At 52.1% G+C, this 141627-nt stretch overlaps 4 protein-coding genes across 8 annotated transcripts in view; 2 read left to right on the plus strand and 2 right to left on the minus strand.

Moving 5' to 3' along the window:
* Window positions 1–7822, minus strand: part of Dbh (dopamine beta-hydroxylase) — an 18608-nt gene extending 10786 nt beyond the window's left edge. The window contains exons 1-5 of the mRNA XM_052724992.1: window positions 7308–7822; window positions 4845–4991; window positions 2636–2899; window positions 1694–1870; window positions 497–599 (exon numbers count right to left, since the gene is read on the minus strand). Coding sequence (XP_052580952.1) covers window positions 497–599; window positions 1694–1870; window positions 2636–2899; window positions 4845–4991; window positions 7308–7658 — 1042 coding nt within the window. The 5' untranslated portion in view covers window positions 7659–7822. The remainder of the gene's footprint in view (window positions 1–496; window positions 600–1693; window positions 1871–2635; window positions 2900–4844; window positions 4992–7307) is intronic.
* Window positions 7823–31609: 23787 nt separating this feature from the next.
* Fam163b (family with sequence similarity 163 member B) lies at window positions 31610–65280 on the plus strand. The gene is made up of 3 exons (XM_052722919.1): window positions 31610–31896; window positions 62336–62451; window positions 63072–65280. The coding sequence occupies exons 2-3, from the start codon at window positions 62359–62361 to the stop codon at window positions 63480–63482; spliced, it is 504 nt and encodes a 167-aa protein (XP_052578879.1). The 5' UTR covers window positions 31610–31896; window positions 62336–62358; the 3' UTR covers window positions 63483–65280.
* A 1456-nt stretch (window positions 65281–66736) lies between these two features.
* Window positions 66737–99609, minus strand: Adamtsl2 (ADAMTS like 2). Of its 5 annotated transcripts, XM_052722916.1 has the most exons (19): window positions 99381–99608; window positions 97406–97496; window positions 96638–96780; window positions 95888–95963; window positions 94638–94740; window positions 93809–93954; window positions 93562–93685; window positions 90797–90877; window positions 88294–88469; window positions 83977–84334; window positions 82017–82389; window positions 77491–77588; window positions 74165–74291; window positions 72954–73167; window positions 72715–72870; window positions 71983–72153; window positions 71115–71291; window positions 68231–68375; window positions 66737–67445 (listed from the first exon to the last, which is right to left on the minus strand). In XM_052722916.1, exons 2-19 carry the CDS (start codon window positions 97493–97495, stop codon window positions 67327–67329), a joined length of 2877 nt encoding a protein of 958 aa, XP_052578876.1. In that variant the 5' UTR covers window position 97496; window positions 99381–99608; the 3' UTR covers window positions 66737–67326. The 5 variants fall into 5 exon arrangements, with proteins under 5 accessions (XP_052578876.1, XP_052578878.1, XP_052578874.1 ...); XM_052722918.1 differs by lacking the exon at window positions 68231–68375; XM_052722914.1 differs by lacking the exon at window positions 66737–67445 and having other exon boundaries at window positions 67454–68375; window positions 99381–99609.
* Window positions 99610–107210: 7601 nt separating this feature from the next.
* Mymk (myomaker, myoblast fusion factor) lies at window positions 107211–117052 on the plus strand. Its single transcript, XM_052722837.1, is given in 6 exon segments — window positions 107211–107345; window positions 111797–111911; window positions 113534–113682; window positions 116383–116499; window positions 116902–116916; window positions 116918–117052. Coding segments are annotated over 6 exon segments (666 nt in total).
* The last annotated feature ends 24575 nt before the right edge of the window (window positions 117053–141627 follow it).

Genomic DNA, 141627 nt, shown 5'->3' on the forward strand with positions numbered 1-141627 from the left:
GAAACAGGTGGGCAGGTGTGGTCCTGCCCTGGGCATTTCTAAGCTAACTGGACACCTTGGGCTGTCTAAACATACGACACGAACTGGGGAAAGAACCTGGTCCAGAGCAGTCAGCACCTGGCTGGATTGGCCACAGGTAGGGCCCTGGCCTTTAGGATCTCATGCCTGCTGTGGCACCCTGGGAGGAGGTGGACTTGACATCCTGCCCACCCCGTGGGATTTGTGAAGGTCTGTCTCCACTGAGTGCTCAGGTGCTCAACAGCACAGCACCAAGCCCTGCTCCTAGGGTCTATGGCAGACATCACTAATCAATTGGAGCACTGGCTTGAGGGGTCCACCCAGATCCCAGAACTGAGGATTCCTTAGGCTGCTGACTACAGTAAGGCAGACCAGAGCAAAGCTCTGGCGCACATACGCCCTGTTTACTTCCTGCCTGGACAAGCTGCACCCAAGCGTCTCTGAGAAAATGGAGCAGAATCAGAAGATGCATACCTACCTTGTATGTTCCATGGATTGTGGTAGTGAATTTCCAGTCGGAGATACCGGGAAGACCCCAGGCCCCCAACGGCGACACCAGCTTCCTCTGGGTAGTAAAATGCCTGTGTGGGACGGAAGTACCAGACAGAGGTCTTTTGGGGAGCCCGGGACAAACAAGCCCAGCTTCTGGAGCCTGAGCAGAAATTAGTAATATCAGCAAGTGGCTGGGTTAGAAGGATGCTCTCCTTTGCTGTCACACACAGACGGTCCTATCAGGAGGGCACTGAGCTTGGGCTGAGCTCCCTCCCAGACCCTCCAGTCCTGCCCTCACCATCCTCTGGCCTGGGGCAGGGAAGGGGTTTGATGAGACTCTTGGGCATAGTCTGTCGACAACTTGCCCCGCCTCAGGCAGCCACAGGATCATGCTGTGCACAGAACCCAGACCTCTGCGTGATGGCAGTACCTGTGAGAGGTATACATTCATGCTCATGTGCATTTTCACAGAAGGCTGGGAGGAGCCTTTGTGGCCCCAAAGAACAGTGAAGCTTAAGCATTGTGGAGGCGACTGGGGCTCTCTGGAGCCCGCACTCTGCGGATGACCTGGTGCACCCCCTTTCCGTCTCTCTCTCTCGGGTCCTTTTAAGATGTGGTTTTGCAGAGATGGGTGCAGGCAGTTAGAATCCTGAGGATGCCAAAGGAGGCCTGGGGATGGTGCAGTAGTGTCCTAAGTAACTTTAAACTGTCAAATTGACAAGGCCTAGAATCATCCTGAGAGAATATCAGCTGTGGGATTACCTGCATCAGATGAGCCTGTGGGCGTATATATGAAGTTTGTCTTGATTCTTACTTGCTATATAGGAGGCCCAGCCTGTGAACTCATCTATGAGGTTTGTTTTTATTCTTAACTGATACAGAAGGCCAAGCCCACTGTGGGCAGCACCATCCCCTGAACTGTGTAAGAAAGCTATCTGAGTATAAATTGGCCTGCAAACCAACTACTAAACAGCATCCTCCAGGGTTCCTACTGTACTTCCTTGGCTATGAGTTCCTTGGTCGGAGGGGATGTACAGAATATCGGTCAGTCCTGCCTGGAGTTCCTGCCTTGACTTCCGTCAGTGATGGACTGTGACCTGGAAATGTAAGCCAAGTAAATCCTTTCCTCCCCTTATCCCAAAAGGAAGCAAAGCAGAACAAGCATAGAGCAATATGCACATACCTCGGCACCCAGGGCCCATGCGGCCAGCACGTGGCGACAGTAGTTGAGCCGTTCAGGCTTCATTTTAGAGTAACAGGATCCGTCGTACTGGGGCATGCTCTCAAACTCATCTGCACATTGGAAGACCTCCATGTGGTGCACCAGGGCCTCATTGCCCTCAGTGACAATGGCCTCATACTGCAGAGGAACAGACACCCTGAGCTGGGAGCCCAGGACCTGCCTAACCCTCCCACCCTGCTGGACTGGCTGGTCCTCATCTGCTCAGCTATAAATATAAATGAGAAGGGTAAGTAAGGCAGCTTTAGGTATTGAGGATTGCCAATCCAGAGCCAGGAGGTACTGGAACCCGTGAAGAGCTCTGGGGAAGAAAGTAGGAACCCACATAGACTATATCCTGATAAGATGGAACTAGGAAGGCAGCTGTCCTTGTGTGCCTGGGGTGACTCTGGGCCCCTGGGAAGCAAGCTCCATTGGGAAGCAAGATGGCCTCCAAGTTAGAGCCTGGGGCCTTAAGCACAGCCACACAACCAGGCTACTCTTTGTTGTGTGACCCTGGGTACTCACATGACCTTTCTGGGTTATTCTTCCTCTTCTAGAATAGGGACAGTATCTGGTTCTGGGTACCACTGTGATGAAGTCCCTAGTTGCAACTTTGGAGCAATTGAGTTGAGCTACTTTTACGTGAGGAGAGGTTGCCTGAAAAATTGAGAGTAGTTCTGGCCTCAAGGGCAATTGCAGAAGTAAAAAAATTATTGCTTTGGTCCAGGCAGGTAAGACAGGAATACAGGGGCCCTGAGGCAGACAGTGACAGGGTCACAGAGGACCGGTATGTACGTGCTGCTTCTAAGGAAGTCAGGCCAGTACATCAGATTCAAGCACTAAGAGGACTATGGTAGCTCTTGGGCCCCTGGTGGAAAGCAGAGCAGCTGGACCCTTGTGTACCTTGATGATGTGGTGGCGGCGTTCAGAGAAGTCTGGGGGCAGCACAAAGACATGGCACCAGTATGTGGTCTCATTGTCGGGGATAAGGATGTCAGGGGCTCGGATCTCTATGGTTTGTACATCCGCAGGCATGGCTGGAGTGGGAAACTCAGACTTCAGAAGCTGCACGCGATGCAGACCCGTATTCAGGCTTGAGGTGTTGATGGCCTCTAGCGACTGGAATGGCTCCTCCAGGATCCCATACACTAGGTGGACAGTGTCATCCTGTAGCCCAGACAGAACCAGTCTATTGCACACTCAGAGCCAGCATAGATAGATTCAGTGGTGAGTGAAGGGAACCATGCCCCTGCCCATCCAATCCTACCAGGTAAAGCTCCTCACTGTCTGTCACCTTGGCAAGGGAGAAGACTTTGAAGCTCTGCCTGGCCCCAGGTTGCTTCTGGAATCCTGTCTCCACCCAGTCAAACACCTTTTTGTCTTTCTCACACACACTTTGCATTTGCTTAGCATCCATTTATGCATCCAACCACTGGGCCCTGCTGTGAGGCAGGATGGGACACTTGCTTTCTCTATGAATGAACCCCAGGGTCACTGGGGGCAGGGAAGAGGTATTTCTTCTGGTTGGTTCACACCAGAGGAGTAGTGACCACTTAGGGAGTGAAGAAACCCGTCTGGGGAGCCCTGAGTTTGGTAGTGAACTGTGTGACACAGTTTCCCTCAACCTCCAGGAGCTGGACATGTAAAGGTCTGTAGGACATTGCCATGCTGGAGGGCCGAGCCAGACCACAGAGATGGAGCTGGCTTGGTTGCTATGGATGGAGACTGGTGGCTTTGAGTGGATACGTTGCTGGAAATTCCCACAGCCTCTTTCTGGATACTGATGGATGCACACTCATGGTGGGCAGCCGGTGTGCTCTGGTTGGTAGGAGCTCCATGAACTGATCTTGAGGAGGACACCTTGCAAGTGCTATGCAGAAGTCTCTGATCCCAAAACATGCAAACAGCCTGCCCTATGGCATATTCTCGAAGGTCCTATGACTGCTCTTGCCTTGCCTACAGGTGGGTGGGGACTCAGATGACCCATTTCCAATTTCTCTGTGCCAAGAGCTCCTGGGTTAGTCTATCTCTTCCCTGGCCTCAATTCCTCATCTGTTTTCTTGGATTCTGGATTTGTCTGTTTGATGTCCGTTAATCAATCACAGGTCTAAGCAAATGGCCAAAGTTACTTACCTCATCCCTGAGATCCAGTCTTAGAATGGGTGTAAACTGCCTTCCAAATCCTGTAGCCCAGGTGAGCCCAAAACACCAGGCTTTGCTCAACCCTCTACTCCAAGATAGCATCTCTCCTGCCCTAAATTGCCTCAAGGCCAGGACTGGCAAGCAGAGATCACCCTGCAGCTCAGAAGAGTCAGAATTATCCAGACTGGTGCTTCCTAGGCCCCTCCTAGCCTTTGCCCAGTCAAGCACATTGTCAGGGTTCTGCCCTTGCTTCTACCTAGTGACTGACCCTGGTACTTCCCACATGCTGTGGTGGTCCCTACCTGGGACTGTGAGTAGTAAGTCTCTTACTACATGGCACCAGCATCTCCGCTCTGTCTCTCAGCCACAACCACAAATTACAGTGGAGATAAGAACTACTGACCCCTGCCAGTACGGACAGGAAAGATTAACTAAGATAACAAGAATGCCAGGGTCAAGATGGACTGGCTTTTCCTAACTGCGGAGCAGCTAAGGAACGCAGGTGTTTTGGAGCTTCGTTGCAGCCATGAAGTACACAATCAGGCCTTCCATGTTGGGAATCCAGTAGCTCCCAGCCTTATTTTATAGACAGCAGGCTGGGGTTTAAGGGGGAAAGGGACCGGCCTTGTACTTGGGGTAGAAAGTCAGGAGTGCTGGGCTCTGTACAGAGTTCTACCTGACAGTGACAGGAGCAAGATAGAAATACACCCCAGAGCAAGAGGGTTCCGAACAGCACTCACAAAACCGGAAAGAACACTGACTGCATGTCCACAGGGAGCTGCTTCTTTGGAGACTTCATGCGGCTGGCAGAGCCACTGCCTCTCAAGACAGCTTCCACATGCTGAGTGGACTTCCTCTCCCTGTGTGTGGGCCCCACCTCAGGCTTCGCAGGGAGGGAGGGCCCTTGGCCTGACACCGTAAGATGTAGGGACAGTTCAGGCAAACTGTGCTCCTGGACCGGACAGCCTACCTCAATGAGGTAATCCTTGGGGTCACAGGTGACAAAGGGCCTCTTGAAGAGCAGGGATAGGCCGTCTGAAGTCCTCTGCGCCTGGAGCAGCTGGTAGTCCTGCTGGGCATCCAGATGGATCTGCCCCTTCTGGTCACTCCAGGCATCCTGCAGAGACAGGCTCAGGGTCCGAGCAGGAAGGAGCACATGCATGGCAGAGCAGAGTTGCTCTTCTTCAGCAGAGATCACATCCATACCCCTAGTGAGTCACCAGCTCCACGGGAACACCCAGTGGGTGAACCTCACTCCTGTTGGATCTTACCTGTCCCATTCTTTTTCAGTGTTGGTGTATGTATGCAAGCTGATCAGTCCACCCTTGACCCAAGTTTCCCAGCACCCATATCACATTCTGTCGCCCATCCTGCCTGAAGTTGCAGCCCAATCCAGCATCCTTCCAACCTGTCACACATGAGCCAGGTGCCTGGGAGTCCCAGGGACAGGCAGACATACTGATTCTCGTCAGACGTGAAGAACTGTACACACTGTTAAGGTGTGACAGGAGTGCACACCAGGGTTAGAAACTTGAGACTAGAGCCTTGGACCCAGGCTGATGACGATGAAGCCAGAGTGGAAAGAGGCAGGCCAGCATTTAAGGTGGCACTCACTCCCAGGTGCCAACCCCACACTAGCATGACACTAAGAGCAAAAGCTGCCTTCAATGCTGTACCCTAGGAGTACAGTAAGAGTACTTAACTTTAACACCAGCCTTGCCTGGAGAGGGTAAACTGAGGCCTGGGTTGGGGAGGCTGCCATAGCCACACTGGAAGCTGGAGTAAGTATTTCCCCAGGGTATTTCCTAGTGCCGTGATCACTGGTCCAGTTTCTTTGCCTTCCTCTGCAGGGCTCCAGGCCAGTGCAAGGGAGGCAGGCTATAGGATGATACCCAGTGTGTGTGTGGGGGCCTCCTTCTGTGTTCACGAACACCATGTGCCTCTACTGTAAGGACTGTCTGGGCTGTTTCTATTTAGTCCTACCTCCAGGGCTATCATCACATCTTAAGGAAAGCAAAGGCAAGGAGTTTGCAAAAATCTCCCGGAGGACAGCAGCAGTGTGGTGAAGCTCCTGCTAAGGACCCTGCTGACTTGCAGCAGGACCAAACAGGCAGCCGGCGTTGCCGCTGGGAATCCAGAGTGTGCTCCTGAGCATACTGCTGCCCAAGAAGCCCCACTTCTGACACTTGTGTTCACAGGAATTGGTTGTGCAAATGAACCTGGCAGGGTAGAGAAGTGAAACACCAGACTCCCATGGCTGTGGGAGCTGCAGCGTGGAGAAGCTGCCTGGCATAGGGAAAGGAGGGTCCCTCTGGGACCCAGCAAGGCTCTTCTGTCCTCCACACGTCTCAGACAGGGTTGTGACTCCAGAGACACTGTACAGCCAAGCCTGCTCGGTCACCCTGCCTGACAATTCTGAGCAAATGACTAGCCTCACTATGAAGCAGGTAGCGTGGCTGCCCTGCTCAGGTCAAGAAGGCAACTCCTAGTCAGGTGTAGTGGTTCACACCTGTAATCCCAACACTGAGGAAGCTGAGGCAGCAGGATTAACACAAAGTTGAGGTCAGCCTGGTACGAAGAAGTTATGTCCTGCATTGATAAGGAAAATCTATAACGATCCTTTCCCTGTGGGTGTAGAGAGTTAGATTCCAACCCCCCCCCCCACACACACACCAAGAGGCCTTGATGGTCAGTCCCCTCTGCAGAGGAAGGGACAGCAGGGCCCCAGAAGATGTCTGTAGGGGCTCTCCCCACTCTGCTGACTCCTGTAGCTTCTTGGGGTCCATGAAAGCTGCCCCGGTATATAGGAGACCTCCTTAGCCACCCTTGCAGGCAGGCATTCAGGTAGATTTTGAATAGAAGGAATCAGTTGCATCCTCTTGGCCTAGGTTCAGCTTGTGTGGTGAGGGTGGAGTTGTCCTACACCTGAGTTGTGGTGTATCTGCGTCTACTTCTGCCACTGTCGAGTGTAGCACAGAAGGCCTGTGTGTGTTGTGTCCCAGGCGGGTGTGCATTCTGCCTGCTCTAAGCCACATACCACCACCTGGCCCACAACAGGTGTGCCTGTACTGGCAATGTGGCATGGAATTGTTATTTGTAAAACTGGTGGATATTGGAGGGTCTGTACTCACGTGGCAGGGGGTGCCGCCTGGCATGTGGGTCCTCCATCTGTGCTTACCCTTCTTGGGATTGCTGCATCCGTTATTTGGAGGTGCAGTCAAGGACTGCAGGAAGAATCTGCTTACCATTTCATCGTCTAATGAGTGTGCCTATGATGCTGACAGGGGTGCACAGGCTTAATTCAGACCATTGACCTCAAACACAGAAGCAGTAGGCAAGCTTCCTTTGTTGATTGTGGAGCACGGCTGTATGAATGCTGTCAGCTAGCGGGTATGGGCTTGCAGGCAGGCTAGCAAGGTGGGAGAGGACTCACCGCAAAGTAGGAGCTGTTCCCATCAGTCCAGAGCATGATCAAATCAGCGTTCTCCATCTCACCTCGATCTGACATTCCAAACAGAACCCCAGGCCTCAGCCCTTGCACCTGGAGCTGGAAGTGGATGATCTTCTGGACATAGCTTATGTTCCATGAGAGCTCCAGGATGCCCTCGGGGTCCAGGTGGGTGTGGTAGGGAAAGGAGCTCTCTGGAGGCTCTGAGCTCTGCAGTGCAGCCACCAGGATGACCAGGAAGATGGCCACAGCAGTACTGTACATGGAAGCTGCTTCGCGAACACTGGGGCTGGGGAGGCTGCTCCAGCAGTGCGGGTGGGTGAGGTGAGCCTGCATGGCTGGGATGAACACACCGGCCCCACCGGGGCATTTATGCCTGTCCAGTGGGGTTGGGCCAGGCTTCTCCTAATTACATTTGTCTGGTGGGGAATTCAATTGTCCTGGTGGCCCTCCCACCAGCCAGTGCCCTGGGGCAAACACTTTGCTCCCATCCTCTCCTAATTGGCCCTAATGACACAGGACATCATCAGGAGAATCAAAGCAGAATGGCTGATGTCCTCCAACAACTCGCTGACGCCTGTTGGAAGCAGCTCCTCTGCAGCCAGAGGTCCTAAGGACGCCTCCAGCCAGGCCCCAATGACCGCCTCACAGGCAGCCAGGTACCATGCCCTCTACACGTGATCCAACTGAGGTCTGGGGGTGACAGTGAGTGGTGGGCTCCCGGCTCCTGTTTTTACAATACTGGAGGGTGGACAAATTTCAAACTAAAAATAAAAGACAGTCCCCAAATAGTCCATGTTTAGACACTCTCTCCAAGGCCTGCTGTTCCCACTTTTTCTCCTGTTTCCCCACGGGCTCCAGCTGGCACCACGGCTGCTACAGAAGGAGTGGGTGTGGAGATGGGGTACAGATTGGTGTGGGGTGTCACTGGGGAAGACAGTAGAGGGCAGGCAGAAAGGGAGGTGAATGGACAGGCGGTCACTCAGTGAGGGGCGTGGCTGTGGGGATAGTCCTTAGGGAAAAGGAGGTGGGGGACACTCCTGTTCCTCTCTCTCCAAAGCTCTCAAAGCCAAGACTTCCTCTTGCCTTTCAGGCCATGTGGCCCAAGCCTTATTTCTCCCATACTTTCCACAGGGCCTCTGCACCGTTTGACCACCAGTCTGAAGTGTCCACCTTCCCATTGCTCAGTCCTGTCCCTTTCATGATGAGAAGCAGTTGGACGGACATGCACGGCTGCCTCCCCCTCCCACCCCCGGAAATCCTACTTTGCCTCCTGCTTGCTTCCGAAGCCACCCGCCTCTGCATCTGACTGCGATTGCAGGTCCCTCCAAATGAGTTGTGAGTCCTTCCCTCCTTCCTTCTCTCCCTCTTTTTCCTCCTGCTTTTTCAGAAAACACAGTAGCTCAGCCTGAGCCTCTGGCAGCAAGGCCTATCCTGCGCTGAGCTCTGTCCCACAGAGGAAAGGGGACCTCAGTCCTGCACACAGGTGAGATTTCCAGACAGGCCCAGCCTTGCCCTGGGAAGCTGATAGGCAGAAGGTCCAGGACTAGTAGGCACACTGTTCTGCACAAGCCAGGACAAGAGTCACAGGCTCTGAGGTGGGGGTGTGCTTAGCTCAGCCACAGCCTGGGGTCACCTGGGGCAGTGAGGCTCCAGGCCCTCCCAGTGCTCACAAGAAAGGCAGGAGCCTGACTGCAGCAAGTTGAGTCCCTCTCCTGGATCCGGGGTGAGAGCAACAGTTGCGCTCGCTTCTCCGAGGAGGAGAGGCACGGTTCTTAGTAAACAGCAGAGTGCCGCACACACATTTATTTTTAACAGATTCAGAAAGCGCTCCCGTTCTGCAGCCTGGAACAAGGCTGGAACGCTGGCAGAAGTGATTCAGCCAACTTCAGAAGCAACAATTACCCAGTCCTGGTCGTTAGCAGGAGAGGGAAGCGGGCCTGCCCGCTTTGCTGCCTTTGAGAAACCAGCCTGCAGTTGTCCCTGTCTGACACACAAGGGGGGAAAGCCACAGAGAGGGTTAGATGGGGACCCAGGGTCACACAGCCATCATGGGCAGGACAGAGCAGGGCAGAGCAGGATAGCACAGCATTAAGGGATCCCAAAATGGGTTCTCTTAGCAGAATAAGGGGTAGGGGTGCACCCTGACAGTCAAGGAGTCATGAGGATGTGCTGACCAGAACTACAACCTGGGAGAAAAACTAGAGGCTGAGGCAGAGCCAGCAGGGTCCACAGGTATCTATAGCCAGCCCTCCTCCTCATCTACCTATCTCTCTATCTCTCTCATCTATCTATCTTATCTATCTCTCTATCTCTCTCTATCTATCTTATCTATCTCTCTATCTCTCTATCTATCTCTCTATCTATCTTATCTATCTCTCTATCTCTCTCTATCTTATCTATCTCTCTATCTCTATCTATCTATCTATCTATCTATCTATCTATCTATCTATCTATCTATCTATCTTTGAGACAGGTGCTCACTATGTAGACCAGGCTGGCCTTGAACTCACAGAGATCTGTCTGCTTTGCCTCTGCCTCCTGTGTGCTGAAATTAAAAGCATATGCCGCCGGGCGGTGGTGGCGCACGCCTTTAATCCCAGCACTCGGGAGGCAGAGCCAGGCGGATCTCTGTGAGTTCAAGGCCAGCCTGGGCTACCAAGTGAGTTCCAGGAAAGGCGCAAAGCCACAGAGAAACCCTGTCTCGAAAAACCAAAAAAAAAAAAAAAAAAAAAGCATATGCCACCCACACCCAGGCCTGGCTTTTTCAGATAGGTGCTGGGGATTCGAACTCAGGTCCTCATGCCTGTGACACAATCATTTTACTGACTGGGTCATCTCCCCAGCCCTTTAATTTCAATGTTGGTTGTTTTTCATTTTATTTATTATCTTTATCATTATTTGTCCTTCTCTTATTAATCTTGAGAAGGAGTGATCGGACACTGGAGGGGGAACAGTGTTCAGCCATCCTGCCTGTATCCCAGGTGCTCTGAGCACCTATAGCCACTGAGCTGGCTGGACATACTTCCTCACGGTGTTTGGGAGGTCCAGTGCTGGGGGGGGGGTGCCCTTCTCTCCTGTTCTTGCCTGCACCCCCACCCTGCTGACTCTGCTAGGGTTTGACTGTGTCAGCTGCCCTCCCAGGGTGGGGGTGGGCTGGGGGTGGCACCCAGGATGTCACTGTCATCGTGTCAGGAAATAGGCTCCGTGTTCTGCTCAGTGCCTGGCTTCGTGCCAAGGCTCATCGACGATGGCTGACCTCATTTAGAACCAATTTCAGCGTTTTAATAAGCCCCTTTCCTTCCCGAATTTCTCTGATGCTGGAGGCCTTCAGGAGCTGTAATCCCCCATTGGCTCTGCCACGTGAGGCCAGCTGCGGCTACGTCCTGACGTGGGCGGTGATAACCAGCAGTGCAGCTACTGGAGTTGGGACATGGAAGCTGGCCTGGAGAATGATCCAGACTAGTCAGGGCAGGCAGCTCCACAGCAGCAACGGGGGCCATAGGACCGCACCCCGCCAGCCTGAAGCTGAGTCCCTAGGGACTTCTTGTGGCAGATCAACACTCAAGGTTGTGACAGACAGCACGTCTCCCTTAGGGAGCTGCCTGCTGCCTCCTCAACCAAACACAGCGGCTGTGATTGAAGGTTGAAGGGGCAGTTGTCCCAGGATGAGCCCACGGGACATCTGCCTTGAGATGTCCGGCAACCAGAATAGTGGCCACAAAAGGATCAGCAGGATGGCTACTACAGGGCTCCATTCCAGCAGTGTGGAACCTGTGGCAGGATCCAGGGGCACCCAGCTCCCTGCAGGGCCAGAAGTAGATATCTGTGAGCAAGGCCCTGTGGGTGGTACCCAGAAATCCCATGAACCTGAGCAGCCACACAAACAAGCCTTCAGGAGTGAGTGACCTGGACCCTTGATGTCCCCCCTCACACTCCATCTCTTCTGAGTGTACTGGGTAAAGAGAGGGTGAAGGGGGAGGCAGTCCTCCAGACACACACACACACACACACACACACACACACACACACACACACACTCACTCACATTCACACAAGCACCTCTAACAACCTGCTCTGCCTCTTTGTGAGACCACATAGCACATGGAGATCCACAGCTTAGTTGTCTCAGAGATCACTACCTCTCCAGGAATCGTTCACCCACTGCTGACCCAAATCTGCCAATCTAAAGAGGTGAAGCCTGTCCACCATGGATTTCCCTGTTACAGCTATCCTGCCTCACACCACAGGAGCTGGATGGCTAGGTTCCCAGCCCAGGAGAATTCCAGAGAGACATATGATTGGCACTCCTACCCGCAGGGTGCTCCCTGGTTCCCAGGGTGTGATGGGATTGACACAATCATGCCCCAATGTCTGTGTCCAATCTTGGGGATAGGTGAGGTCATAGGGTAGAGAGATCCTGTAAGTGTTATTTAATACAGGATCTTTGTGCATACGTGGATATGTATGTTTGTGTGTGCATGAGTTGGGGTGCATATGCATGGATACGAGAAAGTCAGAAACAACCTCAGAGACCTTCTTCAGGTGCCAGCCACCATTTGTGTGTGTGTGTGTGTGTGTGTGTGTGTGTGTGTGTGTGTGTGTGTGTGTGTGTGTTTTTAAGACAGGGTCTCTCACTGGGTTGGAGTCACCAAGTAGGCTAGGCTGTCTGGCCACTGAGCCCTAGGGATCCCACCTACTTCTGCTTGAACCCCAGCACTAGGGGTACAAGTCACCATGCCATATGACAGTGGGTCCTGGGGAATGAACCCATGTCCTTGAGCATATGCAGAAAAGACTTTACCAACCATGCCATCCCCCAGACTCATTGAGGATCTTGAAGTGAGAGATGGTCCTAGGTTCTCCCAGGGAACCCAGAAGAGCCAGGGTGGCCTTAGAATAAGATGACAGGAGTCTCAGAATCAGAGTGGGTATAACGATAGAAGTGGGGTCCAAGGAGAGATGTCGCAGGCTTGATGCTGAAAGAATACCCAAACCAGGGAATATGGCAGCATCCGGATGAGGAAGAGGCAAGAATGGACTCTCTTCAGGCCCAGGAGGAGCCTGCCTTGCTGACCTCAGAACTGCGTGTTTGACATCTCACTGCAGCGGCCAGAGGGTCCATGTGTACTGCAGTCTGGCCTCACTTTCCCAGCCTTTGTTCCTCTTCCGACTCATGCGGCTGCTTCAGCACTGAGCACCTTCAGGTCAGGCTAGACACGGACACTAAGGTAAGGACTGATACATAAGATGGTTATATGAAAGACAACCCCAGGGTGTGCAAAGAGAAGAAGCAGATGAGTAAGCAGTATGTTGGCGAGCAGTTTCCCAAGGGCAACTTGACGAGACTGGAGTGCACCCCAAACTTTCGACAAAGAGCCAGTCTTTATTCCCCGCCTGTCACCGGTGAAAGAAGCTACCAGGCGTTGGTGCTCAGAGGTGAGCCAAGCCAGTCCACAAGCTAGTTTGGGGAGTGGGGTTGGGCAGAGATCACAGGGAACTGTGGGTACCAGGGATGACCCTGGAGCAGATCCATGGGAGAGGAATGAGTGAGGATGCCCTGGGCACTTGCGTGGCACACAGAAGGAGTCTATACAGGAATGCTGTCACAGCAATCACTCCAAGTCCCCCATGCTCTCTGTTCAGGTCCATCTGCAGCACTCTGTCTTCCACAGATGACAAAGTGTGTGCTGGATGTCCTTGTGTGGTGACCCTTGCTCTCGTTCTGGTCAAGGCCACATGAAGGTAGTGAAGTACTGTCCACGACAGTGTGAGCTGTCTACTGGGCATGGTGGGTGTCTGCATTCACGGGAGGACGAGGAGGGAAAAGAGGAGGAGGAAGGAGAAAAGAGGACCTTGTTGGTCTCAGCTGCACTTCGAAGGTGACTTCACTAGGGCTCCAGAGAAGTAAACGGTTGCTAAGCCTGAGCTGCAGGCCTGTAATTGTTCCTTAGACCCCAGCCTAGATCTCTGCAACCATATCACCTCTGCTGCAAGTATTGGGGCTGCCACATCCCATATGACACCAATGATAGCTGCTGCCTTGCACCGTTGACACAACCTGGTGCCACCCAACCCCAGGACTCCCAACTCACCCAACAGCTTAAGCTGAAGCAAGCAGATTCAGGTCCCAAGGTCACCAACCCTAACCTCCACCCCCACTAGCTCTAGGGCATATCCGGCTAAGAAAACTGATCTCCTCAAACCAGAAGGGGAAAGATCTCAGTCCCAGGAGATCCCAGCCTCTAAGCCCAGGGACAGCGGGCAGCTGAGGTCTGCTGCAGGACACAGCCTCCAGCTCCACACTCAGCACTTGGCCACCTAAAAGCAAAGATGACCCCTGATGCTTGACAATGAAATAAGTGTTGCTGTGACAGGCAAAAGGAGGCAGGGCCTCATGCTGTGGCCTCCCTGTTAAGGTCTCCTTCTCTTTCAGGGCACAATGGAGCTGATGTGGCAGGTGCATGGAGTGTGTGTGTGTGTGTGTGTGTGTGTGTGTGTGTGTGTGTGTTGCACTGGGGGATGGTGGCTCTCTGAGTTGTCTTAGGCAGAGGCTGGATGTGCCTGTGCTAAAGACCCCACCAAGTTAACAATCTCTGCTGTTACAAAGCTACAAACACTCTTGAAATCACAAAACAAAGCTCTAGACTATCATTAAGTGCACACTTCAGGACACATTCATCTTACAGGACGGCCTTTGTCATCTTTGTCCAGAGATCTTTCCTCGCCACACTGACACTCTTCCTTAAACAGCACCTGTTGGTCCTCCCCCGGGCCTGGTACCCACTAGTCTACTATCTGTCCGTGTGACTCTGCACTGTAGGGACTTCACACAAGTGGACTAACACAGCATGTGTATGTTCTGTGTTGAGCTATCTCACACAGCACAGTGTTCTCAGGATTTGTCTACATTGCAACAGGTGTCAGAAGGCCCTCCCTGCTTAAGATTAAATAATATTCTACTGTGTGGGTGGACAGCTACTTATCCATCATCTGTGGATGGACACTTGTGTGCGTGAGTATGTGTGTGCACAGGCACTTGTCAATGTGGATGCCAGAAATTGATGTCCAGTGTCTTCACTCAATCATTTCTCCACCTCATTGTTTGAGACAAGTTTTATCACTAAACCTAGAACTCAAAAGGAGGCTAGACTTTCTGGCCAATGAGCCCTGGGGATCCTCCTGTCTCCACCTCCTCAGTGCTGAGATTACTGGTGTGCCAACACACCTGGCTTTTATGTGGGTGCTGGGGATTGAACTCACATCCTCCTGCTTGCACGGTGTCCCAGTTTCATTTCTGTGGCTGTGATAAAATTTCCTGACATGAAGAAACTTAGGGGAGGAAGTGTTTATTTTAGCTCTCAATTCCAGGCCCATCACTGTGGGGTTACTCAAGGCAGCAGGAGCTTACGGCAGCTGGTCATACCTCACCACACTCAAGAGCAGAGACAGAAAGAATGTGAGCATGCCTATGCTCAGCTTGATTCTTCCACTCTTATATAATGCAGGACCCAAACTCAGGGAAGGGTGTTGCCCGCTTTCAGGGTTGGTCTTTGTAGTGGTTTAAATGAAAATGGTCCCCATAGGCTCATATATTTGAGTAATTGGTGGAACTGTTTGGGAAGGATTAGTAGGTGAGGCCTCATTGGAGGAGATATTTCACCAGGGGCCAGCATCCTATGCCATTCCCAATTAGCCATTCTCCCCTTCCTCCCCCTGCCTCTCTCTACCTCACGGTTGTGTCTCAAGGTGTGAGCTCTCAGCTCCTGCTCTAATGCCATGCCTGCCTGCTGCTGTGCTTCTCACCATCATGGTCATGGACTCACCCTCTGGACCCGAGAGCCCCAAGTGAACTTTCTTATGTAAGCTGCCTTTGTCATGGCGTCTTCCCATCGACAGAAAGTAACTATGACAGTTTCCCCAAGTCAATTAAGGAAATCAGGACAACCCCCCCAACAAGCATGCCACTGGCCAACCTGATCTAGACAGTCTCTCATCTGGACTCTCTTCCCAGATGACTCCAGGTTGGATCAAGTTGACAAAACTAATCATTACAAGTGACAAGCCTTTACCAATGAACCATCCCCTGCCTGTTGCCACTTTTTGACTCTTGGGTTCATAGTGAGAAGTGATATTGCTGGATCATGTGTGTGATCTTTTTTTTTTAATTGGGGAAGTATATTAGTTACTCTTCTGTTACTGTGATAAAACACCATGAGCAACTTATAAAAGGAAGAGTTTATTTTGACTTACAGTTTTAGAGGGATGAGAGTCCATCATGATGGGAGGCATGGCAGAAAGCAGCAGATGTGGTGACTTGAATGAGAATGGCCCCTATGGACTCATATGTTTGTGTGCTTGGCCCCAATTAGTGGAACTGTTTAGGAAGGATTAAGAGGTGTGGCCTTGCTGGAGGAAGTGTGCCACTGAGGGTGGGATTTGAGGTTTCAAAATCCCATGCCAGGCCCAGTCTCTCTCTCCTCTCTCTTTCTCTCTCTTTCTCTCTCTGTAACTTTCAGGTCAGATGTGAGCTCTCAGTCACTTCTCCAGCACCACGCCTACCTACCTGTCACTATACCCCTTGCCATGATGATAATGAACTCACCATCTGAAACTGTAAGCCAGTCCCCAATTAAATGCTTTCTCTTATAAGTTGTCTTGGTCATGGCAATTGAATAGTAGCTAAGACAGCAGAAGAGCAGGAAGCTGAGAGCTCACATCTTGAACCACAAGCCAGAAGTAGAGAGAGCCAGGTAAAACTAGTGTGAGGATTTAAACTCTCAAGTTCACCCCCAGTGATATACCTCCTCCAGCAAGTCCACACCTCCTAGGCCTCCCCAAACAGTACCACCAACTGGGGACCAATTGTTAAAATACTGTGTTGCTCATTCAAATCACAAGACAGACTCCCAGGACCATCACTACTCCTTACTGTCTTGTTGCTGACTTTTCTATGTCCACTTTGGATACGGATAGAGCATCAGCACATGAAAGCTGTGTCTCAGTTCCCAACCAAAGACAACCCCCAGGGTCACAAGGCAAGGAGAACATTTAGTCTCTGACTCTTCTGGCACCAGCCAGAAGACCCAGCTGTCCCCATGGAGCACGTGGCCTTCCTGAAGATAAGTAGATTTAAGTCTCATAGATAGGCCACATTTGCTTCTGGCTTAGGCTGCTTCCCTCCGGCGATAATCGGACGCATCATTTCCATAAAGACAAATTCAATAAGGCCCTCCGAGTTTCGCCATCTGCCTGTCAGAGATGGAGCTCTAGAAAAGAACAGGTCTCTGAGCCCAGGGGCCTCTGACATTCATACAGCAGGAGTGGCCTTGATCTGCACGCCCTGATCCAATTTCCCTGCTGCTGATCGAGTTAGGAAAGACTCAGCCTAAGGCAGCAGGGAAAGGGCAGATTAAAATGACCAGGGTGGAGGAGCAGCTGCACCAGGTGGAGAGGAGGCGTGTCAGCCTGGGTGCTGATGAGGACACGTTTCTGGGTAATGACTTGTCGATGTCTGGAGGGATGGGATATTTTAGAAAGGCAGGCCCTGTTGGATGTCAATGCCAAAGGCCCACTTATTGAAACAGGGATCTTTGAATCACAGCTTTCAGCACTGGGGATGGCTGAGGCCACCATATGCTCACTGCTAAGGATTTCCTAGTCTGTTGCAGGGCTTGAGGAGGGTGCACCTCACAGAATTCCCAGCATCCATATCTTAATCTGTGCAGTTGTCCCCCTGACTGGGAACATCTTTTGTTCTCCAGAACTCCTTGGAATGGAAGGGTGTACCAGCTCTTCTCCCCCAAACTGGACAGAGGCATGTATTTATGGGCAATGGGAAAACAGAATGTGGTAGTTTGAATGAAAATGACCCCCATAGGCTCACAGGGAGTGGCACTATTAGGAGGTGTGACCCCGTTGGAGGAAGTGTGCCACCAGCATGTGCTTTGAGGTTTCAGATGTTCAAGCCAGGCTCAGTGTCTCTCGGTGTCTGCTGCCTGTGGATCCAGATGAAGAACTCTCAGCTTCTCCAGCATCATATCTGCCTGCGTGCTGCCATACTTCCCACCATGATGGCAATGAACTAAACCTCTGTTTGGTAAGCAAGCCCCAATTCAATGCTTTCTTTTATAAGAGTTGCCATGGTCATGTTGTCTCTTTGCAGCAATAGAAACCCTAATTAAGACACAGGGCAAGACAGACCTCAGTTGATGAGCAGGTGGCTGTACACTTGGCTGATCATGGACCTTGCTTAGGGTGTGAGCCTTGTGTCTTATTTCTGGTGGTCTTGGGTGGTCTCTGATGGTTGAAGAGATTCAATTTTTTTTGTCAATGCCCAGGTGTCACCCAAACAACAGATGCAGGATCCAGAGAACCCACCGGTGCTGTGCCACTCTGGAGAGGGGCTACTTTTGAGTGTCCCCTTTGTGGGGAGCACTTGACTGTGGGAGGTGCTGGGCTTAGCAGCCAGGAGCACACAAAAAAGACTTCAGCAGATCAGACTGTCAGCAGAACAGATTCATACAGTAAGAGGGAGGCAGATGCCAGAGGAGAGAGTATCCTAGAAGATATGGAAATTGATGCAGAGGAGAGAGTATCCTGGAAGATAGGGGAATTGATGCAGAGGAGAGAGTATCCTGGAAGATAGGGGAATTGATGCAGAGGAGAGAGTATCCTGGAAGATAGGGGAATTGATGCAGAGGAGAGAGTATACTGGAAGATATGGTAATTGATGCAGTGTCATGGCAACCATGGAGTAAACAGTAGCCAGGGGGTGGGGAAGAGAGTGGCCATGGAGAGTAGTGGATAGTGCCCATTAGGTGAGGTGAACAGTAACAATGGAGTGGAGTAGACAGTGGTCATGGGGTAGAGTGGACAGTGGCCATGGACAGTGGACGGAGTGTTCACTGGGTGGAGTGGATAGTGGCCATCAGGTGTAGTAGACTGCAGTTATTGGGTGGGGTAGATAGTGGGGGTGGAGTGAACTGTGGGGGTGGAATGGACAGTGGTCATGGTACAGAGTGGACAGTAGTCATGGGGTAGAGTGGAAAGTGGCCATGAGATACGGTAGAGTGGACATTGGCCATAGTATGGAGTGGTCACTGGTCGTGGGGGGGAGTGGACAGTGGTCATGGTGTGAGATGGCAGTGGTCATGGTGTGAGTAGAAAGCAGCTATGGGGGTACTGTGGAAAGATAACAACTTCAGTGGAAGGAGAGCAGCTCTTCACCATCCCACCTGGGCACATGCACAGCAGCCCCTGTGCACATGCTGGGGGAGCCCTGTGTGGCTACATACGCCTAGGATCAAATTTAATTTATAAGCCAAATGCAGGAAGAGACTGATTGCAACTCGGAGCGACTCAAACCATATTCTTAATTAAAGGCATTGCAGCTTATGTATGTTTATTTCTGGAATCTTCCATTGAATATTTCTTTTGACCAGGTTGACCTCTGGGTAGCTTAAAAAAAAAAAAAAATACAATGAAACCTCAGGTAAAGGACTATACTTCTCTGACTTGCATTAGAAGCGCAGAAACAGATACCCCAGTGGCAGACAGATAAATGGTGAATCTCAACCGCAGAGCTGGGCGCACTGCCTGCCCGCCCAAACGTGTGAGCTGAAACCACAAGGAAAGAGGCAGAAATGCCGATGCCTGAGGAAGCAGCGTTGATCAAATCAACAGAAGGAGACTCTAAAATAAGTATAATTACTATCCTTAAAGAGATATGCGGTTATTGTATTCATGAAGCAAGAATGGGCTTTTATATAAAAGAACTAATTAGAGATCATGGAGATTTAAAATAGACGGTCTGAAAAGCAGAGAGAGACATCTGAGGAGCAAATTAGTGAGCTGGAGGATCAGGCAGGTGCCGCCCGAGGAATTCAGTGCAAAGGGCAGAAGGGGAAAGGTGGGGGGCTTGGACCAGCTCCAGAGGACCCCCATGTGGGTGGCAGACATTCCCAAAGGCAGGGTGGCGAGGAAAGGGTGGAGAAAATGGCCAGCTGTTCTCCAACCACAGGACAACACTGTCTTCAAAACCGATGAACATAGAAAACAGGCCTGAAACAGGCCGGTAACAGGAAAAGGAGTCTGATACTCAGAGACAGAAAGCTCAAGAGAGACCAAACGGGAGTACCAGTCAGGAGGAGTGGGCTGGGGGGATGGCACAGTTGGCAAAGTGCTTGCCAAGAAAGCATGAGGACCTGAGTCCGCTCCCCAGCACCCACATAAAAACCAGCAGAGCACTATGGTGACTGCAGTCTTAGCTCCAGGAGGCATAGACGGGAGGACCCCTGGGTCTCCATGCCCAGCCAGCCTCATCAAATTGGTGGACTCCAGGCTCAGTGACAGGCCCTGTCTCAATGAACAAGGTGAAGTTTGGAGCTGGAGAGGTGGCTCAACAGTTAAGAACACTTGCTGCTCTTCCCAGGGACCCAAATTGGGTTCACAGCGTCCATGTCAGTTGGCTCAGAGCCAGCTGTAATTCCAGCTCCAGAGGGTTAGACACCTCTGGCCTCCACAGGGCCACAGGCCCCTGCACTCACGTGCACATACCTACATGCTGACACATACACCTACACATAACTAAAAGTAATGAAAAAATAAACCTTTAAGGAAAGCCGAGGTGGAGAGTGAGTGAAGAAGACCTCTAACTCTGGCCTCTGACTTTTGCACCCTCTCCTCCTCCTCACTCCTCCAGGTGTGTACATACACACACAATAAATAAATAACTGGAGTTTGGACACAGAGGAGATATCCCTGTAAGGGAGAGACCAACACCAGCTTCTTCCTGGCAACTCCTAAACCCAGCTTTTAGTTTGGGAATGAAACAGAAACCAGACTCAGTTAATTCATAATACCCTCCTTTCCAAAAGAGTTACTCTGCAGGGTGTGTTCCTATGAGACGAAAACTCTAACACAAGAAAGATGAAGCTAAGGACAGAGAGAATGAGGGGATAGTTAAAAACCCAGGAGCTATAGTGCCATGCCTAAGGACTCTTGCAACTGCTGGAGATGGAATCTTGTTGCTTTCTTTGTTTTATCAAAGTCTTTAAATGTAAGAAAAATACAAAGAACCATGTCACAAATGTTCTTTTGTTCACCACCATCCAGATGGTGCGCATGTCCACTGTGATGTATCTGCATCACAGAGTCCAGCAAGCCTCATTTAGACTTCTATATGCAATCATTGTCAAAGTTCCATATTACTGGGCTATGGAAATTGGAAATAAAACACAAATTACGTTTGAAATTTTCTGTATATATTTGTTTTTGTATTGTTTATTTGAGGGTGGTGATTGTCATGGCTTATGTGTAGAGGTAGGAGGGCAATTTGTAAGACTTAATTTCATCCTTCCAGCATGTGGGTCCTGGGTATCAAACTCAGGACATCAGGCCTGGTGGCAAGTGCCTTTAACTGCTGAACCGTCTCAACGACCCAAAAGGTTAATCTTTAAAAAGTGTTTATCTTGTATCTTGTCAGCTTGCTAAACTTATAATTTATTCCAATAAATCTTCAGTACATTCATTCGAATTTATCCAGTGGAATTTTCCGCATGTCAGGAGTGGTCAGAGCTAGGCTCCTTCTGGGTCGATATTTGTGTCTTTTCATTTCTGCCTCTGTCTTTTCAGGTTCCTTGCCCTCCTCTGTCACGGGGAGGCTGTGGGGTGAGGACGAACAGCTCAGCTTGTTTCCATGTTTACTTCCGGCTGGGTATCCTTTCACAGCTGGACGGTTTGCATCATCAGAAAGTGTCAACCTTGACTAACTGCTTCCTCAGCATCCTTGAAGACTGGATGAAGGACTCCGGTTCCTGGCTCGGTTCTCAAGCAGCTTGAGTTCAAGACCCCTTCGCCTTCCTAAGAAGTCACCAAAGACCCTCAGAATAAGTGCAAAGACTACTGTAAAGTCTAACTCACAGATGAAGAAAGGCACATAAATAAAAATCATGGCTGCTCTCTGTGAAGGGCTGGCATTAACATGCTGTAAAGTTAACAGCCACTGGAGTCACCCCAAGAAAAGTCTTGAGCACATGAACATCCTTGAAATGGATGCACTTTGCAACCAAGTGTGCATCAGAGCTCTCCTAACTCCATTTTCTTCCTTTTCTAGTAGTAAATACAGTAATGACTTATCTTAAAAGAGACATTGATTCAATATTTACCAATATAGCATTAGTCTGTTGGCTTTTCTGTGCCAGGCCTACAAGAAGGCTCTGTATACTTTTAGCCCATTTTATAGATGAAGGAGCTGTGGTATAGACAAGTCAACTAACTTGTACTGGATCACACAGTGTGGGAGGGACAAAGAACCCAGGCTAGCTCCTTTCAGCCTTTGCCACTTGGGTTCCCTCTTGCCAATTTCTTCCACCTAATCTAGAATTGAACCCCATCTTAATTAACTCTGCAAAGGCCCAAAGCTCACAGGCTGGTTTATAAGAAGTCATTCAGCTGATAACTAAGGGGAAATGACAGAAAAATAAAAGGTCTTTGGTGTGGGAACCTCAGCCTTCTAAGTGACACCACCCTGTAGGGCTGAGATAACAGCATCTATCATACATCCATGAAGTAGACGACATAGGGTCCAAGAACAGACACTTGCTTCTATAGTAAAGAATGCAGCCAGTTCCTATGCATGCAAGGCGAAGGAGAAAGGTTATATTGCTACTTTGATTTGGCTCTCAAGATCTCGGATGAGTTGAAAACTATCAGGCCAGCAAGACGACTCAGCAGTGAAGGGCTGATGACCTGAGTTCCATCCTGGAACTCACACGATGGAAGGAAAGAACCAACTTCTATGAGTTGTCCCCTGACCTCCATACATGAGCCTTATACATACACAAGATAAATAAATAAATGGGATTTATTTAAAATTTTTTATTTTATTTTATTTAAAATTTTATTTATTTATTTTATTTATTTTTTTATTTATTTAAAAATTTTATTTTGCCGGGTGGTGGTGGCGCACGCCTTTAATCCCAGCACTCGGGAGGCAGAGCCAGGCGGATCTCTGTGAGTTCGAGGCCAGCCTGGTCTACAGCGCGAGATCCAGGAAAAGCGCAAAGCTACACAGAGAAACCCTGTCTCGAAAAACAAAACAAAACAAAACAAAAAAAAATTTATTTTATTTATTTAAAAAATTTTTAAAAGAAAGATAAATATAAACATTCTACAAAGGCTGTGAGACATGCAGCCATAGCTGTCCTGGGCTGATGAGGAGGAAGAGGCTGTGAAGAACCATTCTATTCCTGACAGGAAGGCTTCAAGTTCAGAATTATGAACAGCATCTGGGATCAGCATGGAGCTAAGACACAGAGTGGGAACCCTGGCCAGCAAAGGTGTGATGATGAAGATCCCCAGCTTCATAGCTGCCAGGTGATGGAGCTTAGGAGCTGTGCAACAGGTAGGGCCCAAACAAGGTGCAGAGGGATGGTCCCACCTGAGGCTAGGAGAGGATACATCTCTGTGGAGGGGAAGGCCAGTTGCTCAGTCTAGGGGTGTCAGGAGACCTTAATGAAAGAGGCTGTGAGTGAGAGGGGGGCCGGGCAACGAGTGGCACAGGTGAGCCACAGTGTCATCTGCCCCTTCTGGGGGCAGGAAGAGAGTGGGGCCTCACCAGAGGCACCTGTAATGGAGGTGATGGCAAGGCTTTAGGGGACTGCTGATCTTTCCCCGGCACAAACGAACCATCGAACAGATACCAGGGAAGACAGACAGCCAAGCAGCAGCGAAAAGAAAACTAACAACTTATTCATTCAGGGTGTGAAAGACCTAGGGCTGGGCACTGGCTTGGGTGTTTTGTAAGGCCCCTGGGTCCTACCTTTCCCCTCTGGGTCCTGTCTAGTTACTCACCCCTGGGCCTTCCTGCTATTTCTTCTCACAGAGTCTTCTTGGGGGTGGGGAGGGTCACCACAGGACACCTGCCTGACTTGGCTTTCTCTGCTTACCTATGCTCCTCTAACCGTGCTTCACACTGGAAGAGAGATGGACCCACCAGGTAGGGTCCCACTAGGAGGTTGTAAGAACTGCCTGTCCCTCTTTTCTTCCCTCATATGTCATACCTACAGGGAGTTTGGAAGTCACAGCAGCCTCAATGAAGCCCATAGTGCACCTGGGCAAAGGTGACCATTTTCACTTTATTATCTGGGTGATCCACAGACACTTTTCCAGGAGATCCACTCTGAAGGATCCACAAGCCAAGTCCTGTAAGGAAGCTGAGTGGAATCCTCAGTGAACGGTTTTGAGGGGAAATGGAAACTCAGCCCAAGTAAGTCATCTTGTCCCAAGCTCCCAAGTGTAGTGGGTAGCTGTTCCAGCTTTGACTTGAAAGTACTACCCCCATTGAGACTTCTGGTAACTGTCACGCATATGAGGCGGGGCCGAGACAGGAGCCCTTTAAGACCTGAGATTCGGATGTGCCGGCTCTCTTGGTTGCTGGATTCTGGACGCTGGATGTAGACCAAGCAGAGTTCTCCAGAGAACACTACTGGACTGCACTTCTCTCCCAGACCCTGTAACCTATCCCTTTACTTGTAAGTTACCCCCCAAAATAACCCTCCCTTTTAACTACATGGAGTTGCCTTAATATTTCCACCAATACTCAAGACCATTCCCAGATGGGTCTTAGCTACAAATAAAGACCTGAGACCAGCAGACAGTCTGCTCAGTAGCAGTGTGACATGCAAGCCACTGTGCAGTTGATTTCAGTGTCACATCTACCCCAACCCTCTCACCACAACAAGACAAAAGCAAATGCCAGAGAGACTGGGTAGGTGTGAGGAAAGACACTGTCCTGGGTGGGAGGGCATGGCCAGAGCTCCTTCCCTGGCCTGGAGAATTAGGGCATGAAGTACTGACAGAATTTCACTTATGGACCAGACCCACCCCTCTGGAAGGTGCTGACACTTTGTCAGGGTGGAGGAAGGGCCAGGGTAGGACTGGGCATTTCTTACGGATTTTCCTGGGGTGGGAAAGAGAAAGCAACAAAACCTCATCTAGGCCAGTGTTCTGTACGCTGGTGTTCCTAAGATCTGCATGCTGGTGCTCCAGGGCTCTGCATGCTGGTGCTCCAGGGCTCTGTATGCAGGTGCTCCAGGGCTCTGCATGCTGGTGCTCCAGGACTCTGCATGCAGGTGTTCCAAGGCTTTGCTGTTTGCAGCTCCCCACCCCCAGCCTCCCAGGAACCAGAGCGTTGCCAAGGGAAAGAATGCAAAGCCTTCTTCAGCCCTGCGGAGGAGGGACAGCCCCTAGGGGTTTGGAGCGCACAAGATGGCAGTGATGAAGCCGGGGCAGAGAAGGCCAGCCTGAGCAGTTTTGAGTCTTCCACTCTCCCACTTCTATGAGAGCCACCAGGCCTGTCTGCCTGGGGTCCTCTCTTGCTCCACCCCCACCACACCACAGAACTCTTCAGCGTGAGACCACAGGATTGAGGCTCCAAGGCATCACTGGTAACAGGAAGCAGATCTAAGAAAGGAAAGCAGGGATGCCCGTGGACCCTTACTATGGTTTTTTTTTCCCTTAGCTTAGTCAGCGGAGCACCTGGGCTGGTCATGCCCAGTCAAGCCGGCAAGCCCGAGGGTCACCCCACCCCCAACCCAGAAAAAAAAAAAGATGTTTGTAGTTCCTTGCTGCTTGTGAGGAAATTGAGGTCTAAAATAGGTCCAGTTGAAGAGGCCCTAGTGAGAAAGAGGTGGGCTGGAGTCCCATTTTTTCCCTCTGCAAGTGTGAGTCACCCAATACCTGGCTCAGGGCAGGAGGGGCTTTGTCCTGCAGCTCCTTGCAGACTCCCGCCGTGACTGCGGGCTTAGAAGGCAAGGGATCCTGAGAGAGCAAGCAGAGCATCCTGCTTAGTCTGCTTCCCAGCACCCAACAGTGTACACACAAAGTAGGTATGCAACGAACGGGTGAGCCAGTCTGAACTGGCCCCTTGGCTTCAGACATCCAGCTCAAGTAGCGTTAAGCCAACAATTGCAGAAAAAGACAACTTTAGAAAGTGCAGCGTGGGGGCTGGGGAGATGCCTCGGTGGGTAAAGTGACTGATGAACAAACCCGAGGACCTGAGTTTGAACTCCAGCCACCACACAAGAGCCAGGTATGACGGTGCACATTTGTAATCCCAGTCCAGAACAAGTGGAGCCAGGTACATCTGTCAGCTGGCACTGCCAGGCTGCCAGCTACCTCTCTGCCCAGCCAGTCACCTGTCCCTTGCCAATCCCACATGAAGCATCTCCATGGCTGGTGGCCTCTCAGTGGCTGGGGGAGATCTACTGCTCACCACTGCTTGCTTGTCTGGGTGTCTAAAATCTAGAACCAACAGTGCTTGTTGGAGACAGTGTTTGTGACGCCAGGGAGCCTCAGGCCAATGCTTTCTCCTGGGAATGTTTATCATTCGTTCAGCCAATGGCCACAGAGGTGGTGCAGCTAGCGGAAGGCAAGAGGCAGAGTTCTGTCCTCACTGCTCGGGTCGTCCGGGGCAGAGACTGAGAAAGACATCCAGGAAGCACTGGGGTGTGATAAGACTCACAGACACTGAGGCAGAGAGATGCAGGAAGGATGCCGGCACATCATCTGCCCTCAGGCTTTATGGTGGGTCACAAGGGGTCATGTCTGTGCCTCTGCTTTGGGCATAGAGATTTCCTTCCTGCTGTCCCAAGCCACCTGGATGGGGGACTAGGACAGCTCCTAAAGCCAGGACTTAGCAACTCACCTGTGCCCTTTCATGCCATCAGCCCAGACAGTTGTGGGGTTCAGGATTCCCTCTTGCCTCCATCTCTCATGCTTCATCTGCCATGCTTCTTTTTGCTCCCCAGCTCCATCCCCCTATTCCCCTCCTCACCTCCTCCTCCTCCCCCACACGCTGCCTCCTGTCACCCCAATCCAGACTGTCAGCAGGTGTCAGGCTGGTAGTAGTGATCAATTCTGGCAGGAGAAAGAGGGATAAGTCCAAGTTTTCGTTCTCTGTGCTCAAGAGGTGTCCTAGGTCTGGGCGGGGTGAGAGGCAGGTCCAAGATGGGCAGAGCTGCCTGTGGGTGTTCTCCCTGGAGATGCCACCCCAAGAGAAAGACCCCGTCTTTCCCTGGAGAAAAAGGGCTTCAGTCTGTCTTGACATTCTATTGTCACTGTATTTGCATGTGTCAATCACAGAAGAGATTCTGTGTCACGCTTTCATTAAACCCAGTGTGCACCTCCTCACAAAGCAGTGCTAGCAGAACCAGGAAAGTACAGAGGGGCCACTTTAACTTGGGGCTCACATAATTCAAAGAGTCAGTCTCTGAATTATTTCCTTGGCTTTTTTTTTTTATCATAATAGACTGAGGGTACCACTCTGGGCTCAAGATATCGCCAGCAAGGACTTCAGAGACCCGTGGACCTGGCTATTGTCGCAGGTTCCTTGCTGTGAGGTTGTCAAAGGAAAAACTAGTTCTCTGCTCACCACTGTCGATATGTTTTAGAGATATAACAGCACAGGAGAGATGCCCAGCTGAATACTTCTCTACTTAAAGGACCTCACTTTGAGGCTTCACTCAGCTCTGAGCTTCCAGAATACACAGGTTCTTACTTTGGTCTCCCCACATACAGAGTGTGTGGTGAATAAATGAATGAAGTCTGAATGCTCCATCTGGGTTGCTGGAGCCACTTGCCTGGCTGTGGCCTGATTAGGACCCTTCTGGTTAAGGCTTCTCTGGAGTGAAACATCCTGAGAACCAATGAAGGTCCCAGAACAATAAACCTCCTGACTCTGGCTTCCCCTGCCATCAAGATTTTCCAGCCTGTGACTCACACATGGAACCCCAAGAGACCCAGGACTGATCCCTGTGCGCTACCTCCTCATCCATCATCCTCCATGAGCTCTCAAGAATGAGAACATCGAGCTCACTGTCACAATGTTTTAGGATGTGACAGTAATTAAAAGCCACCACAAGTGCTTTCCAAAAAGACGAGGTTTCTGTTGGGAACTACAGCAGGAGACACATGCCCATCCCTGTGGGCTTCACACCTCTTGGTGCACCCCTACCCACTCACAGTCTCCATTCTCTTGCACACTTGTCTAACCCTCTTGCTCTCTCGAACACTTTAATTTTCCTAGCCATGCCTCAAAGCTGCCCATTTTAACAGGCCTTGATCTGAGGTGTGAGGGTAACTCTGCCTCACAACACAAAATAATCACAGTTGCCCGATAGTGTCTGAGCCTCTGATTACTTTTTTTTTTTTTTTTTTTTTTTTTTTTTTTTTTTTTTTTTGGTTTTTCGAGACAGGGTTTCTCTGTGCAGCTTTGCGCCTTTCCTGGGACTCACTTGGTAGCCCAGGCTGGCCTCGAACTCACAGAGATCCGCCTGGCTCTGCCTCCCGAGTGCTGGGATTAAAGGCGTGCGCCACCACCGCCCGGCCTCTGATTACTTTTAATTCATTCATTGTCTGGATGGACTTGACCTGAGCAGATCACTTGGAGTTGGGTAGACACATGGTTCTGCCACCTGACATGTTCAATCAACTTCTGAGCCCCTCGTGACCGAAGCCTGAGAGAGCAAGGCAATGTTCAACAATAGAAACATTTAATCCTTGCCAACCAGCCAGCACCACTCTTCCCCAAATCTCTCAGGTGTCCAGGACAGAAAGGGTCCCCACCAGCCTTTACTATGCTATTTCTGGAGTCTCAAGCTCCCTCCTTCCAAGGGTTCCCCGAAAGAGATTTGGAAATTGTTTCTGGCCCTGACTCTGCAGGTCCTGGCAGAAGCCTCCTTCCTCCAGGATTACTTCTGTGCCTTCCACTTTGCAGACGGACACTCCCCATCATGAGCAGAAGCCGGTGTACACCTTTCCAGCCAGAGGACCCAGAGCCGGTGCACAGCATGCAGGTGACTGTTAGTTACTTTCTTTCACGAGACACCCGACAAAAGCCACATACAGATGGAAGTGCTTGTGTGGGTTCACGGTTTGACGGTACATCCCATCACGGGGAAGGCATGAACCACAAGCCGGCTGGTCACATTGTATCTATGTCCAGGAAGTAGAGAAGGATAAATGCTAGTACCCAGCTCATTTCTCCCTTTTATTCAACCGGGGATCCCAAACCACAGGATGGTGTTCTCACACCCAGATTGTGTTTTCTAATCACAGTTAAACCAATCTATAAACTCTTTCACAGACACACATGGAAGTTTGGCTCTTTGGTGACTCTAGACCCTGTCATATTGAAGATGTTAACCCACAGTGATTGGAGGTATTTAGGTATGGCCAAGTGCTCATAGCCTCTCATAGTCACTAGTAATTTTTCTCCCACACCCCACCAGAGAGTGTACCCTGAGTGTGGATATTTGCAGAGCATTGGAGAGAAATGTTTGGTATCCCTGCCTCTGATGAAGAGGTTATCAGCCCTCAGCCCTGAAGTTGCTCATCTATCAACACACTCAAAGGCCCCATTTCCATAGCAAAAGAGACTGCTCTTACTAAAGCCACATTCACCCAGACTGGAAAGCAAGCCTTGCAAACTGCCCCCCATGTTGCTGTGTGTTGGACAGTTTTCAACACCTCCACCATCTGTTGGGTTTGGGTTCCATCCACTAAACTGTATGTTGTGGAAAGATGCCTGGGATAGGACAGAAGTTGCCACGCAACTGGAAAGCCTGTCACAGTGGAGTGACTCGCATCCTCCCATGCCACAGCTTGCTGCTGCCCAGTCTGAAGAACTGAGTGGGGCTGGACTTCTTTCTTTGTACCAAAACTTGCTGTTTTAGGAAACTCGATGGTATGTTGCTTCTATGAAGTCAGCTCAGAGGCCCCTCCAGACTCCTCCCTTTTCTAATTTTAGAAATGAGTTTAAAAAATAAAATCAAGCATGCTTTCATACACACACACACACACACACACACACACAAACCAAGTTGAGTGGTGACTGTTATGCCATAATCTGAATGAAATCTTCTCTGTGCATGTTGGCTGTGTGACTTTGGGAAAGTCACTTCACCCCTCTGTTAATGTTTTAAAGGTAATGAAGGCTGCGGGGATTGGCTCTGCAGATAATGGCACTGTGCAAGCTTGAGGACCTAAGTGTTGCTTCCCAGCACCCACTGAAAGCTGGGTGTGGCAGCATGTGTCTGTAACCCCAGCTTTGGGGGGAAGCAGAGATGGGAGGATCCTGCACACTCTCTGACCGGCCAGTCTAGATGAAATGGTAAACTCCAGGTTCAATGAGTGTCTCAAGAAATAAGGAGAGCGATAGAGGAAGACAGCCATTGCTGACCTCTGACCTCTACGTGCAAGGTCACACTAGTACACATGTCTGCTGTACATGCTGTGAGTCATGAAGCCAAGTTTAAATAAGATGGATCACCTAAATAAAGTCGCACTATCACAAGTACTGAAAATGCACCTCTTTGCTCCACATAGGAAGGACCAGTAACTTGGAGGCCAGAGTCAAAGGTCAAGCCACTTCCTGGGTACTTGGCTACTCAGATCATGGCTACCACACTCACTGTCTGGGGTGGACATGTGAAGAAGTGGAAGTGTGGGTGTACTGGTGGGCAAAGGCAGGATTGATGGTGACGCTCATTTTGAAATTCTTGGCACACATTTGACGGCATCTAAGGATCTGAGACAATCACGAAAAGCCAAGAGTCCTGATTGAGACAGTGAAAAAACGGTTGCAGGAGTTGATTGGCTGGCTGGTCTGTGCTTTCGCCTTGGCACTCTCCAGGGCTCTCTGCCCTCCCCTTATACAGAATCATCTCTATGGAGTCCATTGTCCTGTCTCTGAGTGGGAATGTTGTCAAGTGTGGGAGATCCACAAACAGGCTGAGGAGCCCCAGCTCTGGTCTGCTGCCAAGGACCCTGTCATTCCTTCTCACCTGCAAAACGGGTTCCGGCTGGATCTCCCTGGCCGTCGCTGAGCCGGCTAAATGAGACAATGTGTGCAAGTGTTCAGCATTGCATCTGGAATGCATTGAGCACATAACGAGTGATGTTTACTGTGAGATAAGTGCCTGCTCTGAGTACAGTTAATTAATGAATCAAACACAGCCACCAGTCCCTGGAGAAATGAGGCAGGTGACAATTAATTACCCATTTTGCAAGGGGCAGAGATACTTAAAGGCAGGGACCAGCTCTTCCTGGTAAGTGGGATGAAGGATGTTCCCAGTTCGTTACAAGGAATCTCTCAAACACCAAGGATCGGAGTATCACTAGGGAGCTCAGTGAGGATCCTTAGGAAGGACCCAGCAGGGAAGTTGGCAGGGAGGGGGGTATTGTGCAGGTGTCTGGCTGAAGCACCTGCTTCCCTGGCCCTGTGGCATGTCTTGGAATGAGTTACTGGTCCTTCTATGTCCAACTAGTGGGCAAAGGTGAAGGAGACTACACCAGCTCCCCGGCCCCTCAAAATGGGCTGACATATGCCCTTCCCATCGGAACAGGTCAATCCTAGCACAGTCAAGCATCCATGGAGCACTCCTAGTGATCCAGGAAGGTTTCTCAGAGTGTTGTGCATTCTAACTCAAAGCCTCATTCAATATATAATCTCCTGAGGTTGGGTCTGCAGCCACAGTCCACTCCTGAACGTCTTCAGGGATGGGGTTTGTCTTGGGACCATGTTTCTCAAGAGGAAAGGTCAGAAAACTCTTCATGTCCAGCTCAAATCTGCCTTGCTTTATCTTCCAACCGTTGGCCGAATGCTGCAGTTGGGGATAAAGTACAGATTTGCTTCCTTCCCAACGGCTAGAAACCTGAGTCAGTCACAAGCCTCGGTCACCAACCAGTCCGGTACAGAGAATATGCACTGCCCTCCAGTGATACACGAGACTAACCCAGAGAATGGGAACAAATGAGAGCATTTATCAAGCATTTGGGGTGTGCTATGTCTATGGACATCTTTGCATTTCATTTTCAGATCAGCTTTAAAGGCCCTGCTGTCAGTCACCCCAGAAACAAGAAGGACCAGGGACCTGCCCCAAGGTTGCACTGTCCACAGCCAAGCAACCACAGCACCACTGAGACCAAACATCAGGGAAACAAAAACAGACTGGTGGAGATGGGGGAGAACCCCGCAGGGCGCACACGGAGGTATGGGTTCCCAGACCTTGCATATGGGTGCAGCCGCGGGGGGGGGGGGGGGGGGGGGGGGGGGGGGGGGGGGGGGGGGGGGACGACCGCGGATGAGCGTCAGCACCAGGGACAGCTCCTCGGCTGCTCCCCCGCAGCCGCCGCCGACGGCGCGCGCAGGGCCCGCAGCGCGCACTCCCCAGCAGGCTAGCGCGCGCACCCTCCCCTCCAGAGCGCGCCCCGCGCCCGGGACTGGGCTGGAGTCGCGCGTGCAGCTCTCGGGGAGGTAGCTTGGCGTCCAGAGCCGTGGCCGCAGCGCGTAGCTGGCAGGGGCTCTCGCCTGGCCACGCACTTGCCTCCTCTGAGGCCTCCAGGAGCCTCTCCGCTCTTTTCTTGCCAGTCTGGCCCCAGCAGGCACCACCGGCCGTGGCCTGGGCTGCATTTGCCGCTACTCGCTGTGTCCGGGACAGAGGGACGCCTGCCCTGTCACGTGCGTCCAAGTCCTCCGCCTGCCGGGGCAACGTGGTTCCCATGGTTCAAGGTAAGGGCCGAGAGGGTGCGCAGGTCATGGTGTGAGAGCGGGCGATGCAGTCTGGGAAGCTCTGGCTCGGCACCCACTTCATCTGGAGTCCCCACTGCAGCCTGCCCTGGCCACCTTGCATCAGGTGCCCTGACCTACACAGGTACCTGTACAGCATGACCCATCCCACTGCGGCCCACCTTCCAAGTGCCCCAGATGTGCAGTGGGGTCCTGGCCAAGAGACAGAGGAACCCTCTGACAGAAGAGGGACTCTGTTTCCCTCCAAGGGTGGCCTGCCTGGGGGAAGGGGCATGGGGAGAGAAAGTTTGTCCGAAGAGATGGAATACCTGACTCCATTCATCCTTTCCTGCCTGGAACTGAGATGCCTGGTTTCCTGTGGTGAGACTTGCTTCCCACCAGGTTGGTGTTGCATACTTGACTTGGGCTACTGCTGGCATCCATTCTGTCCAGCCCCTGTATGAAAGGGTTGGGGGCCCCATTTGACAGACGAGGAAACTGAGGCTTAGAGAAGTTTGGCTTCTTGTCCAAGGTCAGAGTTAACAGGTGGTGGAGCCCCTGTCACCTCTTTCCCACATTAAATAGTGAGGACAGGAGGGGGACAGCAGGTTGGCAGGTGTGTTTTTCAAGCAGGAAATGACACGCCCCAAACACCAAAACCCCCAAAGCAGGTTCACATCCATCCTTCTGGCTCCACTCTCTCACCCTGCTCAATGTCCTGTCCTCCCCAGGCCGGGGTCACATGGCTTTGCTTTTGCTGATGGGACTCGGGGGCAAGACACCCGGGTGACAAGTCCCCAGACCTTTCTACAGGTTCCAGCATGTTCCTTGGCCCTTCTGGGGGAAGCTAGAGTTCAGGGGTCTGCAGGAGAGCACCAGGTTGCTCCCCTGTGATCCTTCCTTCCTATGCTGGTCGACAAAGTCTTGGCAGGCTTCCAGGGGCAGCTTCTACCTCCTAGAAGTTTATGGCTGCAGAAAAGCACGTCGGCCCATCTTCCCCTTCTTGAGATAGAATTGGGAGTAAAGTCTTCATGCCAAGACTCTCCAAACTTGGCACCTCTGGCCAGGAGGATATGGTTGAAACCCTCCCTGGACACATGGGCTACAGGCTCGCTGAATACGTGCAACTTTGTGTGTCTTTGAGTTCTCTCCGTTCCTGAGGCCAGGGGCTCACTTCCCCCTTTCCTTCTACCTTTCTTTGGTAGTCATTTGTGGTACATTTGCCTCATGCCATAGAAGAGACAGAGTGGTCTTGTGCTTTGGTCTCGGTACCCATCACCTGAGCTCCTGTAGGGCTGGTTGGTGTTGACTCACTTGTAAAGCCGGGAGGATGTAAGGTCTGGGAGGAGGTACAGCTCCCAAACTGAGTGCCTGGAATAGCGGTTGGGGGTGGGGAGCTGGAGAACATTGCTGGCTCTCTGGGACAAGGCAATGCCATGAGAGTGGGAGCCAGGATGTGCTGTGACCTCTCCACCCTCACCTCTCCTGCAAGTGAGAGAGGTTCCCCGGAGCACAGACAGCTAGCATGAACAAAGAGCTTACAGAGAACATGGGCACACATAGAGGGGTCAAGACTTTGGCCAGTTCTGCCCATCTTCCTGGGTGACCTTGGGCCAGTCCCTGTCCCTTTATAGACCTCAGATGGATTGGATGGCCCCTGGGGTTCTTCTCAGTCCTCCCCATTCCTGCCCATCCCATCCTCTACCTAAGTTGTCACCCAGGTTTTGCACTTTGGGGCTGGGTCTAAGTGCCTAAGCCTGGTGCCGGTTCCGAGCGAGGCTTCACTGCCTGGAGACCTATTCCTGCAGACCTAGCAATCCAAGGAGTAATGATGATAGTGCTCAAAGCAGAAATTTGTCACCTCACAGTCAATTATATTGGACTCTAAATTCTCAGGGGTTTGGGGGGAGAGGCAGAGTGGCACACTGCCCAGACTGTCCACTCTGCTCCCACACTGCCACCACTGCCCTGATCCCCTTCAAACCCTGAACTAGGTGGCAGGAAAGTGGTTATTTGTATGGTGGGAATGTGGATTCAAGGCCCAGGTCTTGAGTAAATCATGCAGCATTCTCATCTTCAAAACTAAGGGTGCTTCCGCCTTCCTGTGGGTATTTGGTGGCACCTGGCTTCGGGCATGACCAGAAGCGTGGTGAGGATGTGGTGGAACAGGAAGGGGCTTCCTGCCTACCTCATTGCTGCCCTTGCTGAGACTTCCTTGCAGTCTCAGGCCCTCTGGATCCACTACAGAGGGGATTCATCCAGGCTGGAGCCATAGTGCCGGCCAGCTCCTCTCCTTCTCTCCTCCCAAAGCTTTCCATTCCATCAGGAATCAGGTTCATGGAAGAGGCTAAAGTTGTTGAAGCCACTCCTGCCCAAGTCCTCTGCCTTGACTTCCTTGCTTGGAACTGCCGTGAAAGGCCTGAGAAGGGATTGTTCCTGCTATCCCAAGGCACAGGGAGTCTGTGGCCAGAACCCTTAATCCGTGGGAAGCTGGAGTGCAGAGCCTGGCATGTGGGTTCCTGATTTACACTCCTAAGAAATGACACAGGGACTCTGTCCCTAATTTTCAGGGATCTTGTGAGGGGGGAGACTGGAGATGTGTTGGGAGTCAGATCCAGGCTGTAAGCTGTGCTCTGTAAGCTATATGTCAGCTATAAGGGGGCCTTATGCAAAAGTCTAAACCTTGGTGGACAACGGTCAGGCCTGGCCTTAACACTGTGGCCTGTAATATAGAGCCTGACTGGAGAGGGAAGGCAAGAGGACTCAGAAGAGGTCACCATGTCCATCTGGACCAGGACGGTGGTCATTGAGCAGATGCCAGCCGTGTGGGGTGCTGGGGTGGTTTGGAGTAGTGGGGAATATTGCCCAGGACTGAACAAACATCACCCAGACTGGCCTACACTAGAGTCTGGGGTGACCTGTGAGAGTGATGTGGAGGCAGTCCTTGTGGGCCTAGAGTAGCGCTTTTTCTTCAGCACCAAGGTAGCACCTGATGGTACATCCCACCCCAGTGGGATGCTGCTACCTGTCTTCAGGGTCCTCCCAGCCCATCCAGAGGGGCATCTGTGGGAAAGGCTCTAGCCAGACTGAGCCAGTGCCCTGTGCTTTTGTCTACCTCTCCAGTAGCAGGGCTGAGGCAAAGGCTCAGTTGGTAAAGTGCTTGCCTTGTAAGCAGGAGGACCCGAGTTTGATCTCTAGGACCCATGAGAGGGAGCCGGGAAAGCCAGGCATGGGGGTACATGCTTGTAATCCCGGAACGGGGGAGGTAGAGACAGGCAGATCCCAGGGGTTTGCTGGCCAGGCACCCTAGCCTATTTGGAAAAGTTCCTTGCCAGCAAAAGACCCTGTCTCAAAAACATGTTGTCCTCTGGCATACATGTGCACACACACACACACACACACACGCACACGCACACGCACGCACGCACGCACACGCACACGCACACGCACATGCATATGCGTGCTCGTGATTCTAAAACCATTTCTCCCGTAGTGAGGTGGTTGGGAGGAGGGCTGTACAGCTATCTGGGAATCAGGAGAGGATTAGCTAGCGACCTGAGCAGTGCTTCCAGAACAAGCCGTGCTCCTAGGGTTACAGCCACATTCACCACCTCGCATGCCTGGTGTGGGTGGCGGGGTGGCACAGCTTAGGAACTGACCGGGACAGTGTTTATGTCTAAAGTATGTGTCCCTAGTGAGGTTACTGAACCCCTTGTTCCCCGGGTTCTTCATTCACCTTGTACGAGGGTCCAGTTTCATAGAAGCGTCTGCACACTGCTGGGAAACTCCCATGGTACTCTGTTCCCGGCCAAACCAGAAGATGGCCTCAGAACAGACAAGGAATGCCCTTGTCAAACAGACAAAGCCGGCAATGGGCAAAGCTGTCACCACCTGTGGCTCAGCTCTTACAACCAGCTCCAGGCTTCCTGCAGGCTACTCAGTGGCAAAGTTGATCCTTGGGTATTCCCAGGTTGCGCTGCCCAATGGCTGGGCTTGTGCCCAGGCTGTTAATAGCCTCTGTCTTTTGCTGTTACTTGCTTATGGCATTTGGTTTGTGGCCTCGGGACCAGCAGCCAACCTCTCTGGAAGTGGGTGCCCTGGCTCCCTAACCGTGGATTAGCAAACACCCATACCAGCCATTATGACAGGAGCAGTCTCTGCTTGCATAAAGCAGTGATGTGTGGTTTTGTCTCTTTTATGTTCTGCCTTGTGTGTGCTTACCTAATATATATTCATTTTTATAATATATTCAAATATTTGTATTAAAAGAAATGTGTGTGTGCTGCCAAAGGAAAATCAATCCAGCTTTTCTTGGCTTACTGTGTGCAAACTAAAAGCCCTTGACTCCTTGGCTGTGGTCTACATGCTCCTCTGCCGCCACACTGGACCTCAGTGTCCCTGTTCATGAATGGTCCTCTTTTGTCCTTTGGCCTAACTCCCGCTCCCATGTTGGGGATGGGCTTCAGGGCTTCATCCTCTATCACAAAGCCCTAGCCCCAAACTGGCTTTCTGGTCCAGATGTTTGCAGGGCATGGCTGTTGACTCACAGATCTACCTATTGGTTTGGCAACAGGCCTGTATGCCATTCACTGGTTCACTCTGTTTTAGAGTTGACTGGGCTGTACGCATTGAGTAGAAGGCTCTAGTGACTGGCCTAGGAGGAGGGGGAGTGGGAGCAGGCATGTGAACAGGATTAAACTGCAGTGTGGGAAGGTTCTGTGTGGATGGCAGCATGGAGGCAGGTACTCCAGATTCTATGGAAATCACCTCAGGCTGGAACAGTCAGGGAAGGCATCCTGGATGCAGTCAGAGCTGAGCCCCCACTGGGTAGGTATATAGTCAAGGAAGCAGGTATTGCACAGAGGGCCAGACACTGCTGCCGTTGCTGAGGCAAGGGAGGCCATTTGGAGATGCTACCTGACCATCAATGGGCTCCAGAAATGCCCCTGATTTTTCTTTGAGGAGAAGAAAGCACCAGACGGGGCTAATCCCAGGTGCCTCATTGGCTTCTGACTGTGTCTATATGAGTGTATTTGAGATCTCCACTCCTATGCTTTGGTTCCTAAGGCAGGTTTAGCCAACCTCCTGTTCCTGGCCCTGGCAAAGGACCCTCTATTGCAGGCTCCTCCATATCCGTGCCCAGTCAGTTCACTTGCTGCAGGACCACCCACCATGCCTGGAAGCACACCCCTTAGTGCTTGTTTGCTGTCAGTGTGCCAGGAGCATCAGGAGGCTAGGAGAGCAAGGCTGCAGAGCTCTGGGAGGCAATGAGGAGGATGCTGGGAGTACCATTAGCATGTGTCTGGGGTTCACCTTACAATGTTTGAAATGTAATATTTATATTGTGTTTTCCAAATCCCTCCACTCAGGGTTGGCATACACAGTCTCACTGGGAACATTCAGGAACTTCCCTAAGGCAAAATAAAGATGTTCATTTTTCCAGTTTACAGGCAGACACCCACTTGGGGTTCTTTTTTCTGAGCCCATTCCAGAGCCCCACAGTCCAGGCTGCTTACCCCAGGACTGGCACCATGCCCTCTATGTGTGAGAGGCCTTGATTACATCTCCTTTGAAAGGAGACAGGCTGGAGTTGTGTGGGGCAGTCTGTGTCGCTTTCTCTAGAATTCGCTAGTCTTTGCCCACGTGGTTGACATAAGGACTGTGGGGTGTTTACCTGTGTCTGGCGTTTGTTTGGTTAAAACACTCATTACGTGGGAAGCTCCTTATAAACCAACTCGCAGAATTAAAGAGTACAGCCGTCTGTGATTTTTTACCTTCCTGAGGCTTCCCACATGAGATGCCCTCTAATTACAAAACAAAACTCCATTGCAGAAGGCTGTTTCACGGCACAGTGTCTTGGGAAATCACTCTTGTAGTTGTTCATATTCCCACCAGTCTGTGTCTCCTTTCTCCTGGGGAGCCACACTTCACTGATGAGGAGATCGGATGGGGAGAGAATAAGAAAGAGGAGAGTGGGGAAGCCTGGGAAGAGGTAGGGTCTGCCATCAACCAGACTCTTAGCAGTTACCTCGGACCTGCTGGTGAAAGCAGCCTGGTCACTACCCCTCTTTTTGCTCCAGTTTCCTGGCATATAAAGACAGGAGTGGTTTCCCTTCTGATATCAGGGATGATTCCAGGCCCCTGCAGGAGCATGGTGGAACATGGCAGTAGATTCTGGAGTCTCTGGACTTGGATCAGGGAGAGAGGCTGCTGACCAGCTCCCGTGCCATGTGGGCTGAGAAACTCAGACACCCTGCCGCAGCCCATGGAGCCCTTCATGGAATGGATCCACCCTCTCAACCTCTGCTGTGCCCTGCTGTGCCCTGCTATGCCCCGCATGCTTGCTTCTGTGCATTTCTGGAACTCTCTGAGAGCTTTCCCCCGAAGGTCTTCCCCCTGCTCCCCTCTGCCTGTCACTGTCAGGTCCATTCCCCTCTGGTCTGGTCTGCATCGAGGCTGGGAGGTCTTGAGGCCAGGTGCCGCTCATTATACCCCACCCCCACCCCAGCAGCTGGTAGAGCACCTGGGACACAGTGGGCCCTGTTATGGGTAGTTCCATGTGGAATGAGGGAGGGTCAGTCCCATCTTCCAAAAGGTGCAGTGGCTAGTGTGTGACCCTGAATGGCCTCCAGGTCAGGACAACCATTGTTAGAGCCAGAAGTGGCATCTGCCTTGGGAAAACTTGCCTCCCGCAACCCTGTCCAGTGTCCTCAGGACAGAGGACCATCACAGGACGCAACAGCCTGCCTATAGCCCCCAGGGCCTATCGCCTCATTTCAGCTCTCCTGACACAGAGCTACCAGTGACAGAGGATGACTCAAGGTGGGGGAGCCTCACCCCATCAGACCCTGGGGTCAACACTGCCACTTCAGGACCATGGAGAGTTATAAAGATTATTTAAGCCGAAAGATGGGCCTATTCGGCATGTTTCCGCTCACTTGAAAATCCCCAAAGCCTGGTTTGTCTGTTGGTTTGTTTGCCATGTTTTTTTTTTTGTTGTTGTTGTTGTTTTGTTTTGTTTTTTGTTTTTTTTTGTTGTTGTTTATTTTGTTTTGTTTTGAGACAAGATCTCACTAGGTAGCCCAGGCTATCCTCAAACTCAACACAGTCCTCTAACTTCTGGCTCCTGAGTAGTGATATTATAGATGTGTGTCACCACAGCCGGCTGAGCCCCATTCCATAAAATGAAAATGCTCCAGGCAGGTCTGTGCTGAGCCTTGCTGTTCAGGGCTGCTCTGGGTGGACGAGCCATGCCAGTCAGCTAAGTGAGGAGATGAAGGGGACAGTGGGGCCGAGGATGCGTGGTGGGCAGACAGCACAGGAATCTGGTGCTTGGCCCTCCAGGGGTGTATGCAGGCGAGGACCTCGTACGTCCTCTTCTAAGAGCACTTGGAGTGCTGCCGGGGAGGAGAAAGAGGCAGGGCCTCAGCTTGGTGTTAGAGGTCTTGCAGCCCTTCCCTCACTGCTGAGCAGGCTGGCTGACATCTGCGGGATGGCTGGGACCCCGGACCCCACTCTGTTCCTGTCTTCCTCCTGTGTGTCAGAATACAGCACAGACAGACATGCAGACACACACAGGGACAGATGCAGATGCTCATGCATACAGCAGGCACATGCAGAGACATGCACATGGGGACACGTGCAGAGGCAATCATGCACACACAGACATGAATAACAGGGGCAAATGCAGATACGCACACAAACACACAGGTATACACAGACATGCATATGGGGACGCATGCACATACATGACATGCACACAGCAGACACACAAAGAAACAACGAAAAACACAGCTGACACAGAGAGAGACCTACACTTGGGACACAAGCAGAAACACACATGCACACGCAGACACAGAGCCATTCATAAGGGGACACTCTGAAACACAGACATGCATATACATGACTGACATGCACATAGCTGATATAAAGAGACACACGTGTACATGTAGACACACACATGGACATATACATGAACACACACAGAGATATGCACAAATATACCTATGCACACACATGGCATGCACCTAGCAGATACACAGATATGCACATGAGGACCAACACAGACACACATACAAAAACACACATGCCCACACTGAGAAGACACCCACATCGAGACATGCACATGGAGACACACATGGGGAAACACAAAATACACATAAACACACACAACAAGCACATGCATGTAATAGACACACAGAGGCATACACATACATACAACACATATGCACAGAGCGAATGTAGCTCAGTAGTCGCGAACTTGTTTAACATGCAAGAGGCCCTGAATTCTATCTCCAGAACTACACACACACACACACACACACACACACACACACACACACAAGATATACATGTGTGGACAAACACACACCTAGAGACACACGCAGCTCACCCTGTGCCCTCTGCAGCCTTGGGACAGGAAGAAACACTGTGCTTTGGAGACACTGTCTCACTCCCATTCTGCAGGCACATGACCCAGGCTTCTGGAAGATTCTATGCCTCCTGGAGGACTGCTTTCACTTGGCTACTTCAGCAACATGGCGCCCTCATGTTCTCTGACTGCCGGCTCCTAGGGAAGCTTCATCAGGCTCTGCCTTTTGGGTAGCAAATGGCCCCTGGGCATTCTCTCAGTCACTCTTGCTTTATTGTACTTAGCACTTGTTATGTCTCAGCCTGAGTAGCAAGGCTGATAGCTCACGTGTGTATTAGTCAGTTATTGGCATAGTGACTGTGTAACATGCTGTCCTGACATTTGCCAAGAGAACAGCAAGCAAAGCTCTTCTTGCTTACAGGCGTATAGGTAGCTGGGGCTGTTCCACTCACTGTGGGTGTCCAGTCTACACCCTCAGGGCTCTTCCACAGCTCCAGACTCTGAGTATGTGCTTTCTGGATACACTATCTGGATCCCAGGAATGCATACTTCTTCAAGACTTTGCCTAGAACTGGGATGTGGTCCCTTTTGTCCCTGCTTCATTGGCTAAGTCATATGACCAAGCCAAGGTCACCAAGGAAAGACTCTGCCACTCACATGGTAGTACAAGGTCCATTGTAGGGGAGGGAGGAAGCTTACTGGGTCTGTGTTTTTACAGAGTGCCCAGGAGTGGCTAGGCTCAAACCCTCCTGATGTGATATCATAAGCAGGTCTCACAGAGATGAAAGCTCAGAGCTGGCACCTGCTGTCTGGTCTGCCCCAGTTCCGCCAATCTGGAGAAGTGATGGGCGAGGAACAGGGACGAGACCCCTTTCCCTTACCTTCCCTCCAGTCGGAGCAGAGAGAGTGAGTGGGGTGGCCCGAGCTGGTAAAACTGATGGCTGGGGGAAAGAAATCGGCTGGGATGAAGTGGCCACTCGATAAATGCTCATGTAGGTAATGCTAGCATCGTTTTCCCAGGCTTGGCAGATACTTGGCCCTGAACAGATACTGGGGAGAGAGAGAGACTAGGCGGAGGAGTGAGGCGCCCCCTCACCCTGCTGGCTCAAGGCAACTCGAGTCCTGCTGGTGTGTCCACATGAGGACAGAGAGGAAGTCTGGGGTCACAGGGAGGAAGGAAGTAGGAGGGAGGTGGGATGGAGGAGGAGGGAAGGGGAGTCATGTCCCTCTCAGCAGAGCCTAAGTGTGTAAGAAGCAAGGGGAAGGAGAAGACACTTCCTGTCCCATGGCTGCAGAGGACACAGAGTAGGGAGATAACGGCATCTCAGGCCACTACACATGGTGCATAGGCCCTGCACTGGGAAGGTGCCCGGGGGATGGATCAACATTGGTCAAGAGAGCTCCCCAAAGGCCAGACTGAGCTGAGACCGGAGGAAGGAGCTGACGTAGTGGTGAGGCCTGAGGTGGTTCTGGGGAGATGGGTCGCAGGTGGAAGCAAGGAGACAGTGAGGACTCGGTGCAGGCGAGGCCCTGAGGGACCAGAATGGAGGAGAGTATGAGTCCAGCCAGGGAGATATGACCTGGGCAGACAAGGGGAGTACAAGTGTAAGTGAGGGAAGGGCCTGTCACAGGGGACACCAGCCCTGCCGTTCACCAGACGAGGGTTCTGCTGTCAGGGCACCTCTGTCTGAGCTGACCAACCTGAGGTGTGGTCCTGAAAGGACCTGAGGTTCATGTCATCCCTCCGTTGTTTGAAGTGACGTGGGTACCTCTTCCCAGTTTCCCACCTGTGAAATAAGCCAAACTGGGACTCTCTGATCCGAGAACCCAGTCTAAACCTTCGGAGCATCAAAAACAACAGACTTTACTCCAGCATAGAAGTGACAGGGCCAAGTGGAGGACTGAGGAGAGCCCCACCTTCCTGTCTCAATACCTGGGGCACCTCTGTAGCCATGGAAACTACAAGTGACTTTAGGAACAACTAAAATGTATTTTTCCTGGTTTACTTTTTAAAAATATTGACAGATTTTCTTCTGCATGCTTATGCCTTAGTGACAGGTGAGGTTTAAGAACAAAGGCATGTGTATTCAGATCACTGTGCCCAGCACACCTCACTCCCCACCCCTATTCTTTGGTGAAGGTATTCAGAGATACTGCTCTCAGCCTGGGCCTCTTCCAAAATACACAGATACCACAAGCTCCCATGTGAGCAGAGTATATATACCCCTCAGACCCTGGGAGGCTGGGTTTTGTGAGGGTTAAAGTCCTCACAGGAAACCCTCGACTAGTCTGCCTGGATATTGCCCCTTGCCCAGGTTGGGCCACTAGAGTGAAAGTAAAAATCTGCCTGTGTCAGCTCCAAACCGGTGCATCCTGCAAGAGGCTGGCTTCACTGTGGCCCTGTACTCCGGGACCTTGTCTTTCGGGTGTCCGCAGGGGCGGTCAGTTCTGAAGTCATCGCAGACTTACCATTCATTTTGGAAAGAATTTTGGTTTTTTTCCTGTATAGAAAGCTCCAGGTTGTTGGATTGTTTTTGTGTTTAACTGATTGGCACCCCATTCCACTGTCTCCGACCTGCCGCTGTCTCCAGCCCAAAGTCTGCTGTCATTCCTGCCTCCATTCCTGAGTGCCTTGAGTCTTTGTGCTGTGTTTTTTAGGCTCTCTCTGGATATTGCAGGCATGTTCCTGGCTGTTGTTTCCTTTAAGACCCTCCTGTTTGCAGTTTGTTGAGCTTTGGGGAATCTAAAGGCTTATTATTGTTATCCTGATTGAAAACTTCCTTTTTAAAAATTTCTAGTGGTGTGTGTGTGTGTGTCTGCGTGGGGGTGTGAGCATGTGTGCATGCGCCTGTGCACACGTGCAGGCCAGAGAACAACTTTGTGGGATTACTCTTCTTCCACCTTTGCATGGGTTCTGGACATTGATCTCAAGCCACCAGGCTCTTGCAGCGTCTTTACTCCCTGAGCCCTGCCGCTGGCCCCCAGTTTGGAAAATACCCAGTCTATCTTCTGATCATCTTCCTGGGGATTCATCACCCAGACAGTGGGCCACCTACAGTTTCCACATCTTAGGAGGCTCTGTTTGTTCTTTATTTACTTGTGTTCTATCTCCATGTTTCATTTTGCATCATTTCCATTGCCATCAGTGAGTTCCCCGGCCTTTCCTTCTGTGTCTAATCTGACGTTAATTGGAGTGCTTGTTTATTTGTCTTTTTTGACATTGTTACTTCTTTATCTGCAGGACTTTGTTCTGTTTCTTTTAACTCTGATTGTCCCTGGGTTTTCCCGAGTGTTTTGAACTATAGGACACAGTAACTATTTAGCACTCACATCTCCCTAGTCTGTCACCTGACCTGCCTCTGGTTAGTGTCCCTGACTGGATTTTCTCTTCACTGTGGGTTGTTTGCTTTTCTGACACTAGGTAATTGTTTCCTGGGTGGCACGTGTTGTGGATTTTTACCTTGCCGGGAGCTTAGGTATTTGTGTATTTCAATATGTTCTTGTGCCAGCAGAATGGCTCAGTGGGTAAATGTGCTTGCTGGCAAGCCTGATGGCCTGAGTTCAATCCCCGGGACCCACATGACAGAAGCAGAGAACTGACTCTGTAAGTTGTCCTTGGACTCTCCTATGCTCACATGTGTCACATGCATGAATGCGAGTTCTCGAGTGTGTGTGCGCGCACACACACTCACACACAATTCACTCTAGTAGGGCTCTTGGGTGTAGCCAAACAATTGACCCTTCAAAGTCTTGCTTATAAGTTCTGTGAGGCAAGACCAGAGCAACTTTTAGCCCAAACCCTCCAGAACTTTCCAGTATTTGAGGAATTATGATGCCTTCCTAGGTAATGGGGATTTTTTTTCTTTTTCTTTTCTTTTTTTTTTCTTGACACAGAGTCTCTCACTGAACCTGGAACTCACTACTGAGTTCTCCCACTGAACCTGGAACTCACTACTGAGTTCTCCCACTGAACCTGGAACTCACTCACTACTGAGTTCTCCCACTGAACCTGGAACTCACTACTGAGTTCTCTCCTTGAACCTGGAACTCACTACTGAGTTCTCCCACTGAACCTGGAACTCACTACTGAGTTCTCTCCTTGAACCTGGAACTCACTACTGAGTTCTCCCACTGAACCTGGAACTCACTACTGAGTTCTCCCACTGAACCTGGAACTCACTACTGAGTTCTCTCACTGAACCTGGAACTCACTACTGAGTTCTCCCACTGAACCTGGAACTCACTACTGAGTTCTCCCACTAAACCTGGAACTCACTGACTGATCTAGAAGCCCCAGGGATCCTTCTGTCTCCACTTCTCCAGCACTGGAATTAAAGGCAGACACCACCATGAGCAGATTTTACCCATGTGCTAGGGATTAAATTCAGTTCTCGTGCTTACACAGCAAGCTCTTTACCCAGCTGAGTTCCATCTCCCAGTCCCAGACTGAGCTTTTCTGATGATCGGATCCATTGAGCTCTGCCTGCCTCTGGGCCTTTGTGCCTAACATGCTCTTTATGGGGTGCTCTCTCCCTCATCACCCCCTCCCCAGTCACGTTCAGGGCTTGGCATCCTGCTTGCCCCTTCCTTACTCCCTTCTCCCTGTTAGCACCTTCCACTCTCCCTCATTTGAATTCCCTAGTATTAATTTATGTTCACATTGCCCACGAGACTAAACCAGCAAAAGGGGGGTGTCTTAGTCAGGATTACTATTGCTGCGATGAAATGCTGTGACCAAAAAGCAAGTTGGGGAGGAAAGGGTTTGTTTGGCTTCCATTTCCATATGGTAGTCCATCAAGCCAGGACAGGAACTCAAACAGGGCAAGAGCTGATGCAGAGGCCATGGAGGGGTGCTGCTTACCGGCCTACTCACCTGACTTGCTCAACCTTCTTTCTTATAGAACCCAGGACCACCAGCCCAGGGATAACACCACCCACAATTGACTGGGCCCTCCCCTCATCAATCACTAATCAAGAAAATGCCCTATAGCTGGATCTTATGGAGGCATTTTCTCAGTTGAGGTTCCCTCCTTTCAGATAACTCTAGCTTGTATCAAGTTGACATAAAACTATCCAGCACAGGGTAGGGACATGGATCCAGGCTCAGGATGTGCTCGAACTGAGTGAGTAGGTTCTACTGTCAAATTGTAGGTAGATGTCTATGGCCTTAACACCCTGGAAGTGCCTGATCTCATCTGAATTGTGGGTAGATTTTAAGTGCCAAGTGTATGATGTGGACAGTGAGGGCTGCTGGGTTCTGGAGGAGGGAGCAAGGGTGGGATTCGGGAAGGCATGCTCAAGGAACTGGCTGAATGATGGCTTTGGACGAGAAGCTGAGCTGGAGGGAATTCAGGGATGACCAGCAAAGTCCCCAAGACAAGAAAAACAAATTACTAGAGTTGTGGTTGGCAGGCTGGGGAATAAGCGCCTACCTAGAAGAATGCAAGGAATCCTGGAGGATACTGAGGCTCCAAGCAGAACAGGGTGGGCATGGGAAGGGAGGGCAACCATAGAGAGCCTAGGAACGCAGGTATCTGGGCCTAGAACCTGCAGTTCTGTGCTCAGAGACCGGTGGGGACACAATAGGAGAAGGCAGGCTGCAGAGAAAACCAAGGGAGCTGTTCTGGAAACTAAGCTGCAGCCTGTCGAGGCTGTTCTTATGCACAGAGAACAGAACATCCCCACCCACCACCCTGCAGACCCCCGGGGGCTGAACACCCCTCCCACAGCAGCTCCTGTCCTCTCCACTTAACTCCTGTGCTAGGTCAGGGGAAGTGACTGTGACCAAGACAGGCCTGCCCAGAACTCAGACTTTGCAAAGGAAATAGAGAGGGGAAGTCAGTGGGTACCACCAAGGCCACAGCACTGCCAGACCATGGCTGCACATGAGGCCTGAGCTAGGGATGTGTCCAGTCTGCCCAATAGCCCTGCTCCCTGGGGCTCCACAGGCAGGAGAACTGTGTCCCCTCATCACCAGACACCCAACACAGCCCAGTCAGTGCTCATCACACAGTCAGCATGAGATATGGAGTGGGGCTATCTAAAGAGCAGCATAATCATTCTGTCCTAAAATGAGGGACAGAGCCAGGGGTGGTGGCATATCCCTGTCATCCCAGCACTCAGGAGGATGAAACAAGAGGATCCTGAATTTGAGGCCAACTTGGGCTACACAGAAAGTTCCAGGCCAGCCTGGGCTGCATAGTTAGATCCTGCCACAGTAGATAAAATAAGATGAGGTACCAGGACACACGAATACTATGACAGGAGGAATGTCCAAATTTCTGTTTGGGTCTTTCTGATACCCAGGCAGACATGATGTCAAGCTGTCCAGAGCTGTGCGGGGCAAGATGGCATTTACAGGCTTGAGCATGGGCTGCCTGGAGCACAAGACCCCTTGAGGTGGTAGGCATAGCCAATGCCCAGCCCTGGTGCACACCACATAGGTGTGGTTTTGTGCACGGTTGAAGAGACAGGGCTGTTTCCCAGGTGGGCTGCCTGCTGTGACAATATTCACTCCTACAGGTGAGCTCTAATGCCTATCCATGCCCTGGCCTGGCTGGAGCAGCTCCTTTCCCAAAGCCCTCTTCGCCTACTGACTGACTCCTGAGTTACTTGAATGGACTCGGCTCTCATTCCATTTACGTCTGCTCCCACCCAGCCTTTCCACTGCCCCCTACCCACAGCCAGGGTTGGACCCAGTATCCAACCAGAGACCTATGCTTACACTCAATGATTGATTGGCCCCTTGTCTGGAGAAACGAGAAGCCCTGGGGGAAGCCAGAGGCCGAGGCACAGTCCTGCTCCAGCCTCAGCCCCAAGTAAAAATTTGGACAGTTGTAGTCACAGCCACAGCCCAGATCCAGCACCACTCCCAGCTCTAATCTCAGACCCAGCCTCACTCTAGCCCCAATCCCAGCTGTCACCCAACACCCAGACCCAGCTCAGCCATACTGCTTTTTCCTGGCTATGCACCCTTGGCAAGTGACGTTGCTTCAGGAACTGGTCCCTTGTCCTGTAAGATGAGGTCACTGACTCTAGTGCCGGGGACGGTGGTGAGGCACTCTCCTTTCACTGTGAAGCCTTAAATAGTTACCACACCAGTGTTAAAGGCAAAGAAACTGAGATGTCTTGGGCAGACACCACACACAGGCATTTATAAAGTACCTGCTGTCTGCCGGGGCCTGTGTCTCAGGGTGAGGCCATGATGCAGGGTTTCCCAACGGCACACAGCTGGCAAGGACCAGAAGCAGCTCTGCTCAGACCTCCTTCTTCCCTCCTCTTCTGGTACTCGGCCCTCTCCAGAGCCATAAATTCATCCACTGGGTACCCCATAGTGAGGCCTCTCCTCAGGCAACCCAGGGGAGGGCTCCACCCTGAGGCTCCCACATTCAGAGCTGTCCCTGTTTCCTTATGCAAGAGGAAGTCTGAGAGACAGGAGCTTGCTAGAACACTTTCCCTGCATGCAGGAAGCCCTGGGTTCAGTCATCAGCGATGCATAAACCGGGTATGTTAGTTTATGTTTGTAATCCCAGTGCTCAAGAGGTGAAGGCAAGAGGAGCGGAAGTTCAAGGTCATCTCTGGCCAGCCTGGGAAACAAATAAACAAACACACACACACACACACACACACACACACACACACACACACACACACACACACCAGCAGGAGATGCTGGCACACTGCCACCCCAACCACATACTCGGCTTCTGGTGGCTCTGCGTCACCACACACAGGCGCTTATAAAGTACCTGCTGTCTGCCAGGGCCTGTGTCTCAGGGTGAGGCCATGATGCAGCCCTTGTAGAGCCTGTGGCATTAGGGAATGGAGCCTGGAAAAGCTGGAGGCCAGACATACAGCAGAACTACGAGGAGACGTGGGAGGGCCTTCCGGACCAGAGGGAGCTAGCCACCTGCATGTCCAGCGCCAACCTGAAGCAGAGGCAGCCGGCCAGGCCTGGGAGGGGCAGAGCCCGGACCCAAGGAGTAAGGCCTGTATTTTGGGGGCATTGTCGGCCTGGACCTGCCTTGGGTCTCTTTGTTTTAGCACACGGTTCTTAGAGTGTGGCCTCTGAACTGGTTGCGTCAGCATCCTCAGAGCTGGCGAAGTGTGCCTGGTCCCCACTCAGAAGCCCCGAAGATAGAGCCAACCACCCTGATACAGAACCCTAGGGGAAGGTAGATAGACCGTGGCTGGGAACTGACTGACTGTGTCCTCAGCAAGTAACAAGCTAGGGAAGGGACAGGATAAAGAGAGCACTGGATGTGTCTTGTTCAGTTCCTGTCCTCCGGTTCCCCAGGACCTGAGCCTCCCTGAGCTTAAGTGGGATGTGTTCCCCGACCAAAACTGCCTGGCGTGCAGTGAGCCTCAGTTCTAAGTGACTGTGAAGCCTGCCATGTGATGGATTGAAGGCAGCAGGGCAGGGGGCCAAAGCCAAGGTGTGGTTAAACCTCGTCTTAGAAGACTGATGGCCTACAGTGCCACCCCTTGGCAGGTATGGCAGCAGCTAATGCAGTGCCTCAGGATAGCCTGAAGACACGGGGAAGCAAAGAGGGGGCGCTAGGCCTTCGTTAACAGCCCAGAATGCCTCAGGCTTGGCCTAACACTCTTTTCAGGGCTTTGCACGGATGCTAGGGGAGCCTACATGCTGAAGCAGAGTGATGAGTCCCGGAGCCAGCCCCCTCTCAGGGTCCCGGTACATTCATTTTCCAAAAGGCCGGGGGTGGGGTGGGGGTGGGGAGCAGTGTCCAGTGACTCTCTCATCCCTGCTCCACACATGCTCTGCAGCCACTCTGCACTCGGGGCCCCTCACAGAGGGGTCCCCAGCACAGCCCAGAATTCCTGGCTGGAGTCAGAGTTCTGAACCACGCTGCCAGCTGGAGTTTGGAGGTTTTCCTGCATCCCCAGGACTGTCAGGCAGAGGTAGCAGGTCAGGCAGAGGTCCAGTAAATGTAGTGTGAATGGGTGTGTCTGGTCCAAATGCCCAACTGGGTCTGAACCAGAGGTCAAGCAAGCTGAGAGGGGACTCTGGACCTGTTCCATCACTCACCTATTCATCTCAGGCTAGGACAGGGGGGAGACTAACAGGATGGCACTCACTCAGCTCCAACTTCCCCTTACCACTGAGCTGATACCCTCCCTTTCCACAGCCATCATGTTACAGGGGCCAGGAGCCAGGCCTTTCCCCAGCCCTGCAGGCCTCACATCATTGAGCCCTTGGGGTCCATCCATGGGGGTCTCAGGGCCTCTCTTCAGGCCAGTGAGGGCTTTGCTGAAATAGGACTTGAACTTGAGACACCTGGACATGGGCCCTGGCCATGCTTGCGCCCACCTTTGCTTTTCCCTTTGTGAAGATGTTCCAGCCGTACATAACACGCTGGGGAGGGTAAGAAGAGGGTGCTAATGGTTCCAGACATTCGGGCCTGGCGCCCTCCAGCCCTCTGTCCCGGCTCTGAACCAAGAGTTTCACTGAGCTCTTGGGAGAGGAAGTTGCAATTAAAAAATAAAAACAAACAAACAAGAAACAACACCAGAAAACCAACAGCAGCAGCATAAAGGGTTTGAAACAAGACCTCTGGACCTTGTTATTTTGAAGGGAGAGAAACCGCATCCCCGGAAAGGCCCTGAATGGACGCCAGCTCTTTTGATTTGTGCCCTCAGGAGACACTGGGAACAGGCAGGTGAGGGCAGGGGCCATAGAAGTTAGACCCACACACACCACACACACACACACACACACACACACTAGATGCCACTGCCACACTCAGAACCCTGTGGTGTTTTCCCCGACTAACCCAGTCCAAACAAATGCATACTGATGCAGCCCCCACTATATGCTACAGTACTGCCCCCTTGTGGCCGGAGGACTGCCAACAGGTGAGAAGCCAGTTTTGTTTGCCTTTCCTGAAGTGGGGTTCCGGAGATGAAGGGACAGTAAACCCATGTCCTCACACTTGCAGGCAGCTGGACCTGGGGACCAGTGAAGACATCGGCTCTGAGTAGCATGCTTCCCCTCTATCACCTATATCTCTGCTGTGACTGTGTGTGCTTTTCTTTCCAAATGCTGAGCCGTGCTGTTTCCTGTGTGTAGAATAGGCTGATAACAGCCCTGCCTGGGTGTCCTAGGCACTGAAGGAGGCGGTGGAAGGTATCACATATCCCCTGGTGTAGAAACTAACTATGGGATGTGTGCTTACTGTTAGGAAGAGTCACTGGGAACACAGCCGGAGTGACCTGTAGGGCTGTTAGGGTTTGGGAAGCCCAGTGGAGCAACATGACAGTGAGATGAGAGCCCCAGGTTGGGCGATTGCTCATGCCTGGGATGTTTCTGAGCATCCTCCCATTGAAGAGTGGCTATCTCAACTTGGTTAGAATCAGCAAGGTTGGCAGTTGAACGGCTGGCTACAGAGATGGAAGCCAACCGTGTGCACGCTCCAGGACAGGGCTGTGACCATTGCAGAGCACTGGGAAGTGGGAGGGGGGACCTCTGAGCACTTCTCTGAGCAGCACTGAACTCAGCTTCCAGAAGCCTCTCTGTGGTGGTTTGAATGAAAATGGCCCCATAGGCTCACAGGGAGTGGCACTATTGGAAGGTGTGGCCTTGTTGGAGTAGGTGTGGCCTTGTTAGAAGAAGTATGTCACTGTGGGTGGGCTTTGAGGTCTCAGAAGCTCAAGCCAGGCCTAGTGTGTCTCATTCTCTTCCTGCTGCCTGTGGATCCAGATGTAGGACTCTCAGCTCCTTCTGCACCATGTCTGCCTGCATGCCACCATGCTTCCCACCATGACAATAACGGACTAAACCTCTGAAACTGTAAGCCACCCCAATTAACTGTTTTCCTTTATAAGAGTTACCATGCTCATGGTGTCTCTTCATACCAGTAGAAACCCTAACTAAAACATTGTCCTTTGCCGTGTTCACACCTGCGTTTCCTCCTACCCCAAGCCTGGAAGCAGTTCGCCCCTCACCGAAGCAAAGCTCCTTTTTCAGTGGGGCAGAGCCACCCCTCTACCAGGAGGGGGTGAGCTATACCCTCCCGTGTCACTTAGCACTGCCCCTGGTGCCCCGCTTGTGGACACAGCCCACACAGTATCATCCTCAGCCTCAGGCCACAGCTCCACTGACTGCCAACAGTGTTCACTTGTAAATCAGGTTCTTTGGCCCAAGGAGGGCACTTCTCACTTTTCTCCCTGATTGTGAGGGGCGTAGGCTCAAGGTTCCCTTCAAAGTCACGTCTCTCACTTCCCTTTGTTTTTACCACTCGTGTGTGTGTGTGTGTGTGTGTGTGTGTGTGTGTGTGTGTGTGTGTGTGCGTGTGTGCGTGTGTGCGTGCGTGTGTGTCCGCGCTCGCCTGTGGAGGCCAGATGTTCACATCAGGTGTCTTCCTCTATAGTTTTCCATCTTATTTCACTGAATCTCCAGTTTGCTGATAGCACTAGACGACCTGGCCAGCTCTCTCCCCAGCATCGGGATTATAGACAGCCACCGCACAAGGCTTCGACATGCGTGCTGGGGACCAAACTCCGGTCCCCGTGCCCTCCCAGCAAGCACTTTGCCCACTGAGTCATCTTCCCAGCCCTCCCCTTCCCTCTTGCTCTCCCCCTGCCTCCTCCTTCTTGTTCTCTCCATCTCCCTGTACCTCAGAGAGACCCAAGAGACCCTTACACAAAGGCCCCAGTCTAGGAAACTGAGTCCTGGATCAGGCAGAGGCTAAGGGTTAAAAAAAAAAAAACAACCCTCTGGCTCCTGGAGCAAACCCACCAAAACTGTGCCCAGCAGGCTACAGCCATGCTCATGGGGCCAGTACCTGCCCACCCATGAAGTCAGCTGCAGCCCTCAGCTGGTAGCAACACTTCCTCTGTACCCTACCTAACCTGCTCTCTCTCTGTACCCAAACTTGGGTCCTTTACTGTTGCCCTGGGATGGGGAGTGGGTTCTCTGGGATTCAGGCAGAATGGAGACTTTTTTCATGAGATTTGAGGCAACCCCAGCTGTGGATGGATCTTAAGAAGTGGGAAGCAAGCTCAGCTCTCTCCTGAGAGCACACCCTGGAGATGCATGGTTTCTTCTCTGCTCCTGTCTGTACCTCCCTCTGGGCTCTCCTGCCCAGCTCTGAGCCACACCCATGTGGGCAGGTACAGGACTTCTGCCTTGGGAATCCTCTGTCTGTGTAGTTCTTTGGCTTTGGGCCAGCTGGAACTGGTCAGCAAGTGGCCTTCCAGAGTGGACTCCACAAGGCTTTGAGCTCCAGGAAGGTTCCTCCAGGTACACAGTCTGAGTCCATTTTGTGCAGGCTGCTCTGCTTGCCTGGTTGGTGGTCTCACCCTTCTGGCCTGTGTATTCCTACAGAATGTGAGTCAGGTCGTCTCTGCAGAGATGTGTGGAGGCCTAGGGTGCATCTGCTGACTGGTTCACTCTGCCACCAGGGAAGATCACCCACCTAGGGGGAGCCCGAAAGTGAAATGGGCTCAGGCCGCCAGTCATGGCCAGGCTCAGAGGTCTGGGCTTACTTTGAGCTATTCACCTGGGATCTGAGAAAGTCTTCCACCTATGATACCCTGGAGATGGCTGGTAGAATGTATGGGTCCCTATGCTCCTTCTAGGGGACCCTTAAGGAGTGCAGACCACCAATCAGGCAAGCTCTGGACATCCCCATGTTTCCTATGCCAACAGCTTCTTAATCAACCCTGGGCGTAGGTTTATTAATCCCCTTGTTGTGGGAATTTTCTTGGGTCCTCTACAAATTATGAGCCCCTGGGAATCTTCCTGGGTCCTCGGGGGCACTGTTCAGGCTCAACAGTGCCAGGGGACACATTCCAACACTGCTGGCATGCTCTCCAGCCAGCCGCCTCCTGTCAGCCCTTCCCTTGTGGTGGGCTCTGGTTAGTGTCTCTGAGACCAACCCAGCCACACAGAGCTGCTGAACACTTTCCCATCTATTTATTATTGAACGAACACAGGAATCTGGGAGCCTGCAGAGCGTGAAATTGGGAACAAATGCAGAGGAGGTCTAGACAGGAACCCTGCAGTCCGCTCTCTGCTCGCTCAGGACCGCAGGGCCCTCGGGCTTCCAGGTAGCAGAAATACTTGTAACCAGACAGATGTGTTTGGGGGAGGAAAAGGGTTCTGAGTCCCTATAAGCCCTTGCCCAGACTCTGGCAAGGAAAAGAGGCTGTGAGGCAGCCAGCCTGGATTCCCAGACAGAGCCAACCTTCTCTGTCCCGGCCTCAGTTTCTCCATCTGGAAGTAAGCAGTAATACCCTCACTGGGTTGGAAGAGACCTTCATTAAACCACCAAGTTTTGGGATCCCATGATGCCCCACTGTGCCCCGGGGCAGCTGTGTTTGCCAGGCCCTCAATTCTGGTGCCCTGTGGTGTTGAAAGTCCCTAGGTCCAGTGAGGCAGCTGGATTTACCCCTGGCTCCAGAGCACTGGCCTTCACAAAGCCTTCCTATGTGCCCTGTACCCTGTGGGACACTGGCAGGGGCTAATGTGGGGTGCAAGAGTCTTCTAAGGCTGAGAAGACAGAGTGGGCACAGTGAACAGAGCAGAGAAAGGAGTGGGTTAAACCCAGGATGCACAGTCCAGATGGCAGCTACGTGGGGGGCTCCTGCCAGAGGAGGCAGCTCACGGGAGGAGGCAGGTGGAGGCGTCTGGTTCTGCTGCCAGGTGTTTCCTGCCTTGTCCCCGCCCCCGACGCTTGGGCCTCTACACAGGAGACAACGGGAGCTTGTAACATGGCTATTCTCCAGGCTGGCTGCCTAGACATGGGTTATGAGAAACATACTGTCACTCACCAGAACCACCACCCCTCCCCCCCCCCACACACACATACAGATTCCAAGAACGGGTGGAGGGTCCACGGAGTGGCTCCAACTCACACTCCGTCCTTGAAGAAATCAGGGATAGAGATGGGGAGCACGTGTTTATAAGGCCATAAACCTGTTTATGGTCCCAGGGGAGCAATTAACAGTTCAGCAAAAGCTTTGCCAAATTTCATTGGCTGGCATGAGAAGACTGCAGAATCACCTTGGGGTTGTGGACAGACTGTAGGGTGGTCTCTGCCAGGTGTCACTGGGCCTGCTTCTGTCTTTGACTGGGCTGTCCTGGACCCTTCTGGCTCTTTTCCTCCTCTCCATCCCTCAAGGACCAGCGTAGAAACTTCCTCCTCCTCCAGGAAGCTCCCTGGGTTCCTTCTCCCAATGAATACAGCCCAACTCCCTCTCTGAGCCCCAAAGCCTTCCTGTTCTCCTAGGTACTCGGGTTTGTTTTTCTCAGAACCTGTTGGGAAGCCACCCTCAGGCAAGGACAAATGAATCAGAAATCCTTTCCTTGACACCTTGGCTCAGTGCTGGACACTTCTTCCATTCATGACCCTCAACATTTGGTTACACATCTAAATCACCAAGACCCCTTGCAGGCTGGTTAAAAACCAAACAATGTGGAGTACATGGAAGGCTTTGGATAAACTATACTGAATCAGCATTTCAGATGAGGGAGCTGGGGCCCAGGAGCAGGCCTCTGTCCTGAGGTAAGGGCAGAGGTGCAGCTGTGGGAAGTCCCAGCCCTTGAAGAGATGTGTAGGGAAGAACTCAAGAGCAGTGGGGTGAGGCGGAAGGAAGTGGCCTCTGGTCCATACTCTCCTTCCATTGACTAGAAGCATGCAACATGGTTCTTTCTAGCAGTAGTATTTTTCAAATATATGGTACATGCTAGAGAAATTCAGGAAGGCTTTCTGGATTAAACAAACATGTTAGGCTTTAATGGCAGTGGATATGTGGGAAAAGGGTATCCCAGAGGGAAAGCAGGTGGATAGAGCCAAGGGAGGCTTGGTCACCCCGAGACTGTTGGTGGTTAACTACAGATGATGTCAGGCTGGATGTGAGCAGAGCTGCCAGTGGCCTGTGTGTCTACACTGGGCCGGCCCTGGGACCTGGCGCCCATTGTTGCTGTGTGTGTATCAGCAAAGCGATGCTGAGACGCTCCAGCTGGATAGCCTGGGTGTTGGAGCAGCGGCTGCTGACAGCCCTGGGCACCTGGCCTGAGCTGGCACCCTTCCCATCATGCCGCCAGGCTGCCTGCTGCTGGAGAGGACCCAGGCCCCAAGGAGCAGCAAAAAGCAGCCTGGGCCCTGAGGGCCAAGCAAGGGATGTGTGTCTCTCAGACCTGGCTCTCTGGTGAGTGTGGCCAGATCCCTTAGAGAACTGAACCGAGGAAAGACTCACGCCTACAGTATGACATCACCCTGCCCCTCCCAGAATCCTCAGTGTTCCCCTAACCTTCCAAGGGAGGAAACTGAGGCACGAAAAAGCAGGCATCTAGGGTCTGTCCAGTGACTGACTGGGGAAGAGCTAGGCTGGTACTCAGGTTGCCTTGGAGTACATTATGTGGAGTACTCCTTTCCCTGTCCTGAGGAGGCCCCTCAGCCCTGTCATGCCTCCTGTGAGCTCGCTCCTCCCCTTGACTGGGGCATATGCTGCCACTAGAACCCAGCCACAGTTCCTGGATGTGGCTGCATGTGAGCCTGCATGTGAGCCCCGTGATGGGGTGGGTCATTGCAGGACATTGAATCTTGACCGCCAGGGCATTAAAGTCCAGCTTGCTGGCCACTTGCCTCCCACTTGGCTTGTGTGAGTGCAACAAGTTCCCACCAGTATGGTGGCCCATGGGGCTCTATCTATGGTCATCTGTCTTGAGTGTGACATCTTTACGAGCTCGGAGGGTCCTGGGCTGAGTAGTCAGGACATCTCCACATCTGTGTCTGTTTCTCCGGCCTCTGCCGCTCCTTCTGATTCTCCTCCACACATTCAGCTGAAAATGACAGCCCTTGCCACATGTGTCTTCACACAGGGAAGGCCATCGACCAGCAGGGGCCAGTGGATCTCCTGTTCCGTTTCCCAGGAGAGAACCTGTCCATCCCAGGCTAGGGCGTGCATTCACCTCAAGCCCATTTATATCCCTGCTTAATCCAAGGACAAGCAAGGAGGGTATAAATGCAGCCGCCAGCCTCTTGGCTCAGAGGCAGAGCCCAGAAAGGAGAGCAAGGGTAAGGCTGGGCTATGTCCCAAACTGTATGCTGCAGTGCAGGTACCATGAGGATGCCATAGGATTCAGGACATTCATGCAGATGAGGTTTAAGGCTTAGCAGTCATATGGTGGCGGAGGGGGCGTGGAGCAGAGGACACATTCCTGCCCTGAGGTAGATGGAGGGATCCCCAGAGACCCTACACATTCCCGAGCACATCCGTAGGTCTGGCTCTAACCTGATCCTGAGCACTTGCCTTGCTGGGACTGGTATAGAACATGCCACTTTCTCTGCTCCAGGCTGTGGTTAGTACATCATCTCAAGTAGGCAGCCATGGAGGCCCATGCCGTTTCAGAGAAGGGTCTGCTGACAAGCAGGTGGGATGATAGGGATGAAGGCAGTCTCTGTGCCTTGGAGACACTGGCCTCTACTACTCTTTCCTCTTATATGCAACAGGGCCCTGTCCCAGCTGTCAGGGCTTTCAACCTTAGGATACCAGTGCATGCTAGGCTGACACATGTAGACCAGTCTCACCTTATTTAAGATGTTGTTTGGTTTGGTACACCTCCCAGGTGGACACTCCTCAGTCCTCTTCCTACAACATTAGGGTTCCGGTACCTGCCCACCCTTCCGAGCTCCTCTGACCACCAAGGAGGGCTTTCTGGGATCTCTTCAGTGGCCCCAGAAAAATCAAGTTTCCCTGCACCCCAACAGAGGAATGAGAGCAGGCAGTTGAGTCTAGTGGCCACAGTGACCACAGTTCAGAGTCTCCCTCCTGTGAGAAGTATGCCAGGCACCTGGACAGCCCTCCAGATACCTCTGCTGCACACTGGCTCCCATCTCCTGCTCTACAGGCCTACAGCCCTAGCAAGGCCAGCTGGCCAGCTGGCCCCGAAGAGGCTAGAGCTGCCAGGCAGCATGCCCAGGAATGTGTAGGGTCCCCAGGGCTCCTTCGTTGTCTGTGTCTCCAGCATTCTGCACCCCATTGACTCACACTTAGGGGCTGTCTGGATTTGCCTGTATTTGGTTGGAGTTGTCCCTAAGTCTGTCTGTGTCTCTTGCCTTGTTGCTCTGGGTCTGTCTGGACCTGTCTGTCATCTGTCTGTCCATCTGTCTTCTGGGGTCTGAATTCCAGTTCCAGCCTCGCCTCTGGCTCACAGTGTGGCCTGAGCAAGATTCTCTCTGGCAGTATATGTCCATGTCTCTTCCATCTGTACCCAGGTCCCTGCTTGACCCCACTAGGCCATCTGACCCACCCAAGTCCAGCTGCAAAGTATGTGAGAACACCTCATATACACCCTCCCCACCTAGACCTGGAGAGTCAACAAAACACCAGTCTTTCAGTTACTCTCAAACACTCCTGGAAGAGGATTAATCAACCCAAATCCCAGCAAGTCTTTGGCCAAGTTTAGCAGAAATTTAGAAATGTGTGCATGTTTCTGTAACAGCAAAAAGTGGACAACGGTGTCTGTAGGGTCCAGCTGGGTGATCTGGGGTTCTTCTACCTAAAGAACATGGCCTTGGTGTGAGGAGGCCAGGCAAGCTCCACAGTGGATGCAGAGGGCTCCCTAAGACCATCCTTGTAGCACAGGGCCAGACTCCTCATGAAGCAAAGGAGGGTGCAGAATGATGGAACAACACCTTCTTTCTTTGAGAAAGGGAAAGTGTTCTTGTGCTTGTGCTGAGGACGAGACCATGAAGGAGCAATGCAGTGCTAAGACAGATTGCTGCTTCCAGGGCAGAGCATAACAAAGAAAGGAGAGAGGGAAGGAGGGAGGGACGGAGGGAGGGAGGGAGGGTGGGCAGGCCTCCAAATGCTCCTGGATTTATGCTGTGGTCTGTAGAACCAAGCACTTTGTATAATTGAAAAGAAAAATTTAATTAATTTTATATTTAAAACAAATGAGGAAAAAGTGACTCTGGATGTGGAGTTGGTGGAGAGCCACTGTTAAGAATTACTATGGTGACTCTGAAAGTCTTTTGATTCAACTCCATCCTCATGGGAGTGAGCACAGAGAGACAATGAGCTTTCCGAAGACTTCAGAGGGGATACTGACATTGTCATTTCAAACTTGCTACAAATACAAGGAGAAAAGCAAGTAAATTTAGGATATTAAAAAAGAAGTAAAAGATCAAATTTTAATGAATAAAAACCCAAACCAAAAAACAGAATCCCAAAGTTTAAGTGCAAATATCAGCAGGAACTCGGGTTTTAGGTTTCCACTTCCGAAAATATAAAGCATGTTGGCAGGTGGTGCCTGCCTGCAGTCTCAATACTTGGAAAGCAGAGTCAAGAGGACTGGAGGTTTGAGGCTAGCTTGGTCTACATGAGACTGTATCTCTCAAAAAAAAAAAGATAAAAAGTGTTGGGCTGGAGAGATGGTTCAATGGGTAAGAGCTGTGCACCCATGAAGATCTGAGTTTGGAACCCCAGCAACCACATAAAATGCTGGAGGCATAGCCCTGTACCTGTAGCCCTGGGGAGAGGGGGTTGGAGACAGGAGGATCACTATGTCCTGGTCCCCAGCCTAGCCAATAGTGAGCTCCAGATCCCCATGCTCTGGTTGTTGTGAACATCGAGATGGTGAGTATCCTCCTGTAAGACTCCACCAAGGGCTCATGAGGTCACCAGGATGGCACAGCAGTAGCCATGGAGAGGCTCCAAACCCACAGCCCCACTGGGACAGTGTGGACACTGACTGCAGGACCATGACTGCAGTAGATGGAAACAAGTCAAACAGTGAGCAGCGCTGCAGTGAGCCTCGGACACAGCCTCGGGCCTCAGGGAGGCTAGGCCTCCTCTAGAAGATGCCGGCGTAAGAACTGGGCATGGATGACTTCCCTCTTCAGACGCGGCTTTGCCATCACCAGCTCAGCAAGCTCTTTGTAACTTTATCTGGGAGAACCTGAGTAAATAATGGGAGAGAAATGAAACTTTGGAAAAAATCACTCTTTTGCATTTGCTGTGATATTGCTAGAACAGTCGGTGGCAGTCAGGAGGGAGATCCCATGATGGAAGAGCTGGACTGAACCAATGTCAACTCTAGACCTTGAAGGTGATGTGTCAGGAGGCCAGCTTAGGGTTCCAAGTGGCCGTGAACGGCCTGTTAACTGCCACACCAGGAAGCATGCCAACTCCAATACATAGAAAATTCTGTGAGATGAATGACACCATTTCTTTTCTAGCCACATGGCGGGGAGGCAAGAGAAGGACAGATGAGAACTGAGGCCTTCTGGAATGAAGGGTCTAACACAAGTGGTCCTAATGTGCGCAGACCCACTGTATGGGTGACATCTCAGAGGATGGGGGCGGGGCAAGCAGAGAGGAGGCTTTTCTGAGTGCCCCTCTGTCATCTGTACAGAAGTGTTTATGGGTAGACTGAGATACGCTGGCTTTCCTTTAAAATGGTCCAGGCACTCCCTCCATGTCATCTCCCCTATGCCCCACAGTGGAGTCAGGGATTGGCTTGCCCAGGTGCTGGAGGAGCTGGTCAGGGAAGGGCCCCGGAAGACAAAAGGGCTGTGGGAAAGCTGTTAAGTCTTGCTTCAACTGGCACTGGCCATGATTGGAATGGACACCCTGCAAAAGGTGAAGGAAGACCGCCAAGGAGAGGTTGTGTCCTGGGGGCAGGGCTGTGAATCAGCACAGGCCCACACTGAATGCAGGCTGCGAGCTCCTTGCAGTGAAGGGCTCATGCCATCGTGGCTGCAGAAATCTGTCTTCTAAGAATCTATTCTGAAAAAGTCATTGAGTTTGGTTCTGCAACATGGGCCGGCGGAGGGCGGGGGAGAGGCTCACTATTGCTTCCCTATAATGTCACTGGGAATATATTTTTTTCCAAATATAAATTTCCTAAATAAAAAGAAATTGTTTATTTTTTTTTCAGTCTCATGAGATGAAAAAGTTCTGGAAAGAAAATCTGCTTAGTCGGTATTGAACTGAACACTTAACAGTGATGAAGAGAGGACTGGAGAGGCGGTTCAGTCAGTGAGGCGTTTGCTGCTCAAACACAAGAACCTGAGTTTTAGCCCATGTATCCCCCCCCCCCGCAAGGCCAGATGTGGTATGCACATCTGTAGTCCTAGCACTAGGGAAGTGGAGAGAAGTGGACCCCTGGGGCATGCTGGCTAGCCATTTCAACTACTTGGCAAATACTAAGCCAATGACAGAACCTGTCAAAACAAAATAAAACCAAACAACTCTCCCCCCCCCCCCATCCCCACATAAACCAGAGACTGTCTAGGAGGCTCAGCAAATGGAGGCACTGTGGCCAAGCCTGAGAATCCGAGTTCCATCTCTGGGACACACACGGTAGGAGAGAGCTGAGTCCTACAGGTTTTTCTCTGCTCTCTACATGAGACGTGCACACAAACAGATAGATGTTATAAAAAGTTTAAGTATAAAAAAAAAAAGGTAGTCAGCTCTTAAGAAAACCTGTTGGAGATGGACCTCTGGCTTCTACACACATGGCACACACGTGCATCCAGACCGTTCCAGAGCTGTGCACAGCTACACAGGAACAGCGAAGATGGGAAATGCATGTGTTGTGCCTCTTACCACCACTAAATATGTAAAGGGGTTGGCTGTGTTAAGTAGTACGATATGTCAGAAATTACACTACAGAAGAAAATGTGTGAACGTGGGAAAATAGACAAAGAGCCAGATAGACAAGTTCTAAAGCCAGCATTTGCCTGAACTGGGTTCGGCACTTTTTTATTTGTTTGTTTATTTGTTTGTTTGTTTGTTTGTTTGTTTGTTTTTGAGACAGGGTCTCAGGTATTCCAGGCTGACCACATACTTGCTGTGGTGCTGGAGATGACTTTGAACTCCTGATCCCCCTGCCTCCACCTCCCTGCTGTGATCACAGGGATGTGCCACTGTGCCCTGCTTTGGGTACATTTTTTTTAAAGTGGGAGTGTCGAGCTAGGCTGGAAGGGAGAGTATTATGTCTAATGTTAAAGGACATGCTCAAGAGGCTCTGCCTTTGGACCAGGGAGATGGCTCAGTCAGCAAAGGGCTTGCCTTGCAATCATAAGGACCCAAGTTCCACTCCCTAGCACTCATGGAAAAGCCTGGTGTGGTGGCACACATCTATAACCCTAGCAATGGGGAATCAGAGACAAGAGCTCATTGGCTGGCCAGCCTAGCCAATCTGTGAGCTTCAGGCTCAGTGAGGGATCTGTCTCCAAAAGTAAGTTGGAGGTAGATGGAGGAAGACACCACCTGATAGTGATGTTGACCTGTGACCTCCATCCACACTCACATGATGTACACACATAGACACTATGCCCAGGAACATGCACACACACACACACACACACACACAGAGAGAGAGAGAGAGAGAGAGAGAGAGAGAGAGAGAGAGAGAGAGAACTTCTTCAGGTCAGGAGCTGGAAAGATAGCTCCATGGTTAAGAGCACCAGCAGTTAGGCCAGGTGTACGCCTTTAATCCCAGCACTTGGAAGGCAGAGGCAGGAGGATCTCTGTGATTTCTAGGCCAGCCTGGTCTACAGAGAGAGTTAAGGCTCTGGGCTAAGGGCTAAGCAGAGAAACTCTGTCTTGGAAAAAAAAAAGAAAAGAAACCCAAACAAACAAACAAAAATCCCAAAACAACAAAAAAGAGCACCAGCAGCACCAGCAGCTCTTCCAAAGGACCCCAGTTCAATTCCCAGCACCCACATGACAGCTCACAGCTGTCTGTACCTCAAGTCCCAGGGGATCTAAAGCCTTCTTTCGGCATCCATGAGCACAGTGTACGTGGTGTACAGACATACATGCAGGCAAAACCCCATACGCATAAAAATTAAAATAAACTCCAATGTCAGGCTATTAGCAGTCACCTTTTGCAAATGGGGAAACTGAGGCTAAGAGGTGGAGCAGAGCTTGGAGGCTGGGATTTCCTCCTGCTTGCTCCATCCCAGGCTGATGTCCAGTCTGTGGTGTCCACATTCTGGGGTATTTCCTTTTCCCCTCCAGCTGGTCTTGTGGCGTAGAATAGTGGCTGTTGCATAGAGGCACTAACAATGCTGTGGCCTGTGGCATCTGTTGCAGGCTGTTGATGGAGAAGTGGGCGAATGACAGCCGGGACTGTGGTCATCACTGGGGGCATCTTGGCAACTGTGATTCTGCTCTGTATCATCGCCGTTCTTTGCTACTGTCGGCTTCAGGTACTCCCAAGGGGTGGGGGAGGGGATCTGGCTGAGGTGGAGCCTGAGAGGTGGCTCTCCCGGGGGAGCCCCCAAGAGGACAGAGAGGGTCAGGGTCCAGGATGGAGTGGAGGAGGGTACAGTCAGATTTCGGGGGGTGGGATATCTCTGTGCAGTTCAGTGGCCAGATGCCCATCTCACCAAGGCTTTTGCTAAGGCTCAGAGAGAGTCAAGTGGCTCGTGGCGCACAGCTACCCTTCAGGAGAGCAGCAGTGAGGAGTGTGCTGCCTCATGTACCCTTCCCTGCTTGAACTTTAGAGGCCCCCGAGGCCCCATGTCTTCCCGAGAAGAAGGAGCACCTGTGTGCAAGGCACACCCAGTGCCTACGACAACTCTAAGACCTGAAATGGCTTACCCAGCTCTGCCACTTTCAGGTGTCTTACCTAACTGTGCCTCAGTTTACCTGCCGGCAAATTGGAAATTAGATTTACATCTAGCTGTGTGGGTGAGATAGATAAGCGACACATTGTGGGGACCTCCGCTCGGAGTGGGCTGGGGTAGATGCTGGGTGATGGTGGAACAGGTGGAGGTGACAACACTGGTGGGCAGTGCCCCGCGGTCACCTGACCCTCTACCCACAGTATTACTGCTGCAAGAAGGACGAATCCGAGGAGGACGAGGAGGAGCCCGACTTCGCCGTGCACTCACACCTGCCGCCCCTGCATTCCAACCGAAACCTTGTGTTGACCAACGGGCCTGCTCTCTACCCAGCTGCCACCACCTCTTTCAGCCAGAAGTCCCCACAGGCTCGTGCTCTCTGCCGCAGCTGCTCCCAGTACGAGCCACCCACCTTCTTCCTGCAGGAGCCCGAGGACGACGGCTTCGAGGGTGCGCGCAACGGTGGGGGCCGCGTGGCCTACAAAACCATCAGCCAGGAGGACGTGGATCTGCCCCCAGCGAGCTTCGGGGGCCTGCAGGCGCTCAACCCCAACCGCCTCTCTGCCATGCGTGAGGCCTTTTCCCGCAGCCGCAGCGTGAGCACCGACGTGTGACAGGCCTCCATATTGCCTAGGCATCCAGCCCCGGAAGGTCTTGAGATCATGGCAGGATCCCCATGGCATGCCCTGGCCCCATGCCCAGACCTCGGCTCAGCCAAGTCTTCCCTGTATCCCTGTCCTAGGGCCTCTAGGCATGGGGAACCCCCCGGGCCCTCTGCAAGGATAAAGCCTGATGAACCAGGTGTGGCAGCTGTGGGTAGGGACGGCTGGCACAAGAGGGGAAGCAGGGGTCAGGAGGGTAAGGTCAGGCTCTGTTGGGGCACAGGAGCCAGGTCCTGTTCCCAGGAAATGAGAAGATGGCTAATGTCCACCCCAGCAACTTGTCAGTCTCTGGCTTCATGGCCTTAGTCTGTCATTCCCTCACCAGGCCTTGGGCTTCCTACCTGCTCAAAGGAGCAGAGGTCTCACTGGTTGCCATGGCCCTACAAGCATGAACCTTCCATAGAGACAGTGGACCAAATAAATATTCTGTCCCTTCACCCAGTCTCCCCTTTCCCATCCTTCTCCCCACCCTCTATCCATTCCTTCTCCACACTTTGTCTCACACTGAACCTAGGTGCCAAGCATCTGCCCCAAGCTTGAAATACCCATTGCTCTGGCCTCCCTGAAGATGGACAAGTCTTCTTGTGGAAGGGAGAATTTAGGTGACAGCAGTGTCCTTGGGACACTTGTTCTACCCCGATCTGCTTTTCTGAGAGAAGAGGCATAGGCGAGGGGACATTACTCTGGGAGGGTTGACACCAAAATTTACACATCCTGTACTCATCCCTAAGCCCAGTCAACAGACAGACACACCCAGCACGGCTGCTGATGCACTGGAGATGGCCCAGCTATGCACTAGGGGTCTCAGGTGTGACTCTTGGGCAAGCCATCCCATCCATGAGCTTGAATCCTCATACATGTAGTGGCTGGAGGGGGTGGGGGCTGGCTGCAGAAAGCCCTTTGGACTCTGGTCCTCAGTGGGAACTGAGGTCCCTGGGGAGAGCCGAGCAATAGATCCACTTCTTGTTTTCTGCTTGGAATGAGGTCGCAGGCCCAGCCAGCTAGAGCTGGCTGCCCGTGTGTGGAAGCCTCATCTCTAGCCGTGCTGCTCCAAGCCCTCCACTGGATGAGGAATTGGTGTCAGGTGGCCACCCCTTGAAGGTGCCCCAAGCCCAGAACCCCAGCCATCAGGCACACAGTTCTCTGCTCTGACAGAGGCACCATTCTTGGCAGCAAAGCCTCAAGAGTCCCTTTCCCTTGGGGCCCTATTTCATCCCCAGGCCCTGTAGGGGAGCAAGTGCCCCCCTCCATGAAGGTGCCTTCCTATAGGACAGTGGCCACTCCTGAGCCAGGTACCACAGCAGGGCCCTCCACACTTACTACAGGCAGCTGAACCATGCTAGTGAGGATCTGCTGTCTTTGGCATTTGAATTTTTTTTTCTCCTTTTCCTTTTCCTGCCTTGGTTAGGTCTTGCTAAGGTCTAATCCACCCTTAGAATCACAGAAGTCCCCAAAATACCCCTTTCCTCTCCACTTCTTTGTCCCAGTCTACCCCATGGCATCTGTCCCTTGCATTACTTGGGGTATGGGTGAGGTAGGGAGGGGTGCTCTGGGCTGTTCTGTCTTTGTGTCCTATCCCTCCCCTCCTTTTTTCAACCTCCACCATCTCTGTATAGACCCATAGACATCTTCAAAGTGAATTAAGCATCCATCCCTACCAGCTCACTCAACACCACCATGGGACCTGCCAGGAACCCACCCAGCACCCTGAGAAAAAGCAAAAGCCAATAAATTTGTTTCCCACACCATGGCACTAGGCTGCTTGTCTGTCCATCCACTGGGCACCTTCAGGCACAGACCTTCTCTGGAACCAGAAGGAGTCCACCTTCCCAGCCCAGCTGGTGAGTTCCAGCCCTACCCAGGGGGGCTGAGAACAGCTCTCAGGCAAAGTGGGCATCATCACAAGCCACCTTTGTTTACCAGTGCCCCCAATGGCTTTCAAGATCGCTGTTAACCAACCTGAAGAGCAGATTGAACATGATGGGCTATGTTTCTTGAGGACAAGGGGCTGGGTGTCCCTGGGCTGGCATCCGCATAGTGGGGTGCTCACACTGCCCACCTCAAAAAGAGATGAAACCAGCCAGTGATGGTGACATGCACGACACAGCCTGGCACAGTCAGGTGCGCAATAAAGGCCAACAGAAAGGAGTGTGGGATGAGGCAGAGAGGGAGGAAGTCAGGAGGGGGAGGAGCCTGGAAGAGAGGTAATGATGGGACTCAGGTGTGGCAGAGGTCCCAGCCCCTGAGACACAAGGAAACTGCTCTGTCTGAGCCCAGTTGGTGACCTGATGCTCAGTCATCTTCCAGACCACTTCTGCATCTGGGGGACGGAAATAAAATCTCTAGGAGCAGCTACTTTGATTCAGTCCCTGTGGTACAGGCACAGAGAAGCAGTAATGCACTGGGGCTGTGTTGCTGCCTCAGTTCCCCCACACCCCAAAACCCTAAGCCCTTCAGGAACAGAGCTATATGGCAGACCTGTCGGGGCAGGCTGACCCCAAAGCACAGGAGACAGCCACCAGCCTCCCTACTACCTGGGCCCAGAGGACGACTCCAGGGTCTTGGGACTGACTAGCCATGACCATCTCAGACACAGACAGCCCTGTCCTCCCTGCCTCACTGGGGGCTGTGTGTGTGTGTGTGTGTGTGTGTGTGTGTGCGCGCACGCGCGCACGCGCGCGCGTGCATGTGCGTGTGCACTCGCGTGCATACGTATGCTGTTGTCTTTTCCACTCTCCTCCACTCAAGAAAAACCAGACTGAAGCAGCACCCAATAGCTGCCTTGTGTTTCTGAGGTTGGTCCTCAGAGAATGGTAGATGGCCTTACATGAAACCTGAGCCCACAGCTACGAGTGCTCATGGTGGCCATATCCTGTATCTTCTAGCCTTCCTGTTCCCACTGCTCCTCCAGGGTTCCTATAGCCCTGTGTTTCATCCTGGCCATAAGCCCCAGACCAAAGGCAGCTAAAGATGGCTGGAGATTCACACTAGCTTCTACCTCGACACTGTCCTGCTGCCCACAGTGCCTGTCCTTGTACACCACCTGCTCTTCTGGTTGCCTTTTGTCTGCTTTCTGTATCAGACTGCCCTGTTCCCACCCATCTCTGCACCCACTGTCCAGCAAAGGACCCCGTACAGCCTCACTGAAGCTCCCAAGGCTGACCACCATTTCTGCCCATAGTGAGTGAAACCCCAGCACGCCGCCATAAATACAGCCACTTTATTAACATGCACCAGTGAGTAGTGAGGAGGGTGGCAGGGACACCATGAGCAAAGGCTGTCCCTTCCATCCAGCACAAGAACTCCAGGAGGGGAGGCAGTGTGGCACTAATGCCTTAGGAAGGGGTACCTTCAATACTTCCAGAGACAGGGCAGCCTGGGCTCCTGAGCTGACCCAAGACCCCTCCTTGCCCAAGGCAGCCAAAGAAGGAAGACTCTCTCCTTCCTGGGTCATCTGCAAGTCACTTTGAGAGGGTTCTGCCACCTCAGAGAAGGGCCTGGAAATGGGCAGGTACTGCCCACTTTGGGTTCTGGACTCTGGGCCCTCTAGGGTGGGCACAGACACAGGATCCTGGGAGAGCATGGACAGCTTCCCGCAGCAGGGTGGCTCCATCAGAGAAGGGGCCTGTGGGCACTGGAGGCTCTCCCCCAAGGCAGAGACAGTGCCACAGTGTCAAAAATCCCTTCTTGTCTGTTGTGCTCTGTGTCACATCTTCACAGCCCAGGGTCTCCTGCAGGGTGGGTGTCCAATGAGAGCCCCGGGATGTGGTGCTCAGGTCTCGGTCGACGGCACCGGCTAGGAGTGGGGAGGCCTGCAGGAGCGACAGCAGGCTTTGCTGTAGTACCAGTGGCCACAGAGGTTCACTTTGATGGCCAGTGCGCAGTTGGTGCCCGGCTGGTCCTGGCAGCTGTCATCTGGGGATGGGACACAATGCAAAAGGAAGGATGAAATGCCAGGAGGCCCAAGGGGAACAGCTCCCAGGGTCCCCAACTCTTGCCACAGTATCTTCCCAAAGGCAGGGGCTCACGAAGGGCTCCCACAGTCACACTATGAACAGGTCAACAGATGAGCCCCCCCCCGCAGGTCCAGAGCACCCCACCTACTACAGATCTCCAGTTCTTTGTCCCAGCTAGCCCTTTCCTAATGCAAGTCCCTCTCCAGGAAAACATGGATCCCACTAGGTAGTTTGATCTGATCACTTCGGGGGTAAAACCCTAGGATTTGGAAGAGGTCCCCGAGCTCCTCTGAAAAGTCCAAACCCTTCCAGGGCCTGTGGGTCCCTCTATCCTTGCCTCAGTATTCCCAAAATAGAATTCACCTTCCCCTACATTTGGCATCCACTTTGGAGACTGGACCTTGTCTATTAGCCCAGGCCAGAGACCATGCCTAGCTCCTACCTCCCTGCCTCCTGAGAGTCAGCACCTGCTGCTCAGGCCAGGTCATCTTGGTCCCTGGTCTCACAGCTTCCCCCAACCACATTTTAGGTCAGTGCTTTTTCCAAGACTCTTTTTTATAGGTCTCTGCATGAATTCCCTAAGCCCCAGCTAGGCCCTCCCCCTTAGAGAAGACCTCTCCTGAAGACACGCCTGTGTGTCTCTGCAGCTGCTTCCCTTAACTAATGCCTGTTGGTCCTCCAGACCCTGGCTCTGCCCACAACTCCCACCAGTCTCTAACCTGTGCCCAGCCTCTTTCTTCTCACCTGGGGGCTCTGTGGGACATGGCTGCAGGTCACAGGCCTGTCTGCCGACAGGCTTCACCAGTGGGTCACATCCTCGGACAATGTCAGTTCCCTGATAACACTTCACATCTCGCATCCTCACACCTACCCCACACGTCTTGGTGCACTGATGTGGGACAGACAGACAGACAAACAGGTACATAACAAGGCTCTCCATAGTGACAGAGACTGGGACTCTCATCACTCATCACTCTCCTTCTGCACCATAACCATCCACAGGCTGGCCCAGGACACACCCGCTCCTTAGAATCTAGAGCCTGAGCTGGGGCTGAGCAGAGGTAACTGGAGGAAAGGCACTGTCTGGCTTCTCTACCTCAGTTTTCCCAACTTCACATGAGAGGGTGGCCCCTCCTGTGCCAGCTATGACCTGCTGGGTGCTCAGGTTCCATCTGTCCCAGATTAGTGACACAGAGAGTTTGCCATGGGCTAATCAATGTAACTTCCAGAGCCATCACACTGAGTCCAGATGTTCCCCTCAGAAAGCCTGCTGAGCTACCCAGAATACCAGGGACATCTGCTGACCCCAATTACCCTCCTATTCCCCTGCCAAGATCCTGCAGGCAGTGGTTCCCTGATGTGGTGACCCCACATCACCCAGGCATGCCTTGGACCTGAGGTATGGGGAGGCCACCGCCCCAGGCTCACCCTAGTCTGATTACCAGACACAGAGGAGCTGATGAAGGCTGGCATAAGGCCACCCGCCCGTTCACCCGCCCTGAGGAGAGGGGAGGCTGGCTTGGCACAGGCGACCAGAGGACACTCTGCCTTTGCAGATGCCCCTGAAGATAAGTAGGCTCCCAACAGGTCCTGGCACCTGCTCCTCTGTCCCTACAGGTGAATGGGACAGAACAATTGGATGAATAAACACTGAACTGATGCATCATGATGGGGCAACCATAAAGAAGGGCACTGCCCCAGCCAGGAGCAGAAAGGGCAGACTCCCACATGTCCACCATTCCTGTGTTCCCTCTGTTCCTGCTATCTCATCAGGGCAATATGGGAAGCACCCCTCCCTCATGGCTGCTTTGGGGATCCTCCTTAATCAAACTCCTCCTTTCTTATTGCCCAACATGGTCCTTGATTTACTAGGCTCTGGCCACACAGCTACCCTAAGACCAGTGTTCCAGCTAAGCTCAATCAGTTCATAGGGGATCTTCACTCCAGAGACCCTGTGTGTCTCTCTACTGCTTCCTCTAATGATATTTGCTGGTCCTCAAGCTCTGCCATGCACCCTCTAGGCAATCACAGTCCTGCTTCTTCCTTCTTACCTTCAAGGTGATGGGTATTGGTGGGTATCACAGTGTGTGTGTGTGTGCGTGTGCGTGTGCGTGTGCGTGTGCGTGTGTGTGTGTGTGTGTGTGTGTGTGTGTGTGTGTGTTATACAGAAGAACTCTGGAGTTCCTAAGCCCATGTTTGAGAAGGACAGCAGCTGGGGCCTCACCTCACAGAGCCCTTGGACTTTCAAGTCTTGAATTTATAACCCACCCATCCCAGCAGCTGAGCCCAGGAAGAACCTATGTGTTGGGGTTTTGGACACTAGAGAACGTCATAATGAAGACTCTGGACTCCAGGCCCCATCTGTCACTCCACTACTATTGCTAAACATTCAAAGTTGACCTATGTGGGAATCAAAACCATAGACAGCTTGAACCCTGTGTTACTCAGCTTCGCCACAGAAGTTCTGTCCTCAGCCTGCCCAGGGATGTTTAAAGATGGCTCTGGACTCCCCTTGTCCTTGCACAGGACAGATGTTGTTACTATGGGATGCTGTTGCTATGGGATGACATGGAGGAAGAAATGGCATATAGATGTTGATGTGAGTTAATAAAAGCTGACATCTAGGTGTGATTGCCTCTGTGGTGTTAGGAAGGCTCAGGACGCTGACAAGCCTCAAGGCATGGTATGACATCTCAGGCAGGGTGAAGAGCAGCTGAGGTGCAGTCACCTTGCTGTGCCAATCAGAGACTAGACAGGAAGTCCCTCCCACCCTGTGGGCAGGGGACTCTCCCATCCTTCTACTTACTGCTTCTCTGCCTGCCCATCACTTGCCTGTGAGTTGAGGCTACTCATACCTTAGGCTCCTTGGCCCGGACTCCTGGGATGGACTGGTTTGCACCTCCTTCCCTTTGCAGAGTCCTCGGCCCCATGTCTAACACACCTTAAACTCTGGCCCCAGGTTGGAAAACTCTCTCAACTTCAGTTTCTTCCTCTTGGTAAGTGACAATTGGAAAAGAGATCTGGGGACAAGTGCTGGACCACAGCTGCCCCCGGTGACCTCTATGGCGACAACAGATGAGGGCTCCATTCTTGCTTCAGAGATGAGAGCTCAGCTCTATCCTGCTTAGCATGGGAAGGATCCCGTAGAACTGAACAGGGGGTCAGGCTTGGGTCAGGACAACTTGCTGCTCTGCCCACTGACCTAGGGCTCACTTTCTGCCACTTGTATGCCCAAGTCTCATGCCTCTGTCTTAGCCATGCCTCAGACAATCTTACCCTCTGTATCCATCAGGTTTGGACTACCCTTTGGAGAGTATCAGGTACACTTGTTATCAAACACAACACTTAAAAGCCTCATCTTTAAGCCAGAAATGACCAGGCCCAGACAGGCCCACAAAAAGAGTTGCAGGACACCAGGGTAAGATCAGCAAAGGCTTCTGGGTAGTGGCAGCTCTCCACTAGTTGATCTAGAAGTATCTGGGGACAAGCACCCTGGCTGACTGAGGCTTGGAGGAAGGCTTGATGGACATGGGCCAAGATGGATGCTCTGTGGCAGGATCAGAGCTCAGGCCTCGTTTAAAGCAGCCTCAGGGAGTGTGGGGAGGGGGGGGGCTTGCTGGGTGCTCACCTCTGACCAGGGGCTGGTGTACCACTTGAAGCAAGGTCTTTCGAAGCACGTGCTCTCCTCAGGGGGCTTCCTGGATAACCCACACTCAGGGGCACTGCGCATCTGAGGCTTCCCATTGGCCAGCTCCATGCAGAGAACCAACCGCTTTTTCACACCACGTCCACAGGTAGTGTTGCACTGAGGAGCCAGACAGAATGGGTCAGTGGCCAGAAGCCCAGAGAACCAGAACCCTGACCACAGCACCCCTGGTGGCCAAGGTTTGGTTGATGATATTTGGGTAAAAGTGTAAACAGTTTCAACTGGGAGATTGGCTGACAACTCTTTGTTCGGTAACAGTTTGGCCCCATCCAGATTTGATCAAAAGCAATTAGGCCTCAAACCATCTGTTTTGAAACAAATTGGCTAATGTAATTTGGCCAAAGATGATCAGGCCAAAATCAATTCTGCAGAAAGCAATTTGGCCCAAGATTATTTAGTTAGCAGTGGCCCGCCTGAAACCATTGACTGAGAACAATTGTCTGAAATGGCAAGTTGGTGACAAGGGCAGGTTGGGACAGAAGACAAATGGATTGTGATAGCAAAAGTCATCACGGCCCTGTGGCCTGAAAGTGTGTGCAGTCTCTGGCTTTGTGTCCACCAGGACAGGGCCCAGTGAGAAGATACTGGGGACCCGCAGACACCCCTGTGGGAGGAGATGGGAAGTGGTTTACTACCTTTTTAGTTTTGTCCCAAATTAATTTTTAGTCAATTGTTCTTCATAGCTTGTCATGAGTTCTTCGTTGTGACCAGCCATCGGCACTCAGGCCAACTCTCCCCTGTCCCCTATGCGACCCAGAGAGAGGCTCTATGCAGGCTCCTGGGTACTCACCCGCTCCCAGTCTTGGGCCAGCCAGTGGGCTGGGCAGTTCTTGTCCCCACAGGGGTGAATGGCCAGAGGCTTCGTCTCCATCTGGCACTGAGACTCTGGGACCACCCGTCCATCGCTGGTCTTACAGTACACGTGCCTGATCGTACGGCCCTGCCCACAGCTTCCGCTGCACTGCGAGAGGGAACAAGGGCCAGTAAAATAACACGGGCCATTCCACCAGCCCCCGACCTGCATCATCCCCCAAGTAAGAGAAACAGCTCCCAGGGCAGTGTAAGGGAAGCAGTTTCCACAGTAACCACTTTTTAAATAACATTTCTGTTCTAATTACAGACATAACATGCTCAGTGCAAAACACGCACAGAGAAAAGCACAGCTCCAAAGGTCACCTGAGAGCCACCACCACCAGAGAGGACCTTACCAAGCATATGAGCAGCTCTGTTCAGGTGAGAGAGACAGATGGCGGAAAGACAGAGACAGGGAAAGGCATGCAGACAGAAAGAGACAAGGAGAGATGTCGTCAGGAGAGGTGGAAACAGAGGTTGTTAATGGGATGGTTATGTCCACTTTTGTTTCTGGACAGGGGTTTGAGTCCATAAAAGAGTGGAAGGGAGGTCTTTATACTTTTCTCCTCATGTCTTTATTACAGATAGATGAGAAAACTGATGCACAGCAAAGCAGCGTCCTCAGGGTCAGGGTCCTGTCCCTCGCCCCATGGCCCAAATCTGCCCTCACCGGTCCCCAGTCTGAGACGGTCCATTGGCGGTCACAGGGAGGCCCTGTGCAGTTCTTCTCTCCCACAGGCCTGGTGCTGGGGTCACACAGCTTCTCGTCCTCAGAACAACGGATGTCTCTGGTCACTACACTGCGTTCTCCACACTTGGCCGTGCACTGCGAGGAAGCCGGGGTGAGAAGCATCATGGCACATCTGTGCTCAAGCACAGGCCACCACCCCTGCATCTGCCGACTCTCACCTCCGACCACTCAGACATCTCCCACTGTGGCCCACAGGCCGGGTTGCGGCACGTCTTGCGCTCCTCGGGCCGTACGGCCTCTGTGGCTTCGCACAGGTCACTGTACACGGAGCTGTCAAAGCCAGGGGACAGCATCTTCCAGCAGCGCACGATGCGGAACTGATGGCCCTCACCACAGGTGCGTGAGCACTCGCTCCAGCTGCTGGTCTCCCACCTGCCTCGGGAGCGAGGACAGCCCTCAGTGGCCCCAAATCACACAGGCCAAACCAGACTGGAAGGAGGTGAGACCAACCAGTGGGGACTGTGCCCATGGTAACCCTGTGTTAGGTAGCCCTAAGCAGAGTGTTGGGTGAGTGCTCTGTAAGTGCCCACGGCCTTCAGGGACCTGGCTACCTTCACCTACCCTCACCTCCAGGCCTTCTTCCTTTGTCCTTTCTGTCTGTTCCCATTCCTTCTGCACCTGCCACCCTCCATACTCCAGTGTCCCAGAGCCCCAGGCCTTACTTTCCCTGTTGGGTCACACAGGGGACTGTGGCCCCTTCTGGACTCTGATTCTTCAGGGACAACAGTGAGAGTGAACCAAAGGTGTGAGTCCAGCTGTATACCCAGAGAAGGGCATCGCCAGTGTGCAGGATGACCACCCATCTCCACCCTGTGCTGTGTGGGGTTATAAAAGACTGGGTTCCTCCATGCAGGCCCTCTGAGAAGACATACTTGGAGAAGAATCTAAGTCAAGTGCAGGCCAGCTCTGTGGCCTTTTCCTCCAGAAAAGAACAAATGCTTAGATGTAGCAGCCGGAAGAAAAGAAGGAATGTGACATGTTGGGGAGCCAGAAATACATGGCTCCTTGGAAGCGACACCAAGGCTCTGCTTCTGCCTTGAAGACAAGATAAGAGACACGTGGGCTAGAAAGATGGGGTTCCCTTCACCTCCCAGGGAGTAATCTTCCCTAGCTTACAGAAATCCTAGCTTTGCAGGTCAGCCCAGGCACAAAGATAGCCCTCTAGTATAGAGTACTATGGAAAACCCCCTGTGATGGAAAGTGTCTAGTGACCGTTCCGCATGCTCTGCTCTGCTCCCCACACAGCCCCTCAGCTCACAGCAGAGGCAAAGCAGAGCCCTAGTGTGAGCATGGGTGTGTACACACACACACACACACACACACACACACGCTCATTCTGAAACCCAGCTGGGTGCTCAAGGACAGGTACCTGGGCTGGCACTCCCTCCCAGCGCAGAATTCGTGGACAGGCTCAGGACGGGTCAGGGCATCACAGTAGCTGTCATCCACCTCAACACCATCATAGCGAACACACATGGCATATGTGGACATGACTCCTAGGTTTGGGGCAATGCAAGGGTCTGTAAACTGTGTGGTTAACAGTAAGAACCTTGGATACCAGCAGATGGGTGAGCCTTGTGAGCTTGGATGGGTCACATGACAACTCAGAGATCTGTTTCTTGGATTGGGGATGGTAAAAGCCTAGAGTTGGAGGTGGGAAAGCTCTGTGGGTCAGAGTCTCAGGATCTGAACTATGACCTCTTTCTCTGCCCAGCCTAGGCATCTAGCTCACCTGCCACAAACCTCGATGAGCCTTACAGAGGCAGAATAAGTACAGCCAGGTACCCTGGTGTGCATTTGTCTGACAAACCCCACTGTAGGAGATGAGCAGGCAGGCAGGCAGAAAAAACAAACCAGCCAGGCAGTGGTGGCTCACACCTTTAGTCCCAGCACTCGGGAGGCAGAGGCAGGTGGATCTTTGAGTTCGAGGCCAGCCTGGTTTACAGAGAGAGTTCCAGGACAGCCCGGGCTACACAGAGAAACTCTGTCTCAAAAAAAAAAAAAAAAAGAAGAAGAAGAAAAGAAAGAAAGAAAGAAAGAAAGAAAGAAAGAAAGAAAGAAAGAAAGAAAGAAAGAAAGAGAGAGAAAGAGAAAAGGAAAGAAAGAGAAAAAGAAAAGAAAAAAACAAACCATTGCAGTCCTTGACAGCCCTGTCCCCAGATATCAGATTAGGTGCCCCAGCTTTTACTAAAGGTCTCCTAACTAGCACCTCTATGTCTTTAACTATCTGTGTGGCTTTTTCTGGAATTCCTGAATTCTAAAATCACTTGTGGATAGGGAGGGATACACACATAAAAGACCAGCCTTCTCCTAACCATATGGATTCCCAGGCTACACCACCTCTCCTTTTTCCCTGGACCTAAAAGAGCAAGCCTGCATGTGGGCTTTCTAAAGCGTGAGCATCCCCTGCCCCACAGCAAAGTATGCCAGGATTGTGCTTAGCTGGGGAAAGCCAATGTGGAGCTGTATGTGGAAGAGCCTCCTGAGGTTTTCAGTGTATGTACCTTCCCAGGAGTATCTGAGACCCAGCAGCCTTTGCTGCTCCAAAACCCAGCCCTGGACAGAACCATGAGTCTGGGAAGAAACCGTGTGTGTGTGTGTGTGTGTGTGTGTGTGTGTGTGTGTGTGTGTGTGTGTGTGTGTTTCCATGAGAGCCAAGCCAGGCAGCAATTACTAGTTCCTCCCCTGCCAGCACTGGGCTGTGTATCCTTCAGCCTGCTGGAGGAGGAGACAGCTGCCTGGCCAGGTCTACTTGAAAGATTTCAGGCCTCAGAGACACTACTAACTCTGGGACCCAGGGATATACAAACAGGGCTGGGGACTTGTGCAGTTGCCCTAAGTACCTGGTTATGCATTGGCTTGTTATCATGGAATGGAAACACACAGAAGAGAATCCAAGTCTCATCTAGCAAGGCCAGCAGACTCATCACAGCCCCAGATTGCTCATCTCCAGAATGGGAATTTTCCAGAAAGGTTACAAGATCAAAATATCACTTTTCTGGGCACCTTGTCCTTATACCTATCTTGAGTAGGGAGCTTCTCAAAACTTCTTAACCTCAGAGCCCGTGCCTTGCGCTAAAGTGAACTTTGCACTCTGATTTATGAAACAGACAAGACCAGATGTCCATCCTCAGTAATGGTCCTACCAACTACCTTGATCCTGGGATGTTTTGCTATGCCCTGGTAGACTGAGAGACAGTCCAGAAACCATACCCCAAGTCTCAAGACCACTTGACAGTATTGTTGTTCCAGAAGAACAAACTTAAGGTCCTTACCATGGTTGGGGGTTCAGGGTACAGAGAAGGCAGGCCCCATAACCTAGCATAGCCTCAAGAACAGATCTCAGCATGAAGGAAGAGGGAGAGAAGTGGGTGCACCCACGATTCTCTACAGAACATCTGCAGACATTGTGTGCATCCACAGCTGGCAAAACCCACATACTGTGGCCTGCCTTCTTCAGCATGGTTGCACTTGTGCACATCAAATTTAAGCCCTGGCAACAGTAGGGCTTTCCAAACAACTAATGAGGTTCTGTCAGAAGGGGCCGAGGCAGTGAATTGTCCATAGTATGGGCCCTTCTCTGTCCTTTTTGCTGGTGCCACTCAATTGGCTCAGTGCCTCCAGAGGTGACAGGAGCCTCTCTACTTCTGACATCTTTGTCTAAGGCAGAGGTCACCCCTTCCCTAGTATCCCTATTTCCTCTCTTCCTGTGTCCTGCTCTGCACTGTGGGCAGCACGGAACAGCCCTGCTCCCTGGCCTGGCCACTGTCTAAGTGTTGAAAGACAATAGTGTCATGCTCTCCCTGGAGACATCATCTAGCAGGCTCATTCATCAGGCCCCTTGCCACCAAGGCTGCCTCAACCTGGAAACATCTCAAGTGATGTCACCTCCCCAGCCTCCAGAAAGTTTCCACTGTCACAACACATGGGAAGTTCCACAGCCAGGATGGCTAGAAGGATCCATAGTATGCCCACACCCAGCTTCAACAGGCTCTGAGAAGCTGGGGCCACAGCACCTGCCATAAAGTTTGGTCCTGACAGTCCATCCTATGAAAGGCATGACACAGGACTCATTGATCTGTTGGAGCCAGTGGACCGGCTGCTCCCGGGTTAGGGCTAGCTTCAGCCTTGCCTTGGAACCCCATAGTAGCAATGGTGCTCACTGGCTGAATTTAGACCAGGCAAGTGGTTTCTTCTCATTTATTCCACAAACACCGTGGCCACAGTACATCCCATTTTACAGGTAAAAATCAGTAGTACTTTGCTGTGAGCCTGGGATATGATACAGTAGGCACTATGGTTTAAATGTAACCCCACCTCAAATTGTTCGTTAGCTTCCAAATTGTTAGGTACAGGTCAGCATTGTGTGTTTGGGGGCAGGGCAAGCATGAGCAGACCCTCAAAGCTGAAGGTCCCCATCTTTACTCTGAAGAGCTCCTCTCCTGAGATATCAGAGAATAATTAGGGCTGACAGATGGGCCCGTACCTGACTGTCATCCTGAATGCCATGGGAACAAGGATGCTTTGGGGACCCTCCAACTCCTGCCATCCCGCCCTACCTCCCAAGTGAAGAAGCCAGGCAAGTTCCCTGGGGGTGTCTTGGGGCAGCAAGTGTATGGGTGAGTCTCCAGCTAAGGCCCAGTCACTGCAAAGGTAGGCTCAGAGAAGGTGGCCCAGTGGTCCCAGGCTCATTACCTGTGGTACATGTGGCACTGCAGGGCTCATGGGATGAGAGCTTCCACCTGTACATGTCAGCTGGGCTCACGCCTTGCTTGCGTGCCTTGGGTCTGGTCCTGAAACAAGGTCAGAGAGTGTGGTGAGCTAGATGCTTAAAGGCTTCATTCTCAGACAGATGGATCTCCCTCTGAGGCTACACTAGCCTTAAAAACACACCTTCCTGGGCTTCAGCCAGTACCCTCTATGAAGACCAGGGCTCCCACCCTCTGGAACAAAAAAAAAAAAAAAAAATGAGATACACATGTTGACACTGAGCAGACATGGGCATTTCCCTTCTCAGGAACTGGACAGACTGTGTGGAGGCATTCTGTTCTTTCAGAGGTTCACTGAACAATGAGGGACTCACCAACATTGCAACTGCTCCTTCAACACTCACAGGCTTCTCACTACACCTCTCATCGGTCAGCAGAGTCCTTCTTCCCACCCCGTAGGGACTGAGATGTTCCAGAATTTTCCCCAGCTGCCTCTCTCAGCTGGGGTTCTGATGAATGGGGACACCGGCCATTCAGCTTCCAATTTTCAAACTCACAAAGGCCAGCTGCAGGAGGAAGAGTGGCCTAGCCCCACACTGCAGCTCAGGTCCAGTGATGGCGGCACAAGCCAGCTGACGGGAAGAGGCACGCTGGGGGCCGGCCAGCCAACAGCTATGATTCTTGGCCAGAACTCTGGTGGCCACAGCCAAGTATTGTTAGGACTGTTAGCTTCTTTGAACTAGCCTCAACACCCCCTGTGCAGGCTATTTGGGACTCGGCGGGGGGAGGAAGCGGCTGCTACAGCATTACCTCCACCCAGGGTGTCTGCTCCAAGACCTAGTCGCTCAAGAACACAGCCCCTGAGTCTCATGCCCCCCAAAGCAAGAAGAGCAGTTGAAGGACCAGCCCCATCGATAGCAGCTCCCTCGGGCCACATAGTCCAACTCCACCTTCCTTGGAACTAAGAGGAGCTAGCTAAGGGCTGTGCACTGACGCCTTTCACAGGACTTAAATGGACCAGTTTCTTTCCTGGGGACTATAGTCACTGGAGTATTGTGGGTGTTATAGGCCATTACATTCTAAAAGCCATTCTGTGTTGGAGACATCTGTCGGGACTGCTAGTCAAGGGGGTGAGATTGCGCCTGTGTTTTGCTCCGATTGGCTCATGTTTCCCAAGAGGGTGCTTTGGGGATGAGCGCTGCCCTGATAGCACGTCATGCTCTGAGAACCCAGGAAATGGTCTGCCAATGGGAGCCTCACTGTTGTGATTCTGTGAATTCTCAAAATGAGAGGGTGCCTGCAGAAAGAGGGAGGCAGGGGCATGGGCCACCTCTTCTGGGGCTCAGACCAACCCTTGAGTCAGGCTTTATGCAGGGGAAGCTCTGTCCTCTCTGGTTACAAACAAAACTTTAACATGGAGGGAGGGCATCCAAGACCCTTCATCTCAAAGCAAAGGATCCTGGACCTGAGTTCCCAGTGGGACCCAATTAGAGCACCAACCGAGGGTGGGTCAAACCTCTCAGCGAGGAAGAACTAGGGAGAAGAAACAGTCCCTAAGGCTTGACCCAGACAACACCGGAGCAGTCTGGGCCCCCCACACTGCTTTCAGCAGCCTTAAATTCCTTCCAAGAACAAAAAGAGAGGAGAAGATGCACTTGGTGTAGAAGGCCCTCCATCTTTATATAATTACACACTTCCCAGCCGCAGCCCGCATGACTCATCCCTGAGTCAAGAGCTAGCCGCCAGGTTCAAAATAACCCTTTGGATTTTAAGCCCTAAAGGTATTTCTGGAGGGACTGTCTACACCCACTCTCTAGCACGTGTGGGGTGCTGGGTGCCGCCTGAATCGCAGTGCAGCACCTGGACCGTGCACCAAGAAGCACCACACCCTGGAAACCATCACCACCCCAATCTGGAAGGGCCCTGACCTCAGCAGTGATGGTTTCCAAGATACCGGTGACCACCGCTTTTGGGTTTTTGCCCAGTGCCTGGCGGGACACAGGCTCCTGAAATCCCCAGAGAGCAGAAGCTCTGAAATGACTGTTTGTTTATAAGTGAACCAGAAATTCTCTTCCTACCCCGCTCCAGGCTTCAGAGAGGGATGTGTGCCTCTGCATCCCAGACGCCTGTTCCCGAAAAGTCTGGTGACAGCCCCTCCCGGGATTGTTTGAAGCCTTTCTAGAAGATGAAAATAGCCCTTCCTTTCTGGGCTGCCCCTTTGATTTCACCCGCTCCCAGAGCAGACTCGACTTCCTGTGTTTGGACAACATGCCGAGACGTGGCTATTTCGGCTTGGTAGCTTCCCCCATGGCCTCTCTCAGCCCATTATCTCCCCAGACCATCTTTGGTCCCCACCAGCAGCATCCTTTGATGGCAGCTGGTTGGGCATCTCACTGAGCTGCGCTTTTCCGAGTGCTGACAACCTGTTTTAATGACTGGCTCTGGGAATCCAGCATGTCCCACGGGGCTAAGGGGACAGAATAAGAAGAGACAGGCACTTTCAAATGTGGCTTAGGGATTATGGACCATGGGCACTCCAGTGGGACCCGCTTAGAGCACCTACTCAGAGTAATCCAAACCTCTCATGGGGGAAAAAACAGTCCCTAAGGCTTGACCCAGACAACATTGAGATTCCTGATTGGGCCCAACCCTGCCCTCAACAGCTTGTGTGTGACTTTGGCCTGTGAGGCATTGCATTGCTGAGCCTCCAGGCCTCTGACAGACAGAGAAGCTGAGGCCTGGAAAAGAATGGAGATGTATCCAGCTCCCATGGAGTGGCCTGCTCTTTCACTATTCCACACAACCACCACCCACATAGCCCATATCACAGCCGAATAAAGGACAGGGACTTTGAGCTACCTGATAAACCTACATAGAGCACTGATTTGCTGTCACCACTTGGGCTGTGGGTTTCCTGGGAGGTCTCTCCCCAAGCCTTGGATGCTCAGTGACTAACTAGGAGCATCCATACCTAGGGTCTTTGTTGTGCATTATATATATATATATATATATATATATATATATATATATATATATATATATATATAAATCCTTGTTGTCCCAAAGGAAGATACAAAGAGAGCCGGCAGCCCAGAGAGACTGGCTGGGTCACAAAGCAGGTACTTTCTGAATCAGAACTGCCCTGCCCATCACCACTGCCTGTGACTTCTCTCAGTCTCTGATCCTGTGCCCCCAGGGTAAAGCCTGTCATTCATTGCCAGCCACTGGCTCCCCAAAACTAGGCAGAGAGCTCTAGAAGCTCTGATGGTGCCGAGGTCAGGGTAAGTGGCCAGCCCAGAATCCCATCTAGCCAGAGCTCATCAGCAGGGTCCCAGCCTTTGGAAATAAGGCTTCAGAAGGCAGTGTGAGAGAAGAGGCAACACTGTAGCTTCCAGCTTTACTACTCTCAAACCCTAGAAAAGTGGAAGAGGTGACCTAAACCCTGTCACCTTAAGAGTAACTGTCAAATCTTCCACCAAACTCCAACCTCAGCCTCCCTTGATCCGGATAGAGTTCATCTCAAGATTTCGAGTGGGTTCCCAGAAAACAAAACAAAAGCCAGTGGGCTGGTTCCCATCTTCAGTCTTCATCCACCACCAGTGGCTAACATTCTAATCCCAGCTGTTTACACGAGCCCTGCTGCACACCCAGGCACCTGAGAAACAGCGTTAGTAACTAGAGAGGTTCTCTAGCTCTGGTATGAAAGGGTCAGCTGCTCCCAAATAACACTAGCCCAGGAGGATGAGACCTCAGGGTGCTCTATCCCAGCCCCAGCTGTCCAGGCACCCCCAGGCTCGCCTCTTTGTGGATCTCTAGCTTCACTCTCCAAGCAGGTGTCCCCAGCTGTGATTCTATAGGCCTCCCTAGCCATAGCTGCTGTTGCCTGTGGTGCTGGCTTCCTGCATAGGCCCACTACGCTAGCAGCCTATTCCTAACTTTGATTCGGGGTCTCCTTGTCGGGGGGAGGGGGAACCCCAGGTTCTCTTATCATCTTCTGATTGGTTGGGGTGAAGGCTGCTGTCGAGGCTCCACATTCACCTGAGGGGCTACAGACAGAGCCCATCTTGTGCCTGCTAGCCATGTTTCAATGGCTGTCCAGACATAGAACCCAGGACCCCAAATCCTTAGGCTCTGTGCACTCAGCATGGTTTCCCCTTCTGAGTTCCCAGGAGCCTAACACTAAGGGTAATTGTGATCACTCCCTGATCTATGCATACAAAAGAGTGATCCATCCCAGCATAGGGAGGCTGTTAGCGGCATACCTCCAGCATTCTTCAACTCATGGTCAGCACCACGAGTTGAAGCAATCATAGCTGGGACACTTAGACCCATGAAACTACCTTTCAAAAAGACATGCTACAGTCTTTTCTGTAACTCATATCAGATTCACAGGGTCGTTGAAAGTATGGCTCTCTCCCACTTACCTCCAGGTCCCTGGACCTTCTGGCAGACCCCTGTAATGGCCCCTACTCCATAGGGAACTAAGACAGGGCAAGGAGAAGTGTCTCTTACCTAGCCTTGTGAGTCCTGTTCCCAGCCAAGGTGGGGAGGCTGGCGCTGGTGTTGGGGAATGGGGCTTCAGAGGAGGTGGTGTTGATCCTGTCACTGCTCAGCTCCAGGTAAGACCCGTTGACCAAGTAGGCAGCAGGCCCCTCGTTCTCCTCATAATCAACATAGAGGCTCTCAGCTGGGGAGCTTCTTGAGGCACCCTGGGCAAAGATGCTGTTCATGGTCTCATTGAGAGAGAACTCTTCGGAGTCTGAGCCCGTGCCCAAGAGCTGATCAGAGATGGCGTTGGCTGAGAGAAGCTCCTGGGAGGTGAAACGCGCATCAACCTCCCGGTCATCCTTGTCCCCTGAGAGGGCTATCCCAGTGGCATTGCGGTCTGCGGAGAGACAGGTGTTTCAACATGCATGGATGCTACTGTGTTGATCTTTGTTGCCCCTCCTCCTCTATTCCTGTGTGTGACAGGTGAGTTAAATAATGGGGATGACTTCTTGGGGCAGGGAAAAAGTAGGTACTCCCAGGTTCTACTCCATCAGACACAGTGGGCCAGTATCATCAAGCGATAGGAAACCCAATGGCCCCGGCAGACAGCTGGGCATCATCCCCAGGGCCCAGGCTCAGCTGGAAGTTCAGCCTAAGATCTAGTTTGGAAAAAGGATATTTATAGGCTCATGAAATAATATAACCGGAATTTAGTGTGAGCCCTAAATTTATGACTAGTGCCTGCCTAAGAAGAGAGAACACAGACACATAAACCTCAAGAAGCCCAGCACAGGAGAGAGGCATATATGAACCTACACACCTGAGGCCATCAGCAACATCCATGTCCTGGGGCCCAGGGCTATCCAAGTGAGCCATGGAAGTGCCCTTGACTTCCAGTTCCACTGGATGGAAGAGTTGACAAGTTATCTCCTCTCTAAGCCCATCTCTTCTGTCTGACTCAGAAAACCATATATGGTTTGCCCTCTGCAGATGTTGGGTCTACATCCTAAGAATCAGACCGTGAAGGATCAAAATATTTTGAAAAAAAGAATTGCATACTGGCTGGGTCTGGTGGTGCACAACTTTAATCCCAGCACTGGGGAGGCAGAGGCAGATGGATCTCTGTGAATTTGAGACCAGCCTGGTCTACATAGCACATTCCATCGAGATTCTGTTTCCAGGAGGAGAAGGAAGGGGAGGAGCAGGGAGGAGGAGGAAAAAGAATTACATCTATGTTAAGCCAATTTTGACAGTTAATGTTGTTGTCAATTGACGGGATCTAGAGACACCAAGGAGATAGGCTTCTGCACTTGTCTATAAGGAATTATCTAGATTAGGCTGATTGAGGAAGGAAGACCCACCAGAACTGTGGGCAGCACCATCCCGTGTAAAAGGAGACAGTGAACACCAGCTTCCATCTCTCTCTGCTTCCTGACTGCGGATGCAATGTGAGCAGCTGCCTCACGCTCTGCCGTCATGGTGGACTGTATCTCCTGGAATTGTGAGCTGGAATAAAACCTTCCTTCCTGATGTTGCTTTCATCAGCCATTTTGTCACAGCCACAAGACGAATGACTAATCCACTGATGGATAGGTCCTGTCACGTGTCACCTTGCCATGACTTAGTGTCATCACTACCCACAGCACACACACACACACACTGCATCTAGTACTGTGGGTCAGCTGTGGTGATCGCAGGTACCTGGAGGAGAGCTTGGGTTCCACGCAAACACACCACTGTATACAAGGATTTAAGAAGCTGAGAATTTTGCGTCCAAGAGGAGTCTATCATCAATCTGCAGATCCTGAGCTATGACTGTATACCTCAGACTTCACACTGTGCCTGCCCAGAGAGAATGTGCAAGCATCTGGCAATTCTCTTTAGCCTCTTCTGTAGACTTCAAAGGGGACCAGCACTCCTGACTTGAGGCCTCTGTACCTGGGGAACCCTGGCCTTTCCCATATCCACTATTCCTCTTTCTCACCTTGGAAGCCCTTGCCCCTAGGGGGTCCCTCACAGACCCCACCGCTGGCTCTCTCGCACACCTCGTTGGTCTCCTGGCCTCTGCTGGGACCCCGCTCGACTTCAGGGGCTGGAGGCTGAAAGAGCTGGTTGTTCAGGCCCAGCCTCTCCGAGGAGGCTTGGTGGTAGAGGGAGCCATTATGCTGCATGAAGCCCAGCAGCCTGGCACTGTCCAGCTCCTGGCCCTCGGTGCTCTCTGTGCTCTCGGAGGCGGGCTCGGAGAAGCTGTAATAGACAGGCTGCAGGTGGTGCATGTGTGGTGGCTGGAGCAACGTGTACTCAAAGGTGATGGAAGGGCTTTTGCCATTCTGGTTCCACACCTGGGGAAGGAGAAGAAGTGAGACCTGGCTCCTTTCCTAGCCCCTACCTAGCACCAAGCGCCTCTTGAGACAAAAGCAGCCCTAGTCACAGCCGAGTCTTTCCCAGGGAATCACACTTGATCCAAGAATGCGGCCTCATTCAAATGTCCTAGGGCAGCTGTGCCCAGAGATTGTGAATGAGGCACACCAAAAGGGTCAGAGGGCAGGTCCCCTTGAGAACAGGGAATAGGGGACATACTGGGACATACTGCATGTTACTGCCATCACAAGCCAGAAATCCAAATAGCACTGGTGTTGCTGCATCTAACCAGGACTCCTAGGATAGCTGATGAGGTACTAAAATCCAGACCATGCGTCCATCCAGGACAGCATTGAAGGATCAGCTGGTCATGGAGCTCTTGGGGGATAGTCAAGTCCTCTGCAAAGACCACAAGCCAGTGTGACCTCTCCCCTAGGCAGATTTCAAAGCCTTTGATCTGGAGGCCGGCAGGAGTGGATTTGGCAGTGGGACTGGCTGCTCCCGGGGCCACAGCTCTGAATCACTAGTGTTGGAGCTCAAGCACTGCCTGGCTGCAGCACGCAGCACACCAGGGCCCTGGAAGGGTGGCACCGAGCAAACCACGGAAAGCTAAGCAGTGCCAAGATAAGCCATTGCAGGATGCCAGGGGAAGAATGGCCACCACTGGGATGACATCTCAAGGGTGCCTGGGGACAGGAGCAGGGACTGTGGAAGGCACACCATTGGAGCAAGATGACAAAGAGAGCCAGCATCGTTTCAAGCTAACCAGATGGCTGCAGGTGTGGTCAAGAAACTCTGATGCCTAAAGCTTCAGGGTAGAAAGGAGGAATCCAGGTCAACTTCTCACCCTGCTGGGTCTGCTGCACCAGACAGAGTCAGGCTGGGTCAGTAGGACCCCACCGCAAAGAGAGATCTGGGTCAAGATGCTTTAAATGGTGAAATCTCAATTGCCCTGAATGCTCTGGGACTGGGAAGGGACTGCTCTTCCCTCAGCAGTTAATGCTGTCTTAGGAGAGATGGTGTGAAAAGCTTCCCTTCCTAACCTTGTCTTTCCTCTGGACCTTGCCTGGTCTCTCCCGAGCACCAGACCAAAGGGTCTGGTAAAGTCACCTCCTTCACCCACCAGGGAAGTCCTAGAGAATAGACTGTTCCTCCTGGGCCTTCAGGACCAGCACAACCCTCTAGTATTCTTACCCTCTGGAATAACACGCTGGCCTGTTAACAGGGAGGGTAGAGTGAGTGAGGCCCACACAGTGCAGATGCGAGAGGAGAGATTCGAGGGCAGGCAATTCCCTGGGTGACCACTTCTCCTAGAAAGCCCAGAACATTCTGCTCACTCAGGGGTGGCCAAGTGATGCCAATGTCATTTAGAGGGACAGTGTGGGACACTCTCACATGACAGGGCTGATGGCAAGATGTGGTGGCAGGCTCTGGACTCCCCCAGCAGCTGTAGGTATGAGAAGGCCCTGAACAGTGACAGAGGCCGGATGGATGGCTCGGTAGGTAAGTATACTTGCTGTGCGAGCATGAGGTCATGAGTCAAAACCCCCAACACCCATGTGAGAGCCTGGCACTTCTGTAACACCACCACTGAAGAACAGAGAGAGGCAGACTCCTGGAGCTCACTCGCCACCCAGCCTAATGGAAGGAATGAGCTTCAGGCTCAGTGAGAACCTGTCTGAAGAGAATGTGACGGATGAAGAAGGCACCTGTAGTCTTCCTGTGGCCTTCCAATGCATTCACGTCCCCCTTCTTCTATCTCTGTCTCTGTCTCTGTCTCTCTCTCTCTCTCTGTCTCTCTCTCTCTCTCTCTCTCTCTCTCTCTCTCTCTCTCTCTCTCACACACACACACACACACACACACACACACACACACACACACCAACCACAAGGCAGATTCAGTATCTCAGTGGCAGTCAGTAAGAGTGACAAGACACCGAGACATAGCTAACAGAAGACAGAACACCGCACACACACCTTGGGAATGGACAAATGGGCTAAAAAAAAAAAAAAGACCCTTCTTAATTGGCACTGGCCAAGTTAGAGGAGGAGGCAGAAGTAGCTGTCCGGGCAAGGTTATGACCCTTGCCTCCATTTCTTGAACCAGTTTCTAGACTCAGAAACTGAGTCTAGAACAAGGGAGGGACCCACAGTTCTCCCCTAAAAAGCCGACAGCTGCCTGCTCACTCAGCTGTTGCCTGGAGAGAAGGCTGGACGTTCTGGAGGCAGGTCTGAGTTATCACTGCTGACTGTGGGCCCTAACCACCATGGATTGATGTCCTCACTGCAAACATTTGGATGGGTAATGACCAGAGGGGTGGCCTAGGTCTGGCTGGTAGTGTGTCTATTGGGTCCCTCATTCCCAAGTGTGTAAGTGATGATCACAGCCCTCTATTGACGGTGCTAAGTGCACACACTGACATATGCAAGCGAGCAAATCTGAGATACCATTGCTTCCTGGGGTACCATAGATGTCAGCGCCATGCATCATGACCTCAAGGACAAACGAGTAGGAAACACAGCCTACATTCAGTCCCATCGCTCATGTTGCCCTGACAGTACTAAAATGACTTCAGTGATCCATCATCAGGGTAGAACTGAGTGCTGTAAGCTCAATCAGGCAGTTACCCTTACTGAGCCTTGTGACAGGTGTGGTGACTTTTCTAGAGCAAATTAACATGGCCTTAGGTTGAGCATATTTGGCCCAGATGTGGTAAATAGTCTCCTTCTATTCCTCCAAGAGCAGTTTCTGTCTACTTGGGCGAATCATAGTAAATGTACACAGCTGTGATCCGGTCACCGTGTAATAAAACAGCAGGACCATTCTCTAGGATGTTGTGCTGGTACTACAGCTTGCAGCCTCTACCATGAGCAGGAATTCTTGGAATGACTCATTCCATATCCAGTAACATCAGTCTAGTCTACACAGCAGGTAACTTAAAATGTTGCCGATGCTTTGTGGAACACAGCAGAGAAGGTTCTGTGCAGACCTAGCTGGGGTGCACACAGCCTGCCCCTGGGCAGTAGTAGCAGCGGAGATGCCTGGGTGGGTGGGCTGTGGAAAGATGTCATGGAATTTCTGCATGTCCCAGAGATGTCTCCAGCACAAACAAGGAAGCAGACAAGTGGACCCTGCCCAGGCAGACCTGCCTTCAATAGTCTGCAACTTATAGGTGAGTAACTACACAAACCCCTCCAGGTTCTGCACCTACAATGTGAGGCTATAGAGCTCACTATGGTGGGATCTAGAAGTCCAGAAGACAACTAGCAGGTCTCAGAGAATGCCAGAACTGCTCATTGTGATGGCCCTGATTTCAGGGACAATCAATCATTCTGTGTATCCATGGATCTGGGGTGAGAAGCTACAGTAGCTTTCATTTCCTGATGCTAGCTGTGTAAAAACACTAGCCACAGAACAGGTCCCAACCCTGCCCTGCCAGCTGCTCACAGCACTGAGAATCCAGGGGAGGAAGGAGTCACAAGCTATGAAAACATAGCAGTACCTTTGGAGGCAGTATGGACCTAAGGAACATAAAGACCCATCTGAAACACGGCCAGTGGGTCCAGCCACCTCTCCTTAGCTTCCCATGAGGTTCCCAGTGGTCACAGAATGGGCTGACACAGAACAGTGGTACTGACTGAATGAATGAATGAAAAGATGAATGAGAGAGAGGAAGCACGTGAATGGATAGATGAATTAATGAATCAATGGGAAATGAAGTTAATGAACTAAACCTGAGTGAATAAATGAATGAGAAAGTGACCAGTGAATAGATGAATGAACAAGCCCTCCCCAACCCCCCCACACACACACTACCACCACCCCAGAATACAACAATACTGCTGTGTGTTCAGGGCCCTCAAGCCCCAACCTGTAGCTGGATTCTGGGAAGCCAGTGCCCACAACCCTTACTGTCCCCAAAGCCTGTGGCACACGCACCATGACATTCAAGCCCTGGTTGGTGGGTCCCTGTGCCACAATGTACTCAATGCCAGTCTCATAGACATCCATGGGCCGGCGGTACTTGACCACTGTACCAGCAATGTTGAAGTTCTTGGGGCTGTCCACCTTGTAGTTGCCATTGAAGAAGTAGAAGCCAGCTTCATCTGCGAGAGCTGAAAGAGTAAAAATCACTGAGTCACACGGGCTAGACAGGCTGAGCAGAAAGGAGAGAGACACAGGGAGGCGCCAGCATGCAGGTTCCAAGAATGGTGGCCAGCCTTGCCTTCCCTCTCCAAAATGACCCAAAGACAGGAAATTCAATGTCACAGAGAATCAGACAGACACTGTGCCTGAGGCCAGCATGTGACCCTGGCCAGTGAGGGCCTAGGAGACACAAACACACTTTCCTATCAGTCTAAAACAAACAACCACAGGCCAGTCTGGGTGGTTGGAAGAGCCAACAGGGAAGGCTGGCCCTGCCCTTCTGGCTGCCTCAGATGGGCCAAAGGGATTGCAAGGTAATGAGCTAGCGCCATAGCCAAGTGGCCAGTCTGGACCAGGAGGGTCTGTAGCCGTGAACAACAGGTACCAGCCAGATACTAGACTAGACAGAACAACCTGACATGACCCTGGTTGTGGTACCAGCTCCAATTTCCCCAACTGAGGAAGGGGCCTCAGTGCCTCATCCCAGGCCCACAGTGAGTGACACTGTAGCCTGGCTTGGCTGGTGTGGAGTGCTGTCCAGAAGGGTTTTCCTGGGACCACCCTAAGATGACCAGCTCTGTCCTCCTTATTAGAAACAATGGCATTGAGTCGTCTGACTTCACTGTTACCCAATTAATCTGTCCATCCTGCTGGGCTTAACACCTACTGGGGACCCAATCAGGCAAGAGCAGAGTCTGGACACATCTATCACCATTTCCCTTGGGCAGGTATGACTGGATACTTTGAGGACTTGGCTGGAGGCAATTGAAAGCCAGGATCAGAAAGGAATATGCCCATGGCACCCCAACAGCCCATCTCACAGCTGCCCAGGGCCAAACACCAGCCTGGAAGCTGGCCTTTCCGGAAGCTATGGGGACTAAGCAAAGGTCCTCTGAGCCTCCAGGGCTGGGGAAGAAAGGGAGGAGGCAGTCTCAGCACTGGGGGACATTCTGTCTTCCAGAGGGTGTCCTTAAAGCCGGTTCCAGGAACTGGCCCGCCAGAGGAGCGAGTGCCGTTTCCAAAGGCCCTGATGCAATCCAAGCAGAGGAGCCGGGGCAATTAATTTATTATCAGACAGACGCAACAAGCAGGACGTGTCTGAAAAATACCCTTAACGTAATAACGTCAGAACATAGCGTCAAGTCCAAGTCCGGCTGGGGCCTGGTTGTCCCGGCTCAGCTTCCAGCTCTGCGCCCAGGGCTCAGCTCAAGGCCCACATCCAAAACCTGTTTCCTGACAGCGAGGACCTTCCTTCCTGCGGCTTTCCCAGCCCTTGGTATTTCCAGTGTCTGCTTCAAGAATGAGAGCTTTGCAGCCAGCTCAGAGAACACAACGTCTCCCGGCCTCCCTGTAGCCCTAGTAAGCTAGCAGACAGCAGAGCCACCGGCCTGGCTGGAGGCCCGGCTCTCCATGCTCAATCCACAGATGTCCCCAGCAGTGTAGGCCTGGGGCCAGCCATGTGCAAACTTGCTGGGATTGGGCCTTCAAATGCTCTGTGAGCCTGGCAGGGGACAGGAGAGTCTGGTGCTGGGCTCAAACTGAGGATCTCCAGTACACACCCTCCTCTTTTCTACATCCCTAGAGCAGAGCTCTGACATGCTCAACAGCCTGAGGTGTGGGATGGGAAGTCAGCTGGGCAATGGGACATGGTATCAAGACTGAGTTCATTTTGGAGAGCTGCTCCTTAACCTAGCCTAGGCCCTGGGTCTGTCTCACACAGGGCAGAGCCCAGGGCAGAATGACCCATAGGTATTGGTACCTGCCCATATGGAGCTTCCACCACCAGATCATGTCAGCTCTCCAGCTTCACATTCTACCCATCCAAAGACTGTCATCAAGATGGGGCCTCACCACTGGGTAATATCTCCAGGATGTCCAAGGTAGCCATTTCTACTCTAGAGTGACACCTCCTGCAGGAATCTGGACATGGTCAGCATGGCATCACAGACCTGTGACCAAATCCTTCCTCAGCAGCTCATGACCTTGGACTTGCCACCCACCTCTCAGCTCTGTGACCCATCCTTGAATAGACCCTACCTCTGGCTCCCTGGATTCTGCCTGGGCCGGGTTCTCTAGTGATGGGGAGCTCACTACCCGATGTCAAACCCTGTCTCTTGTTCAGCACCTCTAAGGACAGGGAGTGAAGTCAGCATCCTCCTCCTCCTCAACAGTTAGGTACACCTCTAGCTTCCACAGCTGTGCCCTGTCACCTGGCCTATTCCACTTCTCAAAATATAGATCAAAGTTCAGGTGCCCTTCTCCATCCATACACACACCCCCAGTTCCACCTACGTACCCAGCACGTCTGCTGACTTCTTCCTCTCCACAATCTGGATGTCTCGGGCACCAGCTGGGATATGGGTCACCAAAGAGTAACCTGGGGAATAGGAACATCTGTGAGCAAAGCCAGGGAAGGCAGGACACAGAAGGGACTGCCATTTGTCTCCTGAAAAGTCACTCCTGGGTGTCAGTGCCATCTCTGAGCTCCAGATAGGTAAGGGGCACCTGCCTAGAGGTTGTCCCAGATGTCGGTGTGTGATTTCACCTAGTCCTGTTGAATGGCTCATGTTGTCCAGGAAGCTGACCCTCTTCCAGGGCCCTTGCCCAGGTACATACACCCTTTCCCATCAAGAACATTGGCCTGCCCCAGGCCCCCACAAGGGACACAGTGGACTACAGGGACTTTAAACATGCTGAAGTCCACAGATTTAGGTCATGTCCTGCTTTATCACCTGAGAGACCTTGGGGTCTCAGTTTTCTCATCTAGTCCAGAAACATCAATACCAGCACTATGTTGACACATGTTATTCTCAAATTCCATCTTATCAGAACATCTTGCTGATGGCCAAGGCTTGACGCCTCCACACAAAGAGCGGATGGTTGACTCTTCAAATAGAAGCTGACCACCCTACGAGGGCCACTGTCTACATGCCTGAACTGTGAGAGGTACTGCCTGTCATTTCAGACCCCATCACCCAGGCCTTGGTATAGTGGGGAGATAGCCACAGACAATTCCAAACACAACAGGGAGCAGGAATTGGGGCAGGGGGGAAAAAGAGCCACTAGCTGCTAGTGGAGAGGGCTCTGGCAGGAAAGAGTGAATAATAACAGAGTCATCTCCTAGGAAAAGAGAGGGGTCTCAGGAGAGGGTTTGGTAGAGTTGGTGTTTCTGTCCTGAATTCTCTGTAGAAGGCAGCAGGTTCCACACTCAAGCCATCGATGGCCAGATGTCCCTGCCTCGGCCCTGACCCCGCCCTCACCTTACAGGTCCTTGAAGAGCCTGCCCTGACTGTGTCTCGCATTGGGCTCCTTGAGAAGCAGGGGGAGGGGCTCTGATCTGTAGCACTGAGCTATTTATGTGGTTCACACTGCCCCATTGCAGCTGACGGAGGGCAAATTGTCCATGTGGTTGGTGTTTCTGGGCAGAAAGCAGGGAAGAGGTTCATGATAGCATGGCCTTAAGACGAAATACTGATTGAGGCTTCAAGACTGGGAAGTGGTCCCTTTGCTGAGACATGCTCTCCCTGTGTGAAACCCTGGCTGGTCTAGAATTTGCTATGTAGATCAAGGTGGCTTCAAACTCACAGAGATCCTCCTGCCTCTGCCTCCCAAGCGCTAGGATTGAAGGCGTGCACCACCACAGCCGGCTTTAATTTTCAAACTAGCAAGTGGTTCACAAAACTCCTTGATCTCGACTCCCATGAGCTTCCGGATACGACCTGATCTTGAGCATGGTTAGGGAGCACAGATCTTTCCGGGCAGATATGTCGCTCTGCAGCTAGGACCCAGGGCCTGCTGCCCAGGTTGAGACCCAAGGCCTTAGAAGCTCAGGTCACCTTAACCCTCTGCTCTCTCTGCAGCTTTGGGCAACAGTAGCAGCCACTGCCGTAATAGCAACGTCCCCAGATGTGGATGAGTTAATGCTGGCCAGACCTGGCTCTGTGCCTGGTTGGGAAACACTCATCAGAATTAGAGGGATTGTCTCACTTCGGCCTCAGCCTGCCCAGAGGGGGCATCACCAAGAGCCCAGGCCCTGTCTGGTGGGCCTTGCTATAGCATGTGGCATCTGACATGAGCTGAGTGCTCTAAAGGAGAGGCACTGCCTGACCTCTGACCTCTGACCCCTGACTCTAGCTCCACCTTGAATCCAGGGGCAAGTTGTGCAGGCAGTTGTGTTTACGAAGGGAGGGACAAGCAAACAGACCAGCTTTGCCTCACCCCACCTTTGGCAGGCCTCCAAAGAAAGAGCCTCTGCCCACCACACGAGAGAGACACAGCATGCAGATTCTACACACAAGCAGCTGCTGTGCCCACCCCTCCTTGTCAGTCTCCTCCCTAGACCCTACGTCAGTGCTTCATTCTCGGTGGCTTCCTGCAGGGACTCTTTGAGCCCACACTGATTCTGTGATCGCCTCTCCTGTGAGGGCAAGCAAGATTTCTCGGCTTTCTGGGCCCTCCGGTGGTCTCAGTAGGACTCCCTTGCCTCCCTAGGAGAACTGGAGCCTTCAAATCCCACGCTGGGCCTCGGTTTCCCCATCTGCTGAGTGGATTTCAAGTTGCCCTCCCTTCCTCTATAATAACTTAGTTTGACTCCACACACAGTTCTTGGGACACAGCAATGCATTTGGTTGAGCATTGGCTGTCACGAGTGATGTATGAAGGTCTGTCTCATGCCCGGATCCCAAACACGAGGGTCAGGCCAGTGCCAGACGCAAACACAAGGTCATTAAACACAGCACTAGAGAGGGGAGTCTCAGGATGAGCCCAGAATCCAGCATATCCAGAGTCAAGTCTCACACATTCTAAGACTCATGTCTCAGTTTCCCCATTCAGCCCTCCCTGAAGACTGCCTCAAAGGCCAAATGTGATCCCCATGCTGTGTCCTCTGGTGTGCAGATGATGTGAAGGGCCCCTTTTTATTGCCAGTAGGAAGGAGTCTTACACCTCTGCCTGGGCCTGGGAGGAGAACGAGAGGACCCATGATAGGAAGCAGCAGATCCTGGACACCTACCTGGCAGGTGAGATGGAGGGACACGACCACCCAGCCACACCCGCCCTTACCAAGATGATTGTTGCCCTTTCGGTAGTTTCCTGTCACGTGGGTGCAGCTGCTCCCGTCCCCCTGGCAGACGCCGCACTTGTCCAGTGTGTGGGTGGAGAAGAGCACTCCGTCACAGCCAATGGGCTGCAAGAAGCAAGGAGAGAGGCTGCTGAGGCGCTGAGGCTGGCACAGGGGCACCACTGCCTCTGGCAGGCAGGTGGCCAGCACAGTGAGAACGGCTATACTTTTGGTACAATGTTTAACAACCTCACATTTTCCAGACACGCAAACCCCTCTCAGGTCAGTGAGCTTGCAGGAAGTGCCATCGCGGGCGGGCACCATGAGCTGCCTCTGGCCATCCACAGTGGTACAGTGCAGATCGCATGGCTTACTGGAGATGTGGACGTAGTCATCTGGGGGATGAGGCGGAGAGTCTCAGGGGAGAGGGTGCTGGATTCACCCCCTTCCTCCTACTGACATAGCACCCTTCCCATTACAAAAATGGGGAAACTGAGGCTTGAAAAGAAGGGACCTGCCAAAGTGTTGGTAGCAGAAATGAAGTGAGCCCAGTCCAAGCTCTGAGTTCCAAATTCTGCCTCCTTGTGAGAGGGCATCACACCTGAGATCCACAGAAGGGTCTCCTGTGGCAGGGGGACTGGACACCTCAGCATTTCCACAGGGTGGAGGAAGAATGATAGCTCCTTTACACTGTGCCTAAACAATCTGTTTCTTCTCCCATGGGGAGAGGGGGGTGAGAACGGTGGGCACGGAATAGCAAGCATGACCCCAGTCCCATGAGACCTTGGCCAGTCCCCATTTGGGGTTGTCTGGGCTGGTTCCTGTCTAAGCCCTGGAGACAGTGGGAGAGTCCTGATCTCAGAGGGCAGCCCTGCAGGAAACTCAGCTCTATAATCTGTTACCGGTGATGTCATGGGTCATGGGGGAGGGAGGGAACAGACCTCCAGGCCCCATTCTAGAGAAGTGGGATCTGCTCCAACCTCTGTAGATGACCACCACAGCCTTCAGCAAGACCTGGCTCTAAGCCTTAGTTTCCCCACGTGCCCACCCGTAGAGCTTATTCCTGAGGCTCAGGTACCCGGGTAGAGAGGCTTCCATTGGTATGCCCGGCCATCATACACACGGGAGTTGAAGGAGACACACTGCTCTTCACGGAAGCTCCTCCCATCCGGTGGACACTCCTGGAAGAAGAAGGCGCAGAAGCTCCAGGAGGAGCTGAGCAGGAAGTGGCTACAACCAGATGACCCTTGGGGGCCGTAGTCCATGTTGCCCCTGCTCCCAGCCTCCATTCCCCTCACTTTCAACTACTCAGAAGGGCCAGTGACTATTCCTCCAATACTGCTGGGTATCAGCCTTCCTAATACCCTGGATATCACCCTGAACTTTTCAGCCATACTGTGGAATAGATGGGACACTGCTGGCCCTGCCCACACCCCCATCCTCTGGCAGACCCTGTCAGCATGTGCATACCTGCACATGTGTACACACGTGTGCACTAAGTGCCTGCAACTAATCCAGTGCACTTGATAGCTACGTATAGGGACTGAATCAGAAGGAGGGGGCTCTAAGAAGAACCTTGGGGCTACAGGAGGCAATTGCCCACGGTGGAGCTGGAGTCCAAGCTAGGTTAGTGTCTGCCTCCTTCAGGAGCTCCCGAATGTCCACCAAACCCTGACTCCATGACTGGCCTTGGCAGCTAACTTCCCTTCAGCTCTCACACCCCACATGGGCACTCACAAAGACAGACTTCCAACAGCTCAGCTGGACAAGCCAAGTAAGACTGGCAGAGCTGGCACCTCCACCACCACACCCTGGTGGCTCTTGGATAGGCAGCCAGGTTTCAGACAGACTTTGGTCCCACAGAGAGTGCTCCTCGGAGCCCCGGGCAGAATCAATGCCTCCTCCCAAGCCTCTGCCACCTTGGTGTCCAGCCAAGGCTAATGAAACAGTGCACACAGGCACACCTAAGAGCTGAGGCGAGAGGCCTGGGGTAGCTGCCCAGCAAGACTGCTTCATAGGTGGGAAGAAGGGATAGCTGTTGTGGCTTCCTGGTGTGCAAATGTCCAAGGCAGATTGGACTGTGGTGGGAAACCCCAGCTTCTGAAGCTGCACTTAGATTTCCAGGATCAGGTGGGAATCCAAGCCAACCTACCACATCCAACATGCAGGGAACAGAACAAGCAACATCTGAGGCATGAAGGGCTCAGTGTGAGCCTGGGCATCAGCCAGCTTACGCGGGACTCTCCCTGAGAGGATAGTGTCAGCAACAGGATGTCCGAGGTCTAGGGGCAAGACCAAGACCTCGGAGCTTTGGGCATCTGGCCTCACCTGCATTCTGCAGAGCTGGTACCGTTTGGACGTGCCCACACAGGTCCTGTTCCCTGCTCCTGGAACAGACTTCCTCCTGGTGGGAAAACGTGATACCAAGCCAGGGTTGGAGTGACAGCTATGGGTCCTGACACCTGTTCTGTCATGCATGTATTAACTTCTAGTAGCTTCCCAGACTCCTAGGATAGCATCTGATTCTCCTCTATATTCCCAGCACCAGCAACAGAGCTGTGCTGTTCAGAACTGTACTGAGTAACAATCATGTTTGCTGAGGCCTGTGCTAACATGCAAACACATGTGGTATCATGTATGCCCAGAAACATGAGCTGGCTTCATCATGCTTTCCCCAATGATGCCACAGATGAGGAAATTGATGCTCAGAGATTAAGTGCCCTGCCCAAGGTCACACAGCTTAGAAGTAGCAGAGACAAGACTCAAACCCAGGTTCCTCTGAGAGCAAAGGCTCTTAATAACTTTCCTGTGCTCTTCCCTGCTTCTGTAGCTCATGCTTCAGAAGACAAGGGGGAGGTCTCAGTGACAGAGCCCTAAACAACAGACTTTGCTTTCTGACACTCCCTCTCTGGCACCCCAGAACACTGTTGCCAAGGATCTCTCAGAAGCCCCATGCCCAGTGGAAGTCAATGGGAAGAGGAGACCGCATACATCAGATGCAAGCCCGGAAGAAAAGCCACCAAGCCATGGACCAGGCTGCCCCTGCCCACTCACCCTTGGGGGTTTCAACAAACTCACCTCTGTTGCAGGCAGTGGCGCTCCTGGGATGTCACCCCGCCCCCACAGCTTCGGGAGCAGGCTGTCCACTTGGTCCACTCCCCCCACCAGTAGGCAGTGGCATCAGCACCCCCCTCCAGGCTGTTGGATGTGGGGCTGTTGTCCTGGGTGAAAAGCCCCCCAATAGTGAGCAGAAGGCTCAATCACAACACAGGAGAACCTGCACCCCAAACACCACAGGGTGTCACTGGCAGCTGAGGGGGGAAGAGGATGATGCATCCTCCTAAAGCGCTGCTGGCTGGGTCTCTCAGAAACCTGCGTTCAAGTCTCTCAGATGGCCTGAAGAGAACTCCACTGGTGACCACATGTGCCCCATGTCTTAAGGGCTGAGCATCTTGAGATTTGGCGAGTGCCTGAAACGTGTGTTAACCTACCATGCTTTCTCCCTCACACCCCACACTACACCAGCATCTGCAGGCTCACCCCACACATAACTCCCATCTATATGCTTGACTCTAGACCCTTACTGGAAAGAGAAATACCAGACATACCTCACTCTCTAGCTAGCTGGTCAGGGACTACAGGATGGTCAGTTTCCCAGATCGGGGACTAGTCTAAATGGCTCTCTGAGCAAGTTTCTGGAGCCTAAGGGAACACCGAGACCCCTGGGCATGGCATATGCCCACTCTTACTACACAATCCTCCAAAGTCAGCCCACTTGAGAGTGAGCCCAACACCTGGCTGAGAAGCTGGGGTTGGGGGGCGCGGGCACTGAACAGTCCTACTCACCGAGGCCTCAGTAGATGCCGTACCCCCAGCCACAACTGCCATGGCCAGCAAAGACCAAGCCCAGTGTGAATTTTGCCATCTGCCGTCCATCCTATGAAGCAAGACCACCGTCACTACCAGATCAGGCCCTGCTGTGGAGAAAAACTCTCAGGGTCCTCCCAGTGCCCCAAGTGGTAAGGTTATCTGGGATCCTATGTTAGTGGCTGCCATCTGAGAGAGACTGAGCCATCCATCTGGGCTCAGCAAGCAGCTTGGTAAGTGATTACAGATGTCTGCCAGGCCTAGGCACAAAGGGGTGGTATGAGTGCCAAGTCTGAGCCACCCTTCATCTGAGATCTTCTGCCAAGCTTTGCCCCTGGAGAACGGCTGTGAAGAACAGAGACGGACGGCCTAGGAGGTTGGAGGCCCAGCCTGGTAGAGAGCTCATTATGAAGAGGGATAGCAACCAGGCTCAGCCCACTGCCTTGTCCAGGGCACCTTGGGAGTTTTACCTGCTTAACATTGGCAGGCCAACTTGAGCGAATGGCCACCCCGTAGAGTTCATGAGCTGTAAAAGGAGAGTCCTCCCTTTCCTCCCTGCCTTCACTTGTCCCCCGCCCAGTGGTCCTCAGGAAATGGCAGCCTCCCCTTATCAGAGGCACATCCTCATAACTAAGTATTCAGCAATCTGGTCCTCAGGTGGGGGCACAAATCGGGAGTCTGGGCCCTGCTCTCCAGAGAGAACATGGAATTGCAGGAGGTGCAGTAGGAGGTGCAGACCCGGGGCCCCTGTTCCTGACTCCTTCCCAACAGGCTAGCACCTGAAGCCCAAACACCCACCAAGGGTTAAGGTGAAGTGAATGAGGGAGAGCTTCCAGCTCTGCTGCTTCAACTCTCAGAACTGCTCCCCTGAGTCTCAGCATAAACCTTGTCTTAGAAAGGGAGCTAAGGGCCTCTAGCTAGCGTTTATCTCAGGTGGGTGTCATCAGCCAGTGAGTTAGACAATGGGCTTCAGGAAACACCAAGCCCAGAGAGAAAAGTCAACTTGCCCAAAGCCACACAGCAAGGCAGCTTACTGTCCTCACACCCCACAGCAAACTTAGGGGCCCAGTCCAGCACCCAATAATTCCAGGGGAGGAAAGTCTGGAGATTGTCTGCACCCTTGAAACACTGACACCAACTTCTCCCTCTCTCTCTCTCTCTCTCTCTCTCTCTCTCTCTCTCTCTCTCTCTCTCTCTTTCTCTCTCTCTCTCTCCCTCCCTCTCTCTCTCTCTTCCTCCCTCCCTTCCTCCCTTCCTCCCTTCCTCCTTTTCTCCCTCCCTCTTTCCTCCCTTCTCTTCATCCCTCCCTCCCAAAGCACCTGCAGGTGTGTGGGAGCTAAGCCAGCAACACCCTTACACCCAGACGCACCCAGACAGACTATGCAATGATACTGTAAATCCTGACATGTGGAGCTTCATCCTTGAGACCCCTGCATCCCACCAGCGGTCCACCATCTCCCCTATCCCATCTGCCTGCTCCTCCCCTGCAGGTCTCCATCTACATCACCATTTTTACTCCAGCACAGAGCCCCCATCCCACACTGTCCCATTGGCCTCCATGGTTCCCCAGTCCCTGCCGCCTGCCCGCCAAAGACAGGTGCCCAGTCAGCCTCACACTTGGTTTTCATTAAGGATCCTAGACACTGCTGGATTCCAGCCAAGTTCAGCTCAAACAGGATCCATCTCTCCCTAGGGTCCAAAACCTTCAATAGGCCCACAGCAGGGGTTTGCATCACAGACAGCAACTGCTAGTACCAAGGCTGTAGCCAGCCTCGGGGCCACCCAGCCGCAGTGTGGTGCAGGTTGCTCCCCCTTCCCCTAGGGTCGAATACCCTCCCCAGGGGCTAGGATATCCCCCAGCCCCATTCTGAATAGCTGTCTGGCCTGGAGTGGGCTGCATCTCACACCTCCCAGAGAGCACAGCATGAGCCGGGACAAGTATGTGGTGGCCTACCTCACCCAGGGTCAGCAGGTTGTCCTCCCAGAGAAAGGGGTGAGAGCTAGCTGCCAGGTGCACCGCGCAGGCAGATGAGGGCAGAGATGTGCGGGCTCTGCCTGTCTCTCGTCCTGCTTCCCCGGCTGCCTCCCTCTCCCACTTCAAAGAGCATTCAAGGGAGGGGGTTCCCAGGAGGGGCGCTCAGCCCAGTGGCTGCTCTGTGGCCGCAGCTGCCTTTATAGCTGTCAGGCAGACGGGGAGGAACTCACACTTCCCACCGCTGCTCCCCCGCCCAGCCTGCTGGCGGCTGGCCGGGCGCACACTTTAACCCGCTCTGCGCCTCTGGAGCACGGCCAGGCTGTCCAGCTGCCTGCTGGCTGCTGCCGCCACAGTCCAGAAGCAGTGAGTGAGCCTGAGACTGGCTTCCCTGGGTCTGGAGTGACTGACCCTAGTGGAGAAACTAGCCTGAGGTCACGTGGAGGGACATTGGCAGGAGTGGAGCAGAGCCCCCTGCCCCACCCATCTAACTTCAGCTTCCATAGGAGGCTGGGAACCATGTGCTGTCCAGGCTGCCAACTCCTGTTCACCTGGAGGCACGGAGGTCTGGAGGTTGTGTGTGTCCAGGCCACCCCCCATCCTTGGAAAACAGATCTGAACAACTGAGGATCTGGGGGGGCATCCGAGATAAACCAACCAATGGCTCCAGGGAGAGGAAGGGGCGGCTACAGCCTGCTGACCAGATGCCTAGGAGGATCAGGTTGAGGGTAGGCATGGGGTATTCTGCAGATGTTTGGTATCAGTCTGGCTGGATCCCACACCAGCTGGGCAGCTACTGGCAAGCAAGCTGGACTCCAGGGTTCTGGTCCTGCTGAGCTGGAGCTGAAGGGTGTACAGCTTCAGTCCTACCTGTGGATTCTAGCAGACTTGGAATGATGGGATGTCTGCTCTGACATATCTGGCCCTCCAGAGCACTCCATCCTGGAAAACAGGCACCTTCAAAGGGCAAATGATACTGAAATATCTCATAAGATGGCTGAGCCATTTCAGTCATGCTCCTGCCTCCACAATGTAGGGACTGGAAGTCCTTTCTCCCCCTCTCCCTTCTCTCTCCTTCCCTCTGTGCTGGATGGTGAACTTCTTCAGCTGCCTCTTTGGGCTGCTAAGCATTGTACCCTGTGGACATACTGTGTTTGACCACCAGACAGAGTCCAGAAACAAAGCAATCAATGGTAACAACAAACACCCAGCCTTGTAAGGCTTGTGTTAGGTAACAAGCATCTTCGTTATCTGTACTTTACAGATGAGAAACTGAGGCTGGGAAATGGAATGACCTGCCTAAGGCCACACATCAAAGTTGGGACAAATATAGGTTGCAGTACTTCTCTGTCACACACCCTCTCTTTCTGCCTGGTTCTTCAAAGTTGCTGGCTGGCTCTTCCAACTTAGACCCTAATGGGGGCCAAGCAATCAGGTCTTACTCTCTGTATGTTCTGTGGCAGCTGACCTTAGGGTGTTCAGTTTCTGCTCTTTGGTACCCTGACCTCCCCTGACCCTTACCCAGGCCCACACTGCCCCCTGGGGCCAGTGAGTTGAAGCACAGACATTCTGTTACCTGCCATAAAGCGCACACACGTGAATGCACGTGTACACAGGATCTCACAGACACAGATCAGATCTCTCTTATTCTGGAAGCCTCTACCACTATTCTCCTCCATTCTGGCTGACTATTAGGCCCTGCACACCCTGGAACAGAACCAAGCTCTTCTGGCACTTCTGGCTCCACACGCCCCAGTGCCAGGGTGACTAACAGTTTCCCTTGGGAGGGACCCCACAGCCAACTGACACAACCATCCAGCATCTTCCCTTGGCCTGGCAATTCACAGGCCATAGCCTGGCCACCTGGAAGACAGACCCATGGGGCCAGTATCCCGCTGCCTTTGTGACCTCCACCAGGGTGTGACCCTCTAGACCCTGGATCCCTGCATTAGCTGTGCCTTCATGTCCCTACACCTGACTCTTTGGAGCTTCTAGATTCAAGACTCTATGGCAGCCATAACATAACTGTCTGGTCCACAATGGGCTGAGGATTTCAGAGACAGAAACAGATGCAAAGCGCCACCCCCACCCCCAAGCTCTTCCTCCACACAAGGATGGCTGCTGCTCTCTCTCCTCAGTGGGTTCCCTCACACAGTTAAGTGGCTACTTAACTGTCAAATGCCCTGAGCCAAAGAAGTACAGCGTTAAACAAGTGATAAAAATGTCATGATGTGCCAGGAGAGATGCACTGAGGAGGAGACAGTCTTGTCCTGCTTTCTGAATGAGGACATTTTGCTCTGAGTCCCATAAATAATCTGTCCATGTAGTCCAGGGAGCCACTGTATCCATGTTCTCGATTCCACCTACCAAGTTTCTGGGGCCTGAGGTAGCCCAGAGTCACGAAAGGAGCCAGTGGCTCCAGACCACTGGTCTGGCTCCTGTCCGACTGCCTCAAGGCCCTGCCTCATCACTCTTCCCCACATGCTGAGACCCTCAACGTGCTCCTCCAAGGCTTCTTGTTCTGGAGAGCTCCCCGCAAGAACTCACAACTTTATTTGGCTGGAATGGCTTCTCTGACTTGAGGCTGGGACTCCCTCTGAGGTGTAGCTAGCTCAAAGCTGAAGGAAGGACAGTCTTGAGTCACTGCCCCTCCACCCACTGCAGGCTGCCCAAGAAGAGGGCTGCAGACTCCGGGGTGACAAGAAGGTGAGAATGTCCTGGGCTAGACCACCACACAGACTTCTGGGTTCCCCACCTATCTCATCTAGGAATACTGGCTTTTCTGCGAAGTCTACACATGAAGTTCAAGTTGAGGAACCCCAGGCCTGTGGCTAGGGAAGACTCCTCAGGCTACTGTGGTCTGAGATTCCACAAGAAGAGGGCTTCCTTTCTCTCCAAATCTAAGCAAGGACAGGGTTAGAAGTCCTAAGGTGGCTGGAAGTGAGCTGCTGCTGGCACTCCCCAAACAGAAAGCTGAGGAGCTGGACACCCAGGCCAATGCTAGCCAGGGAATTTTGGTACTGCTCCTTCACTGCTCCTGGGGCATCACAGCTTGCCTGCGCTTGGTCTGTACACAGCAGCAAAAGCCAGGGACATCCCAGGGGACCAGCAAATCCAGGAGAAGGTCTCCTGCCCAAGGGACCCATGGGCATCCCAACCAACTTCTCTACCACTAGCCTGTATCTTCTAATCCAGGGATTGAGAGAAGTATACTAAAGAATGATTAAAAAGTTTCATCAGGCCTTCTTGGGTAGTTAGGGCTTTTTTTTTTTTTTTTTTTTTTTTTTTTTTGGTTTTTCGAGACAGGGTTTCTCTGTGTAGCTTTGCGCCTTTCCTGGAACTCACTTGGTAGCCCAGGCTGGCCTCGAACTCACAGAGATCCGCCTGGCTCTGCCTCCCGAGTGCTGTAGTTAGGGTTTTTGAGGTCGAAACGTGAATGGTTGAAAGGGTTTTGGGAATAGCTTTTTCAAGCCAGATTACATCTAGAAGCTTGAGTGCTATATTAAAACCTAGAGTTAGATTTTTTTTGGGGGGGTAGGGAAGATTTGCACAGTTATGAGCAAGTTCCTGGGTCCACAGAAAAACCTGGCGTGTGGCTGTCTCCTCTGGCCACATACAGTGAATGCCCTTTGCCAGATAGTCTGGGGGTTAGGTAACAGCAGGGAATCCGGAGTTGAAACCCAGCTCTGCTCCAACACCCAGCTCCAGAAGGTAGCCAGGGTCTTCCCAGGGTGAGAACCCACCAATGTATGGAGCAGATCACACAATTCTTACTAGGGGGCTGGCCTGCCCTGAGCCCCGTGGCCTTACGCAGTTGCCAGCAGAAGTTCATGGGGACATAAAGCAGCTGAGGTCTCCATGCTAGGAATGGCAGGCCTTTACATGACCTTCTGGTGCGTTAAGGGGCCACAGTGTCCTGAGGTACTCGTACTTGTGACAGCTGCCAATCACAGTCCCTGTGCTGCACACAGACCGAGCCCCAAATGGCTGCCTAGGCACAGACCTCAAAGACAGAATTAGAGAGACTTGAAGCTTGTTCCTTTCCTCCAGGTAACTTCCGTAGACCCCAGACAGGAACAAGGCCTCTGTGCTCTGGGGTGACCCACTCCTGTGGGCCGGGTGTTCAAAGTTTGGAGGAGGCCAGTATAGCAGCTGGCACAGCACTCCTGGGCTGGGCAGACAGACAGCTGTCCTGAAGGCTGAGAGCTCAGCATTCCATGCATGTCAGCACCTCTATAAAACCCAGCCACTCCCTCAGCTGAGGGGCTAGGGAAGGGGGGACCAACTGGTCAGCCCTCACTCCAGGCTTTATGGCCTAAAGGCTGACCCTTACATGGTCCCACTGGGACCATGCCACCTGCTGGGCAGAGAGGGGATGCCACCTGGGACCCTTGGGCACTGAAGCCAGGACATGCCAAGAGTCCACTGGGCCCACTCATGAACCAAGACATGAAGGCAACAACTCTGGCCTCTCCGGCCTCACAGGACAAAGGAAAAGAAGTGACAAGACCAGGCAGCCTGATATGGCTGGGTAACATTGAGTGAGACCTTGTTCTTTCCTGGGTCTCAGTCTTCTCCTTGTAAAAATGGAGAAGGCAGAGGTTTGCACTTACTGGGTGCCAGAAGACCCCTGAGGCACAGCATGAAGACCTGTCTGCATATGGCTAGCTCTGGACAAACCCTGAATGTATGTGTGATTTTCAAGACCTATGTGCACATGCAGTGGCGTGGGGAAACAGCCACACTCTGAACCAGGCTGTGTCTTGAAGGACACTCATGGTTTGGAGGCACAGCTGTTGGGGTCTGCTGGGTGGAAGCACAGAGCGAGCAGGTAGGGGCCTGGCAGGTGGGGGCTTCAAGGTGGGAAGGACCAGGGTAGCTAGCTCCTCTATCTGTTGGTCTTGAACCTGCCCAGGCGGACCCTTGACCCTTTCCCTGTGTCTCCAGGGGAACACCTTCTCCCAGAGCAGCGTCCTGTCCGTTCCACGCTGCTTACCTCAACCCCAGCCCCCAGGCAAATAACTTCCCTTGCTACAGAGAGACCCAAGGGTCATTTCAGTCCTGTTCAAGACTGGATGCCTTCTCCAGAGTCAGCTGGTCTGTGGCCAGGCAGCCAGGCTGGGACGGGAGCCACACACGTCCACCCCCTCGGAGGGCAGCTTGCAGTCCAGCCTTTATGTGGGGGCTCTCCTGCCGCCCAGTCCCAGCCACCTGTCTCCCTGCTTTGGGACATCTTCTCCTCAGCCCCTTCCTCTTTAATGGCTATAACATATGTACAGCTCCACTCCCTTCTCCCCACCCCCACCCCTCTCTCTCTCTTCCTGAAGCTTACAGCCTGGCTTGGAGTTCATAGCTGCAACACACACTCATGCACATACCCACACATGCGCGCGCACACACAGCTGTGGAATGTTTTCCTGCTTCTGGGGTTTATGGCTCTGGGGCATGTGCTCTTTGCCACCTCCCCAAGTACCTGACATCTAGTCTAGTCCTTCCCTCCCTTTGAACTCTTGTGGGGAGCTGAGGCTGAGTTGGAACGGTGGACCAGTGAGGGGAGAAGTGAGAGTCGTGAAAGACCCCACCTGAGTTGCTCAGGGGCAACCATGAACCTCCCCAGCCCCCATCACCAGCGTTCATATAGCAGGGACTGGTTTTCCCATTTGGAAAGGGAACTGGCCCCTAGAAAGCCAGACTGAAACCAGCCCCGCCTCCCTGGATTTTCATTCATTCTTTTAACAGCCATTCATTCCTCTGGTATTTGTTGAAGACCCACAAAATACTAGGTTGGGCCTGAAGGGGTTATGGCAGAGAGCCAGGCAGACAGATCCCCTGCTCAAGACCCAAGCAGTTCAACACCGGCATCTCTATCAGAGTGGTGAGTGGCAGGATAGGAAGGATGTGGAGTTGGGGGAGGGGCAGAGGAAGAGTGAAGGAACCTCTTGTCTCACTGTCTGTCAATCACAGAAGCCTTCATCTCAGACACACTGTCCAGGCTGGGAGTAAACCAGGCCTCAGCCGGAACAAGGGACAGGAAGTGCTGTCCTGCAGCGGAAGCTGGAAGAGAAGCTGTATCTGAGACAGGAGAGTCTAGCATGTGCAAGGGCTGGGGTGTGCATCGAGGTATGGATATGGACAGCTTGGGATCTCTTTGAGTAGTTAAGCTTCCTCCAGGGACTGAGAGAACCTTGGAAAAGTCTTAAGCAGAAGAATGACAGAACCAGGTGTCTCAAGTTGGCTATTTCATTGTGAGCCGGAGAAATGGACCTCAGACATTAGACAAGGGGCTTCCAGAAAGGGATGTGGGAGCTGGCAGTTGAGTAGGGGTGGAGCAGCCAGGCCTCACAGAGACGGGAAGCCCACAACCTCTCCTAGAGGGGGCCACTGAGGGGGCATTGGTCTTTTTTTTGTTTGTTTGTTTGTTTTTGTTTTTCTGAGACAGGGTTTCTCTATGTCGCTTTGGTGCCTGTCCTGGATCTCCCTCTGTAGACCAGGCTGGCCTTGAACTCACAGAGATCAGCCTGGCTCCGCCTCCCCAGTGCTGGGATTAAAGGCGTGCGCCACTACCGCCCTATGAGTGTATGGGTCCTTGAGCCTGCTACACCCCAAGGTCTAGGTACCAGGGGGAAGGGAAATAGGGGATAGCTTTCTGGCCCATCCAGCCACCTAAGGAACTGGAGTGGGACAGCATGGACAGAGCTCAGGGTCATTGTGCAGGTGAAACTAAAGGAACCAAACCCTGAAGAACACACACTGTGCGATCCACTATTAAGTTCTAATGAAGTCAGGCCCAGGCAGAAATCAGTAACAGTGGCTGCCCCTGACAGGGAGCAGGGAGCAGCTTACCAGAAAGGGCATAAAGGAATGTCCTCTCCCGGATCCCTGGGAGTGAACACTGAGGGTCACACAGGTGTGTGCACCTGCCAGAACCCTTTAGCCTATGGGATTAAACCCCGTGAACAGTGACAACTGGCAATAGAAGCTGATCGCAAATAAACCGAGAAAGAGCTGGCCTGAGAAGCTCAGACCACACACCCGTTGTTCCTTGGCTGGGGGCTGAGGGGTCCCTGCCAGACAGTTCCCCTAAGACATTTTGCAACAGGAGAAGGTGATTTCCTGAAGTCAGGCCAAGGAGCTGTTGTTAAAAGAGGGAATGAGAGCTTAAAGGCCAGACAACAGCTTTAGAATGGAGAGGGTTCTGTCTGCTAACTTAAGGAAAGAAACAATGTAACTAAGCAGAGAAGGCAGAGTAAACCCGTGAGTAACAAGGGCCCGTAGGGGGGTGAACCGTGAAGCTTATCTTCTGGTCCTTTGATCGAAGACAATGGGCTCCTGCACCCCTTGGGACCCAAATGGCAGCACCCTTGACATGTTCATTGTGGGACAAAGACCTGGATGGAAAATAACAAGAAGGTGGAGGATCTCATTTATAGGAACTTGCCCCCCCCCCCAAAGCATTACCTCCAAGGGAAGAAATACGACTTCATTGAGAGAATTCCTCAGAGAGAGACAGAGAGAGAGAGAGAGAGAGAGAGAGAGAGAGAGAGAGAGAGAGAGAGAGAGAGAGAGAGAGAGAGAGAGAGAGAGAGAGGCAAGTGCATACCACATGGTATGGTGCATCAGCTGTTGGACCTCCTCCATGTGTCACTGGACACATGCTGATGGCTTGAAGCACTTAAGCCCTCCTTGTGGGCGCTGCTGCAGCTGCTGTCAGGGCTGCCGATGAAGTAAAGAAGTGGTCTCTTTTTCTTCCTGCCCTGGAGACCAAGAAGGCCTTCACTACCTTCTCCCCAAGCAGTGCCTTCCTCCTGGTCCATGGGGGCAGTTGTGGCCAAATTGCTCCTGCCTACCCTCAGCAGCCTGGCCTTCCTCCCCACAGTGAGCATCGCTGCCAAGAGGCAGTTTTACATGGAGGCCATGGTCTACCTCTTCACCATGTTCTTTGTGGCGGTAAGTGGGGGCCTAGGAGGAAGACCTCCTGGGGAGGGCCACCACCCCTGTCCTGTGCCGGGTGATGGAGAGACATGATTTGGAAGAGAGAGGTGTGTGTGAGGGTTCCTGGTGACTGGAAAAGAGAGGGTTTGGAGTCTGTCTTCCTCTATGGACCTCAGTTTCTCCATCTGTGCCAGGAATTTGAGAGGGGGCAGTGACTGACACATGTGACTAAAGCCAAGCCTGTGGTGGCCCCATGTCAGTTAGCTAAGGACAACCTTTGCAGGTTGCTTCTTGTTGTGCTCCCCACACCCTCCTCTCTACCAACTTTGTCCCGGGAATTGCCGAGCCGGGGAGGACAGAGTGTGAGTGAGCAGGCCTAATGGACCCACTAGGTTTAGGGGAGGGAGAGGGCCTGGGTGGATCTGACTCCAGAATTCAGAACTACCATCATTGAGAAGGACCAGCCTCTCTCTCTGAGTCCTTTCTTTCTCTTCCATTATGTGTCTGGCAGGCTGTCTGCCTCTGAGTTCCCTCTCCCGCTCTGTTCCCAGGTAATGTCCTGGAGTGAGTCTTCTGTCTTTCAGGGGCGTCTGGCCTGTGTCAGGGCCTCTGCTCCTCCTCACCCCCGCTGTGTGTCCCTCCCTCTGCTTCGCTCACTAGTCCTGCATCTAGTTTTTCCTCTGCCTCTCTCTCCCTTCTTTCTGTCTGTATCCAGCTCTTTTGATTTCTAGAATTACACCCCATGGAGTTCACCCTCCTCTTCTCCCTGCTCTGTCTCTCGTTTCTTCTCCTGACCCTCTGTGTCTCTCTGGTTTTATCTACCTGTCCATCCAACTTGCTTCTGTCTGTCTATGTAATCTATCATCTATCTAATTATATGTTTATCTACCATCTATTCACTTATCATTTGTCTTGGTCTAGTGTATCTATTCATCATCTATCTGTTGTCATCTGTCTAGCCAGCCATCTCACTCTGTCCATTCACCTACTCATCTCTCTTCCCTCTGTTTAAAGGCTGCCTATCACTGTGCCCCTGAGTCCTTCTGAGTCCCCCTCACACTGGTCCTCACTGCTGTCCTCTAACCAGGGGTCACACCATCTCCCTCACCGCTCTATAACCTTTGTTTCTCTCTCATCACACCTATCCCTCAACAGTTTGTATGGTGTGTGACCCACACATTGGTAGGATACATGCTCAGGGTTGGCAAGCAGCCTCCTAGTCTCCTTCTTAAGACAGAGCCAAACCTTTGGAAAATAGTATCCTGTCCCTAGGCCCGCCTCTCCCCGCAGCAGGGTCTCAATGGACAAGAGCACAGAGTATGTGAGGGTAGCCAGCTGGCTCTGAGTGAGTGAGGCCATGAGCACACATGTGTGTGCTCACATACTGCTCCATAGCCTGAGCAAGCCAGAGTGATTTCTAGCAGGGGGAGAAGCCACCAGTGCTCGTGGGCTGACAACAGTCGGGGAGGAGTTGGCACATGTCTACCTGCTGGTTGTGGTGGTCCCATGGGTAACAGTGAGTTTCTCCAAGGAACTGGAAGCTTTCGGGCTCTGAGTTCACATTAGGAGAGGAGGAAATTAGGTCACTGACAGCCACAGGCAGCAACCGGGGTGGGGAGGGGCTCAGCAGCACCCATGAGCCTAGGGTACTGATTTGCATTTGATGAAAGAGGAAACGGAGTCTCAGAGAAGCTGGGCCATCGATGTCACCATGCACAGCACTCTGAGATCCTGGGCTACCTATGGGGCTTTCCCACACTGTCATTTGCTCCTCGTGAAACCTAGCCAAGGTCAGAGCCAAGATGAGACCCCAAGGTCAGGGACAAAAGCCAGGTTCTTGTACCCAAGGCTCATGTTAGACATAGCCCAGCAACTCACCGGCCCCAGTTAGGTCACCCCTGCCTGCCCTGGGCCTGGGCTGGACTACAGCTGCCTCTGCACCAGCCTCAGAGACCCACCCTGCCCCACCCCACCCAGAGTGGCAGGACCAGCTGTCTCCTATGACAAATGTCCCCTGGCCTCAAAGCCACAGTCTGTGCCTCTTCTGCCTTCCACGTGGCTCCTCTAGGACCCTCCATGGCAACCACCAGTTGTGTGGTGTGCTGATGTCGAATACAAGAATGACTCTTGGTGTCAGTTACCCAAGAGTGGGCCTGATTTATCCCAAAGAGTTCTGCTCTCCCTTGTTCTAGCTAATCGTATAGCCATGTAATCTAACAGCAGATTTTAATCTAAGAATCTTGGACAACCGCATCCTCTCCACATGCTGAACAGCACAGCAAACAGGCTAAAAAGAATGGGGGATCTGAGTCTTAAACTTCTGCAGGAGTCTCACAAGGGAGACAGCTGTTTCTCTGGCCCTATTGACTCAACAGCATACAAAGCCACATGCAGATATTTTCAGCCTATACCCACATGTTGCTTTCAGCATGTGTTTTTTTTTGGGGGGGGGGTAGGGGGGCACATGTTTTCAATGCCTTGCTGATTTTAACACATGGTCTTAGCCCTGGTCACCACATCTCACACAAACATATACTGTTCTGAGTCAGGGGCATAAAAAAGTCACAAAGGAGAAGTAGAGACTACAGAACAATCAAAAGTGTATGCATGCATCTGAGCCTGTACGACTCGGTTACACTAGAAATTCAAAGACTGATTGCACTGTTTTTCTCAGAGGTGAGTTAATTATGACCAGGGTGAGTACAGCGTTCTAGATGATCTCAAAGGACAATATTAACTTGGTTTCAGATTGGGTGAAAGTTGTATTTGTAAAGGCAAACTTTAAACAGCATTTCCCAGAAAAATCATTCCCACCTTGTGGAGCACCATGCTTGCAAGCCCCACAGAACAGATGCTCTCACTCCAATGGACAGAGGAGGCCCTGAGAGACCGGCCTCTTTCTTGGACCTCTCTGCCGGATCTGCTCGGCTAACAGCAGGGTTGGAGCTCCTGCCACACCCAGCTATGTCCTAGCCCAGCCCCAGTTGAGCCAAATCCACCTGCCTCTGGGGAGGAAGTGTACTCATCACTGCCTTGCCCTTGCCTCCTTGGGTAGGGAGGTGCCCCAGGGAAGTTCACAGTCACACAGATCCAAAAAAAACCTCAGGGCCTGGGGACAGTTCAATCTCCTGCTATAAAGCCTCCTTCTCTGGCCCTCACACACAGGCAAGTATTCTATGCTGGGATCTAACCTAATGAGGCTCTTCCGCTCCTTGTGGGGAAGGTACTGATGCTTCAGAATCTCACAGTGAGTGAGTTTTACTCATCCACTCGGGCCTATACAACAAAAGGGAGCACAGATGTTACAGTCGGTGGGCCCAGGTGGGGTTGAGTGATGTGGCTTTATTATAAGGACTGGAAGAGCAGGAGCCCCTCCCAGAGCTGAGTCTCTTTCCTTCTCTGCTTGAGAGCCTTGATCTGGCCCCACCTGAAGCTTGTCCTCCCCGAAGCTAAACAGTTAGAGCTCACACCTAGCTGGGAACCTCCTCTTCGCCAATGTCCCTTTAAACTGTGCAGTACCCAAAGCTCAGGGCAGCATCAAAGCTCTGGGTGGGGCTGATCCAACACAGAAGCTGGACCACCCCCTCCCTTCCCCTGGATGCTCTCAGTCCACAGCAACTGTGATCAGCAGGAGGTCTCTAAGCTTCTAAGTCAGGCCCCACGTGCTTGACTGACACATCCATCAGGCAGGGTCCTGGCCCCCTATGGTGCCCCTGCTGCCTCCAGACAGGGCTGTTTTCCAGCTTGCCTGCTCCCTCCTGCTGAGCTGGGTTTACCAAGAGCCGATTGTGCTGGCTCCCGGGCTTGTTTGTGCCAGTCTTACTTGTCAAAATAATTATGTCATGTAATTAAATATTACTTAAAATGATGAAATGTGAAGCAAAAGGAGAGAGAGTTGTTTTCCGTAAGAAATAAGTTGACTGCTTGGAAATATTTCATATAGGGCCTTTTGCTTAAACGTAAATCTGTTCAGCTACACGTCAAGAACACGCCTGCTGGAGTATGGGGGAGAGGTGTAGAAAAGAGGGTGGCAGGATCAGCCCCTGCGTGGAGGAGTCTGAAGTCTTCCTCCTTTGTGAAGAGCAGGGGGTCCAGGATAAAAGACTCACATCCAAAGATTGACGCGGGAACATGTGTGCCCTTGCAATCAGCCCAGGGGCAAAGGGTGTGTGTGAGTGGTATTTTAGGATCCCCTTCTCAACAGGCTTCATCTGAGTGACTGCCAGCCTTGGGTCAGTGATAAGAGAGTCTGAAAGTGATATTTACTTCCAGTCCTGATGGACTCACCTGTTTAATCTCCACAAGACCTCGTCAGGGGGAGTATCCAATTGTGGGCCCTGATAACATGGGGAAACTGACACACAAAGCCATCAAGGACTCATGCTAGTGAGGGGCCTGTGGCTTGGGACCAGTTCTCACCCATCACCGATGCCCACGGCCCGCTGACCTCATGTGTTTTCCCACAGTTCTCCCATGCCTGCGATGGGCCTGGCTTGTCCGTGCTGTGTTTCATGCGCCGTGACATCCTGGAGTACTTCAGCATCTATGGGACGGCCCTGAGCATGTGGGTCTCACTAATGGGTGAGTGGCTATCTCTGCCAGTGGGGGGGAGCCATTCCCCAACACCAGCCAGCCCCCAGCCCATCTCTGAGATCCTCTCCCTCCTTTCTGCTTTGCAGAGCCAGCGGCTTAATCTACTAAAAGAAACACGCACATTTCTTAGATGCCTGCACTCTGACTTTTCACATCCTTAAGTGATTCCTGTAATAAGCACTTGGGACATTTAAAGAGCAAAGGCACACAAAGGAGAGGACAAAAGTGTTCCCGCACTCAGCCCTACAGAGACCACCATTGCCCTCAGGTCAGGGACTTAGCCTCCCAGAACATACTCCAGGCTCAAGGGAACATTCGCTCTTATGGGTCATCCTCAGCTCTGGGTTTTAGGAAGGTAGGCCATTCAAAATCCTCTCTTTGGGCCTGGAGTACAGCTCAGTAGTCCAGCACTGGCCTGGTGAGCAATAGGGTCCATCCATTGGTTCCATCTCCAGCACTGTGAAAATTTGAAAGACAAAGAAAGAAGGAAGGAAGGTGTCTTAGTTAGAGTTTCTATGGCTGTTGAAGAGACACCATGACCATAGCAACTCTTTTTTTTTTTTTTTTAAAGATTTACTTGTTTATTATGTATACAGTGTTCTGTTTGCATGTATCCCTGCAGGCCAGAAGAGGGAGCCAGATTTCATTATAGATGGTTGTAAGCCACCATATGGGTGCTGGGAATTGAACTCAGGACATCTGGAAGAACAGCCAGTGTTCTTAACCTCTGAGCCATCTCTCCAGCCCCCCTCATAGCAACTCTTATAAAGGAAAACAGTTAATTGGGGTGGCTTACAGTTTCAGAGGTTTAGTCCATTATCATCATGGTGGGAAGCATGGTGGCCTGCAGGCAGACATGGTGCAGAAGGAGCTGAGAGTTCTACATCTGGATCTGCAGGCAGCAAATGAGACACACTAGGCCTGGCTTGAGCATCTGAGACTTCAAAGCTCACCCCCCAGTGACATACTTCCTCCAACAAGACCACACCCACTCCAACAAGGCCACACCTCCTAATAGTGCCACTCCCTGTGAGACTGTGGGGAACATTTTCTTTCAAAGCACCACAGAAGGGATGGAGGTAGTAAGAAAGCAGGAAAGATGAAGGAAAGAAGAAAAGAAAGGAAGGAAGGAAGGAAGGAAGGAAGGAAGGAAAAAGAAAAGAAGGAAGGAAGGAAGGAAGGAAGGAAGGAAGGAAGGAAGGAAGGAAGGAAGGAAGGGACAGGGAAAGAAAATAAAGAAAAGGGAGAAACCAAATCAACTCAACCTTGCTTCTCAGGGATGTTGTCACAGGTGGACCATATTACCTGAGGGTCCCTCCTGAGACTCAGCCCTATGCACCACTCACCCACTCACATATCTCTAGTCTTAATACTTTCATCCGAGGATTCCCAAGAAATACTGATCACCCAATCTATCATTTAATTACAGCCACACTGATCCAGGGAAGCAGCATCCCCTGTTTCCTCCAAATAACCAAAATTCAGACCCTGTGGGGACCAAGTTGGGCCTTCGGGTCCTACAGACTGAGAGGACATCCCAATGGGTTCCCAAGGGTGGGGGCACAGCCAAGGGGAGGGAAGCCACTCACCATTCCTGCGCCTCTCTCCAGCACTGGCCGATTTCGATGAACCCCAGAGGTCAACCTTCACGATGCTCGGTGTGCTTACCATCGCTGTCCGGACTTTCCATGACCGCTGGGGCTATGGGGTGTACTCGGGCCCCATAGGCACAGCCATCCTCATCATTGCTGTGAAGTGGGTGAGTACTGTGTGTACCTCAGCTGACAGGGCCCAGGGAATCTGCAGCTCTCCCCTGACCTTGGTCCCCCTATATGGGGGTCCTATACCTCCTACCCTTATATGCAGGCAAACTAACATAAGAATTGAGCCAAAACTCCTAGAATCCTTAGAAATGGTGACTCATGCTTGAACCCTATCCGCTGCTGGCTCATCAGTAATTACTGGTCCTGGGTAAAGCCAAAACTCATTTTTTTTTCTGTTATGTGTCCAAATACTCATAAAGAATGCTTCTAAGCAGGGCACACGCACGGCTTTTAATGCACCCAGAGATGAGGAGACCACTCATCATCACGGCCATCACTGTCATTATGTTCATCAACTCGTTATCCCCATCATTATCATTCTGAGAGACAATGGCCGCTTACAGCACCCGTTTGGAGAGCAGCTAGGTTAATCTGGAGAGCCTGCCTGAAGGAAGCAAGCTTTGGATATAGTTCTCCTGAGGAAGGAAGGTTTGAGGTGTGGCTGAAGCAGAGTTTTCAGGAGGACTACCCCAGAGGAGGGCCTGGTACCTGACACTCACTCTGCCCTCTACAGTCCCAAGGCTGCAAGGTCTAGAGCCCACCTAAGCTAGCCTATATGAACAAGGGTCCTGATAGCAGACTAGACCCAGGGATGTCTTCTGGACCCCCCTCAGAGCAGTCAGGCCCAAAACACAGACCTGGAAGGCCAGCAGGCTTTGTGCCAAGCAGGTGGCAGCCCAGGCCCCAAGTTCACACCACTCCTCTCTGCATTTTGCATGCAGCACCACTTTGGATCTTGGGGTTCCCCTGAGTAGAACCTCGGCAGTGCAGAGCAGGCCAAGCAGTGCATTGGGGGAAGGGGGTGCGGCGGGGGGGGGGGGAGGCTCTGATTTATCCACAGCAAAGGGAGGACAGGTAAAAGCAGGCAGGAAGCTTCCAAGCACCTCCTACTCCTGCGGGCTCCGAGGAACCCAAGCTTACTCTGCTTTTTAATTAAGGGTGAAGCTAATGTGCCCAGGGGTCAGCAGGCAAACCTGCAACCCCAGGAGGCAGTGGCTGCTGGACTTGGCTGTTCAGGGGGCGATGACGAGATTCTGTCTCACTCTAATTGGGGTGAAGCTGGCCCTGGCTGACCCTGAAGACCAGAGCCTCTTTGTGGCAGAGGTGCTGGGGTTCTGCACGGTTAATTAGCAAACTGGAATGCATAAACATGAAGGCTCCTTCTGATGTTGCTTCCTCATCCTGTCCATCATGGCCCCTTTGCTGCCCTTGGCTGGATCTGGATCTGACTGAATCTTTTTTTTTTTTTTTTAAGACAGGGTCTCACTTTGTATCTCTGGCTGACACATCCAACTCACAGAGCTCCTCCTGCCTCTGCCTCCTGCATGCTGGGATTAAAGTCCAGCACTCCCATACTGACTGGATTTTAATTAACCAGGATAGCATACATGTATTAGTATCCCTCAGTAAATGCCAGCCTTCCCAGGTCTCTGGAGGGAATGGAAGTGAGAGAGGCTGCAGCCACCCACATCTGGGACACAGATCCCATCTCCTAGATCACTAAATATGCAGGTGGTTTGGACTTGCTTCTGAGAATGGGGATAGCATTCTTTCCCATGTCTCACCCTTTGGGGGGAGAAGTATGGAAACAACACTTGGAGAGCAGAAACTGAGTTAAATGGAAAATAGGGGTTCCTAGGACAAAGAAGACCCATGGGTGACCTTGGATATTCTTCCCCTCTCTGGGACCCCAGTGTGACAATTGTGAGATTGACCACATGAGGGCTTCCCAGGCCACTAGCACCTGCACCCAGGCTAATTAGCTGTACCCACAGCACTGACACCATTCACCGGGTCCTCACTCCTGTTAATAATGGCAAGTTTTAGAAGACTGGAAACAGCACCTTATCACCACTTATTTGGTGGTAAAGCCAGCTCTGACCAGCTGTTGATGGCCTTTGTGTTTCTAAGGTATTCAGTGGTGTGTGCAATCAGGGCTGCTGTCCCATGCCCACAGTGTGCATCTGACAGTGGTATGCATAATGGTCTACCCCACTGAAGCCTGAACCATCCTGAGTCTAAAATACCTCTGGGACCCAAGGGTCTGCATTCCACTGAGGAACCACAGGTATCTCATCTCTTCTATGTCATACCTCATCTTACCAAGCTTGTAACACATCAGGGTCTGAGAAATCAAAGCTAATGGAAAAGGACCACTTGGCTGGTAAAGCTGATCATATTAGTCTGCATGCCACTGAAGTCCCACAGACCACCACACAAACCGCCTGGAGAGGAGTGCAGGGCTCATAGGTCCCAAATAAGCTGATATCCTTTCACTGTTAACAATCTCCGTGGGCATGCTCTCTATCTAGTTGGGAGATAGGAATGCATCAGTGACCTTGCTACTTCCCAGAGAGGCAACAAGGGCAGTGGGGACCCAGGGAAAATTGACCCAGAGATTCCCAACCCTATCACTCAGGCAAAGATCTCTGCCAGTTTTGCTTCGGGGGGCCCAGTCCTTACAGAACTGACAGAGGTGCTCAGGCATGTAGAGGAATGGGGGTGGGGCACTTCTCCTACCTGAAGATGGTAGGGTGGTAGGGGATGGCAGTGGGATCATGCCCAGACAACTCAGGAAGGGGCCCTTCCTTGTACTGCACCCCAAAAACCTTAATGTTCCCACCTTGCCCCCGCAGTTGAAGAAGATGAAGGAGAAGAAGGGTCTGTACCCTGACAAGAGCATCTACACTCAGCAGATAGGCCCCGGCCTCTGCTTTGGGGCACTGGCCCTGATGCTTCGCTTCTTCTTTGAGGTATCAGGCCTGTGGGGAGGGGATTGAGCCCTTCAGAGCCCTCTGGAAATGGCTTGACTTGACAGGATAGCAGGCTGTTTTCACAGGGAGGCTCCAAGTCATGTATTCTGTTGTGGTGGGACTTAAAGTTGGTACTCTCCATCCCCAGTGTGCCAGCATCACAGCCTGCATGGACCTGAGGGTCACAGGGAGTCAACCAGGTTGACTTCAGGAAGCTTGATGCATGTCCTGGAAGAGGCCAGGGGCTGATGCCCAGAACCCAGAGGACAGGGGACAGAGGAAGGCAGAAAGCCTTTCTGCCATATTCTCAGAGTGGGATGGCCGGCAGAGGCACCAGATGGCTAGAAGGGCTTAGTCCAGGGAAGGGGCTGAGGCTCCTGACTGACTCACTCTCCTCCACAGGAATGGGATTACACCCTATGTCCACAGCTTCTACCACTGTGCCCTGGCCATGTCCTTCGTCCTGCTGCTGCCCAAGGTCAACAAGAAGGCTGGGAACACGGGGCCCCCCGCCAAGCTGACCTTCTCCACCCTCTGCTGCGCTTGTGTCTGACCACAGCCACTGTTCTAGGTCCCTGCCCCCCTGTCTGGCAGCCCCACCATCTCTCCCAAGACACCTTCTATGCTTCCCAAGTGGTGTGTCAATGAGAAATGGTCTCTTCTGCACCCCAAGAGACCAGCAGACCTGCTACACTCTGCTAAACGATGGTTAGGGACCCACTAACTTCACGTTCACCAGTTGCAGAAGAAAAAAAAAAGGAATTTTCTCCTCTGAGACTTCATAACCATAGGTGTGCCTGGCAGAGCTCTAGACCAGTAGATACTGGCCACAAGTCCCAGCCCAGCAGTGTACACAACAGGGGTGATCTAGTTCCTAAGTCCTGCCTGCCTGGATTGTCTGCTTTCTCTAGAAAACTGATATTGCCACTTCTACCCCCTGCCCAGGCTCTGAAAGTTCCCCCTCCCCCATTTAGGAAGCTGGAGCCAGTGAAACCAGCTTTGGACCCAAGCTTGCATGCCCCTGTCTGGGCCCCATCCCTTTAGCCAGGTCTTAGATCAAGCCATTCAGAGTAAACTCCTGATTGGCCACTAGTCATTAGCCTCCGAGAACACCTTATATACATCCGGTTCCTAGAAAAAGTCTCTGCGCTGAGTGTTACAGTTCCGGTCTTGGGGGAGTGCCTGAGTTCAGGATCAGCAGCTGGCCTAAGTCCAGGTGCTGGTAGACACAGAGCTAAATCTGCTGCTGGCCTGGGTACCCGGGCTGGAGGCGGGGTAGACTGTGGGTCTTCAGTTTACTCTACACTGGCCTGAAGCGCACTCTGGGGCCCTGAAGAAAAGGCGAGTCCAGGCGACACCCCTGGGCCAGGCCTTGCTGGGATTGCGCCATACTGTGAGCAGTCCTATCTATAACAGACTGGGGGTCAGGGCATGGCAGGGCATGGCAGCCATCACAGCAGCCTTCAGACATCACCTCACAAGCCTGAATCTCCCCAGCACCCCAAGCCATCCCCTTTCCTGGTGACCCAAGGCCCAGCTGTCAGCAGGAAGTTACCTACACCTGTCTGGGACTTATTAATGTCTCCAGATGGTGCCATTTCAAGGCAGCAGCTACCCACATCCGGTCCCCACCCACTAGGCAGCTGGCAATCTCTCCTAAGTCATCTCCTGTACCTCCTAAGGAAGCCAGCTCCACCGCTTGGCTTGAATGTTCCTCTCTTCCCAGCTTACCCCTCAGCCTAGCCTTCTGGGTGCCTACCCCTGTCAGCACCCACAACTCTGTATCTCGGCCATCTCTACCTGTCCCTTGCCTGCCCTCATATCCCCAGGTCCTGGTGGTAGACAGAGGTTACCCATAGGCCTTACCCCATCTCTGGCCCCAGAGATTCTTAATGATAGAGCAGCCCAGGATGCCACAGGGCACCTCAGAATGTTCAAATCCGGCTCCTAGGGACTAGGCCTCATTTATCAGATGAGGAAGCCAAGACACATAGTCTGGGCTCTGAGGCTCCTCAGAAAAGGAGCAGAGGGCTGGAGAGGTGGCTCGGTGGCTGAGAGCACTTGCTGCTCTTCCAGAGGACCCAGGTTCAATTCCCAGAACCCACCCAGCAGCTCACAACCATCTGTAACTCCAGTTCTAGAGGATATGATCACCATAAGCTCCCTCTTCTGGCCTCCAAGGGACAAGGCATACATGTGGCGCACACACGTACTTGGAAGTAAACACCCAAACACAAAATGTAAAAATAAATAAATCTAAATAACAAATAAAGGAAAAAACTCAGAGGGGGGAGAACAGGAGCAGAGTAGGACAAGGGCCCTGAGGTGTGAGGCCTCACTTGCCTCACTGCTGTGCCCTCCTCTGGCCGCCAGTCACACACCACACAGGCCACTGTAAACCCACACCTGCACGTGACATACACATATGTACCTTAAGCACATATCACATGAGCTCACACACCAGGGAGACACAGGGTGTCCTAGAGCCCAGTCTTCCTTTGGGTCACCTCCTATTTCCATAGGAGTAACTGCTGAGTCAGAGCTGCTCGCCCCAAGTGAGAGGTGCAGATGAAACATGCCAGGGCCCCTCCGCAAGCAGGTGTCTGCAGGGTGTCCCCAGCGCATCATGTCTCTGTCTCATCCCAACCCCGAGCAAGCAACCCTGCCTGCCTCCAGCTCGGCAGCCACTTTTGGAAAATTTGGAGGCAACAAGATGTCCTTGAGCAGGGAGGGCCACGGACGGCCCAGCCAAAGGGCCATAGCGACAGGCTCTCCCTGGTGGTGCTGCTGATTTATGAGAGTCTTCTGGGCACCTGGCCAAGTCTGTAAGTCACGGAAGATTAGGAGGCGCACTCAAGCCCTCAGCCTGGCCGCTGCAGCCCGTGCCTGGCCTATAGGGCTCCGGATGTAGCCTTACTCTCCAAGCATCTCAGCTCCCATGGCTGCTTGTAGGGGCCCTGGGAACAATCCTGAGCCCAGTTTGCAGATGAGAACACTGAGGACCGTGGATGCTAGTAACACAGGACAATGACTGAAGACCTGGCAATGACACCTAGGGCTTTCCTCAGTCACTCCCCCTGTGGCCTCTTCCAAGGTCTACATTGACATCTTAGGGCAGGAGGGGAAGACAGGAAGAGATGAGCCACCATGCTCCCCAGTGGCCACTGGCACTTCAAAACTAGCAAGAAAGGACCAGACCTTAGATGTCAATGACTCTGAACCCTGCTGCTGTCCAGCTCAGGGTCTCTGTGTCCCTGGAATTTGGGAATCATGGCATGTGGAGCCAAAGAGGGCTTCCAAGGTCATCCAGCCACTTAAGACTCTAGACAGCACTGCTTCTCCTCTCTTGCATGATGGGGAGACCCCAAAGCATGCAACCTGATATCCCTATCTGTAGAGTGCTTAGAAAAGCTCCATTAGGTGCTCCTAGGAGTTGAAGAGCCACACTGCCTGAGGGAACCTGTTGTATGGATGTAGGGTCCCCTCTTGGGGCAGTTGATCGTGTGCACGGTGGTTGTTGGTAAGCTGAGTCAGAACTGTAAGTAGCAATTTCAAGTTGAAATAGCCATGAGTGGACTGTAGACGCCAGGGTGCAGCTGAACTCCAGGTACATGGTAGAGAATTAGACCGCACACACACACACACACACACACACACACACACACACACACACACACACGGAGGGAGGGAGAGAGAGAGAGAGAGAGAGAGAGAGAGAGAGAGAGAGAGAGAGTCAAGGACGTGATACGGGACCCTCTGTCTCAGTGATAATGGAGGCGAAAGCACAGACTGAACAGGCCAAGTTCTAACGGGGGCATCCAGATGGAGGAGTCGGGCAGCCAACTCTGAGAGACATCAAGCCGGCCCCTGACAAAGAAAAAGTTCTTGTTTATGTGCGAGGGTGGGCTAATGTGGACAAGGGGCAGATCCTGGGCATGGCATGAAGAAGGGCATCCAGCTTAACTGGTCAGCTGGAGCACCGGGTCCACAATGAACACTCGGCATGTAGTAAGAATGGGCTGCTGGGGCTGCTAAGGACAGTGGAGCGTGAACACCCTGTGCTCTCACTGGGTAGCCTTCCCTGAGTTAATGCCTCAGCCCTGCACTTGCCCTTGGTCCCTGTGCATTTCCCTGTCTCCAGCACACTTACAGAAGACACACTTCAATTCAAAATCAAACACTGTGCTTTGGGAGCTCAGCTTGAACCTAGTGTCCTATTCCCCCCACCCCCCAGCCCTGTTTCTAAGTTCACTGGACGTTCAGGTTTGAGAAAGCTCAAGTTAAGACAAGAGGCAGAAGCAAAGAGGCTGGGAGTCCCAGATCTGGCTGGGGCTTCCCTGACAGGACATGGGTGGGAGAGTGGGTCCCTCCTCCCAGTCTATCACATCCAAATCTGGGAAGATGAGTAGGCGCAGACCCATCACAGCCATCCCGGGCCCGGGCATGACCACATTCATCTTAGTGTCCAGTGCAAATGCACTTTGGCCTTGGTCCCACTGTCAATGTGCACACATACCCTCCTGGCACACCCCCTTGGGGCCCCACTCGGGGGGGAGAGTGTGCCCTACCTTGGACAGCAAGGCAAACGGAGAGGGATAGTATAAACATTTACAGCAAGGTAGACACAACAGTCCATTGTGGCAGCGGCCTGGCTTCCCCCAGCAGGGGAGAGGCTGTTGGGGGGGGCAGGAGAGCGCCTGGGCAGCCGCCAGGACCTGCGCCAGGACCTGCACGCAGAGGTGTTTTTGTCTGAGAGCAGTCTGCATGCTGCCGCCTGCCTCTGTCAGTCTGCTACTGAAATTTCCTGTCTCTGTTATTCTCTTCTTCAGGAAGAGATCTGAAACCCAAAACTTTTATTGCTCCTTTAAAAGGGCTTTACTGCTCCCCACCCGCTTCCCAGACTTGTCCTGCTCAGAGAGCTGGGATTGTAGTTAGGGGCAGCATGCTGGGCACTGGGTCTCTGTGGGCAGGCCAACCACAGGGTCTTGGCTGAGGAGGACCAGAAGGAAAGAGGAGAAGGGGGAGCTGGGGAGCTAGAGTGGCCCAGGATAGCTGGACTGGGCTAACTATCCATGTGCTCCTCCATGTGTCCATCCTGCTGGCTGGTGAGCTGGTCAGGCACAAGCATGGGGACCCAGGACCACATACCCTAACACCTTAGCTGACCTCAGCCCCCTTGTCTACCTCAGCAAACGGCTTGTTTACCTATAAAAACAGGATCAGCAGCCTCAGCCTGCCATCCCTTGGAGAGAGTTAAGTGAGAAACAAGCCCACTTGGAAAAGTGTTAGGAAATTAAAAAGAATCAGAGAGGAGAGGGCTAGGCAAATAGGCATAGAATGTGGACTGGTCCAGGCAGGTCAGGGTCCAGCCCTCTCTCTACAACCTCAGGCAAACTTCATAGGTCCTCTTAGCCTCAGTTTTCCCATTTTAACAGAACCTAACACCTTTAAATCTTCTCAAGATTCATTGAGACAGATAGGGGCTGGGAAATAGTTCAGTGGGCTCAGGTGCGGTATTTTTTTCCATTTTTTAGATTTTTTAAAATTTTGTATGTGTGCGTGTGTGTGTGTGTGTGTGTGTGTGTGAGAGAGAGAGAGAGAGAGAGAGGGGGGGGGGGGGGGGAGAGGTGAGAGTGTAGGAGCACACATGTCATGGCACAGGTACAGAGGTCAGAGGAAGTGTGTTCCAGGGATTTCAGGGATTAATCTTAGGCCATTAGGACTTGCAGGACAAACACTTTACCCACTGATCCATGCAGTCCCAGCACAATGTTTTTAATGACACTTTGCAAATTGTTTTATCTCTCTCTCTCTCTCTCTCTCTCTCTCTCTCTCTCTCTCTCTCCTGTGTGTGTGTGTGTGTGTGTGTGTGTGTGTGTGTGTGTGTGTGTGTGGCCTTGCCGAAGGAAGTATATCACTGGAGGCCATTTGGAGGTCAGAGGACAATCTCAGGCGTCAACCCTCAGCTTCAGCCTCGCTTGAGACAGGGCATCTTTGTTGGTTGCTCCCTCCACCAGGCTCTCTGGCCTGTGAACTTGCAGGGTTTCTCCAATCCCCACTTCATAGAGTCTCACAGGAACCAGTGTCCAGCTTTACAGTGAGTTCTGGGGATCTGAATTCAGATACAGCCAGCATTTCGCCCACCAAGTCATTTCCATAGTCCTTTGATGACACTTTTCAGTGGTGACCATTGCCTTTTTCATCATCGTGGTGGTGGTTTGAATGAGAAATCCATCCCCTGTAGGTTTAGGCATTTGAATACTTGGCCTCCAGTTGGTGACACTGTTTGGAGAGGTTTAGGGGGTGTGGCCTGACTGGAGGAAGCACATCACTGGAGGCAGAAATTGAGAGTAATGTCACCCTGTTTTCAGTTCACTCCCTCTACTTTGTGTTCCCTGCTAAGGACGCGACCTCTCAGCTCCCTACTCCTGACACCATGCCTGCCCATGTGCTGCTGTGTCTCTGCCTCACCATGGTGAACTCTCACCCCTCTGGAACCATAAGCCAAAATAAACTCCCTCTTCTTCAGGTTGCCTGTGGTCAGGGTGTTGTTATCACACTGACAGAAAAATAACTGGTAAAACTGTCAAAGACAAAACAGGGGTTTTTTTTTTTGTTTTGTTTTGGTGGTTTGTTTTTTTTTTAGAATTAAATAGAGGATTTTTCCCACTAGGAGATATCACCCCAGTGGAGATACCAAATGCCCCATTCCCACAGAATCAACATGCTCTAAATTAAGAATTGTAGACTGAATAACTCAGGAAGCCTGCTGGGAAGGGGCAGATTTGAGACTAAAGCTGGAAAAACAAAAAGGCAGCTGGATGGACTTTGCACGTGGGCTGTGCTGGGGATAGTGAGTGAACTCGGTCCCAGAGTCTGAAGTTTCAGGAGGGCTCTGGCCTGAGTGGAGATATGGGCAAAGGGTGGTCAGAAGCCTCCAAGCAAAAGAAAGCCTACTAGGGCAGAGAAGAGGAGAGATAAGAAGGCTTCCTGGTTGCCCTCTGATCTGCGTGTGCTACAAAGCCCAGTAGGTCCTTTGTTGCTGGTGACCCACTAAAGGGATGTGTCCACACAGTGTCTCTCAGCCCCAACCTTCCAGGGCTGTCCTCTACTGAGGGCATTGTTGAAGCCAGCTGTGCCCAAAGTTTTTGAGGGCCAACTTGTTTTATAAAGCACAGTGGCCGCTCTGTCTCTTTGGTGTCTTGCTTCCCCGCACCTTTATGGAATGGGAGGGAGAGGGAAGGGATAGTCCAACACAGAGCACAAATGATGCACTCGGCCCACCACCAGGCCAGGGGACGTTTGAGACCTGGGGATATCTGGAAGCTTGGCTGCTGTGAGGACATCACCTCTTGCAGTATGGTCCCAGGCTCTGGAGTGACATGTCAGGCATAGACGATTGGGTGATGGAGAGATAGTGTCTCACTCTGCCTTGCTCAGGGTGGGCTTCTGCCTATGTGGTGAGTCCACTCTCAGCAAACAAGTCACTGACCGCAGAGGCCTTGTCTTTGGCCCATCTTGACCTGTGTGCTCCTCACAGCAGAAAGGAGTCAGCTCTGAAGTGCCCACTCCACAACCCCCAGCACCTCCATCAGTAGCACCTGTTATTTTTGCCAGAGCCTCCCAAAGAGACAGGGGAGGTAGAGGGGCCACCTGCCCTCCCACCCCCAGTACATCCAGAGAGTTCATCCCAACTCTGGGCCAGGGACACATGGAACATCATCTTGCTGGCACCAAACTGTCCAGCTTTGTTTTGTGTGAACTCCACCTCCCCAATCAGCATGCGTTGTGGGCCATAGAAAGGATGGGGGCTCAGGTCTGTCCACAAAATAGACCCTTTGGTAGGAGTGGCTGGAAGACAGCTGAGCACCCCACATTCGGAGTCAAGTACGCAGCCTGGCAGAGGCAGGAAGTGGCTAGGGAAAGAGAAAAGAGCACGGCACTTGGCTGGCCTGGTTGGGCCGTTCTTTCCTTTCTCTTCTCTTCCCTTCCAGAAGCTGAGTCTCCCTCACCTTCGCTGGGTTTTGTTTTCCTAACAGCTTGGCCGACCGGCGTCTGATGACCCCAGGCCACAGCTGGAGCCAGGCTATCGGGTGGCTGTGGCTACATCTGGAAGATGTTCCAGCAGTCACACACACACACACACCCCACAGCAGCAGTCAGCCACAGAAGAGCAGCTGATAAGCACTGCCGCCAGCTCCGGACTCCCAGAAAGCAGTGGCCTCAGACCAAGCTGCTGGAGCCATTGAGAGGAGAAGAGGAGGGAAGCAGGCCGTGGGGCATCACCCTGCCTCCAAGCAGCCAACTGACTCCAGAAATCACAGCCTAGAAGGGACAGAAGACACCCACACCGCAGGGTGACTCAGAGGCCCTGGAGGTCTGGCTCATTGCTGTGGGATGTCTTTCTGTGTGCTGTGAATATGTGTTGCTCTCACTGGTGGGTAAATAATTGGCTGTTTGGCCAACGGTGAGGCAGAATAAGGTTAGGCAGTGCATTCCAACTGGAGAGACAGGAAGAAGAAAGGCAGAGGGGGAGAGCTGCCAGTACCGCCAGGAGAAGCAAGCTGTAAAACTACGGGGAAGCCACGGCTACATGGCAACTTATAGATTAATAGAAATGGGTCAAGTTATAAGAGCTAGCTAGCAAGAGGCCTGCCATAGGCCATGCAATTGGTAATTAATATTAAGCCTCTGAATGATTATTTTATAAGCAGCTGTGGGACCTTGGGACCAGGCAAGACTGGAGAAATCATCTGACTTCATCACTCCTACAGACACCTGCTCTACTACACTGGGCCCCCAGGAACCACCTCCTGCCCATCATCATGGTCAATCCACAGTGGACTACATCCCTGAGGTGACTCACACTTGTAACCTCATTGGGTGTCTCAGCCATCTTGGCTGCCCCATTTTGGTGTACCTGAGACTGTACCTGAGACTGACAGAGCCACATTGGCCCTAGTTGGAGGACGTTTCTAGTCCTGGTCCTGTCCCCAGCCCCTGGTATCCTGTTCTGGTAACAGATGGAAGGCGTTGTTGTGATCATCTAAGCTGTGAGCATTGCTTACTGGATGGTGAGCACTGGGAGAAGTGCTGTCAGGTCTATGCGTCGTCTGGGCAGTAGCTTCTCCTCACTGGACAGGAACTGCAATAGCCCGCTCTGGCCTGGTGCACGTCAGGCAGTGCCCTGCAGAAACTCAAGTGCACAAACCAGACAGTGAGCAGCAAAGCAGAAGTGACCACAGGCGCATCCGACTAGAGCCAGCATGGGCTCTCACCAGGCCTTTGAGGGTGTGTGAGCTATGTGAATGGTGCCTCTCATGTCACCCAGCTCCCCGAGGGACTGGTGGCCCTTGTTTAAATATCACTGCAATGTCTTCTTGCTTCACTTCCAGAGAAGGGAGTTCCTGAACTATTTTACCAATGTCAGTTATTACTCACTTCTAACCAGGACTGAGGTCTGGGAAGAGTCTCCTAGAAGCTAGTCCTTCAAAACAGGCCACCTTGCTTGTGACCCTCTTAACTGCCAATGTGATTCCAAAAGAAGGGCTTGTTCTTCACCCTGATGATTTTGTGTGTGTGTGTGTGTGTGTGTGTGTGTGTGTGTGTGTGTGTGTGTGTGAATGCATGCATGTGCACACCTTGTGAGTGTAGGCACCTGCAGAGGCAAGATGAAGGTGTTGGATCCATTCCCTGAAGCTGGAATTATAGGCAGTTATGAGTCCCATATATGGATGCTGGGGATTGAACTCAGGTCCTTTGGAGAAGTGGTACTAGCTCTTAACCCTGAGCCATCTCTCCAGTCCCTCTGAAGATTTTTGTTCCCTACAGAACCAGAAAAGGGTGTCAATTCCCATAGAGCTATAGTTACATCAGCTGTGGGCTGACTAACATGGGTGCTGGGAACTAAATTCAGGTCCCCTGCAAAAGCAGTACATGCCCTTGACCACTGAGCCATCCTTCCCACACCACTTTAGCTGCTAAGCCTTCTCTCTAGTTCTCCACACTCGGCATGAGACTCTCCTATTGAGTTTTTTGCTTGTGTAGAATAGATCTTCTATATCCCCTCCATGGAAATGCTTGCTTTCTGTTGTTGTTGAAGTTTTCTCCAATCCTGCCTGGCCCATGGTCAGGACAAATCTCTCTCACCCGCCAGTCCCACAGCTGCTCAGACCCAACTGAGTAAACACAGAGACTTATATTGCTTACAAACTGTATGGCCGTGGCAGGCTTCTTGTGATCTAGTTCTTCTATCTTAAATTAACCCATATCTATTAGTCTATAAGTTGCCACGTGGCTCGTGCTTACCGGTATCTTACATGTTGGTACTCATGGCGGTGGCTGGCAGCATCTCCTGACTCAGCCTTCCTGTTCCCAGAATTCTCTTCTCTGTTTATTCCGCCTATACTTCCTGCCTGGCTACTGGCCAATCAGCATTTTATTTATACAGAGCGATATCCACAGCATTCTGTCAGTGACTGGGGGAGGGTGTAAGACTCCCCCCCATTCTGGAAAAGCTTTAAAACAAAAGATAAACCATGCTGGGTGTGTTGGCACACACCTTTAATTCCAGCACTTGGGAGGCAGAGGCAGGTGGATCTCTGTGAGTTTGAGGTCTCCACAGAGAGTTCTAGGACAGCTTAGACAAAGAGAGACCCTATCTCAAAATAAAATAAAATAAAATAAAACAAAACAAAGGATGCCAAAACCAGTGGGTGTCCTTTTGCAAAAGGAAGGGGTGTCTTTAAACACAGCACTTGGAAATCAGAGTCAAGAAGATCTCAGTGAGTTTGAGGCCATCCTGGTCTATGTAGGGAGTTCCAAGACAGCCAGAGCTACACAGTGAGACCCTGTCTCAAAAAATGAACAAACAAGCGAGAAAGAAAGGTGGAGAGGACTGTGAGGTGGCTCAGTGCAGAAAGGCGCCTGCCATGCCAGCCTGACGACCTGAGTTCAGTCCCCAGAGATGACATAAAGGTGGAAGGGAGAGAACTGATTCCACAGAGTTGTCCTTTGGCCCCCACACGTGCACTGTGGCAGGAACACTCACACCCACGCACCTGTGCACACCCACAGCCACCCACACACCTGTGCACACCCTCACACACATACACACCTTTGCACATACACTAAAAAACATTTTAAAGAAGCAAAGAATCCTCACCTTTTACTTCACACCAAACTCTAAAATTAACTTTAAAACTAGAAACGTCTACATGAGAACAGCTAAGAGCTTTGTGACCTTAGATTACGCTCAGCATCCTAGATAGGATACCAAGTGTGAACTAGAAAAGAAACTGTTAAACTGAGGTATCATGATTAAAAATGTTTGTCCTTCAAAATAGATTGTAACAAGATTTTTTTAAACCTATTAAACATTTTTAAAATTTATTTTGTGTGCATAGGTATGGGGATGTGTCTTAGAGTTTCTGTGCTGTGATAAAACATCATGACCACATGCATGGAAAGGAAAGAGTTTATTTCAGCTTACAACTTGTAGTCCATCATGAAGGGAAGTCAGGGCAGGAACTCAAGGCAGGAACCTGGAGACAGGAACTAAAGCAAAAGCCATGGAGGAATGCTGTTAACTGGCTTGCTCCTCATGACTTGCTTAGCCTGCTTTCTTACATACCCCAGGACTACCTGCCCAGAGGTGGCACCATCCACAATGGGCTGAGCTCTCCCACATCAGTCATTAATCAAGAAAACGGTCCATAGGCTGGCTCATCTTCACACTAATCTAGTGAGAACATTTTCTCAACTGAGACTCCAGCTTGTGTCAAGTTCACATAAAACTAGCTGCTGGAGAGTGCTGGGTTTGCACATGCCTCAGGAGGTGTGTGGAGGTCAGAGGTCAACCTCCAGGAGCTGGTTCTCTTCTTCCACCGTGAAAGTCCCAGGGATTGATTTCCAGCTGACAGAAGTGACCTTAGGTGCTTTTACCCACTGAACCAGTCATCTTACTGTCTTTTACTTAAGACTTTTTGAAAAGATAAGCACCAGAGAAAAACAACATATTGGACAAAGGAGTTCTATGCAGAACATATAAGTGAGTTCTCAAAATCGATGATGAAAGACACAAAACTCAATTTTAAAATGGGCAAAAGGTTTGAACAGACATTTTGCCAAAGGCTAACAAGTGGCCTGATGTGTACATACATAGTGGAGAGCTTTTATTTTGTTCTTATGGCACTGGAATGGAACCCAGAGCCTCTCACGTACCAGGTAAGCACGCTGCCCCGGAGCTACATCTCAGCTCTAGCTCCCTTAGTCATGGAGGATGGCACAGAGATGCAGCTTCACACCCAGCAGAGCTAAAATCCGAAAGACCATTTTCTCATGAAAGGAGAACTCCAAAGACCAAAGCAGAGAGATGGGTGTCAGGGCTGCACACGGATGCAAGAGGACTCCTGGAGGTGACAGAGGTGTCTGGAGACTGGATTGCAGCCATTGTCATAAAAACATACAGATCTTAAAGTGGTGAGCATGTAGTGTGTATTTCCATAAACCTGCCTTGTAAATGAATCTCCTACTCTCACAATGAACTTAGAATCTCTTCTTGTATTATGTCAATTTAAAAAATGACTGCATTAACGTGTGTGTGTGTGTGTGTGTATACAAGTGCCCAATGAGGCCATCACCCAGAGCTGGAGTTACAGGTGGTCACAAGCTGCCCAATATGGCAGCTGGGAAGTGAATCAGGTCCTCTGCAAGAGCAGTGTGTGCTCTTACCCTTGGGGCCATCTCTCCAGCTTCTGCCTTGTCTTTGTATTCTGCCTTGTTTCTTTTTCTTCCCTTTCCACTCAATGGTTGAGTTTTCTCTCTCCCATGCTGTCTTAGTTGGAAGTACTGTTTCCATTTTCATAACTACCGCTCATCAGAGTCTGCGGTAGAGCAGGAGAGAGAGAGGACTCAGTGGATAAAGGTGCTTGACGCCAACCTGAAGACCTGAGTTCAAACCTCAGGATCTCATGATGGAAGGCAGTAACCACTTCCCACAAGCTGTCTTCTGACTTCCACATGTGTGTTATGGCATGTGTGTGTACAATCAATCAATCAATCAATCAATCAATCAGGGCTAGAGAGATGGCTCAACAGTTCAAGAGCACTTGCTCTCTCAGAGGACTTGCATCACTTCCCAGCACCCATCCATATGTCTCACCACCATCCATAACCCCAGACCAAGGGGATCTAATGACCTCTTCCAATGTCCCAAGGCACCAAGCCTGCATATGGTGAACATACACACACACATAACACACACGTACACACACACACACACACACACACACATACCACACCCACAATTCCACGTTCACGCTTACCTCCCAACCCACTCAATTTTGAGTTTTCTTCTTCTATAACTCATTGCCTAAACACAAATGCAATTTGTTTTCTCCAACTACTCTCAAGACTGGGGGATTTTCTCTCTTAGTTTATAGATGAGGAAACAGAGGCATGGGATATTGTCTAATTCACTAAAAGCCAGCAAATGATCAGTTCATCAGAAGCCAGGCAGCCTGACTCAGACCTTTAGTATTAACGTTGTCAAATGAATGATTGTTGAACTGATTGGTTCAAGTCATTCTTCCCCAGCCAGCCTTGCTCCTGGTCCTGGAGGTACAGCTGGATATGGCAATAACACTCCTCTGTGCTTCCATGACTGTGGGAGTGGACCCAGGGTTAAATGGTAGGCTCCTTGGGGAAGGAGCTGTTGTTGGAACACATAGCAATGTTCAGGAGGACCCACTAGCTACCCAGCCTCAGTCTCAAGGTGGTTCCCCTCAGCTAAGTTCCCAGAGACACAGCCCAGATGCCCGGGAAACAGCCACATGGAAACCCAAAGCCCAGGAGTGGCTTGCTTGTGGGGGTCCGCAGAACAGCCGAAGACTTTCCCTCTTGCCTCTGAAGATAGATGCTGCAAGCAAGACTCAGGGAAAAAGCTCTGGCCAGAAGACGCCTCTCTGTGAGCAGCGAGGATGAAGACGCCTCTCTGTGAGCAGCGAGGATGAAGACGCCTCTCTGTGAGCAGCGAGGATGAAGACGCCTCTCTGTGAGCAGCGAGGATGAAGACGCCTCTCTGTGAGCAGCGAGGATGAAGGTCACAGTGCCTTTTCTCTGCTGTAACCTTCGAGGGTGGAGACAGGGAGTGGCAGATCTTTGACTGACTTCATAGGCCTGAAAGAAGGGTACCATCATGCAGAGCTGTGGACACAACTTCTGAGCCCCCAGTGCCATTCCCCAAACTCTGTGAGCCAAAAGGTCTTCACCTATGTCCTATGACTCAGGGGTCATGGGTCCCCTTAAGGACCCGGCACCTGTGGTGGGGGACCCCTTGGTCAGCAGAGCTGCTGAAGAAGACATAGACTTCTCCCACTGTCATTCAGGGAACAGCTGGGCACAGCTGCATCCAAGCACACTGCTCCAGCCCTGCCTGGAACACAGGGTCAGACACCGTTCCCTTCATGGGCCCCTCTCCAGCAAGCCAGGCCAAGGGACGGCATGTCCTCAGGCTTGCCTGGCCCTATCCCAGCTTAACAAAGCAGTCCCCCAGCCTGTGGTGGGCGGGCGGACAGTTCTGTCCCAACCAGAGGAACGCACAGGCTTTTCTCTGAGGCCTTCCCAAACTGGGACTGACTGTGAGGCAGGGTCAGGGTGCTGGCATTCTCCCAGAGTGGCTGGGGGATAGCTAGGGAGAGCCTGGAAGTAGCTAGAAGTCTCACTGTGGGAATTTAAGAAAGCCGTCAAGCTATCCCCGAATTCTGTTCCACACATTCCACAATGCCCAGCCTTCTTCTGCTTATGAACCAGGGCTTGAGGAAGCTGCCCTCCCCACCATACCACCGGGACACCCCAAACACCCATCCACTCTCCACCCAGCAGCTCTCTGCTGGCCCACTCAAGCCTGGATGCCTCCTAGAGGCAGAATCCTCATTGGTTCCGATTGCTGTGTCAAACACTATGACCAAAAGCAACCTGGGGCAGAAAAGGGTTTATTTGGCTTACAGGCTACAGCCCATCATCAAAGGAAGCCAAGGCTGGAACCTGGAGGTATGAAATGAAGTAGAGACCACAGAAGAATACTGCTTACTGGCTTGTTCCTCATGGCTCACTCAGTGACCTGTCTTATTGCATCTATTAGAAATTAAGAAAATGCCCCACAGACATGCCCACAGGCCAGTCTGATGGAGGCAATTCTTCAGGTGAGGTTCCTTCTTCCTGGGTACGTCTAAGTTTGTTTCAAGTTCACAAAAATTGAACAGGACAGGCAGCTTCACTTGCTTTGTCATTTGGGTCTCAAAGTGTACCCCTTTCAACTCACAAGCAATACAGTCAGTGATGATTCGGGGTGAGTTCAGAAACCTGCTCCGTCGCCCATGTGTGGTAGAAAACTTCAGGCACACCGATAAACAAAAGACCATTACAGCAGCCTGCTGATTCTGATGTTTGTCTGTTTGGTCACTGCTGTTGCCAATCCACTGCAGGAAGTGGCCCATCTAACTTCTGAGATGGCCCATCGTGCCACCCCGATTCCGCAGGGGAGGCTCTAAAAGGCAGGGAAGTTGGGTGTTGTGCTCAAGGTCAATGGAAAATGACCTTAGCCCTGACTTTGTTCTGACCACCACAGGCTTCCCGGTGCACACCGGTGTCCTGTTTCAGCATGGTCCCTGAAACACCCTGTGTTCCTGCAGTGTGATCTCCCATGAGTGCTTGCTTGCCATCTGTCCCCTCCCAGACCACCGGGTCAGCCAAAGCAAGATGGGCAGACAGGAGTTCCCAGGAGGGGGCCTGTCTTACAGGGATGCATGCCCTGTACTGTGGCCAGCCAGCCGCCACCACACCCCAGGAATCATTCCCGGAGGCCTGGCTGCTGCTGGCCAGAGACTGGAGGAGTCAAGGGTTTCAGCTCCCGCTGGGGGGAAGGCCAAGTCAGCTGCAGCTGGGCTTCCCAGAGGCCAGGAGCCTGTTCCAGGTCATCAAGTCTGCCCAGGCCAGCCAGTTTGGGGGATGGGGTAGGGGAGGAGAAATTCTGCAGATGCCAGTCCTGAGCAGCAGTGTGAGCAAACAGAAGCATGTGACACTACATACAGATTAGCTGGAGCGCTGCATCTTGGAGTTGGGGACCCTAGTTATCCAAGAGAGTACCTCCTGCTTTTCTAAATGGCTACTTGATATGGGGCTAGCCTTCTGAGAACCTACGAGTATTGGAGTATCAGCTACCCAGATAATCTGGGAAAGAGGGTGTCTTTTACAGGAGCCCCACATTCCAAGGATAGCTGGGATCGACTTTCAAGCCAGAGTACCACTGAGCTGCAGGCCACCCAATGTAGCCCTTCCGCAGCCCAGTCCGTAGGGCCTGGAGGATTTAATGTAGTATGTCATCTAGACTTCTAAACAGGAGGGACAAGAGCCTGGAAGAGGCAGTATGGAGAAGGACCCATAGAGAAGAGAGAAGCAAGAGAGAGGAGCAGGAGGTACTGGTCCCTCCCTGGGTGCTCAGCAATATTGCTCAGCCTGGGAGCACCGTATCTCAGTGGGCCCTGTGATCAGGCAGCAGCAGAGCTCCAGGCCCGACACAGAGGCGCCCCCTGCTGGCCACAGCTCCTTCTATAGGGCCCTGCATTACACATGGTCATAGGGGTACAGGTCCCAGCACTGCATACTCATGCATACAACTCACCAGTCCCTGAACACTAGGGCCTCCTTGATGGGCAAGGCTCTTCCTTGACAGGACAAGGTAGCCTGTGATTTTTGTCTTACTCTATATCTAGTTGAAGGGGACTCAAGAAAACAGAGAAAGCCAGGGCAGTGTTTCCATGGGGGATCTCCATGACATGCTGCATTAGTGTGGCCAGCCCATCTTTGATACTGGGATAGTGTGTTCACGTGGGCACCACCCACAGCACCCTGCAGGACTGTGGCTGAAGGGAGAATGCTAGACAGCTGTGTATCAGACTGCTGGCCTGGTAAATGCAAGGCTGGGCTACGCTTCACTGTGGAGACAGGATTCCCAGCTCCCTAGTCCCCTGACACTGCTCACAGTGAGGTCTGTGACTGGACAGAGGAGACAGAAAGAGGCAAGCAGATGAGGTGGAAAGGGGCTCCTGTGTGGAGTGCACCCATGAGGCCAAATGTAAGGAATCCCCAACAGTGTGTGTACTGTAACGTAGGCTCTCCCGGACCTGGACCAGCCTGGTGGGGCCAGCCAGTGATGCTAAGCACTGTGTCCCAGTACCAACCTCAGGGCCACCCCTACCCAGTGTGTCAGGTCACAGAGCAGTTCCCAGCCTCCCAGAGCCTGGCTCCAGGGGTTAAGGATGCTCACTAGTGGGTGAGCTCCCTGTGGAACAATATGAGCCCCTAGGGCAGCCTCCCTCCCACCACTAGCCAGCTAGGGTGTGCTATCCCTTTAGACCATGGAATTCACCCCCACCTCCACCCCCAGCAGCTTTCAAAAGGTGTAGGTAGACAGTGGAATCCAGCAGTGTAGACACTTGGAAGGAGATGTCCGTCTCTCATCTCAGTTTGCTGGTTAAAGGGGAAGCTGTGGGGGTGGAACCTGCCTGGGTCCTGGATAAGGAAGAAGGCTTGGGGCACATTCTATCTGGATTCTGGAGTTTTTAAGCCCCCCACCTAGTTTACCCTCAGTAGGGTCAATCCAACCCAAAGCTCCTGCAGCACAGCCTGGCCTCCCTGCTAACCAGCTTCCAGGAGTGTGGATAAACCCTGGCCACCCCAGGTTCCTCTGCTGTAGGCGGGAGGCAATGCCCCCTGCTGGTACCGGACAAAGGAGAGGAAGCGTGTCCGGGCAGATTAGGCAGAAAGGTCACAGCATAGTTATAAATAAACAGACCTCAGTTGCCCTGACCATCTCCATTTTATCAACCACGAGAGGTCCCTTTAGGGGGAGCTAGAGTGCCCACCTCTGCTTCCCTGAAGTGCCCTTAGGCCTCCCAGCAGAACATTTTTTGGCGTAATCTAAATTGTCGGCAAAACAAGATGAAAATTTAGTAATTGCTCTTGGCTAGGAATTCACAGGTCAGCTCCAGCCAAAAATAATTCAAAGGAAGTATCCCAGGCCACCTGTGGCCCCAGAGGTTCCATCTGGCCTCAGTCTGAACAAGGAGCCGGAGGGGTGTTGGCCTGACCCTGACATTTGCTGGAAAGGACAGCAGGAGATAGGTTGAATATTCAGGGAAAAGGCAGAGCGGGGCAGTGAGGCTGTTGCTTGGTCCACTTCCGGCCAGGAAGTATTCAGCCATCTAAAAAATGTAGCGTCATTCTTGAGCAAGAAGAGTGGCTGCAGCTGGGTGGTGGTGGCACACTCCTTTAATCCCAGCACTTGTGAAGCAGAGGCAGGTGGACCTCTGAGTTCAAGGCCAGCCTGGTCTACAGAGTGAGTTCCATGACAGCCAGAGCTACACAGAGAAACCTTGTCTTGTGGCAGCATTCTCAATGGGCTACACCTGGCCTGGCTCCAGAGAGTAGCACCTAGCCCTAACCCATCTTTTGTTTAGCAGACACCCTTTGTTTCTCTTGTCGCCCTATGCTAATCTTGTCTGAGAGTCTCCCAAGGATACAAAGTCTATGCAAAACTAGGTTCAGGAAACCTGGAAAACCGTGGTACCTGATGAATCGAGAAATTTGCACTTGGCATTGTATTTTTGGGAACTTCTTTCAGGTTATTTTAAACATAGGGAAATCAACTGGCTAAAGTGTAAATATGGAGAAAAATGAAAATGTCCTGGGTGAAGGGAAAGTGCTTCAGTCCTTAGAGGCTGGATCCCCCTGCAGCCAGGAAAGGCTAAACTCATTCTTTTTTTTTTTTTTTTTTTAAGATTTATTTATTTATTATGTGCCAGATCTCATTACAGATGGTTGTGAGCCACCATGTGGTTGCTGGGAATTGAACTCAGGACCTCTGGAAGAGCAGCCTCTTAACCGCTGAGCCATCTCTCCAGTCCCTAAACTCCTTCTTAAGGTGCCTCTGAGTCTTCATTCAACGGACACTTGTGAACCCACACACCTGCGCCACGATACTGTCTTGAAGAAAAAAAGAAAGAAGGAAGGAAGGAAGGAAGGAAGGAAGGAAGGAAGGAAGGAAGGAAGGAAGGACAAGAAAAACAGGTACCCTGTTCCTTAGTGGCCACAAAGAGTTGCCACACCCAGGAGAGGGTGTCAACTGAGGTTACAAGAAGGAAGGCTCCAGGTGGGCAGGTGCCAGGTGGGCATGACCGTGGTTCGCTGACTTTGCGCCCTTTGGAACTCTGCAGGCTTGGCCAGTCCCATCTTACAGACAAGGAAACAGAGGATGTGTGGGAGGGCCCAAAACAGCTTGACCACACAGCTGCCATGACAGGCTGAGAGGCCCAGACACAGCTTCTGGCAGGCAACACCTGGACCCAGGAAGAGCCATAAGCTGACCCCACCCAGTGGGGCCTGCATCTAAGGGGAAATACCTGACATTCCGAACATTCCCCGTACCCCTAGACAAGTGCCAGGCAATCAGGGTCCTGAACCCTGGAAATCTTCTCACCCCAACCTCTGCTATGATTAAAAAACCCCACCCTGCCTGGGCTCAGGGCTCTCTGCTCTCACTGCTGTGTGAGCAGTGAGAGCCCAAGCTCCAAGCTTGAAAATAAAGGCTCTTTGCTTTTATATATGGAATTCAGTCTCCATGGTGGTCTTTTGGGGGTCCCTGCGATCTGGGCATAACAACTGTAGAAGGCATATCACACTGTGAGGGCTCAAGCCTGGATCACTTAGCAGGGACCCCGGGAGCAAACAGGAGCTGCCCCTGGGGTCCCAGGTACAGTAATGGATGGGACAGTGGAGGTGACAGAGAGGCTTCTCCTGTTCCCTCTTCCTGACCCTATGCAGGATGTGCCTAAGACCTATGAGTGAGCTGGAGTACCATAAAGGTGTCTGGAGTGTCCAATGTGGAGGGGTCAACCAACGAAACAGGGATCTCCCAGGACAGGACTCCCAAGCCGGTCTCTGCCTTTCAAGGATGACGATAGTCGTTCACCCCTGGCTCCTGCCTCTGTACAATTACCCAGCTGCAGGCTGTGTGCTGATCCCTTATCCTTCTCTATCTGTCACCTCATCTCTATCTCCCTACAGCCCTGTGATCCTCCAGCACTATAAATGGATCTTACAGGGGATAGTGAGGCTAGAAAAAAAGATGGGGTCCGGCCTGGGGCTCCGGGGCTATAGATGGTGCTTGGTATCACATGGGTCGATGACCTGGTACTGCTCACCACATTCAGCTTCCTACCTTGGGCTGCCTTCCTCCTCCTCTTCCTCTTCCCTGTCTGTCTCCTCTCAGATGGCTACTGGTCCCTCTAGACAGGCATTCAGGCAGTAGCACAGTCAGACTGTCCTGAGTCACCTCTGCCAGCCTCTGGGGAAGGTTACCAGCTCTGGAGCACACCACATGCCCCTTACAGTGTCCACGCCCTTTATCCCAAGTCGACAGTCCTAGTCTATCAGATAGAAAATCCCCAGGATGTTTCCATTAAAGGCCTAGAACCAACCCTGTCCAAGAACCCAACCTCCACTTCATAACTGGAAAAGGCCACAGCAGTATTGAGTGTCCACCTGCCTCCAGCTACTCTCCTGAACAGCAGAGGGCTACCTCTGCCCCATGGAGGCATTGGTCTTGCCCCTCTGTGGGCCCCTTGAACCCTCCTGTAAATGTTCACCTGTTTGACCTGGCTAGTAGACAGTATATCAATTTTACTTCCTATCTAGCTCCTGAAGAGAGCTACACATGCCCTTCACCCACACCCCCTCCCACCTCTCACCCCATCCCACCCACCCCTGCAGCTGCCACCACATGGACACATGCATACTCATGCATGCATATCCACAAGCACACAGAGATGCACGTGTGCATATACACACACTCAAATACACGTGTGCATCCACACACTCAGTTACCCTGCAAATCTCTGGAAGAAGACTCCAATCAGCCCTACTCCTGGACTCTCTGACACACCTGGTAAAGTCCCCAAGCCCATCCTGTCACTCTTTACCACAGCCAATCCATATTTTCCTAACCTTGAGCATCTGGCTGCCTGGTGCTCCCTGGAAAAGCAGGAGGCAGGAGACAGGCAGGAAAAACCCTGAGGCAGAACCACAATGTTTACAGAATGGGCCACTGAATTATACAAAACAATATTTTCCTTGAAGATGCAATTTCTTCCTGGCCTGCACTCTCCCAGGTACTTGTGGTGATGGCCTGGGCATGTGAGAGTTCAGGAATGGGGCCAGATGGACTTTTTCATGAGTCCTGTTCAACAATGCATGCACATGCCCTGGCCTGCACGGTAGCTTGTTGGCACTGAGCCTGTGGGTAGAGCCTAGACTTCATGCAGACAGGCCTGGCAGAGTTTTGCCCACTGCCCAACTCTCCTGAGCCTGCAGCCTTCACGACTTCCACTCTGATGCTGACACAATGCCACCACAGTGATCTCAGCCATCAAGAAAAAAGATGCTGTGTCTGCTGGGTGGTGTCAAGACGGATGAGGGGACTGGGATCACACCTGACAGAAAGCGACAACCTGTGCTAAGGTCCAAAGGGATCGGAGTTGCTGTCTAGCCAGCTGCACCCATGGGGACAAGGGTGAAAGCCCAGAGAACAGGGGGACCAAGTGTCTTGCTGTAGCTTCTCTCCTCCAGCAGGGATAGGGGTGAGAGAGAAGGTGGCCAGTGGTTTGGGAGCCATACTTGAGGCTCTGTTACTTCTCACACTCAGAGCTTCACAGTGGAGGTCAATCCCACAGTGGCCCCTTGAGAGTCCCACTGCCCCCTTTCCCTGAACTCCCCTCCTCAGCACGCCACCTCTTATCCTGCTGGTGAAAAGGCTTCGCCCAGCTCCCAGCCTTTGCCCTCAGTCTATCACCTGAAGTGCCTGTCCCCATTGCTTCAAGGACTACATCTCCACTCCTCCAAAACTCTCTGAGGCCTCCTAAAGCCCCTGTCTACTTCTCACCTTGTCCTGACAGACATGGCCCAAATGTTGGACTAAGACTGATGTCATGATGGATCAGAGGAGTTTGCTCCCAGTGGGTCACACAGCCATGTGCTTTATATTCCCAGGAAGGAGCAGCACCCTACGCTAGAACCCCGACATGGGCAAAGGGCAGTTCAGAAACCAGAACTGCTGATCAGTCCCGAGAGGAAGGTCCCTTGGAAGTCAGGCTGCCTAAGGCAGGAAGGCACAGTGTCTTGAAAAGGGAACCACCAGCTGTCTCCTCCACACATACCTTAAGATAGGAGAATTGCCCCCTCTCTAGAAAAGCCTCTAGTGGCTTTTAGAACCATCACAGAGACAGAGATGGGGAACAGACATCAGTAGCAAATGTCAAAGCAATTCTCACCGGGTAATGGGATCTATGCTCGTACAAAAATCTCAAAATTTTACACCTCAGAAAGAAAGAAAGAAAGAAGGAAGGAAGGAAGGAAGGAAGGAAGGAAGGAAGGAAGGAAGGAAGGAAGGAAGGAAGGAAGGAAGGAAGGAAGGGAAGGGAAGAAAGAAGGAAGGAAGGAAGGAAGGAAGGAAGGAAGGAAGGAAGGAAGGAAGGAAGAAAGAAAGAAAGAAAGAAAGAAAGAAAGAAAGAAAGAAAGAAAGAAAGAAAGAAAGAAAGAAAGAAAGAAAGAAAGAAAGAAAGAAAGAAAGAAAGAAAGAAAGAAAGAAAGAAAGAAAGAAAGAAAGAAAGAACAGAAAAAGAAAAAGAAAACTGCCCATTCCTGGAACACCCCCAGGGAACCTCTACGCAGGTGCAATCCTATCTTTTACCACCAGGTGGCAGCTGAGACTAGTACATCTTTTGGAGGTATCGCCTATGTCTATGAATCTTCTGCTTGAGTGATGTAGAAATAGAGGCTGGCGTAATGGAGTAGTATATATCACAGAGATGGCCACAGGAGGCCTTCCCACTGGGCATCTTCCTCAAAATACCCAGAAGCAGGCACTGCCACCCTACCTTGAAGACTGGAGAAACTGAGGCCCCAGAAGGGAGGCGCTGACCACACAATTATCCCCACTCATCGACACAAGTGACTGAAGGCATTCGGCTTTATCTGAAGTCCACAGCATGGCTTTACAAAGATAAACATGAGTAAAGCCCAGGCATCAAGGGAAGTGGACCGGGTGAGCATGAGCTGCCACACTTTCCCACAGCGTTGAGAGTCATTGACCCAGAGTGGGGCTGGAAGCCCAACGGTCCTGCCGCCCTCCACTCAGAAATCCACGTAGTAGGAGGCTTGGCAGAGTGGCCACGCCAGCCAGAGTGACACGAGGAGGAACAACAGGATGAGGGCTGCAGCCAGGGTGACAGAGGGCACCAAGTCCGAATCCTCTGCACCATCGATGTCGTCACCAAGTGCATCTCCAGGGGCACCAGGAGCCCCGGACAGCTGGGTGTCGGAGACCTTCTCCTCTGGGGGTCCTGGGCGGCCCATCTGTGTGTGGGAAGGAGGAAGGGTGAGGGGTTGGACTTCATCTAGGTAGGCTCCTGCTTGCCCACTTACCGCTTTCCCTCTGGCTAGAGTCACAGGCCAGAGCGGCCACAAGGTACCCCACCATGGCCCTGGGCGGTGATGCTGTACCTGTTCTCTCCTTTGTAAGGAGACTGTTAACAGCCCCTGGGAGAGCAAGCGTCAAGTGAATCTCTCCCCCCCCCCCCCACACCCCCCCCCCCCCCACGGCTTCACGGCTTCAGTCCTTATCTCCTTACCTCCCCTGGAGGTGCTGGAGACCTTAGCCCCAGCGTCACAGTCCCGGAATGCCACTCTGCCAGTTCCCCAGGCACTTAGAGGTTGTCAGTCTGGTCTGGAAGGACCTTGGTGAAGCCTGGGAGGCAGCTACACCTCCCCTACCTCCACATACAGGTAAGGCTTCCAGGGTACAGCCACCTTACAGATGAGAAGCAAGAAGCTCCGAGAGTCTACAAAGGCATCTGCGGCTGCCTGAGACTTGGATTATGGCAAGTAGCCTTCGGGCAACTAGAAGAGCCCCTCCTCTGGGCAGGGTAGAGACCCACATGGAAAGACTGTTGAGATCTAGTGCCCTGGGGTGACCAGCGCAGAAAGAGGAGGTGTTTCCATTTTGGGATTTTTTTTTTTTTTTTTTTGGTGTTTTGGGACAGAGTTTCTCTGTGTAGCTTTGCGCCTTTCCGGATACTCACTCTGTAGCCCTGGCTGGTCTCGAACTCACAGAGATCCACCTGGCTCTGCCTCCCGAGTGCTGGGATTAAAGGTGTGCATGCACCACCATTGCAGGCTTGGAATCTATTTCAAGCTAGATTCCCAGGCCCTTCTCTCCACCCACATGAGCCCTGTGTGGTATCTACCTTCCGGCACCGCAAGCCCCCAGAGTACTCACCTTCCAGCCATAGGGGTCTCATATCCTGGGACAGCTCGCCCCTCTACAGCCTCCTCCGAACGGATCCAGTTGAAGCCTTTGCTCAGCAGTACTCACCTGGGAGGAGCATCCCTGGGGAGGAGCTAGATAGAGCTGGGCTATAAGAAAACTGAGAGGCCCAGTCAAGTGAGGTCTATGCCTTGTGGGTGTGTCCACAGAGAGGAAAAGCCAGTGTCAGCCCACAGAGCTGGGCCCCCTCCCGTGCTGGCCTTCCTCCACTGCCTGTAACCCAGAGTCCTGCACTGGGAAGTGCAGGCATAGGAAGGGAAGGAGGTGATGGGTTCAAGTCAGCCAGGGGTTTCCAGATGCTGTGGTGCCCAGTGCTGTGCAAGGCAAGCCGAGGGAAGGAGACCTTCCCACCTAACCAGAGGCTAGGTACCCCCAGACACCTGGCTGAGTCAGACCCAGGTAAGAGACTGCAGCAAGGCCCCAGCAGGAGGCTTAGGACAGCCTTAAAGATCCTTGTAGAGGTCAATAACCTTCAAGACAGATGTTCCTCAAATTGTTAACTTAAAAAAGGGAAGTGTTGGATCCACAGGCCTGCGGGGCAGGCACCCTGTGGTGCCAGGAGGGGAGGTGCCACTGTGATGAGCGCCTCATGTGGTGGAGAAATGGCAGAGAAAGAGAAGAGGACAGGTTCGTGTGCTGTGGAGAGAGGCAGAACTGAAGAAGCTAAGGTGGTGAGGAACAGGCTGATG

This window comes from Peromyscus californicus, unplaced genomic scaffold (genome assembly GCF_007827085.1).
Source record: "Peromyscus californicus insignis strain IS unplaced genomic scaffold, ASM782708v3 Scaffold_7__1_contigs__length_154581171, whole genome shotgun sequence".
NCBI classification, from domain to species: Eukaryota; Metazoa; Chordata; class Mammalia; order Rodentia; family Cricetidae; genus Peromyscus; species Peromyscus californicus.

Coding starts and splice junctions, on each gene's coding strand:
- Fam163b (XM_052722919.1), top strand. CDS start 62,359: ATGACAGCCGGGACTGTGGTCATCACTGGGGGCATCTTGGCAACTGTG. Junction 62,452..63,071: donor TTTGCTACTGTCGGCTTCAG/GTACTCCCAAGG, acceptor CTCTACCCACAG/TATTACTGCTGCAAGAAGGA.
- Adamtsl2 (XM_052722914.1), bottom strand. CDS start 97,495: ATGGACGGCAGATGGCAAAATTCACACTGGGCTTGGTCTTTGCTGGCC. Junction 90,878..93,561: donor AAAGGGCAACAATCATCTTG/GTAAGGGCGGGT, acceptor CCTATTCCCCAG/GTTACTCTTTGGTGACCCAT. Junction 88,470..90,796: donor GAAGTCAGCAGACGTGCTGG/GTACGTAGGTGG, acceptor TTACTCTTTCAG/CTCTCGCAGATGAAGCTGGC.